A 136,382-nucleotide genomic window follows, 5' to 3' on the forward strand; every position below is an offset into this window, starting at 1 on the left:
ATTTACCGAATTTATGATTCTTCTTCATTGCAAACTAATGAGTCAAGTGAGGGGATCTACTCATCGTTATTAGTCATGATAGCTAAAATAGGAATGTCCGCTTCTCGGCAGCCTTATATTTAATAAATATCCATTGTGGCAGTAGAGGGAGTGGGACTGCTACAGACGTTTTTTGGGGTGGGGTGGGGGTATGTGAAACCCCCTTATGAAGAAGAGGTGCTGCATTTGAGAGATTGCTGGCCATCCTTCGATCGCTTCCCATTTTGGAAAAGAGATTAGAACCAGGGGTCCTTAATCTTTTCTTCATCATGGAGCCCCTTTAAATACCCTTTTGTGGCCACGGACCTCCAAGGCTTAACTCAAGATTTCAACCGTAACGGTTTTTCCAAGGCTTCGTGGACCCCGTGACGACATCGCACTGCTCAGGAATTCGCAGACTACAAGTTGAGAAGCTTAGCTGGTTTAGACCAATCCAGATATTATTGAATTAATATCTCAAATATTCTCAGGGGCTGCCCCAAAGAAGAGGGAGTCAAGCTATTCTCCAAAGCACCTGAAGGCAGGACAAGAAGCAACGGGCGTAAACGAATCAAGGAGAGAAGCAATTTAAAACTAAGGAGAAATTTCCTGACAGTGAGAAAAATTAATCAGTGGAACTGCTTGCCTCCAGAAGTTGTGAATGCTCCAACACTGGAAGTTTTGAAGAAGATAACCATTTGTCTGAAGGGGTGTAGGGTTTCCTGCCTAGGCAGGGGGTTGGACTAGAAGACCTCCAAGGTCCCTCCCGACTCTGTGGTTCTAAAAAGATCTGGGATGGTGCTCACTAGAGAGACGAGAGGTGGAAAAAGATGTCGGAAGACTGGAGGACTCTTGGATTAAAGCTTTCAAAACAGAATGAATCGGAATGATGAAACTTAAAACTGGCTTTGCCAGGCCACTCTGCCTCCGAAGGACTACAGCTCCCAGAATCCCTAGCTAGCATAACTTCGGGCTCATAAACTTGGACGCAACTGTCCTGATTCACAAATGTTGACTAACGAAGGAAAGCCATTCGGAGCACTCAAATCTGGCTTCGCGTTGCATTCCAAGTGAACGGTGTGCTTAATCAAGGTTTGTTAAATAAAGCCAACGTAATACTGCACCGGGTAGGTTCGTAAAACTACCTCCAACTCAATCCAACCCGACCATCAAAAGGCTGGCAACTTCGGTGCCAAGTGTCCCAAAGGGGCTTTTTTTCAAAAGGTAACTGAACTTTCTTCGTTTTGAAGACGTTTGGCTTCTCGTCCAAGAAGCTTCTTCAGTTCTGAAGAACTGAAGGATCTTTGGGACCTGCTTGACCTGGCTAACTTGAGAATCTCCACAGACCCTGGGTGCTACTACCCATCCTCCCCAGCCCCAGCCCCTTTCTCAACGTTTTGTCCTAGGACAATAATTTGCCCCTCCTTCGCTGTTGGTACAATCACCATGCACCTTCCAAAATAAATATTTTTCTTTTTTTCTTTCCTTCCTCCCTCTTTTTTTTCTTCCTTCCTTCCCTTTCTTTTTCTTTCTTCCTCCCTCCCTCCATCTTTCTTCCTTCCTCCCTTTTTTTCTTCCTTCCTTCCCTTTCTTTTTCTCTTCCTCCCTCCATCTTTTTCTTTCTTCCTTCCTTCATCTTTTTCTTCCTTCCTTCCCTTTTTCTTCCTTCGTCCCTCCCTCCCTCCATCTTTCTTCCTTCCTTCCTTTTCCTTCCTTCCTTCCTCCATCTTTTTCTTCCTTCCTTCCTTCCTCCCCTTTTTCTTCCTTCCTTCCTTCCTCCCTTCCTTTTTCTTCCTTCCTTCCCTCCTTCCTCTTTTTCTTCCTTCCTTCCTCCATCTTTCTTTTCTTCCTTCCTTCCCTTTTTCTTCCTTCCTTCCTTCCTTCCTTCCTTCCTTCCTTCCCCTTTTCTTTCCTTCCTTCCCTTTCTTTTTTTGCATTCGGTATTTCCGGGGGGTGGGGGGGACATAAAACAAAACAAAAGCAAGCTTAACGAGACAAAAGATGGGAGGTGGAAGAAATCAATTCACGCAAGAAACACAGCGTGGAGAAGCAGCCACAGAGCCAGAGCACGTCATATATAATCAACAGCACCACGATAAGAATCATTTCAGCACTTCGTAGCCAAGCTGGGTTTTCCGGTGGACGGCGGAGGTGACGGGGGGAAAAAAAAGCAGGAAGAAAAATGTTTTACAGTTTCCGGAAAGAAAAAAAAAAAGAAGGGAAAAGAAAAAAAAAAGGCTGTAACTGCTTTCCCACTCCTGAAACCCACCCACCCCACAAAAAAATGCTCTTTGGGGGCAGCTTCCTATTCGTACATCAGTTCAAAAAGCAGAGACTATAATTATTGGATGTTAAAAACCTCTATTGTGGAAGCATCCTGCAAAGGCACAAGATGTGATGCTGGTACATTTGTGCCACGAGGGTCAAAGGTATCCCCTGACACCCCCCAAATCCTTCAGAGGTGGCCAGGTTGGAAGTTATAGTTCACAATTATCTAGAGCAGCGCCCCCCCCCCCATTTTTTTGGGTACCAGGGACCAGTTCTGGGGAAGGAGAGGATGTGGATTTGTGTGCTGCCTTCATCCCAGATGGAGCTTCGGTTGTTTGCACAACCTGGTTTCTGGCATGCCACGGACCGGGGGTTGTGGGGAGGTTGGGGACCCCTGATCTAAAGAGCCATAGCCCTCCTCCACTCCTACAGAGCCTCAGGTAGCTTCTTCTTAAAAAACGGTAACCTCGCCTTGTGGCCAAAACCAATTCTGGTCCTCGTTTTGCATTGCTTCTCCTGGGGTGGACCGGTACCTGAAGGTGAGGTCTCTTTGTTTTTAAAGATTAAGGTAAAGGTAAAAGGTTCCCCTTGCACATATGGACTAGTCGTTCCTGACTCTAGGGGGCGGTGCTCATGTCCATTCCAAAGCCGAAGAGCCAGCGCTGTCTGAAGACGTCTCCGTGGTCATGTGGCCGGCATGACTCAACGCCAAAGGCGCACAGAAAACGCTGTTCCCTTCCCACCAAAGGGGGTCCCTATTTTTCTACTTGCATTTTTTTTTACCTGCTTTCGAACTGCTAGGTTGGCAGAAGCTGAGACAAATCACGGGAGCTCACCCGTTATACACGGCGCTAGGGATTCGAACCGCTGAACTGCCGACCTTTCGATCGACAAGCTCAGCGTCTTAGCCCCTGAGCCACCTTCATTTTATCTTTTAAAGATTAAATTGGCGCAAAAGTTGAGGGATCTAAATCTAAATCCCAAAGGATGTCGGTGTTCCTGGGTAAATCTCTCACGAGAGGGCATGGTTTTGGGCCATTAAAAATTGTCTTCAGAAGCAAGCGATTGTCCATTATTGGGAGAGAAAAAAAAACTGCCTATTTTAGGACTGTCTATCAAGAATCCTTTGTGAAGCAGGTGGGCTCCAGGGTAGAGCATTAAGAAATGTGACTCCCACCGGTGAAGAAATTGCACACACCCCTCCCCCAGGAGACAGCTCAGCTATTTGGGAATATGCAGGATACTCAGAGCAATGAAGCTGGTGGCATATACAGGTAGTCCTCGAGTTACGACCACCCTTGAGCCCAAAAATGTATGTTGCTCAATGAAGCGTCTGTTAAGCGTTTTTGAGGCTTATCTTGCCACAGCTGTTTGTTAAGGGGATCGTTGCATTTAAAGCAGTAACAGAGTCGGAAGGGACCTTGGAGATCTTCTAGTCCAACCCCGTTTAGGCAGGAAGCCCTACACCACTTCAGACAAATGGTTATCCAACCTCTTCTTCAAAACTTTCAGTGTTGGAGCATTCACAACTTCTGGTGGCAGGCTGTTCCGCTGATTAATTGTTCTCAGTGTCAGGAAATTTCTCCTTAGTTCTATGGGGCTGACACATCCTGCTAGTTTTATTTTAAACGAAAGTTTACATACTACAATGGCCAGGTTCATACAACACTCAAATCTACCGTGTTTCCCCCAAAATAAGACTGGGTCTTATATTAATTTTTACTCCAAAAGACGCATTAGGGCTTATTTCCCAGTTAGATCTTATTTTGGGGAGGAAATACGGTACTAAATGCATCCATCTGGCTGACAATCTTAACTGGGGCTTATTTTTGGGATAGGGCATCCTGAAAAAACAACACTAGGGCTTATTTTCCAGCTGAGTCTTATTTTAGGGGAAACAGGGTAACATGAAATGCGTGATTTATCATGATGGGTGAACCTGTTCTCCAAGAAAAACGTGGAGTTCTCCAGAACAAAAAGTCAGAAAATTAATCAGTTCAAAGACTAGCAAGCAAAATCCTACTCATGTAAAGGTAACGTTGTCTTATAGACCAGGGATCTCCAAACTTGGGCAATTTTAAGACGTGTGGACTTCAACTCCCAGAATTCTCCTCAGTCAGCCATGCTGGTTGGGGGAATTCTGGGAGTTGAAGTCCACCCCTTTTAGAGTGGCCAAATTTGAGAATCACTACTACAGATCCTCCTCCCCCAATCTAGCTTTCTTCACATTTGTTGGGCCTACTGGAAAAGATAACCCAGACAGGAAAAACAACTTTGGCAAGAGAGAGACTGGCTTGGAAAAGCACATGACTTGATAGCAGACAATTGAGATCTTGATCCTTCTGAAAACGATCAAAAGCTTTACTGTTTAGAAAGATTATTGGCTTGAGATTTTCCCCTCCAAGCATTGCAGATACGCTGCTCAACTCCCTCAGCACCCCTGTAACATATGTAACAGTAACAGAGTGGGAAGGGACCTTGGAGGTCATCTAGTCTGACCCCCCTTGGAGGCCCCCTGCTCACGTCTCTGTTTCTCCTGCAAACAGGAGCCTGAGTGGCGTAGGAGGCTAATGCCTCCTACTAAGGCAGCAGTTAACATCCAGCTGCCTGCAATTACTGCGAGTTCAATTCTCACCAGGCTCAAGGTTGACTCAGCCTTCCATCCTTTCTAAGGTGGGTAAAATGAGGACCCAGTTTGTGGGGGCAATAAGCTGACTTTGTATAAATATACAAAAGTATGAAGGCTATTGCTTAACGCATTGTGAGCCGCCCTGAGTCTCTGGAGAAGGGCGGCATATAAAAATAAATAAAAAAATAAAAAAACAGAATCACATCGATCAAAAATTATCCACTTTCCCCGAATTCATGGGAAAGGCCTCGCCTGATGGATGCAACCTAACTTTTTTTTAAAAAAATAAAAAATAAAAATAAAAGCTCATTGCCAATTTTGCTCCATCCAGGCTCAGCAAACTGGCTTGTCAACTTTTTCAAAAGTCTGTTAAGAGATTCTCAGTCACTCTGAACCTGGAGAGAGAGAGAGAAAAAAAGCATCTTTCGGACAACTTTTTCAAAAGTTTTTTTTGCTACTACTTTTTTCCCCCAATTCCAAATGCTTAAGCCTTTTGACCGGAAATGGATTTTTAAGGGAAAATCACGGACGAACAAGCCATGGGAATGGAAGCGTCACCCAGCAGCCTTGGGAGGTCCCGTTTGCGGATGGACTGAAAAGGGGGAAAAAATAAAACTTTTCTGGTCCCCTCAGTTACAGCCTCTTTCAACATTTTTCTTTCAGAAGCAGGGTGGGTGGGTGGGATTGTACAAGAAAATGACAGACTTGCCTTGTGAGGTCGAAAAGAGAGAGACAGGCTGAGAGGAAGTAACAAAGGAATCTGAAAGGGAAATACAGAGGATGAGACGTGGTTTAAGCCTAAAAAAAGGAGGCAAGCAAGTATACGGTTAATCAGGAAGGCGCCAAGACACCCTTTCTCAGGTGCCCGAACTGGAAAACAGCGGCGGAGGGGATGGTGGTGGTGGGAGAATGGGAGGCTGCTCGCTCACCTTGATGTAAAAGTACGTATGAAACGTAGGGCAACTGCCCAGCTCTTACCCAGCTGCTCCAGAAGGTAAAAAGGACAGGCGTGGAACATGAGCATTAACTTAAGTGATTCGGTTTTTTAAAAAATTAATTTTTAAGTAGCGAAGAAGCACCTTTTGTTTGGACGTCATGAAAAGCCACAACAGAGGTGGCCCTTGATCTAGGCGTTTCCTGCCTGAGCAGGGGGTTGGACTAGAAGACCTCCAAGGTCCCTTCCAACTCCTTTATCCTTCCTCCCTTCCTTCCCTTCCCCAACAAATGGAGTTTTTAAAGAAGAGATTGGAGAACCATTCGTCTGAGATGTTATAGGGTCTCCTGCTCGAGCAGGGGGTTGGACTAGAAGACTTCCAAGGTCCCTCCCAACTCTTTTACTGACCTCGGAAGGACAGAAAGCTGCGTCAACCTTGAGCCTGGTTGCCAGAATCGAACTGCCAAACTGCTAGCAGCCGGCAGTCGGCAGAAGTAGCCTGCAGTACCTCATTCTACCACTGCACCACCACAGCTCAGTAGAGGTTGGATGGCTATTTTAAGGGGGGGGAGGGAGGCGCTCTAGGAATGGACATTACTATGGCAAGGGATGAATTAAATCAGGGGTCCCCAAAGGTTGGTTCAAATGATCTCTCCGAGGCCCGTTCCCTTCCCGACATTACAAAATTCTAACACCATACACAACCTCCCCAAAGTCCCCATCCTCAGCCCTCCAAGTCAATCTTTTGGTTTTGGGTGAAACAGACACATCTCAAAGAATGTGCAACTGGTTCGGCTTGGCAACTATCTTCCTGAGAGCATGCTAGATGGGGGGGGGGGGGGATGACCCAGATATTTATCCAACCTTTCTCCAACCTCAAACAGTTTGGAAGGAAGGAAGGAAGGAAGAGAAAGAAAGGAAGGAACAAAGAAAAAGGAAGGAAGGAAGGAAGAGAAAGGAAGAGGAAGGAAGGAAGGAAGGAAGAAGGGGAGGGAGGAAGGAAGAAAAAGGAAGGGAGGAAGAGAAAGGAAGAAAGGAAGGAAGGAAGAAGGGGAGGAAGGAAGGAAAGAGAAAGGAAGGAGGGAAGGAAGGAAGAGAAAGAAAGAAGGAAGGGAGGAACAAAGAAAAAGGAAGGAAGGAAGAGAAAGGAAGAGGAAGGAAGGAAGGAAGAAGGGGAGGGAGGAAGGAAGAAAAAGGAAGGGAGGAAGAAAAAGGAAGGAAGGAAGGAAGAGAAAGGAAGAGGAAGGAAGGAAGAAGGGGAGGGAGGAAGGAAGAGAAAGGAAGGAAGAGAAAGGAAGGAAGGAAGAAAGAAGGGGAGGAAGGAAGGAAAGAGAAAGGAAGGAAGGAAGGAAGGAAGAAGGGAAGGAAAGATTAGTAATGTGCCCAAACTCGAGATGTACCAATTTAGCAATGGTTTTGGCATGGTGCCCAGCATTAAAAGCATCTTCGCCCCCTCCTCTTCACCCCAAAAATTTCAACACCCAATCTATTTAATCAGCCATGAAGACAGACTCTTATCTTTGCCAAAGGCTAGTTGACAAATCGGGTTTGGGGGAGGGAGGGGTTGGCACCTGGGGACACTGCAGGGGGCAAGGGGGGGAAGTCTCTGCTTTTCATAAAAAGCACATTGTACATCCTTGGCAATGTGCTTCAACCCCCACCCCACACCCCCTCTGGCTCCAGCATGCAGCGTGCAGCGTTACAGGGTAGCACACGTACAGGCTGCGTTTATTAGAAAAGGTGCATCGCTTGGAATAAATGAATAATGAGAAAGCTTTTTTTCTTTCTTTTAATAAAGCTGGTTATAATCCTTCCCCTCCCTGCCAGGATGTCTCCGACCTCAGCAGTCCTCCTCCAAAGGAGCAATTCAGTCTCATTTGGTCACAAGATGAGAGGGAATGTTTATTTCGGTTTATGGGCCCTTGCAAAAGATTTGCAACCCGGTGGCGGTGAGTAATGCAGAGGTTCTGGATGGTTCTTTTTGGTGGCTTCCCTCAGCTGGGATTTCTATTCAAGTGAAGCAGGGGTGAAATCCAGCAGGTTCTGGCGAACCGGTAGCGGAAAGTTTGAGTAGTTCGGAGAACCGGCAAATACCACCTCTGGCTGGCCCCAGAGTGGGGTGGGAATGGGCATTTTGCAATATCCTTCCCGTAGGAGTGGGGAGGGAATGGGGATTTTGCAGTATCCTTCCCCCAGGAGTGTGGAGGGAATGGGGATTTTGCAGTATCCTTCCCCCAGGAGTGGGGAGGGAATGGGGATTTTGCAATATCCTTCCCCTGCCATGCCACGCCCACAGCACCGGCAGTAAAAAAATTTGAATTCCACCACTGAAGTGAAGCCACTGTGCTAAAGCTTTTTAAAACACCGGGAAAAGGTTCATTCAAAGAAAATAACTATTGATGGGCGCAGACGCCGTGAGCGCAAGACGATTCAAACCACGGGCAAAATTGGGCGTCAATTTCTGGCCGTTTTCATTTAATTCGAGTGGCCTACGAAATGCTTTAAATACGTCGAGCTCCTGAATAAACCGGTGCTGAGCTATCAAAAACGCCCCAATAAAGCAAGTCACATTTTTTCTCGATTCATCAAGAGCGAAGGGAGCGGCCTACTCAAATATTTCGGGCCGCTCTTTGGATTTGCGAATGAAGTGCTAATTTAATTTGCCAAGCAGCCATTTATATGCCCCACCTGCAAGGCAGTGTGTTGTCAGCAACCCTGTTTTTGCAGAAAGGGAAGCTGAGGCTGGGGAAAAATAAAAATAAATAAAGCTAGCCGAAGTCTATCTAACTGACTCATCAGGGAGATTAAAAAATGCAACTGGGGCCTCTCTTTTTTTATGGTCTCTTATGTATGCTACTGGTTACTACCCTGTTTTCCCAAAAATAAGACCTAACCAGAAAATAAGCCCTAGCATGATTTTTTCAGGATGCTCATAATATAAGCCCTACCCCCCAAAAATAAGCCAGAGTTAAGATTATCAGCCAGACGGAGGCATTTAGTACCGTATTTCCCCCCAAAATAAAACCTAACCAGAAAATAAGCCCTAGCATTTTTTCAGGATGCTCGTAATATTAAACCTACCCCAAAAATAAGCCCGTTAAGATCGTCAACCAGATGGAGGCATTTAGTACCGTATTTCTCCCAAAATAAGACCTAACCGGAAAATAAGTCCTAGCATGATTTTTTCAGGATGCTCATAATATAAGCCCTACCCGCCCAAAATAAGGCCAAGTTAAGATTATCAGCCAGATGGATGCATTTAGTACCGTATTTCCCCCCAAAATAAGGCCTAACCAAAAAATAAGCCCTAGCATGATTTTTTTCAGGATGCTCGTAATATAAGCCCTACCCCCAAAATAAGCCTGAGTTAAGTTTGTCAGCCAGATGGATGCATTTAGTACCGTATTTCCCCCCCAAAATAAGACCTAACCAGAAAATAAGCCCTAATGTGTCTTTTGGAGCAAAAATTAATGTTAAGACCTGGTCTTATTTTCGGGAAAACACGGTACTTAATAAACAGAGAAAAGAACATTTTTGTCTGCTTTTCGAAGTGGGGTGGGTTGGTAGGAAGCCAACCAGCTTGGCGAAGGTAACATCTGAAGAAAAAAAAAAAGGAGTGCTGATGTAATCAGGTCTAAATCTTAGATCTCATCTAAGCTTTATTATCCTACCTGTGCATTTTATTTACTTAAGCCTGTTTCTCACGTTTTAATGCTGTTTTTCAGGCTCTACTCATCCCGGAGTTTGGCAAGTGGAAAATCTTAAGTAAGTTCGCCCACAGAACCAGCTTTGAGGCTATTCTTGCTCCTTGAAATACCAAGCTCCGCTGGTACAAGGAGTCCTTGACTTACGAACTATTTGTTTAGCAACTGTTTGAAGTTACAACAGCGGTTTTTAAAAAAAAGGTGACTTGCAACCACTTGTTGCACTTACTACAAGAAAATACTTACAACTGATGTAAGTCAACTTACGACAGTTCATTTAGTGATCGTTAGAAGTTACAAGGCCATAAAAGAAGGAAGGGAGAGGAAGAGAAAGAGAAGAAAGATTGCTGTAAAGCAAAAAAGATGAAATGGAAGAAAGGCATTCCCCAACATGTTTAAATATATTAGGATGAAGAATGAATTATTAAAGAATTAAAAGAGAATATATATGATTAAAAATGGAGAAAATAGAATTTGAGAGCAAAAGAAGATACTGTTTATAGAAATAAGAATAGAAATACTAAGATTTGATTTAAAAATATGGAAAAAGAACACTTTGGCAGAAATTGTAACCAAGCAAAATATATTTGGATATGACAAATTGTATATGGTATATGATATGATAAATGGGCATTTTTTTGCTGAGCCAACTGTGGAACGGGCTCGTGGATCAAAGTGGAGAGAGCCACATGTGACGAGGGCCAGGGAGAGTGTGGGGGCAGAGAGAGAAATTGGAAGCCTGCCCTAGAATGCCTTTGTGTAAAAGCACAGCATGTGTTGTAGTCTCGGGGCAAATGAGGCAGAGAGATGGGAAAAGCAGGGATGTGGGTATCTTGCGTAAGACCTGATAATCTATCCAACCAGCCTGTTGTAATCATGGCTCGAGGGATAGAAACCTGGACAAACACACTCACTCACCGAGGCCGTTTGAAGTCCGGTGTTCTGGGACCAGCCTTCCTGGTTGTAATAAAACCAAAATGCCAGTGCCAAACCCAGCTAATAAATATTACCAGTCCCTTGCAAACGCCCCTCGAGAATCCATTATTTTGGCTGCTTATACTTTATACTTTTTCCTTCTTCTTTAAACTACTACACAAATGCTTAACGAGCATGTATCGTCTGGATCCATTTATCCATACAAAGCATTAATAAACTGATTGTGAGAGTTAATATTAACAACCGTAATTAAAATACTAATAGTTGCTTATTTGTAATCAAATACTTACATCATTTACTTATAATATGCAATAATATTGCATATTGCAGAGCCTTGGTAGCGCAGCAGACTAAAGTGCTGTTAAGTAACACCAGCTGCCTGCAATTACGGCAAGTTCAAATCTCACCAGGCTCAAGGCTGACACAGCCTTCCATCCTTTCGAGGTAGGTAAAATGAGGACCCGGATTGTGGGGGCAATAAGCTGACTCTGTATAAAAAAAAGAACACCGCTGGGGGGGGGGGGGAAAGCCCTGCTAAGCAGGTAGATACAAAAGTATGAAGGCTATTGCTTAACGCATTGTAAGCTGCACTGAGTCTCCAGAGAAGGGCGGCATATAAATCAAACCAATAAATAAACAATAATATGCAATAATACTGGTAGCAATAATAAGTATAATATTAATACTAATATTTGCTTACTTGACTGTTTGACTGTTATTGACTGTTTCCTAATATGATTTGATTCTATTCTATTCTATTCTATTCCAATTTCTTGCATTCTTTTCTTATATATATATTATTTTTTCATCTTCTACCTTCCACCTCTTTTATCCAAACCATTGATAAAACATATCCCATGTTAAAAAGAATTCCGTTTCTTCCTTATCCTTTATAATCAACGTTAACCTATCCATCTCTGCACAGTCTTAATATTTTTCTAATTATACTTTTCATCTGCTTATTTTGAATACACTCGTTCTGTTGCACGCCACCTGATGGTGGTGTCAGATTTTTCGTTGGGGGTGTTATATTTGGGACCCTGACAGGTGGATAGTTAAACAAGATGGAAAGATTGGGATTGGCCACCTTCTCCTTCGTTTCTTTGAATTTCTATATCCTTACCACATTTTTTTTCTGGGAGGGGGGCGCCATGGTTGTTAAAGCAAATGGCTGAAGGTCTCAGAGTTAAGTGAATCCATCTTTCCCCTATTGACTCGGCTTGTTGGAAGCCGGCTGAGACAATTAGATCAACCCAGGATACTGAAACCATCGTAGCTACACATGCCTGTTACCAAGGCACCTGACTTTTGATCATGGATCTGCGGCATTGGCAGTATGTGCAAGGACTGGTTGTGAGACTGCAGGCTTCGCCCATCGGCTGGCAAATCCAGACCTTCGTGCCAGTCCTTTGCACTGCTAACTTCTTACGAGCCTCATCGTATTTATAGCATCACCTTCGAACTCAGGTTCGTCCAGATCTAAAATCCATTCAAGGATGACCTGTCTAACGTTCACAGCTTTTTTTCCTGCCTAAAAGGCATTTTTCTCCCACTCTTATGTTTCACTGCTGCCTTTATAGCTGGCCTTTGCCCAAGGAACACAAAAGGTACATAATTACAATTACAGTCTCTCTTTTTCTGCTGCAATAATCCTGAGAGGTAGGATAGAGGAAGATAGATGGCAGGATCTGATCTCATTCCCTCTGTTTCCCCGAAAATAAGACCTCCCCCGATAATAAGCCCAATCGAGCTTTTGAGTGCATGAGCTAAAATAGGCCTCCCCCCCGAAAATAAGCCCTCCCCGAAAATATTTAAACGCAGAGCTGGAAATTAGACAAGACGGCAAAAGGAACCCCATCTTGTTCCACGCACCCCCAAATAATAAGACCTCCCCGAAAATAAGGCCAAGTGCTTATTTCGGGGTTCAAAAAAATATAAGACAGAGTCTTATTTTCGGGGAAATATGGTACTTCCCAGAACATAATTTAGCATCCTTGTTTCTAAACCTGGATAGCTTTTCAAATACGTGGACTTATCCCAGCTGGGGAATTCTGGGAGTTTGAAGGCCGTGCCGTGTTAAACCTGCCAAGGCTGAGAAATACTGATTCAGGCCTAAAACTAATCCAAGGAAGCGTCGATTTGAAATGATCATTCCCACTGTAGAACATCTTTAATTAAACATTGAAAATGTTTTCATTTTTAAACATCTTTAAAAATGACCCAAGGGCAAACTTAAATTTTCTGACAAAAGACTCTTTAGTGTTACTTAATTCTCAGGAAGTGAGATTGTTGGGGTTTTTTAAAGTGGCAAGATAAGACAAAAGAAGTGGAAGGAAACACTTGTGTTTTTCCGTAAAAAAGTTCATCACTCGCCAAAAAGAGTAAGAAACACCCCACTTAAGGATTTTAAGGATTGAAGTATAATTTCCCTCCCCAAAAAAGTTTACGAAGATTGCAAGAATTACAAAGGGTTTTTAAAAGGTACGGTTTTAAGTGCTTCGTTGTGGACCTAGCACAAATTCCTGTTTGACGCAGATCAGATAGCGTTCCCTTTAATTATGCTTTATTGGGAAGCAACATTGGCGTGATTTTACACATTGCGCTGCGCTCTTACATTTTTTTTTCCAAAAGTTTTTATTTTTGTTTCTCATAAACATATTTCAATGTACAGTCATTTATCCATCATTTTTCATTCATCTTATCTTTTAACTTTCATTTTTAATTGTTGGGGGCTGCTCTTTTACCATTTACCCTTCTTTATTTTGCCACAACTTTTCTTCTCCTCCCCTTCTCTACCTTCCTCTATCTCTTCCTACTTTCTTCATTCTTCCTCTCCTTCCCCTTCCCTTCCCCCACTCCTCCCTTCTTCCCCTTCCCTTCTAACCTTCTTTCCTGCTCCTCTTTCCGCTCCTTTTTCTTCCTCTCCTTTTCCCTTTCTTCTTCTCCTCTTTTCCTTCCTCTTTCTCCTACTTTCTTTGTTCTTCCTCTCCTTCTCTTTCCTATTTCCCCTTCCCTTCCCCCACTCTTCTTCCCCCTTCTAACCTTCTCTCCTGCTCCTCTTTCCCTTCCCTTTTCTTCCTCTCCTTTTCCCTTTCTTCTCTCTCTCCCTCTCCTCTCCTCTCCTCTCCTCTCCCTTCCTCTCTCTCTGCTCCTTCCCCTCTCTCCTGTTGTTTCCCTTTTCAGTTCAATCTAGAATGGCATTCCAGCAGCCCCGATTTTCTATTTATCCCTATTATCATTTCAATTTCTTATTTAATTAATAAGAACTGAACTTTTAAACTGTAGTTTTCCAAGTACAATAAGTGAACCCAGGCGGGCCGATCGGGTAGCTATAACCAAGTTGTGATTTGTTCTTCGTGAAAGGTTTATGAGACTCCGTTGCTTCCTTCCAACTCTTAATGAAGGTAGGGTTCCCTCCCATGGACTAACTATTGCAGTCATAGTTGGTCAAACTCGGCCTCTGTCAATTGATCTGCATCCAAATCTTTTGGAAGCATCAATCAAACCGTAGTTTGAGAGACTGGACAGACCGGTTACAGGCAGGGGTAGTATACACTTCCCTTCCCTACCGGTTTGCAAATGTGAGCGTGCGCAAATGACACTTTCATGCATGCGTACGGCCTTCCGTGCATGCTGTCAGACTTCAATGCTATCTCAAAATAAATGAATTTCCAAACTGCCAATCTTTAAGGAAATCTTCTCTTTATTTGAGCACAGCAACCGGATCATGACTCGATGCAGACAAGACTGACCTTTTGCCCCCAAATCCCTCCCTTTCCGATCCCCAATTATCTGCTTCTCATTGGCTATCTTCCAAGTCACTCTACTGACTTCTTGTCTCGTCATTTCACAGGAATGTCCCCCCTCCCTTCATTTCCACGACGACCCAGCTTCAAAGGGATTTAGCAGGCAAAAGTTCAGGGCTTATCTCTCTCCTCTCTATGCCAGCGGTGAGACGCTGACACATGCGCTGTGTCACTGTCTTCCACGCATGTGCCCAGCTTCAAAAACATACCTTAATAGGACAGCATAGAGCTGGTGGAGGTGGGCAGGCCCGCCTGTGATTTCCACTACCGGTTCGGGTGAACTGCTCCAAACCGGCTGAATATCACCTCTGGTTACAGGAATTTGGGTCTGTCTAGTCTAATGAAAAGAAGGACTACGGGAGACAGGATAGCAGTCTTCCGATATTTGAGGGGCTCCTACGAGGACGAGGGGATCGAACTATTTCCCAAAGCACCAAAAGGCAAGACGAGAAACAATGGGCAGGAACTAAACAAAGAGAGAAGCAACCTAGAACTAAGGAGAAATTTCTTGACAGTGAGAACAATCAACCTATGGAATGGCTTGGCCTCCAGAAGCTGTGGGTGCTCCGTCACTGGAGGATTTCAGACAGCCATTTGTCTGAAATGGTCTAGGGCAGTGATGGGGAGCCTTTTTGGCACTGAGTGCCCAAACCGGAACACGTATGCATGTCCATGAACGTGCGCAGGAGTACCAGAAACCCGAAGATCAGCTGGCTGGTGCATATGTGTGTGCCAGTCAGCTGGTCTTTGGGTTTCTGGTGTGCGCATGTGCACTGGCCAGCTGGTCTTCACGTGTGCTGGAGCACCGTAAACCTGAAGATCAGCTGGCCTGTTTTTGGGTCATTTTCAGGCTGCTTTTCGGGCGGTTTTCCAGTGCTCCAGCACCTGCGCAGACCAGCTGGCAAGCGTGCACATGCGCACCAGAAATGAGAAAAGCAGCTGGTGATGGCGCACGTGCCCACAGAAAGGGCCCTTCGTGCAACTTCTGGCACGTGTGCCATAGGTTCGCCATCATTGCTATAGGGTCTCCTGCTCGAGATGGGGTTGACTAGAAGACCTCCAAGATCCCTTCCAACTCTATTATTCTACCGTGTTTCCCCGAAAATAAGACCCTGTCTTATTTTATTTTATTTTTTGAACCCTGGAATAAGCGCTTGGCCTTATTGCCATGCGCTCAAAGGCCCGATTGGGCTTATTATCAGGGGATAAGATCTTATTTTGGGGGAAATAGGGTATGTTCTAAGCCAGGTTAGGCGAAGTGAAAACTGGCATTCAGGGGAAGAAAACATAGCCTAAACTCATTCGTGCTGGCTAAGGCGAGAATTGGCGATTCCATTTCAATCCAGAAAAGAAAAATATGTGATTTCTTGCCTCGAGCTGCCTATTCGAGAACGTTACATTTCCGGAACAAAAAAAAAGTGTGACTTAACTTTCCAAGTCCTCCGCTTTGTTCTAAAACAGAAGCGATTCGATGTTTAATGTATGGCTTCCAAAAAAAAAAAAAAATCCAAACGGACCATAACATTGCATAATTCATATTTGTCTGGCAGCGGCAGCCTGATGCAGAATTTCAAAATGTCTGTTAGGTTGAATGCATTTTGGGGCAGACGGCAAGCCAATCTTTATTCTTTTAAAAATCAGCAGGGAACTAGTCGAGCCCTTTCAGGCCCAAACCATCATAGGACACGCGACGAAAACAGCTTCTGTATCGGTTTAACAAGAGGGTAGTAGAAACCCTACATCAGTGATGGCTAACCTTTTTGCCATTGCGTGCCAGGAGCTGGTCGGGGTGGGGGGGCATGTGCCTGCACCCATAATTCTATGCGCCCTGCCTCCGCGCATTCGTGTGAGACCACCAGCCCCATGCTTCCAGCATGCGATGGCATGGTAGGACTGTTTTTTTTTGCTCTCCCCAGGCTCCAGAGCCTTTCTAGGAGTCTGGGGAGGGCGAAAACAGCCTTCCCCAACCCCCCCCCAGGCCCTCTGGAGGCAGGAAACAGCCCATTTGCCAATTTCCAGTGGGACCCTCCTGGGGGTGGGGAAGGCTGTTTTCTCCCTCCCCAGACTCCTAGAAAGGCTCTGGAGGCTGGGGAGAGAGAATAACGGGCCTTCCCCACCACCCCCCGAGGCCCTCCGGAGGCAGGAAACAACCTGTTTCCCTACTTTTGGTGGGCCTAGAAGGCCCGAAAATCAGCTCGCACGGGAACTAAGCTCGCGTGTCATAGGTTTGCCATCACGGCCCTATATGAATTATGCTTAATAATGGCCCTGCTGGCTGGGGATAATGGGACCTGTACAATTGAAAGGTTTGCCACGAGCTATAGAAAGAAACCGACAATTACAACATGGAAAAAAATTTCTGTACTTCAACTGTCTAATTCTGGAATAGTCTTTTGAGTTCCCACTCAAGAAATCTTCAGAAGCCACAGGCAACCCGACATGAATCAAGAAACTGAAGACTGACAAGGAACCTTGACAAGCAAAACCCAAGATTTCTGAACACGTTCTACGACTCGATGTAGAAATATGTTAATTATTACAGCTCCTTAATTTGCCCGCTTCTTGCCTTTTAGTCATGATTTGCTAATTTGGCAACCGGTACTCCACCCTTACACCAGGTAAGCCCGTTATTCTGTCCCTCGGGAGAACGATGTCAGCATACTTGAGTCAGTAGATGGATTTCTACACCACCCAAATATTGACAAATTCTAAATCTCTCTCTGTTATAATCCTAATGGGTTTTAAGTTCACAACTGTTTGGAGGGATAAAACATTTCCCATTTTGCAAATAGGCCAAAGGGAAGATTTTTTCTCTCTCTCTCGAGATGCAATAGCAAGAATTTGGCCACCATTTCCTAACAAGTTGGATTTTAAAAATGGGATTAAAGCACACCCTCTTCTAATATGAATATTTGTACCTTAACCAATAGACGCCCTGCATTCTTTCTTTGAAAAGTGTCCTAGTTTTCATTGCTATTAAGGTGGTTTGACATTTTAAGTTTTTTAGGTTGGGTCAAAGTAGAAATCCATGGTGGAAATCCATGTTAGAAACAGATTTATCCAGCGTAGAGATTCTTATTAGCACGATGTGCAGGCAAATCCTCCACTTACGACCACAATTCAACCCAAAATCTCTGTTGCTAAGTGAGACAGTTGTTCAAAGTGAGTTTTGCCCCATTTAACGACCTTTCTTGCCTCCGTTGTTAAGGGAATCACTGCAGTTGTTAAGTTAGTCACACACGGCTGTTAAGTGGCTTACCCATTGACTTTGCTTGTCAGGTCGTAAAAAGGGGATCACGCAACCTTGGGACCCTGCAGCCGTCATAAATATGAGTCAGTTGCCAAGGGCCTGAATTTTGATCATGTGACCACGGAGGAATGCTGCAATGGTTGAAGTGTAAAAACGGTAGTAAGTCACTTTTTCAGTGCTGTTGTAAATTTGAATGGTCAGTAAACGAATGGATCTCACTTAGCAACATAAATTTTGGGCTTGGTTGTGGTTGTTAGTCAAGAACTACTGTATAGGCTTTGGCTTGACTGTCATCTTGTTATATAGAACTAGCTGGACGCCGTGCTTCGCTACGAAACTATGTGCTCGGGCTTGATAAATTGACACTTGCAGCCTGAAACTTTAATGTGGAATGTGTAACTCCGTAGCATCAGAGTATGTTAATATCATGCAACTGGCAGTTGGAATAGAGGGGGAGCAGAATGTCCCAGCCCGCAGCATCCATCGGTAGTCATCTGGCTAGCATCCTGCCAGTGTGTGAGAGTGTTGAGGGGTGTTTGGAAACTCAGAGTATTTGCTGTGTGAGCAAGAAGGAGAAAGGAAGGAGGCTGGGTGTGGCTTAGCTCAACTGTTCTGTAGTAAAGCTGTGAAAGTAAAACCGAAAGTGAAACGACTCTCCTCTGCTTGTGTTTTGCATTTGGAACAGATTTCTTTTGAGGTGGGGAGGGGGAGTACAACTCCTTAGCATCAGAATGTGTTATAATAATATAGGAAATACTAATGCTCTAATGGTCATTTCGAAAAAGCCTCTCTTAGTGAGCACCTAGAAGCCAAGAGGAACATACGTGACAAATTTCAAGTTTGTAGGTTTTACAGTTCTGGAGATTTCATGATTAATGCGTGAGTGGTTTTCGCTTTTATATATATAGATAATCTGAATAATTTGATAACCATTTGATAAAGCTCATTCATGCAGAGTCTAATATTGCATTTCAGCATACAAATAGGTTAATGACACAAAACATATTTTAAGGTATTTATTTATATTTCATGTTTCAAGACTATTCATCTCCCTCAAAGTCCGTTTGTACAAATATGGTTATAAAGATGGACGTGTAAGGATATTATTGGTAATTTGTATGCAGATTCATAACCCATACGAGTTTCATGAGTGAAAGGCATTATGTATTTCTTTTCTTTTCTTTTTTAAGGAAAATAGAAAATTCCAAAAACAGATCAAGAGGAGCCTGCTTGCTTAAGAAAACCACTGTGTGGATCAGGGGCTGCCAATAATTTTTGCAAATCAACAAAAGGTGAGCAGTGAAGTCTACATCATATAGACTACCAGTTAAAATATATATACCGTTTCCCCCCGAAAATAAGACATTCCCTTGATAATAAATCCAATCAGGCTTTTGAGTGCATGGCAATAAGGCCAAGCGCTTATTTCAGGGTTCACAAAAATATAAGACAATGTCTTATTTTCGGGGAAACACGGGGTATTATAGATATAATGTTGGATTCAAAAGAACAAACTTAAGTTAGTCTTCCCCTCTGGCGGAGTTATACTCTGGTTTAAATCAAAACAAGCCACCTGTCATGGAAAGGAGCCTCCCCCCCCAAAAGCATTCAAGCCCTCCACATATCTTGTTGCTTCTACAATTTCACAGATCACTGCCGATACAAGCTTTCACGCTCAACTTAGCAGCCCAAAGGACTAGAAACCCGATCGCTTCGCACAATCCGGAGCCATTCGTTGCCCCCGTGCCAATTTCTGGCTTTGTCTGGTATTTTTTGCCGAGCAGATGCTCTGACTGCTCTTCAAGACCAGCCTTAAAAATTATGTCACTGTTTGAAGTTGAGACATATGGCCGGCTGTTCATCAAACATGACTGGTCTCACCCAAACGGATGCGGCCCTTCTTGGGGTGTATGCTCGGAGCAAATGCGAGACATTAAAAAACAAAACAAAAAAACAACACAACCTGTGTTTGTCTTAGCAACGAGGGCACACCTGGTTCTGTGCATCACACTGAGCGTTAAAACGTGACCCGTGGGCGTAAACCCAGCCCGTTGCATTTTGCATACCAAAACGCAAAGGCGTCACAAGTGAACGACGGGAGCTTCTTATTCGAGAAACCCAAAAGTGATGGCAATGCAATGCATATAATAAAATGCAAAATTCCATGAATATTGTATTTCATATTTAAATCATCTTGTTGCAAGGGCATGCCTTCTGCCGGTTACCAACCAGGGCCTTAGCTCTCGGGGTGCCTAAAGTAAGTGTAATGGGTTTCAAAAATCTCTTTTGTGATGGTCTTTCATTTGTGGAGACACACACCTGCCTGGTACCAACATCATTACCCTTTTGGGGGTCAGATATAAAGATTTTATTTTTTTCTACCCCCTGGGTCCTTCTGAAAAGCACATTAGCGGTTTTGAGATCTTCAGAATGCTACTTTACTGAGATGTTATGTTCTATAACTGCACTTAACACTGCAGCCCGCCCCCCCCCACTTCCGAACAGCAGAAAAACCACAATAAATAAAGATTCAAAAACCATGAAACCGGCAGTGCTACGAGGCTCCTTTGAGAATGCAAAGATCGCTGCTTTAAATGAAATGACTCGGAAGTTTAAGCCTCACCAAAAAAAAGAAGACTGGATTTTTGTACCCCGTTTCCCCAAAAATAAGACCCAACTGGAAAATAAGACCTAGCATGATTTTTCAGGATGCTTGTAATAAAAGCCCTTCCCCCCCCAAAATAAGCCCGTTAAGATTGTCAGCCAGATGGATGCATTTAGTACCGTATTTCCCCCCCCCAAAAATAAGACCTAACCAGAAAATAAGCCTTAATGTGTCTTTTGGAGCAAAAAATTAATATAAGACCCGGTCTTATTTTCGGGGAAAGACGGGTAGTGGGTACCTGAAGATGGGGATTCATGCAATGGATAGGTGGGTAGAGAAAGGGGGGGAGCCAACATTCAAGGAGCAGCTGAGCTTGGATGTACGAGTGGAAGAAGGTCCAGGGATGAGTAACCTGGTTTGCTCATCAGGGCAAAGAGGATGAAGCTACAGATGGGAGACCCAGGTGGCGCAAAAGCTCAACCATTCTCTGTCTAGCATGGAGCCCTTTTAGCAAACCGATTTCTGGTCAGCAGGTCCGCGTAAAACCCTGGAGGTTTTAAAGAAAAGATCAGACAACCATTCGTCTGAAATGTTATATAGGGGGTCTGAACTTGAGCAGGGGCTGGACTAGAAGACCTCCAAGAGTCCCTTCCAACTCTGTCCTTCCTTCCTTCCTTCCTTCCTTCCTTCCTTCCTTCCTTCCTTCCTATTATTCTATCATTTAGCGGGCCCTTTTATCTTGATCTTAAACTCTACTGCCTCGTAGAGAAACCACGCAGGAGAAGCCAGCTTGCTCCCAAACCAGCCTCATCCATAGCTGGAATACCAGAAAGCAGTGACAGGTGGGAGATACATTACAAGCCCCCTGACCCCAAGAAAGGCAGCATTCCCCCACCCACCCCCTCCCCAAGTGGAACAAATCAGCCGCCGTGCTAGATTATACTGAGAGGCTTTTTCTGAAATCCTGCTCAGGAATTCCAAAACCAAGAAGCCAGCAGGGTCAGCCCCCACCCCCATTACCCCCACCAAAATGGCCTTTTGCCATCAAGGCAGACTCCGTCCCCTTTAAAGTAGCGTCACCTGCCCCGTGCTTTCCTCGCGCCCGAAGAGACATCTGCACTGCAGATTTTTTTTTTGGACTGAAGAAGAGAGGCGGCTCGCTTCCCAGATAGATCCTGGAGAAGAAAAACCGCCCGTTAACCCAACCCTTCCAGACGATGGAGGGGACAGGGTGGGGGTTTTTGAGGGGAGGGAGAAAAGGGACCTCCCCCCCTACTTCAGATAAAAAAGGGGCTTTGTCTGCATCTCTTCGGCAGTCTCCAAAAGCCAACAGAAGGGGGGGAGGGGCTTTCCCAGAAGCATTAATGTATTCCTGCCCCTCCACCCCAAAAAAAAAAAAAAAAAAGCAGCAGGGAAGACAATATTTTTTTTTCTTTTTGGAGGAAGATTTAAATGACAATAGATGACTTTCTTTTCGTGGTACATGACAAAAACCACCCAGACACAGAGAGAAAATTGTTTGCCTGGGGGTGGGGTGGGGGAGAAAACCAATTGCCCTTTTCTCTCCCCCCCCCCCCGACTGGGTCACCTGCATGGCGTGGGAATTATTCAGGACGCCCTCCAAAATCCTGGATCTTTGGGCGAAAGGGAGGGAGGGAAGGGCGGCAGGCGATGCTTCAAAGCCAGCTAAGTGCCCCCCCCGCCCCTTGGGGACCTCGACGGATCCAAAACAGAGCTGGGTGCATCTCCCCCAAATTGCAAGGGGAGATTTTTCGTTCCCCACCCTCTGATCCATCTGGTATTCCCCCATCCCCCACCCCGGTATCAGTGTGGGAGACGATTCCGAGGTGGTGCAAAAACCCACATTCTCGAATAATAATAATAAAAAAAAAGAAATCTGGGATTTACTTCCAATCCACCCACGTTCGTTCTCCCATCTGGGTGCGAATCCCCCTCCTCGCCTTGGTAGCAGAGAAAGGCATGTCTCCAGAGCTTCCCCTGCAGTGTTAGGTTAGGGAAGGCTGGGAGACACCTGGAATGGAGGACTTGGGAGAAGGGGTTTTGCAGCTGGGAGCGGGGGAAACACACCCCACGGAAGAACCGAGGCGTTGTAAGGTGTTAAGGCACCATTCGCCAGACCTCGTCTTGCCGGTAACCTGCAATGCTGTCCCTTGAGCTACCCCAACCGAGTATTGCTTCATTTCCCTGCTAGGGAACATTACCTAAGAATTTTCCACGAGGCTGAACGTGCCACACCCATGGCTGCCTGCCCCTGGGACTGTTGGCATTGCCCCTCACCCCCACCCCCATTATCCCAGCTCCTCCAACCTTCAATTATCCTCTGCTTTGGCACTTAGGGGCTTTTGCTCCCCCCTTTCTAACGTTCTGGCTTTTCCAAGGCAGCTGAAGGCTAAATCCCCATTTTCTCCCAAGCCCTGGGAACTGCCACGCCCTTCTTCTCTCCCTGAGCTCCATCGGAGGCCTCTTCTCTAGGTCTCAGACCCCTCCATGATCCCCACACCACCCCTTTCCAGGGGGGAAAAAATCCTTGGGGAGGGGGTCTCCTAATTGCACCCAGTACACCTTTTGGTAGGTTTGGACTTTCGTGGCAGCTCTCAAAAGGATAAAGAAATATTTCTCACAAAGAGGGCTGCCCAATCTTGCCTACAAAAGAATATCTGAGGAATCTCAATTAAAAAAAACAAGAAAAGAATATTTAACATGTCAAGACTGGGCAATCTGCAAGGAGGGGCCGTTGCGCTGAAAACTCTGGTTGTGTTAAATACATTATCTTGATTTTGAATGAATGTCCCTATTATGATGGTTGCAAGCCAAAAAAACATGCTTAATTTTGAGCGGTCTCCCCCCTCCAATCCCATCAACCGCTACCTTTTCATTCTTGCCGTATGGTTATTGTTTTCCCCCACAATCTTCCATTTTGGAGGGGGGACAGACGGACGGATGGACAAGAGTCAATTTAAGGAAAGGTTTCAAAGCCCAGAATCTGTATTACGGATTCAATTCTTGTTTTTTTAAAAAAAACAAACCACAGTGACCTTTCCTTTCCATAAAAGAGCTGTCCGCTCCCCAGCTATCAGGGAAGAGGCTAATTTTTAAATTCCCTTTTTTTTCCGGGGAGGGGGAATGATGCCTTCCACCTGGTTGAGATCCTTTCCATGCTTGCAAACTGCATTGCAAAGCAAAAAAAGAGGGGGGGGGGGCAGGCAGGCTTTGGACTGCATCCAATTGCCGCTTGAATCTCATGTGGGTATGACCGAAGGATCTTCCCTGCTTCCCGCGGAGGGGAGTGGCAGACACCCCCCCTCCCCAGGGATGGGGAGGGCGCCAGGTTGAAGAAAACAGCTGTAATCAGCCATCACATCAACAGCCAGTGACTTTATCCTCCAGGGCAGGGTGCACATAATGGAGCCAAGGGCGGGCGGGAACTGAACCCAGCACCTCCCCCTCCCCACTGGAGTAGGGTTCATCTTCCCAAGCTTTTTAGTGTCACCCCTTAAATTGGGTGTGGATTATATGTATGGGCAGGGAGAGAGAGAGAGACATTTCTTAGATCAATAAGCGAAAAAAAAAAAGAGGTTATTTTAATTGATCCTGCATTCTGCTGGGAGGGAAAAGGGGGTGCTCTGAAGCCCCCTTTTTTCCCCCACCTCACCCTTATCTACCTTGTTTTTAAAGAGGGAAAGATCTGATCTCGGTTAAAAGAACGCCATGGTGCATTTCCTGGCAAATCCATAGACCCTGTCCTTTATTTTTATTTATTTATTTTTGCATTAAATGAAAAGGTGCACTATACACTGCATCCCAGCTAACCTTAATTTTTTGGGGGTGGGTGGGTGGGTAGAAAGCAAATAAAACCTGAGTCTCGATAAAAATAAAATAATGCAAATGGGCACATTTATTGGCAAATCCACAGCCCTTGTCCTTTATTTTTATTTATTTATTTTTGCTTTAAATGCAAGGGTGCAATATACCCTGTATCCCAGCTAACCTTAATTTTTTTGAGAGTGAGAAAGCAAAAAAAAATACTGACTCTCGATAAAAATAAAATAATGCAAATGGGCACATTTATTGGCAAACCCCCAGCCCCTGTCCTTTATTTTTATTTATTTTTATTTTGCATTAAATGCAAAGGTGCCCTATACCCTGCATCCCAAAACCTTAATTTTTTAGGGGGGGGGGGGGAGGAAGCAAATAAAATGCTGACTCTTGATAAAAATAAATAATGCAAATGGATACATTTATTGGCAAATCCACAACACCTCTCATTTATTTTTATTTATTTATTTTTGCATTAAATGCAAGGGTGCACTATACTCTTGCATCCCAACTAACCTTAATTTGGGGGTGGGGGGTGGGAAAGCAAATAAAATCCTCTCAATAAAAATAAAATAATGCAAATGGGCACATTTATTGGCAAATCCACAACCCTTTTTCTTTATTTTTCTTTATTTTAATTTTTGCATTAAATGCAAAGGTGCCCTATACCCTGCATCCCAGCTAACCTTAATTTTTTTGAGGGTGAGAAAGCAAAAAAAAATACTGTCTCTCGATAAAAAATAAAATAATGCAAATGGGCACATTTATTGGCAAACCCACAGCCCCCGTCCTTTATTTTAATTTCTGCATTAAATGCAAAGGTGCACCATACTCTTGCATCCCAACTAACCTTAATTTTTTTGAGGGTGAGAAAGCAAATAAAATCCTCTCAATAAAAATAAAATAATGCAAATGGGCACATTTATTGGCAAACCCACAGCCCCTGTCCTTTATTTTTACTTATTTATTTTTGGCATGAAACGCAAGGGTGCACTATATACCCTTGCATCCCAGTTAACCTTAATTATTATTATTTTTTTTTGGGTGGGTGGGAGAAAGCCAAAAAAAAAAAAAAATCCTGATAAAAATAAAATAATGCAAAGGGTGCACATTTATGGGGCAAATCAGGCAGAGACCCTCGCCCTAACAATTAACATTTTGCAATTAAATGCAAAAGAGTCCCATTTTTCTCTCCCCCCCCTTTTTTTTTTTTCCCTTTGCGGTCTCGCGCTTTGGACAAGGCGACCTTAGGGCTCTTCCCGTCAACGCGCACTCCCCCCTCCCCTCCCGCGCAGCCGCCTCCGCCGTTCCTTCCAGCGCCCACTCCCCCCCCCCCCGCTCCGTCCTTACCAGCGCAAGATTGGGGGGAACCTGCCCCCTTCAGGTCTCGTCCTCCCGCCTCGGAGGAGCCACCCCCGGCCGAAGAAGAAATAAACGGGGACTGGGCGGCCGGATCAGCCATCTTCGCCTACGACGGGTGCGGGGGGGGGTGGGAATATAGATAGAATATATATATATAAAAAAAAAAAAACCCGTCGACGAAGGCTCTCCTCCAAACGACCGCTCCGCTCAACGGACGAGCACCGACTGGCCAACCTGAGGCGACGAGGCCGCAGTGCGCAGGCGCCAGAAGAGGGCGGTGAGCAAACGTGCCGCGAAGGGGCGTGTCGGGCTGGGGCGCTTTCGAGCGCAGGCGCAGTGAGAGGAGAGGGCGGGGAGGGAGGCGTATCTTTGGAGGCTGTCAAAATTCCTTCCTCCCTTTTTTTTTTTTAAACGGGAAGACACTCTTATGTCTACCTATCTAGCTAGGTAGGTAGGTTGGTAGATAGATGGATGGATGGATGAGATAGGTAGGTAGGTAGGTAGATGATAGAGATGAGATAGGTAGGTAGGTAGATAGATGATAGATAGATAGATAGATAGATAGATAGATGGATGGATGGATGGATGGATGGATGGATGGATGGATGGATGGATGGATGGATGAGATAGGTAGGTAGGTAGGTAGATAGATGATAGATAGATAGATAGATAGATAGATAGATAGATAGATAGATAGATAGATAGATGATAGATAGATAGATAGATAGATAGATAGATAGATAGATGGATGGATGGATGAGATAGGTAGGTAGGTAGGTAGATAGATGATAGAGATGAGATAGGTAGGTAGATAGATAGATAGATAGATAGATAGATAGATAGATGGATGGATGAGATAGGTAGGTAGGTAGGTAGATAGATGATAGAGATGAGATAGGTAGGTAGATAGATAGATGATAGATAGATAGAAGATAGATAGATAGATAGATAGATAGAGAGATAGATAGATAGATAGATAGATAGATGAGATAGGTAGGTAGGTAGGTAGATAGATGATAGAGATGAGATAGGTAGGTAGATAGATAGATGATAGATAGATAGATAGATAGATAGATAGATAGATAGATAGATGATGAGATAGGTAGGTAGGTAGGTAGATAGATGAGGTAGGTAGGTAGGTAGATAGATGAGATATATAGGTAGGTAGGTAGATAAATAGAGACAGATGATAAATAGACAGATAAATAGATATAGAATATAGAGATAGATAGATAGATACATAGATGGATAAATAGGTAGATAAATAGATAAATAGACAGACAGACAGATGATAGATAGATAGACAGATAAATAGATATAGAATATAGAGATAGATAGATAGATAGATAGATAGATAGATAGATAGATAGATAGATAGATAGATCGCCACCCAAGGTGATTTAATTTAAATAAATACAGAATTTCTAAACATGACCAACATAGCTTTGTTGTTGTTAGAGAAAATTGACCAGCTAGGTGGCTCAGTGGCTAAAATGCTGAGCTTTGTCGATCACAAAGGTTGGCAGTTTGAATCCCTCCTATAGGTCTCCTGTGTGAGCAGGGGGTTGGACTAGATGACCTCTAAGTTCCCTTCCAACTCTTTTACTGTTATTATTAACGTGACTTTTTAGGTGCCCAAGAGTTTAGGAAATGATGTCAATGTTTTTTTTTTAAAAAAAGATTGATGCTATTTTAATGCCATTTTAAAGATGACTTTTAAGGGATGAGTTATAGTTTAATTGTAAATCACGGCACTTCCCTTTTAACTGGATGGCGAGTCATGGCAACCATTATTGTTTTAAAAGAAAAAGTAGACATGCCTCTTTAATAATAATAATAGTAATATTATCATGTCATTGGTTTTGAGTTTGTTCTTGGCTAGTCTTATTGTCAACTGCCATTCTTCTTCTTCTGAATTTTAAATGTGTTGTTTTTTTAAATTACATCCTGTTATTGCATTGATGTTTTTATTGCGTTAGCGGCCATTCCAGACTTTGCTGAGGTCAGATGGGCGGACGTATAAATATAGCCCATATAGTAAATAAATAATAAGAATACTGGAAAAAAAAAAACAATCTCCATACCTATTCAACTCTGGTTGACCTTGGAAAAGTCTTTCTGTAGGCTGGACATAGAAGTAGAAAACTTTATTTTCTTTTCTTTTTTTTTGTATATAACTTTTTATTATTTTTTATAAAAACAAACAAACATTTACTACATCTGTCGCCCTCTCCCTGTGACATCTCGGTGTTATCTTTGGTCCTTCTTCCAAAAAAGGAACTTTCTTCTATCTTGATCTTTATACAAACCATTTTAATATCTCCTTACTAAAACAAAATTCTGCCTATCAAATTTTTAAATATGTAATCATAAAGCTTTTATCTTTTATCTCTCTTTTCCACCAATAATAGAAGCCGTTCCATATTCTATAATACTCTGTCTCTTCCCTATCTTTAATCCTTAAAGTCAATCGATTCATTTCTGCACAGTCCATACTATTTTTTTAATCACCTCATCTTCCAAAGTAGAAAAGTTTCTTGAAAGCGTGAGTGTGGCAAACCATTTTTATATGATGTGTGTGTTGTCGTCTTTGTAATGTTGTCCCGGAACTCATCAGCAGACATTTTTTTAAAAAAAAAATGTATGAAAAATTCTGTATCAGAAAATGTAAACTTAGCTCTAAATCAGCCAAACATGATTGTATGTTTTTCATACATCAAATCCTTGACTTTCGGTAAATCTTTCGTTTACTGAAAAAAAAAAGTGACTTCATTTTTGGTCTTTGCATTACAAACATTGCAGCATCCCCATGCTCAGGTGATATCAAAATTCAGGGGATTAGTCACCCGCATGTATTGATGATGGTTGCAGCATCTTGCTGCCGGCTGTCTGCGATTTGGCGGTTCGAATCTCACCAGGCTCAAGGTTGACTCAGCCTTCCATCCTCCTGAGGTCGGTAAAATGAGGAGCCAGATGGTTGAGGGCGAGAGGCTGACTCTGTAAATTGCTTAAGAGAGGGCTGGAAAGCACTGTGAAGCAGTATATAAGTCTAAGTGCTATTCCTATCATCCTTCCTTTTTTCCTTCCTTCCTTCCTTCCTTCCTTCCTTCCTTCCTTCCTTCCTTCCTTCCTTCCTTCCCAGTGGTTAGAATGCAGTATTGCAGACTAGCTCTGCCCAATGCCAGCAGTTCAATCCTAACTGGCTGATTCAGCCTTCCGTCCTTCCAAGGTCCGTAAAATGAGGACCCAGATGGTTGAGGGCGAGATGCCGACTCTGTAAACTGCTTAGAAAGGGCTGTAAAAGCACCATGAAGCAGTATATAAGTCTAAGTGCTATTCCTATCTTCCTTCCTTTTTTCTTTCCTTCCTTCCTTCCTTCCTTCCTTCCTTCCTTCCTTCCTTCCTTCCTTCCTGTTAGAATGCAGTATTGCAGGTTAGCTCTGCCCACTGCCAGGAGTTTGATCCCAACCGGCTGAAGGTTGACTAAGTCTTCCGTCCTTCTGAGGTCGGTAAAATGGGGACCCAGATTGTTGGGGGGCAAGAGGCTGACTCTGTAAACCTCTTAGAGAGGGCTGGAAAGCATTGTGAAGCGGTATATAAGTCTATTGCTATTGCTATCCCGGGATCACATGGTCACCATTTCTGACTTCCAACAAGCCAAGTCAATGGAGGAAGCTGCGTTCGCTTAACAACTGTCTGATTCACTTAATGTCCGCAGCAGAACAGGTTGTAAAATTGAGAGCAACTGCCTCGCTTAGCGATGGAAGTTTCGGTGCCAACTGAGGTCATAAATTGAGAGTTACCTATACCGAGAATCCTTCCAAATGGTTGGGACTACAACTCCCATGACTCCTGCCCATAATGGCTGTGAGTGATGAGAGCCATATAGGTCGTCTTTGATTTACGACAGTTCATTTAGTGAACTTTCAAAGTTACAAGAGTGCCTTAGGACCGTTTTTCACACTTACGACCGTCGCAGCATCCCCAGGGTGGCCTGATCAAAATTCGGATGCTTGGCAACGGGTTCATATTTATGATGGTTGCAGAGTCCCCGGGATCACATGATCCTCTTTTTACGACCTTCGGACAAGCAAAGTCAATTGGGAAGCCAGATTCGCTTAACAAGAGTGTGACTAACTTAAATGCAATGATTCGCTTAACAACCACGGCATGAAAACGGGGCAAAATTCACTTAACAAATACGTTTCACTTAGCAACATACATTTTGGACTCAGTTGTGGTCATAACTCGAGGACTACCTGTACAGTCCAATCGGGCATCGTTTGGATTCGCTCGTGTTGCCACATCTGGCAGGGCGCTGACGTTGTAAGTGACATGTGGTCCTTGTCATGTGGGATCACAACTCCCATCCTCCCCCCCACTGTTGGCCTTAGAGGGCCCATCTCAAGACTCCTTAGTGCTGGTCCTGTGTTTGCAAGACACAGAGCATTTAAAGGTTGAAGGCCTTTAAATAAATTGCCCAAACAATTACTGGATATTTTCTGCAAATCGAACCACTCTGCGTGTCTCTTATGGACCTGCAAAATATTGCTTCCCACACACACTATAATTAAAGTCAACACTGGTGTTTTAGGATTCCCATGTCAGTCCCTGCCTGCATTTTTGTCCTCTCCTTTAAAATAAATGACAGGGACGTGGTGGCTCAGTGGCTAAGACGCTGAGCTTGTCGATCGAAAGGGCAGCAGTTCAATGGTTCGAACCTGGTGCCGCAGAACGGGGTGAGCTCCCGTAACTTGTCCCAGCTTCTGCCAACCTAGCAGTTCGAAAGCAGGTAAAAAATGCCAGTAGAAAAATAGGGACCCCCTTTGGTGGGAAGGGAACAGCGTTCCGTGCGCCTTTGGCGTTGAGTCATGCCGGCCACATGACCACGGAGACGTCTTTGGGCAGCGCTGGCTCTTCAGCTTTGAAACGGAGATGAGCAACGCCCCCTAGAGTCGGGAACGACTAGCACGTATGTGCGAGGGGAACCTTAATCTTAAAATAAATGACACAATTCTCAGCAGCAAAAAAAAAAAAAAAAAAAGGCGCGCTCCAAACCACATGCCCACCAGAGGGCAGCAAAGAGGCAGAAAACCCCAGCTTTTGCTGCCGCTAACAGATGAGAGATTTTTTTTTCCCTGTACAACTAGTCCTCGCTTAACAACCAATCGTTCTATAACCGTTCAAAGTTGTGACAGCTACAGAACAGGTATACACGGCCACATGTCAGATGGGTCAGCTTTATTAGCAGTCGTGTGTTTTTTGTGGCTTTCTGCAAATGGCTTTGCTTAACGACCACAGCATTTGCTTAACGGCCACCGTGGAAAAGGACGGAAAATGATGTCCAGTCTTTGACATTATGACCATGAAATTCTGGGCGCAATTCAGTTGAGGACTTACTTGTTAACCTTGACGTAGCAAGTCAGTTTGGCGTGGTGGTGAAGGCTCCAGTCTAGAAATCAGGAGGCCATGAGTTCTAATCCCACCTTGGATACAAAGACAGTTGGGTTGGAAGAAATGTCCATCTGGGGTTCAGTTCCAAGTGGGGAGAAAGACACTGGATTCATGGAAGTTGCTTGGAAAGATGCTTTTAATGGTGGACAGGATCACATGCCTTGAAGATCTTGGGTGAAGAAAAAATCAGGGAAGAGATGCTGAGACTGCCTGGGTTTTATGCCTTCTGTTGGGCTTTTGAATTTGAGCTTGTCTTCTGATTGGTTGTCAGACTCCCATGGGGCCAAGTAGGGGTAACTTTGTAAGTTGTCTGTGTCCCAAGCTTGGTTGACTCTTGCTGGGTGATGATGTAATGAAAGGGACTTTGGGCAATTCCTATTATGGCTCTGCCTGAAGGAGGTAGATCTTTATTATGTAAAATAGACTGGCCCAAGCCTTAATTGACAAAGTTGAGGGGGTGGGGTGTCTGAATTTCTGCCTCCCTTTTAGGGGAAATATTCTGCCCTTTTTAATATTTCCTAAAATATCTCATTTTCCTAGGAGAGGGGCGGGTGCTCACTTCCTACAGTGGGTGACCAAGGGCCAGCCATATTCTCTCCAGCCCTAGGAAGGAGAACATGGCAAGCCACTTCTGAAAAACCCTGCCAACAAAACTGCAGGGATTTGTCCAGGAAACAATTGAACGGACGGGAAAAAAATATCTCTGCTATACTAAATTCCATTTTCTGTACCATGTTCTATTTTCTATTTCACCCCTGCATAAACTGAAAAGCGAGCTATGTTTGCATTTCTCCTTATGTCCATTGAGAGCACATACACCTAAGACAAATTCCTTGTGTGTCCAATCACACTTGGCCAATAAAGAATTCTATTTCTATTTCTACCAAGGGGCGATGATAAAAACCCAGCCAGAAAATGGCTATAGAAATTCTCTTCAAGTAGCCAGAGGAATGCATTGCATTTCTGAACGTCTTAGGGAAAGTTTGGAGAAAACTGGGTTGCTTTTTTCACCCAGAACTCTATGGCAAAGTCTAAAAAAAAATAATATATATTTTTTAAAGAGAGTGGGCACCTTTGAAACATGCCAAACCTGTTCCTTATAAAGCATTATGAAATGCAAGAAGCAGGAAAAGGATAGTCAGCTTCAAAATTTTACATACAGCTTCCGAAACAAAAATCTTTTGCTTGCTACGGGTAGGGGGAAAAAAATTCCCTATTTGCATATGGTTCCTTTCCTGGATTTTGGCTTTGCATCTGTGATGACCATCAAAGCTCCATTTGCAAAAGAAATTTCAGTGCAAATATAGGGGATTTATAGGGACGCGGTGGCTCAGTGGCTAAGACGTTGAGCTTGTCGATCGAAAGGTTGGCAGTTCAGCGGTTCGAATCCCTGGTGCCGCGTAACGGGGTGAGCTCCCATGACTCGTCCCAGCTTCTGCCAACCTATCAGTTCGAAAGCACGTAAAAAAATGCAAGTAGAAAAACAGGGACCACCTTTGGTGGGAAGGGAACAGCGTTCCGTACCACCAATTGTTTAGTGACCACTCAAAGTTGCAACAGCAGTGGAAAAAAGTGACTTATAACCATTTTTCATACTTAACGTCCGTTGCAGCATCTCCATTGGACACGGGGATCAAAATCCGTACCGTTGGCAACTGACTTGTATTTACGACAGTTGCAGCATCCTGGGGTCACGTGATCCCACTCTTACGACCTTCTGCCAGGAAAAGTCAGATTCATTTAACGACCGTGTTACTAACCTAACAACTGCAGTGATTCACTTAACAATCGTGGCCAAAAAAATAAAAAAAGTCCTAAAAAAAGGGGAAAACTCACTTAACAACTGTCTCGCTTAGCCACAAGAATTTTGGGCTCCACTGTGGTCGTATTACAGCTTTGCCCAGAGAACTGGGTCTTAATTTATGTTATTTTTTAATAATGTAATTTACATAAATTATGTCATGCAATTAATTAAGGTTAATTTCCCCTGCTTGCATTTCTCTTTGCTCCGATCTCCAAAGCACCAGAGGGCAGGACAAGAAGCAATGGATGGAAACTAATCAAAGAGAGAAGCTACTTGGCATTAAGGAGAAACTTCCTAATAGGGAGGACAATTAACCAGTGGAACTGCTTGCCTCCAGAAGTTGTGGGCGCTCCATCACTGGAGGTTTTTAAGAAGAGATTGGACAACCATTTGTCTGGAATGATCTAGGGTCTCCTGCTTGAGCAGGGGGTTGGACTAGAAGACCTCTGAGGTCTCTTCCAGCTTCTATTCTATTCTATTCTATTCTATTCTATTCTATTCTATCCTACTCTACTCTACTCTACTCTACTCTATTTGGCATCCTGCAGAAGTGTCTCACTACAAAACCTATCATCCAAGGCCACATGGCTGGGAATAGAAGAGAATTGATGAGAAGAGAAGAGAAGAGAAGAGAAGAGAAGAGAAAATAGGATAGAGTAGAGTAAAGTAGAGTAGAGTAGAATAGAATAGAAAATAGAAGAAAATAGAATAGAGAAGAGAAGAGAAAAGAATAGAATTAGAATAGAATAGAAAATAGAAGAGAAAATAAGGTAGAGAAGAGTAGAATAGAATAGAATTGAAAATAGAAGAAAATAGAATAGAGAATAGAATAAAACAGAACAGAACAGAATAACAAGAGCTGGAAGGGACCCTGGAGGTCATCTAGTCCAACCCCCTGCTCAGGCAGGAAACTCTATCTATATAAACCCTTTCAGACCAAACGATTATCCAAAAATTCGAATGCTGGGAGAGGGCCTGCTACCCCCCTCCCACCTCCTCACTCCCCCCCCCCCCACCTCCTTCACATTGGGGGAAAAAAAGCATCCTTTAAAAAAGGCCTTCCAAAAAAAAAAAAAAAACACCCCGCATCGACTCTTTATTTATCTTCCTTTGCAGGCTGCTTTTTTTTTTTTTTTTTCCCCCCTCTCTCCCTGCGCGAATGCCCATTGGGGAATCCTGGGACTCCATCTCCCGAGATGCCTCGCGCCAGAGCGAGCCCCGGGGAAAGAAAAAAAATACGCGTCTCCCGCGTCCTCTCTCGGGAGTTGTAGTTCTCCTGGCTTCTCCTGCCAAGCAGGAACGCCCTGCGGGGAGACTACATTTCCCGGCGTGCCTCTCTCCCGAGGCGCTCCCTTTTTCTTTTTTTTCCCCTTCTTTGCACTGCTGGCCGCGTGTTGCAGGCTCCGCCTTTGGCTAGCAGGGCTATGGGGCGGGAAGAGGGGCGGGCGGGAGGCGGCGGCTTGCAAGCGGCTCCGTGTCATTCCTTCGGCAGGCGGCGGCCGCGGAGTTAGCATCGGGGGCTCATCAGACTGGAGGCAGCCGGTAGGGACCCCCTCCTCTTTTTGCAAGCCTCTCCATTGCATCTTTCGGGGGGGGGGAAAGAAGTGCATGCCCCCCTATCTTCCCATATGGGTGGGGGGGGTGGTTGGAGGAAAGATGCCCCCTAGCGTGCAAAGGTGCATCAAAGGGAGCCCGCCCCCCCACCCCTAACCCCAATCCCCAATCCCCAATCCCCACTTTCCAATGCAAATATTCCAAAGCAGAGGAAATCCAATTTGCATCTTTTTTGGGGGGGGGGGAAGAAATGCATGCCCCTCAATCTTCCTATATGGGTGGGGTGTGGGGTGGAGGAAAGATGCCCCCTAGCGTACAAAGGTGCATCAATCACGCCTCCCCTAATCCCCAGCCAGGGACAGCAAAGAGAACCCGCCCCCCCAACCCCAATTCCCACTTTCCAATGCAAATATTCAAAAGCAGAGGAAAAGCAATTTGCATCTTTCTGGGTTTTTTTGGGGGGGGGTAAATAAATGCATGCCCCCCATCTTCCTATATGGGTGGGGGAGTGAAAGAAAGATGCCCCCTACGTGCAAAGGTGCATCAACCACCCCTCCCCTAATCCCCAGCCAGGGACAGCAAAGGGAACCCGCCCTCCCCACCCCAATTCCCACTTTCCAATGCAAATATTCAAAAGCAGAGGAAATGCAATAGTTGGATTTTGGCCAAGGGGGTTGGGGATGATGGGTGTCCCCAAACATCTGGATTGCCTCTTGGGTGGCTGGAAGAGTTTCCATGCACTTCATCAGCTTTGGGGGAGAGGGGGGGTGAGGTAGAGGGTTGGGGGAGCTGTCTAGATTATAATCCCTTCTCCCCTTTAATTGCAACGTTTCTGCTTGGTTATGGTTGAGGTTGCCCCAAGATCATGCATCACACTATACGCTGATCCACAAATCACCTAATCCTCATTTGGGTGGGGGTGAGTGAGAGTGGAAAGGCAGGTTGTTGTGCAAAAAACTCAGCCATCTTGTACTACTTGAAGAAATGCCAGGCGAAAGGGTGCACAAACCATCAACAGCAAACAACCTTTTAATCTATCTCCTGGCTGAGATTCAGGTGGATAGCGCTCCCTTTATTGTCCTTTCAAGGAAAGAAAAATCGACCACGGATCCCAGAAAAGGGTGGTGCAATTTTCATTTTTTTTCCTCCTTCCCACTGTTTTTTCTTTCTTTCTTTCTTATTTCTCCATCTTCCTTTGATATGGGCCTTGTGGCATTTGTTTTTTTGTTTTTTAAAAAAAAGAAAGAATGGCTTATTACTTGCATTGGGATAAGCGGCTGCTCCGACGGAAGGAATTATGTGCAAAGAATAATTCCTGAACCGGTTTTCCCGCATGTTTCTTCATCGCCGTCGTTGATTTCAATTGTGGGTCGGGTTGCAACAACGGAGTAAACTTTTCTGTGGCTAAGCGAGACAACGATTCGGTGAATTTTTGCCCTGCTTTTTGTCATCTTTCCGGCCATCCGTTGTTAAGTGAAGCACTGCAGTTGTTAAGTGAGAAGGACGCAAAAGGGGATCACGTGACTTCCGAGCCATGGGCCAAGAATTTGAACCGGGGGGGCGGGGGGGGATGCCGAATGGTCGTAAGTGTGAAAAAACCGGTCACAAGTCATTTTATTTTCCAGTGCTGTTGTAATTTTGGATTATTATTAAGTGAACCGTCGTTAAAAGAACTCCCTGTAGTTCTGAAAATCAGCTTGGTGCTCTTCTCCAACCTCCAAATAATTAAGTGTGAAGCATCCACTGTCTTGACCGCTGGATGGGGGTGTGTGTGGCTCGAACAGATGGGAAAAATGAGAACTCGAAGGGAAAAATAGAAAAATGAGTACAGATCTGGGAAACCTCACTCCCTTCGTTCTTACCAGCTCAAATGTTTGGGCTTTGATGGGTGTCTTCGTTTCAACTGCCTCAAACCTCATTTCAAAGCTTTGTTTAAATCCTATTTTATGCTAGATGGGTATTTCTCAATCGTAGCTACTTCGAATGGCTTGGACTTCGACTCCCAGAATTCCCATGTAACTTAAAAGTTACCATCATTGATAACCGTTGATCTAGAACAGGGATGGGTAACCCTTTTGGTGCCGAGTGCCCAAATCGCACAAATGCACATGCGCGTGCCCGAACCCCCAAAATGCAATGCGAGCGCCCCCACACATGCACCCTGCCCCCACACATGTGTGTCTGCCCCCTCCCCCCCACGCATGTGCCCTGCTCCAGTTTGGCTTCCAGGAGGCTTTCCAGGCCCAAAATGGGACACCGGGGGGGAGGGGGGGCTTGCATGACTCCCCTACACCCCGTTTTAGCTTCCAGGTTGGTCCGGGCAGCAGAAATGGAGTAGGGACGCGTTGGGGAGGGGGGGCCTGCGGAGATCGGGGAAGGCCCCGCTCTCCCCGTGCATGCACAACAGAGACCCAAAGACCAGCTGGCCGGCGGGAGACATGCACGCATGTGCAGTGGAGCTGGGCAGGGGTGACAGGTGGTGTGCCCGCAGAGAGGGCCCTGTGTGCCACCTGTGGCCACGTGTGCCACAGGTTCGCCATCACGGATCTAGACTATCTTTGCAACGTTTTAAGGAGCCCAACGCCTCCTTGTGTTGTGTGTGTATTGTGTTTTTACCTGGCTGTACACCACCCCGAGTCCTTCGGGAGAGGGGCGGTATAGAAAATAAAATCATCCTTATCCTTGGCGTAATTAGAGGCTTTTTTTTTTCCTTGCAAGGAGAATAAAATCGCCAATGATTGATGAGTTACAAATGCTCGGATGGTTCCCTTCGAGATCAGAAAACGGGAATCCCTCTTCTTGACTTCCCCACCTTTTGAGGAACCAAAAATTTGTCCACGCCGAGGAGCTGCGGTCCCATTTCAACTTTCTTGAGACATCCCTGTGTGATCCTCTCGGCTTGACCACAGATAGGTCACACCAAAGGAGAAGAATTGGCATGTTTTCTCCCTCCATCCTCTAAACTGGGGTGTGGGTCTTTCTGTCCTCAAGACGGGACAATCACGCTAAGGTCCACCCTTGGGAATGGCCAGTAAGCCCTGGTTTGCCTCATAGAAAGCCGTTCCTTGGATCCTAGAATTTTCAGGATGGAGCCTCCATGGATAGGGGGGCTGTACCTCTAAAAAAGGAAGCGGTGGCTCAGTGACTAAGACGCTGAGTTTGTTGATCGAAAGGTCGGAAGTTCAGCGGTTCGAATCCCTGGTGCCGTGTAACGGGGTGAGCTCCCGTGACTTGTCCCAGCTTCTGCCAACCTAGCAGTTCGAAAGCAGGTAAAAAGAAATGCAAATAGAAAAATAAGGACCATCTTTGGTGGGAAGGGAACAGCGTTTTCCGTGCGCCTTTGGCGCTGAGTCATGCCGGCCACATGACCACGGAGACGTCTTCAGACAGCGCTGGCTCTTCGGCTTTGAAACGGACATGAGCACCGCCCCCTAGAGTCGGGAACGACTAGCACATATGTGCGAGGGGAACCTTTAACCTTTTACCTCTAAAACCCAGTTTATGGCAAGGAATAACAAGCCATAGGCATAAAAATAACGGAGTTGGAAGGGATTTTGGAGGCCTTCTATCGAAGAGAAGATTTTATTTCAGACAAGTGGTTGTCCAATCTCTTCTTCAAAACCTCCCGTGTTGGAGCACCCACAACTTCTGGTGGCAAGCAGTTCCACTGATTGTCCTCACTGTTAGCAAATTTCTCCTTAGTTCCAGGTTGCTTCTCTCCTTGATTTGGTTTCCATCTGTTGCTTCTTGTCCTGCCTTCGGGTGCTTTGGAGAATAGGTTGACTCCTGTCTTCTTTGTATTGACAGAGTGCTATCAAGTCACCCCTAGTCCATCTTTTCATTAAACTAGAAAATAACCCAATTCTGCAACCGTTCTTCCTATGTTTGAGCCTCCAGTCCCTTAATCCTCTTTGTTGCTCTTCTCTGCACTCTTTCCAGAGTCTCCACATCTTTTTTTTTAAATAACGTGGTGACCAAAACTGGATGCAATATTCCCAAGTATGAGTCTTGGAATACAGTATTCCAAGTATGAATTCCAAGGCATGATTATAAAGTGGTATTAACCCTTCACATGATCTCGATTCTGTCCCTCCGTTAGTTTCCTATTTTTTTGCTTACAAGCTCGGTTTAAAAAGTCCCACTGATTTCTGAATGCTGGTGGAGCAAAGGAAAATACCAGGGAAGGGTTGTTGTTTTTTTTTCCCCGCTTAAAGAAAAACTCCAGTTTTGCTTTTTCCAGTCTCTGTTCCACAATGTAAAACTGGGCAGGGAGCGGTCTTGAATTCTGACTCACTGCAGCGAGAGGCTTGGCTGGCGAGACTGTTGTGTGGTATGTGAGTGGATTGTGCTTTTTGGCTGGGTTTGTGTGCCTGTGTGTGTATACAAGAAAGGCAGAGCGGCCTTCTTCCTTTCACGGAAGTTGTGTCTTTCAAAGAAGTGTGTGGAAAGGCCCTTGCCAAACTTTCCACTGGCCAAAACAAGCCACAAACAATTCAAATCTCTGGAGGGAGGGAGATCTGGATTTCTAACAATCGACTTCCTTTAAAAAAAAAAAACAAAACTGTCCAAATTGGACAGAAAACAGCCCAGAGAAGGAAAAACACCCCCCCCCAAAAAAATCCCTTGTGGAAAAGAAGATCAAAAGATATGAGATTTAATTTGGGTGGGGGTGGGGGAAATAAAAATGTCTAACTTAAGTGTGCCATGCTTGCTTCCATTTTTTCTTTTTTTTTTTTTAAGAAGGAGGGGGAAAAAAAGAGAGGATTTTCTCAAAACTTGGCCTCTTTCCCAGCTCTTGGTTTTTCCAGAAAGCTAAAAGGAAGGAGAGCCATTTTAATTCTGTAGAAGTGGTTTTAAAAGCCTCGCGCCCTATTTTAGAGGAATTGTGCCCTCTGGGTTGAGATTCCCATCACTCCCAAATCCAGTTCTTCTGCCTTTTCAGTTGTTGCTGCTATCTGATTGTTCATAGGCCCTTTTGTGTTCTCCATAGTTTTCTGGTTTTTTTTTTATTATTATTATTACAGGTAGAAATAGAAAAACAGAGTTGGAAGGGATCTTGGAGGTCTTCTAGTCCAACCCCCTGCTTAGGCAGGAAACCTTACACCACTTCAGACCAATGGTTATCCAACATCTTCTTAAAAACTTCCAGCGTTGGAGGATCCACAACTTCTGGTAGCAAGTTGTTCCACTCATTAATTGTTCTCACTGTCAGGAAATTCCTCCTTAGTTCTAAGTTGCTTCTCTCCTTGATTAATTTCCACCCATTGCTTCTTGTCCTGCCCTCAGGGGCTTTGGAGAATAGCTTGACTCCCTCTTTTTTGGGGCAGCCCCTGAGATATTGGAAGATGCTCTCCTGTCTCCCCTAGTCCTTATTTTCATTAAATTAGACATACCCAATTCCAGCAACCGTTCTTCATATGTTTTAGCCTCCAGTCCCTTAATCGTCTTCGTTGCTCTTGTCTGCACTCTTTCTAGAGTCTCCACGTCTTCTTTACATCGTGGCGACCAAAATTGAATGCAGTATTCCACGTGTGGCCTTACCAAGGCCTTATATGTGGCAGTAGGACCACAGCTGAACCTGTGTGTAAGCGAGGCATTTGTTAAGTGAGTTTTACGACCACCATAAAACTCCGTAAAACTTACCATCGTTGTTAAGTGAATCAACTGCTGCAGTTCAGTTCGTCGTACGGTTCTTAAGTGAATCTGGCTTCCCAGATGAGACTTTGCTTGTCAGGAGGTCACAAAAGGGGATCCCATGACCCCCCGGGACACTGCAACTGTCGTAAATTCGAATCCAATGCCAAGCATCCGAATTTTCATCACGGTGATTGTGCAGATGCTGCAAACTATTGTAGGGGCTCGAGTCCCCCCTTTTTTTTCCCCAGTGCCGTTGTCATTTTAAACGTTCGTTGCTAAACGAACGGTCGTAAGTCAAGGACTACTACCCATAATCCTTTTCAAAGATTTGAAGGAACTGCAACCGGTGGATTCTGAGTTAAGATCAGAGGATTCTGAACTTGGGTAGCCTGCTTGATGGAGAGTGATTCTAATTCATATAGAGAGACATAACTTCCCTTTTTCCTCCCTGTGGAGTTTTGCAAGAATTTGCCCAACAAAGTGGGTTTTAGGTTAGGACTACGGCAAGCCACCTGAAGTTCTCCAGATGTTTTGGAGACATTGGTTCTACGTTCACCTCACTGTCCATGATGCTGATAGAGGAGCTGAAATCTTGTCCTCCTGGACAAGGCGCCAACTTAAAAAGGAGGTAAAAAAATAGCTTAAAGTCCCAATTTTCTTTGCCAAAAGTCCTTGGCATTTCCAAGAACGGATGTCCCCAGCCTTCCTTGAACAGATAGAAGGAGGAAGGACTCTTGTAGGGGGCCTTGAGTAACTTACAACAATGATAAAAAAAAGAGGAACGTTTCTGCTGGGTTTTTGAACTCAAGATGCTCGGGGTCATCTGAATGAAAGGTTAAAAGAATAAGGTCCTTCTTGCTTAAATCTAAAACACACGATATAGAGCAAAGAGAGACTTACCAAGGGATGTATCTGTAGGCAGAATGTTTGTTGACAGGCTAAAAAGAAAAAAGCTACTTTCTAAAATAACTAAGACCTAGTTAGCTGGTCAACAAACAAGTTGCGATGAGATTGATATTTTTCTTCCTACCTCAAAATGGGTGATTTGTTGAATTAACCCCAGCAAGGAAAGCAAAAAAAATCATGTCCATTCAGCTGCTTTTTTTTTTTTTTTTTTTTTTGTGGCTGGGGAAGATAAGTAGATGAGAATTAAGATGGTTGCAGCTGATATATTACTGAGCTCACAAGAGGAAAAAAATAGTTCAAGGAGCTTGTTTTTGATGGAATCATTTCTCCTTTTAATGACCCCATAATCCTTGCAGGGTGGAATCTGGGCAACTGAATGGAGCTGAGTGTTTTACTGGCCAGATGCCCTTCCTGTCACCAATGTGGAGTTATATTCAGCAGATATATTCTCAATGTGCCCAGAGAGAAAAATATCTGCCTCTACCTAGGATCGAACTCACAGCCTCCTTATTGTGAGGCGAGAGCTCCACCTCTAGGCCACCGCCCGCCCCTGTTTTTTGGTGTGTTTTTTTTTAAATGGAATATGGGCCATTAACCCAAGACTCTTAATTCCAGAGATCCGTTTTCTCCAGGAGGAACAATCTCTTCAGATAGTCTTCAGGATGCACCATCGTCATTGCTGTCATTGTCTTAGAACAATCAATCAGTGGAACGCTTTGCCTACAGAAGTTGTGGGTTCTGGAACCCACAACTTCTGGAAGTTCTTGAAAACTGGAAGTTTTCAAGAACCCAACCATTTCTCTGAAATGGTGAAGATCAGGGGTCTCCAACCTTGGCAACTTTTAAGACTTGTGGACTTCAACTTCCAGAATTTCCTCAGCCAGCTTCAACTCTGGGAGTTGAAGTCCGCAAAGCTGGGTCCAACTCTGGGAGTTGAAGTCCGCAAAGCTGGGTCCAACTCTGGGAGTAGAAGTCCGCAAAGCTGGGTCCAACTCTGGGAGTTGAAGTCCGCAAAGCTGGGTCCAACTCTGGGAGTAGAAGTCCGCAAAGCTGGGTCCAACTCTGGGAGTTGAAATCTGCAAATCTGAGAGTTCAACTCTGGGAGTTGAAGTCAGCAAAGCTGGGAGTTCAACTCTGGGAGTTGAAGTCAGCAAAGCTGGGAGTTCAACTCTGGGAGTTGAAGTCAGCAAAGCTGGGAGTTCAACTCTGGGAGTTGAAGTCAGCAAAGCTGGGAGTTCAACTCTGGGAGTTGAAGTCTGCAAAGCTGGGAGTTCAACTCTGGGAGTTGAAGTCCACAAATTGAGAGTTCAACTCTGGGAGTTGAAGTCCGCAAATCTGGCTGAGGAACTCTGGGCATTGAAGTCCACAAGTCTTTAAAGTTGCCAAGGTTGGAGACCCCTGGTATAGAGTCTCCTGCTTGAGCAGCCAATTGGACTAGACAATCTCCAAGGGTCCCTTCCGACTCTGTTATTCTCTTATCAAGTCCATCCATTTAATGCTAGCCATCTTCTTTTTTTTTTCCTTCCACGTTTCCCCGGCATTAGGCACTTCTGAACCGAATCTTTTGCCTAACCTGGCTAAAATAAAATCATTTCGAACTTAGTCATTTCGTATCTTGAGTGACCTTGGTTCATAAATGGAGAGAATATGGCCAAAACATGGAACATTCTCCTTACAAAGCTAGAAGGTTGAGTCAACCAATGAAGTTAGGGATTAGGTTAGTTCCTGGATGGATGGATGGATGGATGGATGGATGGATGGATGGATGGAAATACTTTGGGCTTGGCCTACATTTTGAATGTTGGAACCGGTTGTGGCTGGTTGAGTTGTCCCTTTGATGGAGATTGTGCAACCCCGAGAAGAGATTTTTATCACCAACGTCTAGTTAGAACAGGTGTCGTTGCACCCAAACACACAGAAGTAACGTAGGGAAGAGCTTCCTTGAAATCAGACACCCCATAAAGAGCTAAAATTGCCGCCTTTTCGCCTTCGCAGCTCTGGAGGTGCAAGATTTTCGCTTTAAAAAAAAAAAAAAGAACCTCACTGGGCTTCCAATTCGCAAAACTTCATTATTTCTGGTTGTGAAATGAGAAGCCAAGGCAGCTGACTTGAGCTATTAGCGAGGATGAAATATTGATGTGACGTAAAGTGGTTTGTAGGTACATTTTGTGTTTGTTTTTTTTTTAAACCCTGGCCGGCGATGAAGAGAACAGGTTTCATTTTAAAGACGGATAAAACATAACCCCCCCCAAAAAAAGCCTGCTTTTTTTTTTTTTGCACTATTATGCACTTCTTTTTATTCTTTTATTCTTTTATTCTTATTGCGCTTCTGCTTCAGGCTTTTCGCAACCAGCTTGCCTTCCGTTGAGGATCTGTCGTCCTCGACTTGCGAATACAATAGGGGCCGACGTTTCTGTTGCTAAGTGAAACATTCATTAAAGTGAGTTTTGCTCCATTTTACGACCTTCCTTGCCGCAACTGCGAAGTTAGCAACCCGGTTGTTAAGTGAAGCTGGCTTCCCCGTTGAGTTGGCTTGCCAGGAGGTCGCAAAAGGGGATCACAAGACCCCGGTGGGGGTGGGGGTGGGGTCGAATTTGCCCCTGTTTGCAAATTCATGCACGGAAGAGGAACTCGTTGAAATAAAGACGGAGTGGAAGGATGCAAAACATCTCGGCGATTGTGCTCTTCTGGAACTCGTCTCCGTTGCCATGGTAACGGACCGCCTGGAACACTTCGGAGCATCTAAGGATGGGATCGGCCTTCGAATGGATGCTCTCCTTGGCTTCCGGCCCTCCTCAGCATGAATCCCCAGGAGAGCCCAGAAGGAGAAGCAGCAGTGAAAGGAGGGTTGGGAGACCGTGGTCGGTGGGGGGGGGGGGTCCTTGCACCACATTTGCAAACTACAATTGTACAATCTTGATAGAATCAAGATCACGTGAAGTGTTAATGCCGCTTTATAAGGCCTTGGTAAGGCCACCCTTGAAATACTGCATTCAGTTTTGGTTGCCACAATATAAAAAAAAATGTTTTGAGACTCTAGAAAGAGTGCAGAAAAGAGCAACAAAGAGGATTAAGGGACTGGAGGCTAAAACATATGAAGAACGGTTGCAGGAACTGGGTATGTCTAGGTTAATGAAAAGAAGGACTAGGAGAGACACGAGAGCAGTCTTCCAATATCTCAGGGGCTGCCCCAAAGAAGAGGGAGTCAAGCTATTCTCCAAAGCACCTGAGGGCAGGACAAGAAGCAACGGGTGGAAACTAATCTAGGAGAGGAGCAATTTAGAACTAAGGAGAAATTTCCTGACAGTGAGAACAATTAATCAGTGGAACAGCTTGCCACCAGAAATTGTGGGTGCTCCATCACAGGAGGTTTTTAAGAAGAAATTGGACAGCCATTTGTCTGAAATGGTGCAGGGTTTCCTGCATATTGTATTCTATTGTATTGTATTGTATTGTATTGTACATTCTATTCTATTCTATTCTATTCTATTCTATTCTATTCTATTCTATTCTATTCTATTCTACTCTACTCTACTCTACTCTACTCTACTCTACTCTACTCTACTCTACTCTACTCTACTCTACTCTACTCCACTCCACTCCACTCCACTCCACTCCACTCCACTCCACTCCACTCCACTCCACTCTCAAGTAAAGTCAATGGGGAAGAAAGATTCACATAACAACCACGTTACTAAAATTCACTGCCGTGATTCGCTTAACAACTGTGGCAAGAAAGATGGCAAAATGGGGGAAATTTCACCTAACAACTGTCTCCCTTAGCAGCAGAGATGTTGGGCTCAATTGTGGTCGTAAGTCGAGGACTACCTGTGTCTCTTTCTTGGCCCAGTGGATCCGTAATGCAAGAATTATACTTGCCTTTGTATGTGCAAAAGATCGCTTTTAAGATTTCATGGGATTCGATCAGAGCAAGACTAGGGAGAAAAAATGTGGCTGTTTTTCCCAGTGTTTTTGTCATCCTGTTGCTTTGCCATTCGATGCAGCTGCATTCCAGGGGAAAAAAACAGTCAGTTTTTCTGCAGGGAGTCTCTGTCTCTTCATTTCAAACAAAAAAATGTGTCATTGAACTACACGGGGAAGGGAACATGAGGTTCATTTAGTGCAGTGGTTTTCAAACTTGGATGCTTTAAGATGGGTGGACTTCAACTCCCAGAATTCCTCAGCTGGTTAAGGAATTCTGGGAGTGGAAGTCCACCCATCTTAAAGCATGCTGGCTGGGGAATTCTGGGAGTTACCATGAGAGGTGGTTATCTATCTCCATTCTTTAAAAAAAAAAATCAGAATTGGAAAACTCACGGCCTACATGGGTAGACTGTTGTGCAGATCTTCCCATAATCTAAGGATCTGCAATACCTGTTCTTTATATCTCTTGGGTATATTTGTATATATATGTATACATACTCTGGATCGATGGAAATAGATAAGAGAGGGAGAGAGATAAATAGATAAGATAAATAAGAGATAGGTAAGAGAGATAGATAGATATAGATAGATGATTGAAAGATATATAAATAGAGATAGAGATAGATTAATAAATAGATGATAGATATAGAGATGGATAGGATAGGATAGGATAGATCAGGGATCTTCAAACTTGACAGCTGTAAGACTTGTGGACATCAACTCCCAGAATTCCTCCTCCAGTCATGTTAGCTCAGGAATTCTGGGAGGTATTTTTTTTTTTTTTTTTAATTTGATTTATATGCCGCCCTTCTCCGGAGACTCAGGGCGACTTACAATGCGTTAAGCAATAGCCTTCATACTTTTGTATATTTATACAAAATCAGTTTATTGCCCCCACAATCTGGGTCCTCATTTCACCTACCTTTGAAAGGATGGAAGGCTGAGTCAACCTTGAGCCTTGGTGAGATTCGAACCTGCAGTAATTGCAGGCAGCTGGATGTTAATAACAGGGTGCTTTAGACCACTGCTCTTTGAGTTGACGTCAACTCTTTGAGTTGACGTCCACAAGTCTTAAAGCTGTCAAGTTTGAAGATCCTTGGGATAGATAGATAGATAGATAGATAGATAGATAGATAGATAGATAGATAGAACTTTTTAACTCCAGGGCCTTGCTATATAAATATCTCTTTAATTGGTTTTTCAGGAGTCTAGAAAATTGAACTGAAATAATGCATTATGGAAAGAAAATCAATAAAGTACGCTTATTATAGTCTGCTTTGCGCTCTCGGTGGTTCAGCACAAAATAGTTTTTGGTTTTTTAATCAAAAATGCTTGTAAATGTTTTAAGACTGGCCCAGATCCCCACCATGTTAAATATCAACATTCTTTACATTGTTGTAAGACATTGCGTAGTCACAAAAGAAAGCCCAAAAGACATTTCCAGCATGCTCAAACAACCACATGTGTATTATATAAGTTGTGGTTTTTTGGGGGGAGGGGGGGTCGCGTGCGGGAGGCAGAAATGACGACGTTGAAATGTCTTTGTTTGGCAAACCGAAGGATTCATGTTTGGGGAATGGAAAATGTTTAGACGTGGAAAATAATTATCACGGTGGAAGGATTTCTGAGGACACAAAGCATTTTTGTCTCTTTGTTTTTTAGTCTTGATTTTTCTGAACTGTGTTTTGCCTTAATTATAAAAGAAAAAAAGAGAACAGTGTACCAGGGGTGGGTTCTACTTACTTTTACTACCGGTTCGCAATGGGAGTGCGCGTGCGTGCGTGCCTTGTTTCTGTACATGCGCGGAAGCTTCTACACATGCGCAGATCGCCAATGATGACATCCGTGGTGGTGGGCGGAGCCTCCTGCCGGTTTTACTACCGGTTCTTGCGAACCGGTCTGAACCAGGGACAACCTACCACTGCTTCTCCCCCTGAAAAAGCTCTTTATAACTCTCCAGATTCTGGAATAAATAGGTACATGCCAGTTGTACGTATATTTTATTTTATTTTATTTTTTGTTGTTGTACCAGTTGTAGAAAGCGTCCTCACTTATTGCATCCCGGTGTGGCACGTCGTCCTGACAGCGGCGGATAGAAAAACACTACAGAGGGTGCAGTGGTGAAATCCAAATTTTTTTTACTACCGGTTCTGTGGGCGTGGCTTGGTGGGCGTGGCAGGGGAAGGATACTGCAAAATCCTCATTCCCTCCCCACTCCAGGGGAAGGATATTGCAAAATCCACATTCCCTCCCCACTCCTGGGGCCAGCCAGAGGTGGTATTTGCCGGTTCTCCAAACTGCTCAAAATTTCCGCTACCGGTTCTGATGGGTGTGTTGTGTGTATGTGTGTTTGTGTGTGCACTGAGGGAGCTCCACCAATCTCATCGTATAGACCAGTGATGGCTAACCTTTTTGCCGTCACGTGCCAAAAGCGGGGGGGAGTTCAGGGACGGGGGTCAGACGTGTCTGTGCCCACACCGATACTTCAATGCGCCTCCCCCGTGCATGCCTGCGTGACCCCTCCTGCGGTCCCCCCACTTTTGGCACGCAATGGCTCGTTGGGCCTGGTGGGCCTGTTTTTCACCCTCCCCAGGCTCCAGAGGTTTTCTAGGAGCCTGGGGAAGGCAAAAACGGCCTTCCCCAACTCCCAGAGGCCCTCTGGAGGCCGGAAACGGCCTGTTTCCCGATTTCCAGTGGGCCCGGAAGACCCGAAAATCAGCTGGCCGGCACACGCAAATGAACTGGAGGTGAGCTAGGGCAACGCTTGCGTGCCCACAGATATGGCTCCGCGTGCCATAGGTTCGCCATCACGGGTATATACGTTGTGCAGTAACAATCAAGGTGATTAGTATCGCCAAGCACTTGAATTTTGATCACGTGGCCGCAGGGACGCCTGCCATGGTGACCCTAAGTGTGGGAAAATTAGCGTCCTAAGTCACTTTTTTTCAGTGCCGTTGCACTTTGAATGGTCACTAAATGAACCGTAAGTCGAGGACTGCCTGGACGTGTATTGGGGGATGTTGCTCATCCTTTTTTCTTTCTTTTTTTCCTCTTTCTTTCTTGACCGTACCAGGAGGAGATGCCATGGTGGTAACCAAGCCGGGTCCTGTTCAGATCGTCCTGGTCCACAAAGAAGAACATTCCTTTGAGTTGGACGAGAAGGCGTTGAGCCAAGTCCTGCTGCAAGATGCTATCCGTGACCTTGACGTGGTGGTCGTGTCCGTGGCGGGCGCTTTCCGCAAGGGCAAGTCTTTCCTGCTGGACTTCCTCCTGCGTTACCTGTACACGCAGGTAAGGTTGGCTTCCCCGTTGCGTGCAGGAGCAGTGCTGTATTTTGGCCATCTTGGAAGGATGATCATTAGGTACCATATTTTTCGGAGTAGTCACCCTAAAAGAGGGTGGAAATTTGGATGCGTCTTATATACTGAATGTAGCCAAAAACGCGAGGCACGGAGGCCGCGATGGTCTGTGGCAATCCCTGCAGCCTGGAACAGCTGATTGGAGGTATTCCGGGAGGCCAATCCACTCGCCAATCAGCTGCTTGTGCTGAATCAGGCTGTGCTGAAGCTGACCTGGCTGTTTGCTATTTGCTGCAAGGACATGTCAGAGTTTGCAGCAGCCATCACATCCAGAAAGCAGACGCAAATAACTGATTCAGCAGGGTTCAATAACTTCTCTTTATATATAATATAACACAGGAAGCAAATATACAATACCAGAAGCAGGTTTTCCAATGTGGTAGTAAATACAAGCAAAACACAAGCAGAGGAGAGGAGTTTCAGTTTTGAGCAGCAGACTAGTTTAGAGCTCAGCACAGACTCAGAGCTGCAGACCTAAGCCACGCCCAGGTTCCTTGCTGTCTCCTTCCTTGTTGCTCACACAGCAAATACTGTTTCAGTTTCCAAACAGCCCTCAACTCTCCCACACACTGACAGGACGCTAGCCAGATGAATATCAATGGATGCTGGTAGGCAGAGGCAGATTTTTTTTTTTCTTTCTTATTTTCCTTCCCAAAAACTAAGGTGCGTCTTATATTCCGGAGCATCTTATACTCCGAAAAATACGGCATCTTTGATTCCCTCATCTTCCAAGGGCGATGACATCCATGTTTGCCCTTTGTGTGTTATTTAGTTGTTGCACCTGTGCGCGCAGTAGATTTGGGATTTGAGGAAATTTCTTAAGAGAACCAGGAAGCAGTCTCTGTCCTAAAGAATTTACGATCTTTTTTATCTCCCCTTTGACTTTAGGTATCTTGAGAGAATCCAGATTTTTGCATGAAACACTTATCTCCCAGTTTGTTCTTGGTTAACTGTCAGGATGGCTAGCCCAGGTTCGAATCCCAGAAGGGTGTATGACTAGCTGATGAGAGCTAAATAGCTTGAAATAGATCTGTGCTAGTCTCCCTTTATTTCTTTGTCGGTAAATATAAATTCAACACAAAAGTTAACTCTCAGTGTTTTCCCAACCATGGCAGTTTTACAATGAGTGGACTTCAGTTCCCAGAATTCCTTAGCCAGGAATTCTGGGAGTTGAAGTCCACCCATCTTAAAGCATGCTGCCTGGGGAATTCTGGGAGTTGAAGTCCACCTATCTTAAAGCATGCTGCCTGGGGAATTCTGGGAGTTGAAGTCCACCAATCTTAAAGCATGCTGGTTGGGGGATTCTGGGAGTTGAAGTCCACCCATATTCAGGCATGCTGCCTGGGGAATTCTGGGAGTTGAAGTCCCAGAATTAAAAGTTGCCAAGGTTGGGAAACACCTAGAGAGAAAGAATCAATTGTGTTTGACTCTCGATGCTGTTGCCTATTTTCTGCAACTCAGCTTTCCAGTTAGGAAATGCAACTTAGCAAGCCGTGGCTTGTCGTTGTTCCTTCGCAATCATTTTAGACCACGGTGGGGAGGTTGCATAAGAGCTTTCTGTTAATACAAAGCTGCTATTTTGCTCCCATGACTAATAGTTTGAACTCGGGGATCAGAGACTGGAAATCCAAATCTTTTTTTTTTCCTTTTTCTTTCTGACCCTGCCTGTTGCAGCCATGCTTTCCCAGAGGGGGACACACACAAATCGTATTTTTTATCACCCCCCAGATTTCTGCCAAGTAAACTTGGTCATTTGACTGGAAGCTCCAGTGAGTCTCCTCTCATCTCCATTCCACCCCCCCCCCCCAAATCTTATTTTCATCCTATGCAGGGGTCTGCAACCTTAAACACTCAAAAGAGCCAGCTTCCCACAGAAAAGAAAACACGGGGAGCCACAAAACCTCGGTGGGCGTGGCCAACTCAATGTCACTCCCGCCCAGTCACATGACCTGCTCCAGCCACGCCTACCCAGGTTTTGTGGTTCTGGGTGTTTTCTGTGGGAAATGGTTCTCTTCTGTTTTTCTCTTTTTCCTCTCCCTCTCCCTTCCTTCCTTCCTTCCTTCCTTCCTTCCTTCCTTCCTTCCTTCCTTCCTTCCTTCCTTCCTTTCTCTCCCCTTCTCTCTCATTTGTTTCCCTCTTTTCCCTCTCTCATTCCCTCCTTCCAGCTTTCTCTCATTTCTCTCTCCCTCTCTCTCTCCCTTCTCTCCCTTGTTTCTTTTTTTTGCTCTCTCTCATATTCTCCCTCCATCATTTTCTCATTTTTTTCTCCCCCTTTCTCTCTCTCATTTCTCTCTCCCCCCTTCTCTCCCTTGTTTTTCTTTTTTTCCTCTCTCTCATACTCTCCCTCCACCATTTTCTCATTTCTTTCTCTTTTTCTACCTTTTTCTCTCTCGTCATTTCTCTCTCTCTCTCTCTTTCATTTGTTTTTCTCTTTTTCTGTTTGGCTGGGCACTGCGGGCCTGTCCCCCTTTCCATCGTCCTCTCGTCCCGGATCCCATTCCCACCCCACCAGCCTTCGTGTTAGCGAGGCTGGCATCGGTTGCGGCCCGGTTGAACTAGTGTCTCGGGGCGGACAGGTGTGCATCTCCCCAAGCGACCAAGGCACGCCCAGCACCAATAAGGGCCGGAAGAAGCTCCAGCAAGAGTGAGGCCCTGGAGAATCAGCTTCTTCATCCACCCCGCCGTCGCTTTATGGCGGAGGCACTGAGAGGGGAAGGCGAGGGGCGGAGCCAGCCAGTGATGGGAGAGGGAGCCGCAGCAGAGGGCCCAAAGAGCCGCATGTGGCTCCAGAGCTGCAGGTTGCCAACACCCGTCCTATGGGGTCCTGAAAAAAGTTTAAACTCTTTTTTTATTTTTGTAAAAAAAAAAAAAAATTTCTCTGCCTCCTCCAAGAGAAAAATCTATCTCAGAGAAGAGAAAAATCTCCCCTTTGACCCAATGGGCTTTGGGATGCCTCAGATTTCAGCGGTACGCTGACCTGGAACGATGGGAGTTTTAGTCCCTTTGGTCTGGGAAAGTCCTACTTGAGGAAAACTGGCCGGAGGCGCCATAATCCGGGGCAAATTTTGGTCTTACGATCCTCGGGAAGGTTTTGGAGGCCTCATTCCGACGCTGTGGTGTTTATTTTTATTTTTTTCTACAGAAAGAAGACAGCAAAATTGATTGGCTGGGGGTGGAAAATGAGCCCTTGACGGGCTTTTCGTGGCGGGGGGGCTCCGACCCCGAGACCACCGGCATTCAGATCTGGAGCGAAGTCTTCATCGTGATGAAGCCCAGCGGGAAGAAGGTGAAAGCAGGAACGGCTACGGAGGGAAAGGAAACCGCCGGCTTGCAGAAATAGATCCGAGTTTTTTCAGGGCAGCAGGGCTAAAACCAGAATCTTTGTCTCCCCTGCGCAAAACAGAATCACAGATTTGGAAGGGCCCTTGGAGGTCCTCTAGTCTAACCCCCCCCCCCCCCGCTCAAGCAGGAGATCCTTATGCCATTTCAGGCAGATTGTTGTGAGATTGGTTGTGTCCAATCTCTTCTTAAAAATCAATCAATCAGTCCGAATAGAGCTGCAAAGGGACCTTGGAGGTCTTCTAGTCCAACTCTCTGCTCAGCTAGTTCTGTAGATCGACCGATTGGCCCAAGCCTGTTGCGATGACCAATTCAGGATTCGAACCTTCACCTTGAAAATTCAAGGCTTGTAATTCCAACAATAAATTGTAAATATTCCAAGAATTTGCCTCTTGCCTTGCAGGTCGCGGTTATGCTGATGGACACTCAGGGGGCCTTTGACAGCCAGTCCACCGTCAAAGACTGCGCCACCATCTTTGCCCTCAGCACCATGACCAGCTCCGTTCAGGTGAGCTGCCGGCCGTTCACCTGTTAGAAAGTCCCACTGTTTGCAGCTGGCCGTGATTGGCAAGTGAGGAAAACTAGCATGGGGTCCCCACGAGTGCGGGAAGTTAGCTGGAGGTCTTGATGCGCCGGGAGACTCAGATGTCTGCCTGTCTGTCTTCAGCCATCATCTGTTGGTCTGTCTGTCCATCTGTGTTATCTCTTTATCAATCTATTATCTATCTAGCCATCCATCCATCTCTCCCTCTCCCTCTTTCTCTCTCTCTCCATCCATTACCTGTTGCTCTGTCTGTCTGTCTGTTTATCTATCTATCTATCTATCTATCTATCTATCTATCTATCCATCTATCTATCTATCTATCTATCTCTAATCTCTATCTGTCTGTCTGTCTCTCTCTCTCTCTCTCTAATCTCTATCTATATCTATCTCTAATCTCTATCTGTCTGTCTATCTCTATCTATCTCTATAACTATCTATCTCTAATCTCTATCTATCTATCTATCTATCTCTAATCTCTATCTATCTAAAGTCTATCCGGACTTTTCGTCGGGCCCTGAAAACTTATTTATTTCACCTAGCCGGGCTGGCTTGATCCCACTGTTTTGGTTAAATTTAATTGATTTTAATTGGGTTGTTTTAAATTGCAGCCAAAAATATTTAATTATTTTTAAATTGTTTTTAAATTTTGTATGTTCTGTTTTATTCTGGCTGTTCACCGCCCTGAGTCCTGCTGGAGAAGGGTGATATACAAATTAAAACAAATAAATAAAACAAATAAATATCTATCTATCTATCTCTAATCTCTATCTATCTATCTATCTATCTATCTATCTATCTATCTATCTATCTATCTATCTATCTATCTATCTATCATCTCATTTGTCTGTCCATCCATCCATCCATCCATCTATCATCTCTCCTGTCTGTCTATAATCTCTCTCTCTCTCTCTCTCTCTGAAACAATCTAATTCTTTCCATCCATCCAACCATTTTATATATGCCCATCTCACAGACGTGATTCTGGACAGCTTGCAAGATTAAAACAAAATGCCTAAAACCCCAAAAGCACAGTAACCCTACAAGCATTAAGGCAACAGAGGTAGTCCTTGACTTATAACCACAATTAAGGCTGGAACTTTAAATCGCTAAGTAGTGTGGTTGTTAAGCAATTTGTGCCCAATTTTGTGACCTTTTTATGCTGCGGTTGCTAAGCATATAATTAATTGTGTACACCACTCCTTTCCTTCCCAGATTTACAACCTGTCCCAAAACATCCAAGAAGATGACCTCCAGCAGCTGCAGGTAGGCAGGATCTCCCTATAATACGTGTGATCTTTTCATGCAGCTAGCCCTCAGTCATCATCATCATCTTTTAGTCTGGACAACTGAATAGAGATGAGTATTTACTGGCCAGATGCCTTTCCTGTCGCCAATGCAGAGTTTTTTTTCAGCAGATATATTCTGATTGTGCCCAGAGAGAGAAATATCTGCCTCTACCTAGAATCGAACTCAGAGCCTCTTGATTGTGAGGCCAGAGCTCCACCTCTAGGCCACTCCATGCAACTGGCCCTCAACTGTTGCTCTTTTTCTCTTTGTGCAGCTCTTTACCGAATACGGGCGTCTGGCCATGGACGAAATTTTTCTCAAGCCATTCCAGGTATGCATTCGGTCAATCAGGAATGGGGGTGAAGGGAGTCTGCCTGGACAATCTCGGGCTCCATTTATAATTCACCTGCGGAACTCACAGCCACAGGGGGGGAAAAAATGAACACTTTGAATCCAGGCAAAAGTTCTGAATCTGAAAAGTTTTACGTTTGCTGTGCTCTGATTCGGGTTAGAGGTGGTATTTGCCGGTTCTCCGAACTACTCAAAATTTCCGCTACCGGTTCTCCAGAACTGGTCAGAACCTGCTGAATACCACCTCTGCTCCAGAGGCCCTCTAGAGGCCAGAAATGGGCCCGTTTCCGGCCTTCCCAAACTTCCAGTAGGCCCATTTTTCGCCCTTCCCAAGCCTCTGCGCGCGCACTGCACTTACCTGCATCCAAAACGGGCCGCGTGGGGACTCCTGGGAGGGACAGAGGGGGGCCAGTCAGAGGTGGTATTTGCCGGTTCTCCGAACTACTCAAAATTTCCACTACCGGTTCTCCAGAACCTGCTGAAACCCACCTCTGGTGCAGTGGTATCACCTGAGCTTTCTCTCTTTAACGCAGACGCTGATGTTCCTGGTGCGAGATTGGAGTTTTCCGTACGAGTATAACTACGGCTTGGACGGAGGCATGAATTTCCTCGATAAACGTCTGGAGGTAAAACAAAATAATAATAAAAAAAAAAAACTCCAGAAATTCTGTGGTTGTGCTCGTCAGTGTTGGGTTTTGTTGGACCTGTTCTGAATCCTCCTCTCTTTTCTGCCACAAGGTAAAATCTCACCAGCACGAAGAGATTCAGAATGTTCGCAAACACATCCATTCCTGCTTCACCAACGTCAACTGTTTCCTCTTACCTCATCCGGGACTCAAAGTGGCTACCAGCCCGAATTTTGATGGCCGTCTGAATGGTAAGGCCTGGAATCTCTGAAGGACCTGGGTCTGGGCGTGAAAAAGATCCCACATCCCAAAACCTGGCTTTGTGTCAGTGGTGAAATCCTCCGCCAGTCGCCACCGGTTCGCTGCATGTGCAGTGCGCACCAAACGCACCCTTTTGGATTTCCTGCTTTTTTTTTTTTTTAAACTTTTTAAAGCATTTTTAACTACCGGTTCCGGAGAACCGGTTGTAAAAAAAAATGCTTAAAAAGTTTAAAAAAAAGTTACAAAAATCAGCTGAGCGACGCGCAATCATTAGAACTTTTTAAAGCATTTTTTTTTATTACCGGTTCAGCGAACCTGTAGCATTTTATACTACCGGTTCGGGTGAACCGACTCGAACCGGTAACATTTCACCCCTGCTTTGTGTGCTGCAGATCCACAGCTGGAAAAATCCTCTTTGGAGGGTTTAAAAGGTCTCCCGATTTTATTAAAAGCATTTCAGAGTGCGGTTTCTCTGTTTGGTTTCTTTTTATATATATATGTTTAATTCTAGACCAGGGATCTCCAAACTTCATAACTTTAAGACTTGTGGACTGACTGAGGAACTTTAAGACTTCAACTGACTGGCTGAGGAATTCTGGGAGTTGAAGTCCACAAATCTTAAAGTCTTTGGAGACCCCTGTTCTAGTCTAATGAAAAGAAGGACTGGGGGTGACATGCAGTGGTGGGTTTCAGAATTTTTTACTACCGATTCTGTGGGTCTGGCTTGGTGGGTGTGGCAGGGGAAGGATACTGTAAAATCTCCATTCCCACCCCACTCCAGGAGAAGGATACTATAAAATCTCCATTCCCTCCCCACTCTAGGGGAAGGTTACTGCAAAATCCCCATTTCCTCCCGATTACCTGGGACTTGGGAGGCAGAGAATAGATGGGGGCGGGGCCAGTCAGAATTTTTACTACCGGTTCTCTGAACTACTCAAAATTTCCGCCACTGGTTCTCCAGAACCTGCTGAAACCCACCTCTGGTAACATGATAGCAGTCTTCCAATATTTGAGGGGCTGCCACAAAGAAGAGGGAGTCAAATTATTCTCCAAAGCACCAGAAGGGAGGACAAGAAGCAACGGCTAGAAACTAATCTAGGAGACAAGCAGGAGAAACTTCCTAACAGTGAGGACAATTAACCAGCGGAACAGCTTGCCACCAGAAATGGTGGGTGCTCCAACACTGGAGATTTTTTAGGAAGAAACTGGACAGCCATTTGTACAGAATGAAACAGGGGTCTCCTGCTTTAGGCAGGAGGTTGGATTAGAAGATCTCCAATGTTTCTTCCATCTTACATCCAACAGCTGTAAGATGTCAAGGCAGCGAAATATAATTAGTTCACCTGATTGTTTTTTCCTGATTGGTCTACCTGACACGACTCTCAAAAATCTGAAAGTTCAAATCTCCCGCCCTCCCCTTAAAGGTAAAGGTTCCCCTTGCACATACATGCTGGTCGTTTCCGACTCTAGGGGACGGTGCTCACCTCCGTTTCAAAGCCGAAGAGCCAGCGCTGTCCGAAGACGTCTCCGTGGTCATGCCTTTGGCATGACTCAACGCCAAAGGTGCACAGAACGCTGTTCCCTTCCCACCAAAGGGGGTCCCTATTTTTCTACTTGCATGTTTTTTTACCTGCTTTCGAACTGCTAGGTTGGCAGAAGCTGGGACAGGCAATGGGAGCTCACCCCATTACGTGGCACTAGGGATTTGAACCGCTGAACTGCCAATCTTTTGATCAACAAACACAGCGTCTTAACCACTGGGCCACCGCATCCCTCCCCTTTACACCCTGATAAACTAGGAAGGGTCTCTTTTCATCCTCTTTCCCCACCCATTATTCAGCTGAGGGCTCAGCTGTCTCTTATCTAATTGTTCCCTTGCCAGCATATTTTGCCCCATCTCCTAAAAGGTTTTCCCCACATAGTACGACTGTCATTACCTACAATAATAAATGTCTGTCTGTATTTTATAAGGCCATAAAACAATTCACGGGGAAAAAAAGAACTCCATTCCCATCGCAGTTCTTCCTCTTTTATCTTTTTCGTCCGTGTTTCCTTTTTGTGCTGCAGACATCGCCGACGAATTCAAGGACCAGCTGAAGCAGTTGATCCCGTTCGTCCTGGATCCCAGTCAGCTCTTAGAAAAGGAGATCAACGGCTCGAAAGTAACCTGCCGAGGCCTGTTGGAGTATTTCAAGGTACGTTTCGTCACACTCTGAGCTTTGTTTACATTTCTTTTCTCTTCAGCGAGAGGAAAGTCAATAAAGAAAAAAAGAAAATTGAGAGCTGCTTGGTCTGGCGGTTTGATTTAATTAGCGTACTTATTTCAAATGTTTATATAACGTTTATAAACAACTCTTGAGCTGCTTGCAATCAGATCTCCCCATGGATTTGGGGGGTGGGTCCGCAGAGAACAGACCAGAGAAAAAGGCCAAGAATTTGCTAGAATTTTAAGAAGCAGGCATTTTGGAAGTCAGGTGTTTTTAAGATTTAACAGAATTAGCCTCTTAAATTCCTACTCAGAATTCCTAAATAGGCCATCTCAAATCTGGGGGAGGGAGGGCTAGGGGCAGGATCCTTGGGCAGTCACTATTCAGAAATGGACATTGCACCAATTCTGTGGCTGTTTACCAAAAACGTCTCACACAGGGACAGAAATCTGAGGCTCCATGACAGTCGTACGTTGAGGAGTAACTGTAGTTCGGCCCGTCTTTAAGCATGGAGGATGTTTTCCTTCTTACTGGATTTAGGACCCACAAATATTTTTAGGTTGGAACGAAAAACCGTGGAAATGAATGAATTTACAGTTGTGTAATAATCGTTTGTTAATGTCCTTCATCCTAGGCTTATATCAAGATTTACCAGGGGGAAGACCTGCCACACCCCAAATCCATGTTGCTGGTGAGTTTCGACTGGAGAGGGAAGAGTTAAAAATCACTTGACTTCTTGCTACAATTCAGCGTGGTGGTTACAGGTAGCCCTCGACTTACGACAGTTCATTTAGTGACCGTTTGAAGTTACAACAGCACTGAAAAAAGCGGCTTATGGCTGTTTTTCACACTTATGGCCTTTGTAGCATTCCCATGGTCACGTGATCGAAATTCAGAACGCTTGACAACTGACTCGTATTTATGACGGTCGCAGTATCCCCGGGGTCGTGTGATCCCCTTTTGCGACCTCCTGACAAGCAAAGTGAATTCCCTTTTAACAGCCCACATGTTCCTAACTTAACCGAAGTGATTTGCTTAACAACGGTGGCAAGAAGAGTCGTTAACTGGGACGAATCCACTTAAGAAGTATCTCACGTAGCAATAGAAATTTTGGACTCAGTTGTGGTCGTTAAGTCAAGGACTACCTGTACTGCCTCTACAAAGCCTGCAGAGCTGGCTCCAGTAACAATCTTATCTATATAAAAAAGGATGTATGTATGTATGTTCCAGCATAACTCTGGAACGCCTCGAGCAATCTCAACCAAACATGGTACACAGATGACTTACTATCTGGAAACAAATACTGTAGGGGTAAGACACCCCTGGGTTGTGTGTGTGTGTGTGTGTGTCTGTGTTCCAACATAATTGTGGAACGCCTGTGCCATTAAGGAGAGCGAGTGCGGCATCCTAGAGCGGCAGTTGTTTGTGATGTCATGGGAGGGGAAAGGTAGAATCTGGGCCGTTAAGGAGAGCGAGTGTGGCATCCTAGAGCAGCAATTGTTTGTAATGGCAGTTCATTTGCAGCTTCCTCTGGAAAGCCAGCTGTGATGTTCGCCCTCTAGTGGAGCAATGGGGAAGCGCCTGATGGATTTGGGGCAAAGTGTGCCAGGATCATAGACAGGGCGGGAAAGAGGAGCGCATGGGAGGGGGAAAGGAGAGGGCAGGGGTGATGGGCATGGGAGTAGGGGGGAAGAAAGGCTCCTCTCAATGGCTCCCTGTCAGACAAAGGCTTCGACATCTATAAATACTCGGGCAACGTCGGGTTACCAGCTACAGCGAATAAAATTACAGAACTGTACACAAAAAATACAGCATTAAACCTCCAAATGCAACCTGCCAATTTTTTGTTTTTCTTTTTTTTACAGTTTTCCTAACTCTTAGCAGAGGGTGGGGAAAACTCAACTGGTTTGCTTCTGAAATTGTTTCTCCTTCTTTGCAGGCCACCGCTGAAGCCAACAATCTGGCGGCTGTCGCTTCAGCCAAAGACCTGTATTACAGCAGCATGGAAAAGGTGAGGGGGGCGGGGGTGGGGTGGGGTGGCATTTACCCACGGTTTGCCACTTGTATGGGCTGCCCAGGAGTCGTTCTTGACTCCTGATGACTGTGTAGAGAAGTTGTTGAGGATGGGTTTTTTTTGCCAAGAAATGTTTTCGGAAGGGGTTTTGCATTGTTTCTGTGTTTCCAGGCCCCCCAAAAAAGGCCTGGCCCAAAGTCACCTAGATGGTTTTTATGCCTAAGACAAGACTAGAACTCCCAGTCTCCTGGTGATTGGCCCAAATGCCTAAGGCGGGGCTAGAACTCACTGTCTCCTGGTGACCTGGACCAAAGTCATCCCTCTGGCTTTCATGCCTGGAATGGAATTAGAATTCAGAGTCTCCTGGTGATTGGCCCAAAGTCACCCAGCCAGCTTTCATGCCTAAAGCAGGACTAGAACTCACAATCTCCCAATGATTGGGCCAAATCCACCCCACTGGAACTAGAATTCACTGTTTCCTGGGGATTGGCCAAAGTCACGCAACTGGTTTTCATGCCTAAGGCGGGACTAGAATTCACCGTCTCCTGTTGATTGGCCAAAAGTCACCCCGTCAGCTTTCATGTCTAAGGCAGAACTAGAACTCACCGTCTCCTGGTGACTGGCCAAAGTCATCCTTCTGGCTTTCATGCCTGGAATGGAACTAGAATTCAGCGTCTCCTGGTGATTGGCCCGAAGTTATCTCGCTGGCTTTTACGCCTAAGGCAGGACTAGAACTCACAATCTCCCGGTTTCTAGCCCGGTGCTTTGAACCACCCACCAGGCCCGGCTCTCCCAGCTTGCTTTACCGTGCCCGATAGCTTAACTTGCCCTGGTCCTCTTTTCCCTCCAGATCTGTGGCGGAGACAAACCATATGTGGCCCCCGAGTTGCTGGAGGCAAAGCACCGGGAGCAGAACCTGCGGGCTTTGGAGCACTTCCGTCGCATCAAGAAGATGGGAGGCCGGGAGTTCAGCCAACGTTACGAGGACGAGTTGATGCAGGAGCTGAGTGACCTCTTTGAAGACTTGGCCAAGCATAACCAGAGCAAGAACATCTTCAACACTTTCCGGACGCCCGCCATCCTCTTCGGCATCATCGTGGTGCTTTACGTGACCTCGGGGATCACCGAGTACATTGGACTGAGTGTGGTTGCCCAGTTGTGCAACTTAATGGTGGGGCTGTTGCTTCTTTCCCTGCTAGCCTGGGGCTACATCCGATACTCAGGCGAATACCGCGAACTGGGCATTGTGATTGACAACACAGCGGCGTTCGTGCTGCAGAAGATACGGGCTATGGGGTATGTATTTGGCTTAGTTCAGCAGTTCGATCCTGACCAGCTCCTTCCTTCCTTCTCTCCCCCAGTGGTTAGAATGCAGTATTGCAGGCTTATTCTTCCCACCGCCAGCAGTTCGATTCTGACCGGCTCAAGGTTGACTCAGCCTTCTGTCCTTCCAATGTCGGTAAAATGAGGAGCCAGACCCACAGAACCGGTAGTAAAAAAATTTGAAACCCACTGCTGGTTAGAATGCAATATTGCAGGCTAATTCTGCCCAGTGCCAGCAGTTGGATTCTGACTGGCTCAAGGTTGACTCAACCTTCTGTCCTTCCGAGGTCAGTAAAATGAGGACCCAGATTGTTGGGGGCAAGATCCTGACTCTGTAAACCACTTAGAGAGGGCTGCAAAGCACTGTGAAGCGGTACATATATATATCTAAGAGCTGTTGCTATTGCCCTTCCTTCCTTCCTTCCTTCCTTCCTTCCTTCCTTCCTTCCTTCCTTCCTTCCTTCCTTCCTTCCTTCCTTCCTTCCTTCCTTCCTTCCTTCTCTTCCCAGTGGTTAGAATGCAGTATTGTCAGGCTAATTCTGCCCACTTCCAGCAGTTCAATTCTGACCGGCTCATGCTTGACTCAGCCTTACGTCCTTCCAATGTCGGTAAAGCGAGGACCCAGATTGTTGGGGGCAAGAGACTGGACTCTGCTGAATTGTGGTCTTACGTCAAGGACTACTGGAAAAATCAAGAAATTATTAGCTCTTGGGTGACTGCTTGGGTGTGAAATTTTCCCTAACCTGAACATCTTCTCACCTGTGTGCTTACCTTCTCCAGGTCTCCTGTCCACCCGGCCCCCTCCAGAGAGCAGCCCCTGGCCCCACCACTGCACGGGAAGTCTCAGTGAACAAGGCGGCACGACGAGGTGCGACTCCCAAAATGTCATCCTTGACGGTGGAATCACCGGAATCTGGCTTTCCGATCCAGGAATCGCTTTCGCAAAGCTTCTTCATAGACAGCCAATCTGAGCTTCTGAGTCGGGGGCGGCGGGATCTCTGCTCCTTTCTTCCCGCTTACCTTCCTTTGACGGACCCCTCCCCTGATTTTTCATTTCCCCCCACCCTCTCCCTTCAAGAAAGAAATCTTCTGCACTTTAAATGGGGAAACAAAACAGCCGCTCGAAAACCGTTTCCGTACCAGTTAGTGCCTTCCGTGATGAAAAAGGAAAAACCAACCTGACCCATTATTGTTTCAGCTGCCGGCTTTTGTTTTCGAGGTTTGTCGGTTGTACCAAGAAGAAGATGCCAACTCCCCTTCTCCCTCCTCCTCTCCCCGCCAAAAAAGCTCCCCCCTCCCTCCCCAGGCATCAACCTCGGAGTGGCTAAATTACCCAGCCTTTCTTTTGGCGAGAGTTCGGCCAAACTTCAAAAGGATCTGCTGAGGGCCGGCCAGGCCTAGCCAAATAATTAAATATAAATTAGGGATGCTATTTTGTTTTTAGTGCCTTCTCAAAACTGGACGGTGCCTGCTTCGACCCAGAGAATCGCGCCCAGCTAGCAGCCCCACTGCCTTAGAAAAGCCGTCTCAGGAAGTTCGAAACGGAGAGAAACGGAAGAGTTCGGTGTGTTAAAACGGCTCCCGCATCGCCGGCTTGTGTCTTTGTCTTTCTCTTTCGGTACAACGCGGTGTCTGCTTCGTCTTTGTAATTCACCTTGTCGAAATGCAAGGGATCGTCTTAGCGGTCCTGCTTGGATCTCTTTGGGATCTCCGTCTAGATCAGCGGTGAGCTGTGCGGGACATTTGAGAGTTTTTCCAGGTGTGGTCGAGACATTGTTCCTTGAATGTAATGTACTCTCGTCCTTTCTAGACTCACTGGGTTGAGACACAACCAGTGACCCTTATTGGCTGTTCTTTCTGTATTTTACTGGTATGGAGAATTCCCTCCCCCCTCTGTTTTTTCCAAGCTTGGGAGGGTGAATGGTCTTGGTCTCCTCTCTGTATATGTGATTGAAGGCCGTTTTCCCGTTCTGAGCCACGCTGTTTAAATTCCGACTGTTTCCCCTTCCTTTCTTCGTTGCCCACCGAGTCAACCGTGGGATGATTAATAAAAAAACTCCGTAGCAAGGAGTGTGTTCCATTATAGCTAGTAAACTTACCCAAAGCTCAAGGTGCCTCTGGGACCCGCTCTCCCTCTCCCCCCCCCAAAAGTCTCGTTCTTGGAAACCTTTCTTATATAGGCCTCGCACCAAAAATTATTATTCTGCTCCAAGCTTTTGAGTCATTCTAGCTTCCCTCAATCACGAAGGCTTCTCCGGAGGGCGGAATAAGCTTTATGCATTCTTCCAAGGTGCCTTTTCTTTTTCTTTTTTAACCTTTTTTGCCTTATTTTTTTGCTGCTGCATTGGAGTCTCACTTGATCGCAAAGCCCAAATGTTTTGAGTCTTTTGGCCCATTAGAGGGCAAGGGAGCAAAACGTCTGCAGAGTTCTTTCCTGGCTTATTTCCCAAGATCGCCCTCTGGTGGCCTTTTCCTTTCACAGCAAGTCTTATTTTCAGTTTTGTTTTGGTTGTTGTTTTTTTTGCATTCTACCTCTTCTTTTTTTTTTTCTTCTTTGTTTATGGGAAGCGTCGCCCCATTTTCTAAACATCACAGGCCTCTAAGCTCCCAACGCAGCTTTGTTTTCTCTCAAATGCCAACTTTTTTTTAATGTTGGGGTTCGGCGCCTAGGGAGTCACAAGAATTTGAGTGAGCGAGTTGAGGTGATTCTTTATTTTGTACGTGACACAGCTGAGTTTAAAATCTAAAGTGTGGTAGGAAGACACAGATCCTTCTCCTGGGTTGCGCTGGAAAACCTTAGGCCACGCGAAGAAAATGCAGCGTGAAACACAGACCCGGGGACCAGATTTCCTTTTAAAGGGTTGAGTGGAAAATGGGGAGCCATGTTTGTGTTTGAGGTTCAATTCCCAGAATTCCTTTGGCCGTGGCTCCTTGGAATTCTGGGAGTTGCAGTTCAGAGAGGTAGGTATGTGTCTGGATGGGGAATGGATGCTGTCTCCTGGCTCTTTTCACTGTTTTCAGAACTCTTTTTTTTTTTTTGACAACTTTGTCAAGTCGAAAACTTTCCCCCCTGTGGACCAATGTGGTCAGGATGTTGATGCTGAATTATATTTATAAAGCACAAAAAGGAAGCATTCCACTTTGCAACTGCGAAAATAAAAGACTGGTGTACTGAAATGGGTGTGAAGGGTTATTTCGTGCCTGTGTCATTTTTCTGAAAATCTCTCATGCCTACACAGAACAGTCCTACTGACTCTTCAAAGTTACAGCGGCATGAAAAAAACTTACAACTTATGACGAGAGGTGGGTTTTGCATAATTTTACCACCGGTTCGAGCACACCGAAAATGTGAGCGCGCCTTCCACGCGTGCACCCAGCCTTCCACATAAGTGCTTAGTAAATGTGGTAAAATAGGGCGGCACAGAGCAGTGGTGGCGAACCTTTTACTCACCGAGTGCCGAACAGGTCCATGCTTTGCATGCGTGTCATCTGTGCTACCGCGTGGCTCCTCCCCCATACTCTGTGCGCGCAACTGCACATGCGCACAGCTTTCAAGTGTGTGCCCCACTGCGGTGCACATGCAATTGCACCATCTGCATGCATGTGGTTTTCACGCATGCAATGCACACACACGAACGCCATCTGCATGCGTGCGCTGCGCACCAGTACTCTCATGTGCACCCACAAACGTGAGTGCATGCGCAGGAGATCTCCAAAGAACAGCTGGGTCCCCTGAATTGCGTGCATGCGCCTTGGAGGTCCCACTGAATTGTTGGGGATGCGCAGCTACAGGTGAGTTGGGCGACAGCTTGCGTGCCCAGAAAAATGGCACTTCTGGCACACATGCCATAGGTTTGCCATCGGAACAAAAGCCTAAGATCGAGACTTAAAGCAAAAAATATTTGAATAGAATAGAATAAGAAAGAATAGAATAGAATAGAATAGAATAGAATAGAATAGAGTTGTGTTTGGACAAACCAGGAACTTGTCTTTGGTGCATACGCTCTCAGTGTACATAAAAGTAAAATATATTCGTCAAGAATCATAAGATACAACACTTAGTGATAGCCATAGGATGCTAATAAGCAATCAAATCATTCTAGGAAACAATAAAAACAATATAATTGTTTGATATTCTTGCAGTCATCTGGTCATCAGGATAAGTGCTAAAGATCAGGTGATCGCAGGGAATATAAATCCTTCCATCCTCCACCATTCACTCAGAACTGAAGAAGCTTCTTGGATCAGAAGCGAAACCTCTTCAAGGAAAAGCAAAATCCAGTTGCTTTTTGAAAAAGCAGCCAGATGGGTGATCGATGGGTTTCCTGGGTAGTTTCCCTGCCCTAATCCTGTCGGTTTCTGTTGTTTATTGACTTTATTCAAGGCGTGTGTCAGCTGTTATGACAACTAAGTAGCCTGTTAAGTGGTTCTTGGCTGCCTGCCCAGAGTTATTAACTGAAGGGAGAGAAAGAGAAAAAAACCCCACTCTTGTACTTTATATTCAGCCGGTTCTCTGAACTGCACAAGCAATTGGCTAACGGTTCAGGTGAACCGGTGTGAACTGACTGAATCCCACCACTATTTGGGACAACCCTGATCTGGATGACTGAGAATCTTCCTAGAAAAATTGAGGGCACCTGAGGGCAGGACAAGAAGCAATGGGTGGAAACTAATCAAGGAGAGAAGCAACCTGGAATTAAGGAGAAATTTCCTGACAGTCAGAACAATCAATCAGTGGAACAACTTGCCTCCAGAAGTTGTGAATGCTCCAACACTGGAAGTTTTTAAGAAGATGTTGGATAACCATTTGTCTGAAGTGGTTTATAGGGTTTCCTGCCTAAGCAGGGGGTTGGACTAGAAGACCTCCAAAGGTCCCTTCCCACTCTGTTTATTCTATTCTATTAAACTCTTATCGCAGGATATGTATGTTACAACAGCATGGGGGGGGGGGTATTTCAGTGTTTCCAAGCAGGTAGTCCTTGGCTTACAAACTTCCACTGAGCAGACATTCAGAGTTGCAATAGCACTGAAAAAAAGCGACTTATGACCGATCCTTGCACTTATGACCATCGCGGCATCCACATAGTCACGTGATCGCTCATCCTACGGTCTCTTTTCTTCAGAAGGTGTCTTTTCTGGGGACCACGGGTCCAAAGTGTTATTTGCCCGCATGACATTGGTGAAGAAGGAACTGCTGTCCGATGTGGCAGGGACTGACCTCTACCGTGTCAACAACCAGCATGACTCCAAATATACTCTCCAGAATATCTCTAGGGCAGAGAAGCTGGTGGCAAGGAAAGTGGTAGAGTATGAATTCAATAGCCAGAATTGTGAGCATTTTGCCAATAACCTGCGCTACGATATGGTCGGAAGTGATCAAGTAAGTGCGGTCTTCGGACACTTAGAGAAATTTCTTGAAGTCCCAGTCTCAGGTTTTTTTTTATCAAAATAGCTAAGAGAAAATCAGCATTGCCACGTTATCTTTTTTTAAAAAAGTTTTTTCAGTTTTATATTTTATACATATAAAATGTACATTTTCTTACACATATTTGTTTTCGGAGGTTTTCGCGGGTGTTTGTATGTAGGTCTTTGGTTATTCGGGTTTTTTCCCACATAAAATTGGAGGTGTCTTGGCGACGTTTCGACGAAGTCTCATTCGTCATCTTCAGGCTGGTGTTTTCGGCTTCGTGCTTCTAGGAGCAATGTGAGATCGCAGCTGTTTCTTCCTTTATTCTGCGATCTCACATTGCTCCTAGAAGCACGAAGCCGAAAACACCAGCCTGAAGATGACGAATGAGACTTCGTCGAAACGTTGCCAAGACACCTCCAATTTTACATGGGAGAAAACGCGAATAACCAAAGACATTTTTTATATATATATATATATATATATATATATATATTTTAAGCAAAATTTAGGAAGACACACACACACACACACACACACACACACACACATATCTTAAAGCATTTTAAATAAGACATTTTAAATAAGAAATTTTTAAGCAAAATTTAGGAAGACACACACACACACACACACACACACACACACACATATCTTAAAGCATTTTAAATAAGACATTTTAATTGCATTCGGGGTTGCTCTTCTATCCTTTCTTCCCTCTTTTCACAACAAACCTTCTTCATTCTTTCCCTTCCCAGCCTCCTCTCCTCTCCTACTTTCTCCTTCCTCCTCTCCTACCTCATCCTACTTCCCCTTCCTTTCCCCCACTCCTCTCTTCTTTTCCCCCTTCTCACCTTCTCTCCTACTCCTGTCCCCTGCCCTTCCTTCCTCTCCTTTTCCCTTTCTTCCTTTCCTCTCCCTCCCTCCCTCTCCTCTTCCTACCCTCTCTCCTTTCTGTCTTCTTTGCTGTGGACTATTCTCCTTGTCTGGTATCCGAGCAACTCCTGTATTCTAATAGTATATCCTTTCTTTCAATTTCTTTTCAGATTTATTCTGTCTTATCAATATTACCATCATAATTGTACATTATTCTTATGCTCTTCTTTCTTTCCCCTCACCCCCCTTTTCCACGTTCCCTTTTCCAAATTGTCACATTATCTTAAGTGATGAGAAGGTCCATCCTCCTTGGGGCTCTATGGCTGTGTTGGGACTGGAACTCCCAGAATTCCATTAGGCTCTGGGAGCTGGGGAATTCTGGGAATTGCAGTCCAGCCAACCCCTAACTAAACCCATGAAGTGTGCATTTGGACTGCAAGGTTTATTTAAGACCCTTGTTAGTGGGATTCTGGGAACGGTCCAAAATTAGGAAGGATGGGGGAGGGGGTGGATTACAATCTCCATAATCCCCATCTAGGATGTGCAAGGTGTTTGCTAACTTTTGGCACTTGTGAGTCATACCATCTTTGTAGGGTGCCTGTGTCCTTTAAGGAAATGTGTGCTGGGAACAGAGATGGGTTTCAGCAGGTTCTGACCAGTTCTGGAGAACCGGTAGTGGAAACTTTGAGTAGTTCGAAGAACCGGCAAATACCACCTCTGGCTGGCCCCAGAGTGGGATGGCAATGGAGATTCTGCAATATCCTTCCCCCAGGAATAGGGAGGGAATGGGGATTTTGCAGTATCCTTCCCCTGGAGTGGGATGAGAATGGACATTTTGCAGTATCCTTCCCCAGCCACCCCCACCAAGCCACACCACGCCCACCAAGCCACACCCACAGAACCGGTATTAAAAAAAATTGGATTTCACCAGTGGTCATTACTCACTTTTTTCAGTGCCATTGTCACTTCGAACGGTCTCTAAATGGACTGTCGTAAGTCGAGGACTACCTGTATACCGAAATTGTGCGCGTATGCCTTTCTTTCGTGTGCTTTTTGCAAAGCGACTACCTATACAAGTAGTCCTCGGCTTACAACCGGAATTGAGCTGAACGGTCATAAGTTGTGGAGGTCATTAAGTATGTCATGTGATGCGGAAGTTGTTAACCATTGGTAAATGAGAACACTTCACCAATGAATGGGTCTTTTTTTTTTTTTGCGCTAGAAATTAGCAAAAAAAACCCACCAGAAATTGCCAGTCAGCCAAATGGAAGCATGTGAGAGAGAGAGATTTGTTCTGTATTTTTTAAGAATAAAAAACGAGCCATCTCAAGTTACAGTCACCCAAATGAGTCATTGGTTCATTCCCACGCTTGGTGACCAAAAAAGGAGAACTTTCCTTGGCTTCCCCAGAGTTCAAAAAGTCTTCCCCGTCCCTCTCCGAGTCAAGAGTTCTGAGCGAAGCACCAGCATGAAGTTAATCTGGTTTAAAGATTTCAATTGTAATAGATGTTTTTGAACGGTGAGCTGCCCAGGTTTCAAAATTTCAATCCTAATAACAACTTTTCTTGCATCGGTATCTCTAACCTATTTAACCTCTACCCAAATTCTACTTCTAAATATCTCTCTCTTAAACTTACATCTTTATTTAAATTAATCTTGATTTCTATTTACAATTCGATCGCATAACAAAAACATCCCTTAAGTTTTATGTTTACTCTCCAGCCAGGAATACCATGTTTATAAGGAAGTTGATTTTGTATTAGAGTTTTGGAAAAGGAAAAATCACAATAATTTTTTTTTTTTTTTTAAAAGGAATACCATTTATTCCATATTAAATACTACTCGGTGTCCTCCCTCTCCTTCATTTCCATAGATAATCTGTGCATCTCTGCACATTCGTGTATATCTATATCTATATATCTATATCTATATATCTATATATAGATATATCTATCTCTATCTATCTGTCTATCTATCTCTATCTCTATCTCTCTCTCTCTCTCTCTCTCTCTATCTATCTATCTATCTATCTATTTATTATGATTTGATCCAGAGGGGTGTCTAATTGTTTCCGATCTTCTGCTTTCACAATTCTACTTGCCGTTAGTATGTGTAATACGATATATCGCAAGCTTTTCTGCATTTCCCCTTCCAGAATATCCAGGAGTTTAACTGTCAAGAGGGTCATTGCTAGGAAATCGGAACTAGAAATCGCTTTTGCTCTCGTGGAAGTTACACGTGGCAGCATCTACAAAAACTTCCACTCTGGCACTGTTTTAGCAAAGTTTGCTAAACTTTGTTAAACTTATGTTAACTCTTACTTTCTAGAGTTAAGTTTTTAAGAGTTAACATAAGTTTCTACTTATGTTAGCTCTACTGTCACTTTTGCTGGATACCGTTAATTGCCTTAAGAGAGGATCCTCCAGGAAACAGATCCTGTTTGGGTATCTCTTCAAAACTCCCAATTTCTCGGTCACTCAGGAATTTCCCTTTCTCCAGATTCCTGAGAAGGACAAAACTGCAGCTGGCATAAATATGACCAACAAAACATCCTGGACAGGCGAGGTAAATGTATGGGACTGAAGCCTCAAAATGGAGAGCGAAAGCAAAAAAGGCGTTTGAAAGGGAAGCTGTGTGTATTTGTGTGGTTGTGCAGGTGTTGGGGTGTGTTTTATGACTCCCTTGGGGGATTGTACTTTGTCCGAGTTCTTTAATCTTTATGTATCTTAGAGGCAGGATGTGAGATGTTGGTTGCTGAGTTTTAGAGAGGGCCCGAACGGTGCTTGTTTCGGGAGCCAACTGAACTTTTCTTGTCTTTTTCTTTTGAAGATGTTTTGCTTCTCATTTCAAGAAGCTTCTTCAGCTCTGACTGGATGGTGGGGAATGGAAGGATTTATACTCCTTGCTGGTCCTTTGCATCCTTTTAGAGGGTCGTTGAGGCCACTTGGAGGTTTATCTGTGTCCTTGGAATCACCTGAGTGGTGCAAATGGTTCCTGTAGTCTGCAATTTTTCCTCTGGAAATCCATTCCTCCTCCCACACCCTTCCACGGGTGTCCATCCCAAATTGTGTAGCTAAAAGTCTGTAGAGATTCTCAGCCATCCGGTGCTTTTTCAAGAGACAACTGGAGTTTTCCTGTTTTTTTTTTCCTTTTGAAGACGTTTCGCTTCTCATTTCAAGAAGCTTCTTCCCCTCTGACAGGACGGTGGGGCATGGAAGGATTCAAAAGATCGTCCCTACAGACTTTTAGCTTTTAAAATTTGACGGTGAGAACCAACAACCCACTGAAACGACTTGCCTCCAGAAGTCGTGGGTGCTCCATCACTGGAGGATTTTAAGAAGTGATTGGATAGCTACTTGTCTGAAATGGTCTAGGGTCTGCTGCTGAAGCAGGGGGTTGGACTAGAAGACCTCCAAGGTCCCTTCCAACTCTGTTCTTCTGTTCTTCTTCTGATTCTACGGTAGGTTGCATCACAACGTTATGCAAATTTTTTCAACTTCCTGCCTTGCTTGCATGATGGCATGTAGACTTGGGTTCTGCTTTAATGGCCCGTTGAGGTTGTGTGCATCTGTATGCCGGTTTATTGTAGATACTGGCAGGGTGGGTGTGTTGCAGAAACAGCTGGTTTCTCTGGAACCTGGCCTTCCTTTCCTTGTAGGTGGACCTGGAGCCTGGAGACTTGATCGAGATCTTCCGGAAGGGATATCAACACTGGGCAGTCTACGTTGGTTTGGGTGAAGTTGTCCATTTGGCTCCGCCAAGTAAGAAACTGGGTTGGCTTTGACACTCAACTTCCCATGTGAATGTTTGTAATGTTTGTATCTGAGCTGCCATATTAATTTGGGGCGAGGATTTAAGGATAGACCTGTCCTTCGGTTCTGGCTGAGCTGCTATGAACTTCTGAAGAGCAGGACCGAGACAGAAAATTAGCCATCCCAACCTTTATTGCAGTATGTAGCAATAGCACTAAGATTTACTGTATTTTTCGGAGTGTAAGACACACCTTTTTCCCTCCTAAAAGGGGGTGAAAATTTAGGTGCGTCTTATACACTGAAGGTAGCCCCACCCACCCACTGGCCCCCACCCTTTGGCCTCTGCCTCCCAGCAATTTACCTCCTTGCAGCAAGCATCAAGAAGAAACAGCTCCTTTCAGCTTCAGCACAGCCTGATTAGCACAAGTTGATTGGATCGGCCTCCCAACTCTCAGCTGTTTTGCTCTCAGCTGTTTTGCGCGGGCCTCTGCTGCTTGCTGCAAGGAGGTAAATTGCTGGGAGAATATATTTTTTTCTAATCAAGCTATGCTGAAAATGAAAATGAAAGTAAAGCAGGCTGTTTGCTGCAATGAGCCAAAATTGCTGGGATGCAGAGGCATCTTTTTCTTGTTTTCCTCACCAAAAAAAGGTAGGTGCGTCTTATACTCTGAAAAATATGGTATATACTGCTTCATAGTGATTCACAGCTCTCTGTAAGCAGTTTACAGAGTTAGCCTACTGCCCCCAATAATTGGGTCCTCATTTTACTGACCTCGGAAGGATGAAAGGCTGAGTCAAAATTGAGCCGGTGAGGATTGAACTGTTCACAGTTGGCAGAATTAGCCTGCATTCTAACCACTATGCAGGCCGGGAAGGAGGAAGGAAGGAAGGAAGGAAGGAAGGAAGGAAGGAAGGAAGGAAGGAAGGAAGGGCAACAGCAATAGCAGACTTATATACCGCTTCACAGTACTTTTACAGCCCTCTCTAAGCGGTTTACAGAGTCAGCCTCTTGCCCCCCAACAGTCTGGGTCCTCATTTTATGGACCTCAGAAGGACAGAAGGCTGAGTCAATCTCGAGCCAGTCAGGATCGAACTGTTGGCAGTCGGCAGAATTAGCTTGCAATACTGCATTCTAACCACTGCGCCACCACGGCTCTTAGTCTATGGCAGTACTTGGTGATTTTTCAGTGTGTTTCATTCAGTCATTCAGTCATTCATTCATTCATTCATTCATTTATTAAATTTTTATACCGCCCTTCTCCCGTTTATACCTGTTTCAGTACAGGTAGTCCTTGACTTACAACCATTCGTTTAGCAAGCATTCAAAGTTACAACAGCACTGGGAAAAAAAAGACTTACAGCCAATCTTTGGACTTAGGACCGTGGTGGCATCCACACAATCACATGATCAAAATTCGGGCACTTGGCAACCAACTTGGGGTTTCCTGATTGCCATTGGGGACCTTCGCGGCCAGCTTCCGACAAGCAAGATCAGTAGGGAAGCTGGATTTGCTTAATGACCATGTGATTCACTTAAGAACTGCCATGATTTGCTTAACAATAGCGGCAAAGAAAACTTGCAAAACCAGGAGTGATTCATTCAACAACCCGCCTTGATTACAAATATTAAATTCTGATCCCAAGTTGAGGATTAACTGTAGTGGGCAATGAACGCTCTACAAGAAAACAACCAAACTGAGAGAGCACCAAGGATCCCATAGTCGTTCTCCTCCTCCTCCTCCTCCTCCTCCTCCTCCTCCTCCTCCTCCTCCTCCTCCTCCTCCTCCTCCTCCTCCTCCCCCTCCTCTTCCTCCTCCTCCTCCTCCTCTTCTCTGCAAACCCCTCTCCCTTCTAGCACTGATGTTGTTACCTACTTGGCCCTTCAAGAGAACAACCACGTTTTGAGAAAACCTCTATAGTTGTTTAACCCTACACAAATTCTCTTCTACGGGTATGAATTTCTGGGGCACGGACTCTTTCCTTCCTGGCCATCACACCGTCTCTTTCCTTCTGAAGGTGAATGTGCAGGAGCTGGCGCTGCCAGCTGCAAGTCGCTCTGGGCCAACACAGCAATGGTGAAGAAGGAAAAGCTGTCCGACGTGGTAGGGACAGACCGCTACCGTGTCAGCAACAAGCACGATTCCAGATATACTGTCCGCACCCCAGATCAGATTATCTCTATTGCAAACGGTCTGGAGGGCAAAACAGTGGAATATAAAATCACCAGCCAGAACTGTGAGCATTTTTCCAACTCCCTGCGCTACGACGTGGCCCGGAGTGACCAAGTGAGTGTTTGTCTTGACCTTTCTCAGGATTAGGTAACCTGATCTTTTCTTGCACCAAAGAAAAATCTTTGCTGATTGTCTTTCTCTTCAATTTGCAGATCCGGGATGTGGCATTGATAGGAATGTCAGCAGCTTTGGTCCTGCTGTTAGTCTGAAGATCTAGCAAGGAGAACTTTAACCTGGCTTCAAGGAAGAGTCACTGAGAATTCACTTTTTCCAATATTATTTGTTTGCCTTCTTCCTCTTTGTCTCTCTCTCTCTCTCTCTCTCTCTCTCTCCATCTTCTCTTCCTTTTTCTTGAGATAAGCGTTTCTCACAAGAAAAATCTATGCTTGGTGCTCTCCTCTCCAGTTTCTTTCTTTCTTTCTTTCTTTCTTTCTTTTTTTAAAAAAAGTTTTTATTTTTTAAAAGAACTATAAACACTCCATCTTCCCTTAAACAGTGTGCCGTCTGGGTCAGTGGTGAAATCCAAATTTCTTTACTACCGGTTCTGTGGGCGTGGCTTGGTGGGCATGGTGTGGCTTGGTGGGCGTGATTTGGTGGGTGTGGCAGGGGAAGGATACTGCAAAATCTCCATTCCCACCCCACTCCTGGGGAAGGATACTGCAAAATCTCCTTTTGCAGGGGAAGGATACTGCAAAATCCCCATTCCCAGCCCACTCCAGGGGAAGGATACTGCGAAATCTCCATTCCCTCCCCACTCCAGGGGAAGGATACTGCAAAATCTCCATTCCCACCCCACTCCAGGAAAAGGATACTGCGAAATCTCCATTCCCACCCCACTCCAGGAGGATACTGTAAAATCTCCATTCCTTCCCCACTCCAGGGGAAGGATACTGCAAAATCCCCATTCTTGGGGGAAGGATATTGCAAAATCCCCATTCCCACCCCACTCTAGGGGAAGGATACTGCAAAATCCCCATTCCCACCCCACTCCAGGAGAAGGATACTGCAAAATCCCCATTCCCACCCCACTCTGGGGCCAGCCAGAGGTGGCATTTGCCGGTTCTCCGAACTATTCAAAATTTCCGCTACCGGTTTCTCCAGAACCTGCTGGATTTCACCCCTGGTACTAGAGTCTCCTGCATAAGCAGAGGGTTGGACTAGAAGACCTCCACGGTCCCTTCCAGCCCTATAATTCTACATTGGATATAGATTGCCATGCAGATGTTAACCAGATGTGGAGCAACGTTTCTCCAGCAGGGGGCAGCAACGCCAATTCTCGGTTGCTTTTAGAAGCAGAGGGAAAAAAATTGGCATATTTCCCAAGGACTCAGAAGGGAGGAGCCAGGCTGCCTGTCCTTCCCTTCAACCTTTTATCAGCTGATGTGTCAAAATCCCAGCTGACTTGCTGGTTGGCTTCAGCCGGAAAAAGGTTTGCTTCTTTTTTTATTAATTTATTTTATGGGGCTCTGTGCCGAATAAAATGACTAATTCAGTGCAATTTCCTGTTTCTCTGCTGCTTTCTCAATTCTTCCGGATGGGGGATGCAGGAGAGCAAGCATGGGATTGGGGGGGGGGGGGGCAAAGCAAGGCCCTTGTTTCCAGCGTTTGATTTTCCACCAGTCAGGAAAGTTCTAAAATAAGACCCTGTGTGTGTGTGTGTTTTTTTTTTTTCCCCCCTAAGTGACAAGAGAGAGAGAGAGAGAGAGAGGGAGAAAACTAGCAAGCAACAGGACTTGGTTGCTGAATTGTAGCTTCACTTTGGAGTCGGGATTTGGCATCCTCTTGTGTGTTTTTGCGTGTGTGTGTGTGTGACTGTGTGTGTATGGGTATAGGGAGGTTCATTGCTTTTGTTTCCTCCAAGTATATTTGTTTGGTTTGTTTCCAGGTGCTTTTATTTTCTTTTGTGTTATTATTTTTAATTTTTTTAAACAGTATTTATCCGGGATGCTATAAGCCAGGTCTCGTGCCTTGGGCAGGAGGTTGGACTAGAAGACCTCCAAGGTCCCATCTACCCTATGATTATTCTATTCTATTCTATTCTATTCTATTCTATTCTATTCTATTCTATTCTATTCTATTCTATTCTATTCTATTCTATTCTATTCTATTTATTTTATTCTATTTTACTCTTATTTTCTCTCTTCTTTTCTCTTTTCTCTTCTCTCTTCTATTTTCTTCTATTTTCTATTCTATTCTATTCTATTCTATTCTATTCTATTCTACTCTACTCTACCCTACCTACCCTACTCTACCCCATCTTCTCTTCTCTTCTCTTCTCTTCTCTTCTCTTCTCTTCTCTTCTCTTCTCTTCTCATCTCATCTCATCTCATCTCATCTCATCTCATCTCCTATTCTATTCTATTCTATTCTATTCTATTCTATTCTATTCTATTCTATTCTATTCTATTCTATTCTATTCTATTCTATTCCATTCCATTCCATTCCATTCCATTCCATTCCATTCCTTATTTGCAGCAGCTCTTGACTTCACTCATTTAATTTCTGTCCACCACATAGCAACTAAGGACACAGGTCAAGACTGACCCCTTCCACTGACTTCTTTTATAAGGCTTGGGGTGGGGGCTAACCTGGCCCAATCCAGGGATGCCAAGCAAAAGGGAGGGACAGAGGGGGTCATAAGACCCCGTTGCCAGGAGATGCCCCTTGTCATAATCCATTCAGGATCCTCAGCAGCTGCCAGGCCAGGGGACAGGAGACCCAGCCGGGCTAGTGCCATGTCTGACTTCTTTGTTTGGTTCTGTGATCGCGGATCCTGCCAGAACGCTGCCCACCCACCCAAGACCCTGCCCGCCGAGGGGGGCATCATGAAGGCGTCAACCTCTGTTCCTCTTAGGTTGCCGACAGGCAAGAAGCAGGCTGTAAATAAGCCACCGGCCCTGGAAGGCTCTAAAGATCCCAAGCCACTCACCAAAGCCCCCCAAAGCAGGTTGCCCCCCACTCACAAAGAGGCCCCCTTGAAGAAGGACGCTGGCAAGTCCACAGAGCATCCAAATTTAGTCGGGAAGAAGCTATGTTGGACAGAGGACAATGAAGCAAAACCGGTGGCTTCTCCACAAGGCAATGCCAAGCAGAAAACCAGCAGGGCCTTGGTGGGCCCGGCCCAAACTTCGGAGGGACACGGCCCACAAACCTTGAGTGTTACTGAGAAGCAGCTGTCAAGACCTCCCAACGCCACGATGAGAGGAGCACGAAGTGGTCTCCTCCACGCGCCACATGTGAACGCCAAGGGAGACCAGCCGGGGATGCCCACCAAGGCAGCCTCTGGGGCGGTCAAGACGGGCAACGCGGCTGCGTTGACAAAAAGCAAAAAACTACACAATCAGGCTTTGGTTTCCAAAGGTACGGAGCTCTGGATGACGCAAGGAACTGAGCAACACCTGTGTTGCCTGCAAATTCAGGCAAAACCCACCTCCCCCACTGAGTTTGGTGTGGAGTTGATAAGAATATCATCACCCTGAATGAGAGAAAGAGAGAAAGAAAGAAAGAGAGAAAGAGAGAGAGAGAAAGAAAGAGAAAGAGAGAGACAGAGAAAGAGAAAGAGAGAGACAGAAAGAAAGAGAGAGAAAGGGTGAGAAAGTGAGTGAAAGAAAGAGAGAGAGAGAAAGAGAGAAAGAGAGAAAGTGAGAGAAAGAGAGAAAGAAAGAGAAAAAGAGAGAGAAAGAGAAAGAGAAAGAGAAAGAGAGAGAGAAAGAGAAAGTGAGAAAGAGGGTGAGTGAGAGAGAGATGTTCAGTTGACTGAGTTTCATATTTAATGAATAAAGATAATAATAATAATAATATAATAATAATAATAATAATAATAGTAGTAGTAGTAGTAATAGTAGTAGTAGTAGTAGTAATAATAATAATGACTTGTTAAACTTGTATGCTGCCCAACTTTCCATAACTCTGAGTGGCCCACAATAATCAAACCATGGTTTGTTGGCTTTGATCAAAAAAAAAAGAAAAGTGCTTAGGATACTTTGTCCTCAGAAACATTTACTTTTTGTTTATATCTTTCACATCGTGTCTTTTGTGATCGCTATTTTGCCTTTTTTGTTTTACGATTCTGGAAATTAGACTGAGAAAGCTTTAGACTGGATAGAGAGGCTTGAAACGAAAGGGATACGGGCTCAAATGGATATGAGTGTTCCTGGCTTGTCAGAATGATTGACGTTTTGGTTTAATTAATGTCTCAGGTCGTGGCTGTACAGTAGCACATGGTAACATGGACCACAAGAAGAACTCGATTCCTAAAATCATCAAAGCAAAGCTTTCCAATCTGGTAAGTGATCAAATTGAATAAAGGAGTCCAGAAAAAACGTGTAGAACTGCATCCATTTTCTGCCTTTTTCAACCAAAGTGATCCACATTATTTTATTATGCTGGTCTGTAACTGAACAGGCAGCCCTCGACTTACAACCACAATTGACCCCAAACATTTCCATTGCTAAGTGAGACATTTGCTAAGTGAGTTGTGCCCCATGTTACGCCTTTTCTTGCCACCGTTGTTAAGGGAATCGCTGAAGTTGTTGAGTTAGTCACACGGTCGTTGAAGCGAATCTGGCTTCCCCGTTGACTCTTCTTGTCAGACGGTCCCAAAACAGGATTGCATGCCACAACCCCATGATTCACTTAACGACTGCATGAGTCACTTCACCCCAGTGATTCAGTTAACAACCATGGCCAAAAGTCATCAAATCGGGTGTGAATCTCTTAACCGTGGCTTTGCTCAGCAATGGAAATCCTAGTTCCAATTGTGGCCGTAAATCGAGGACTACGTGTACAGTAGTGGCCAAAATTGTGGAAACCTTTTGGCAAAAGTGTGTTTTCTAAAACTAGCTAATAACACCACTTTTTTGGGGGGGGAGTAGTACCATAAAATTAATATATCAATGGAATGATAATTTAATCCAGAATGTAATGCAGTAACTTTTAGGAAGGATTTGCTATTAGAGTAGCAGTTACAATATAAAGAAGAAAAGCGAAACACGTAGAAAAAACAAGATAGACAAAAATGGTCACCATGTCAGTTAATAGTTGGGTAACCTTTAGAATGAATGACGGCCTTACAACGTCTTCCCATGGAGGGAACCAAGTCTTTGAGTTCTGCAGCTGTTCTAAAGTGAAACCAAGATTGAAGGATGGCTTCTATTAACTGGGTTTTATTGCTGGGTTGCTTCTGACTAACAAAGTTGCTTGAGTCGGCTCCATAGATTTCCAATTGGGTGAAGGTCTGGGCTATTCCCAGGCCATTCCAGCAGTGGAATAGGATTCTCTTGAAACTCCAAAAAAAAAAAAAAAAAAAAAGTGTTATTAGCCATCAAACCTCAAAAATACACTTTCCCCAAAAGGTTCCCACAACTTTGGCCACTACTGTATTGTTGTGGATTTAATAAGACCAACACAACTTTTCTGGGTTAATCAGAGACAATGTATATTGCGCAATAGGTTCAAAGCTCTGTTTCAATTGTTGTAGGGGTTCTCCTTTTCTAGTATAAGCCAAATAAATACTGGCTGGCTTTTTTTGCAGGCTAAACTTCTAATGAAGCTGCTACCAGGAGGCAGGAAGTTTGATTGTGTTTCCTGGTTAATCGGAGGAAATGGTTGAGCCTTGGTGCTTTAAGAGCTGATATCTGATACCCCACACCCATGGCAGCAACATTTCTCTTTGAAGCCTAGCCATCCAATTGGAAAATCACTCATTGTCCAGTTGTCTCTTATTGGACTGCGTCAATTTTTCCATGTGATGCTTTCCAGAGCCAACTCAGCTCTCCCACTTCCACTTTCCATCCTGATTATTCCAAATTGTTAGTTCTGTTCAGGCAGCTTCTAAAAGAACAGTTGTTCGTGTGGGGTTTTTTTTTGGGTGTGTTTGTGTGTCCTATCTTGGTGAAAAAGTCAAAGCTGCAGCTAGCAGAGATACAAACAGTGACATATCCAGCATGGACGAGGTAAGAAAACAGAAGAGAGAAAGAGGGTGGCTTTAAAATTGTGCAAAAATCAGAAGTTCATAAATTGTGGACCTGCTTTGCACGGGGGAGAAAAAACTACTGTTGTTGAAATATATTTATCCATATTCAACCAGGAGGGAGAATCTATGTGTATGCTTTTTTTTTTTAATTCCTTTTTTATGTAGTTTTTTCCCTTTGTCAAACTTTGCTTTAGCTTTGCTCTTGTTTCCTTTTGAAGTTTGTATTTTAACTTTGGAAATGAAAACAAAAAACTACACGAGAAAAAAAAGTTCATAAATACTCTTGCATATTTGACAAGGAGGTTACGGACGAGAATTTTCTCTTTCGGTTTCTCATAAAAGCCAGCTCAAATCAATACGATTTTAAAAAGTTTCACTTTTTACCCAGCCAGCTCACTAATTTATGGAACTTAAAGGTGCTTCAATATTACGATGGGCATGATGGATAACTTCTTGAAAGTTTTGAAACTTATATTTTGGAGAATGTTTTCTTAATGTATGAAGGAGGGGAAAATATATAGAAAGAAAGAAAGATTGGTTATATTTGGGAGATTCGTTTATGATGTTAAAAGGTTTAACTAAAGTTGGATAACTTTTTGAACTTTATTGTAGTTTTAAAATATTGAAGTGAGAGATTTTAAAATGCTTAAATTAAGATTATAGTTTTTTTTTTCTTTATAAATGTGAAATGTGATAAGAATTTATAAACGGAAGGTTGAAGTAGAATTCTTAAAGGGGGAGTTAACGAGCGTGAGAGAGTTTTGAATTCTGTAGAAGTTAGTATATTTTAGCTTATGTTTATTAAATGCTATATCCTGTTTTTGCTCTGGGAAGTCGGGGGGAGTTGGGGAGGGGGGATTTGGGGGGGAAATGATGTATAATAATTCATTTTGTATTGTTTGGTTATTTTAACATAAAAATAAAAACTTTGTTGTAAAAAAAATATTACGATGGGCATAAATTTGGGTAGCTTAGTTTTTTAAAAAATAAATAAATTGGAAAGGTAGCTATTTTCTGTATCCTAACTGTTTAAAATGGCAGAAGGCAATATGTGCGATCATATGAAGATAAGTTGAAAATAAAGTTCCTAAGGCTTTCGTCTTGTATGCATAAGTGTGTCCCCATGAGGTTTTATGCAGGTGTCATAAACATCTGTTGTTTTGCTTTGTTGGAAATGCGGAATAAGATCCTGTGACTTGCTTGGTTGGAAGTATCAAGAGTTGTAACACAACAACAGTTGTGTTACAGTAAAGCAAAGAAGGAACAGTTGAGTTCATACAGAGCAAGTCAGGTCAAAATTGGTTAGTCAGATTTGTTTTAAGTAAAGATTTGGGTAGATGGGTTAGATCTGGCCAAGCCAAGCCAAGTGGATTAATTTACTACCACTCAGCTCGTAATGCACAATCCCCAAAATGGGGAGATTTCAGAAACGAAACGGAAAGTGTTGTGTGAATGCAGCCATTTCTTCCCACAGATTCAGGGCCTTTTGTGGGCAAGGAATCTGCAGTAAGGGAGAACTAGAAGCAGTGTTTGCGCGTCTTTGTGTACAGCTCTTTGTGGTACAAATGAGTTTCTTTCGGTTGCATTTGGTACACAGCAATTGTCATAAATATGAATCAGTTGCCAAGTGTCTCAATTTTGATCACATGACCATGGGGTTGCTGCAGGGGTGAAATGCTCCTGGCTCAGTCCGGTTTGCCCGAACCGGCAGTTTAAAATGCTTAAAAAAGTTAAAACAAAAGTTCTGACGATCGACAGCTGATCTTTGGAATTTTTTTTTTTTTTTTTACTTTTTAAGCATTTTTTTAACTACCGGTAAACTGGTAGCAGATTTCAGAGCATTTCACACCTGGGTTGCTGCCACAGTTGTGTGAAGAAAAAAAAAACCCCGGTCATAAGTCACTTTTTTCAGTGAACAGTCACTAAATGAACTGTTGAGGTCTACCTGTAGATGGACAAAAAATTCATCCACCAGCATGCTAGGTGTTGCAATCCACACCTGTTAAAATTGACCAAAAAAATATCTCAATCCACCTCCTCCAATTAAACCTGCTTCCGTTTCTTTCCTGCAACAAATTTATGTGATAAAAATCAGCCCTTCTTCTTTTTTCTTCTTGTGCCATATCCGTCATCGGACGTTGGCGATCCTATTTTTATCAACAGCTGCATGAAAAAGGGCTGCTTCAGTTTTGTTCAAACCGGTCAGTCCCTTAGATTTTGAAGCCATGATGTTCTTTTTCTGCCTGGACCTCGTTTGCCTTCAACCTTTCCCTGGAGGATTAAGCGAAGTATTTGAATCTTTGTGGGCATTTCAAAATCCTGCTTTGTGGGCACGATTTGAGCTGTTGTTTATTGAAGTATTTTTGTGTTTGTGTGTGTGTGTGTGTGTGTGAGAGAGAGAGAATTAGCTGGCTGAGATCAAAGTTTCATCATGTTTTCAGTTTCACTATGTCATGTTTGCCAAAGAGAAACAGAGAAGTGAATATCTGGTGGATTCTTGAACCATGGAAAATAACCTTACCTAAATAATTATGGAGCTGCTCAAACATCCAGGTTCATGGTTACCCCTTTTCAAAAGGAAACTGGACTTTTGGGGGGTTTCCCCCCCCTTGAAAATGTTTTGCTTCTTATCCAAGAACCGAAGAAGCTTCTTAGATGAGAAGCAAAACGTTTTCAAGGAAAAAAAGGACAAAGAAGAAAGTCCAATTGCTTTTTTGGAGAAGCGCCTAAACTGGGATTTATCTCAAAACATTTTTATCCAACAAGGTTTGTTTCCTGTTGGAGTAGAGGCATTCCTCGACTTAAAACCACAATCGGGATATCAGAATTTCCGTGGCTAAGCAAAGGTGCGTTTGTTAAAGAGAGTTGTTAAGCAAATCGCGGTAGTTGTTGTGTGAATGGGGCAGTTGTTAAAATGATCCTCGTATGTCGGAAACTGGCTGGGGAGGTCACAGCTGGTGATCATATGAATTATTGTACATACATGCCAAGTGCCCGAATTTTGATCACGTGACTATGGGGATAGTCATAAGTGCGAGGACTGGTTATAAGTCATTTTTTTCAGTGCTGTTGCAACTTTGAACGGTCGCTAAATGAATGGTTGTAAGCTGAGGACTATCTGTAAAACCTTCAATTCGGCAAGTGGACTCAACCCCGCAGTACAGGTGTTCCTCAACTTGGGATCAAAATTGAGCCCAAAATTTCTGTCGCTAAGTGTGAGACGTTTGTTATGTGAAATTTTGCCCCGTTTTACAACCTTTCTTGCCACAGTTGTTAAGCGAATCACTGTGGTTATTAAGTTAGGGACACGGTTGTTAAGCGAATCTGGCTTTCTTGTTGGAAAGTCACAAAAGGAATCACCTGACCTCAGGACCCTGCAAACCATCATAACTAGAGTCAGTCGCCAAGCATCTGAATTTCAATCACACGAACACCCACAGGGATATTCCCATGGTCATAAAGTGTGAAAAACAGTCCTAAGTCGCTTTTTTCAGTGCCGTTGTAACTTTGAACTGTCACTAAAAGGAACCGTTGTATGTCGAGAACTCCCCGTAACACAGATTTGCCCAACATTTTTAGGGAGCGGAGGAGAATATTTGTATGCATGTGTGCGCGTATCTCCTAAGGTTAGTTTTTGACATTATTTTCCTTCATTAAAACAAAAAAAACCGCTCCGAGCATCGGATTTATAATTGATTGCTCAAACATTTTGAAACACTAACCTTTAGCAGAAATTGGGGAATCTGATGCTGTCTACACCTAATATGATGTGCTCCTTCGGATTAGCTGCTTGTAAATAATGAATTGCTGGAAAAACTAATCAATAAAGGAGAAAGTTCCCTGCAGGACACGAGAGAAGCCCTGGAATTGATTCAGCATCTGTAATAACAAGCACAACAAGAGCCACAAATAATTGTCGGTTGCATACGGAGGTTGCGTGGCTAGGGGGGAAAAACATTTTTTTAACAGATAAGGATGTTCTCGGGCTGCAAAAATCCTTCAAGAACACTTAGGACCATTCAAGAGAACGATTAAAACGAACTGCTGATAGGAACACTTTCTCTGTTTTATGTGGGGGGGGGGGAACAACAATTTGCAAAGAGTGTGAAGGGTAAGAAAAAACACCGCAAACAATGGAACGATAATTTGCAATGCTAAGGAACAATGGGTTTTCCATGAATCTCCATCAGCGTCCAAAGCAGTAGGGCTTTTGAATAAAAGAAACATTTGTCCACTGTTCTGGAATGCCCCTTCTTTAGCCTGGATTATCCGGTGACGGAGTTGTTGTTTTTTTTGTGTGTGTTTTCTAGCTCTTATAGATGTTCTTTTCTTTCTCAGATGCCCTTAGCTGGGAGGTTTATTTTTAAAGCGTTGGTTTTCTATTTTGTTTTGCATTCATGGTCTTGTGTAGGAGAAAAAGAGGCAGAGATGGGGGAGGCGGAGGCAAACGCGTCATTACCCTAGAATCATGATGTTCCCATAAATAGCCTTTTAACTCCAGCCTCTCTTGAGTTCTGTTGACCCTTATCTAGCACCAATTTATTATTAAACAACTAATGTGTTTCCCTGAAAATAAGACCCTGTCTTATATTTTTTTTGAACCCCGAAATAAGCGCTTGGCCTTATTTTCGGGGAGGTCTTATTATTTTGGGGTGCGTGGAGCAAGACGGGGCTCCTCTTGCTGTCTTACCTGATTTCCAGCTCTGTCTTCCTAACCCTTAAGCAGAGAAAATGGTGGGGACCGGATGAGCATGCATTTAAATATTTTTGGGGAGGGCTTATTTTGGGGGGGAAGGTTTATTTTTGGGAGGGCTTGTTTTCAGGGGGACCTTATTTTAGCCTATGCGCTCAAAAGCCCAATTGGGCTTATTATCCGGGGAGGTCTTATTTTTGGGGAAACAGGGTAGTAACACTAACAGAGCTGGAAAGGGACTTTGAAGGTCATCTAGTTCAACCCCCTGCTCTCTCAGGAGAATTGTACTATTGCTGAATAAATGGCTCCTATTTCTTAAAAGCCTCCAGTGATGGAGCACGCACAACTTCCGAAGGCAGATTGCTCCACTGGTTAATTGTTCTCACTGTTAAGAATTTTCTCCTTCGTTCTAGGTCCGTGATGGCGAACCTACTGCACGAGTGCCACAGGTGGCACGTGGAGCTGTATCAATGGGCACGCGAGCTCAGCTCCGGCGCACGCAGATTTTTGGGCCTTCTGGGCTGACCAGAAGTCAGGAAACACACTGTTTCCAGCCTCCGGGGTGGGGAAGGCTGTTTTTGCCCTCCCCAGGCTCCTAGAAAGGCTCTGGAGCCTGGGGAGAGCAAAAAATGGGCCTACCAGGCCCACTGGGCCATCACGTGCCAAAATTGGGGGGAGTACAGGGAGGGGCGGGCCACATAGAATTATGGATGTGGGGACGTGTGCGTATGACCCCCCCCCCGCGCTCCCCCCCTTTTGGCACGCGATGGCAAAAAGGTTAGCCATCACTGTTCTAGGTTGATTCTTTTCTTAGTTAGTTTCTCGAGCAATAAACCTTCTTAACTGGGACTTGACGCGTGATCCTGATTCTTTTGCTCCCATTGTCTTCTTCTATTCACAGGTTGATCTGGAACTCGGGGACTTGATAGAAATCTTCCGCTTGGCTTACCAGCATTGGGCGATCTACGTGGGGAACGGTTATGTGATCCATCTCGCTCCGCCAAGTAAGGAAGGCTCTTTTGGGTGGGTGGCCAAATGACATTGGTTTTGCTCCTCTGCATTTTAACCACGATTCTAACCCTGGGAAATTGAGCAATGTTAGCCAGGATGTAGGTAGTCCTTGATTTACAACCATTCGTTTGGTGAGTGTTCGAAATGACATCGGCACTGAAAAAATGGATTTCTATCGTACGTCAGTGCAGTTATAAAGCAGTCATCATATGACTGTAGTATACCCATTTTTTAAAAAATATGCTGGTTTATTTAGTTGTAAAGGTAAAGGTTCCCCTCGCACATATGTGCTAGTCGTTCCTGACTCTAGGGGGCGCTGCTCATCTCCATTTCAAAGGCATGTGAGCCTTTGCAGGAAGCAACTTTGTTCGTTCTGGCTGGTTTAAATTCTGAAGCTCCGTTTTGACTCTGTGCTCCGTGCGTCCTTGCAAAGCTAATTGCCAATTAGGCCTTTGGCAGCGTGTCAAGGGAGATAAAGGTGGGTGCTGATCAGCCTTATTCCAAAGGACTGTGGCAGACTTCTGTCGGGCTCTTTACAAACTCTTGGTGATTCAGCATGGGCTGTGAATGAACGTAATTCACAGCCGTTGAAATAAAAAAAAAGAGGGCTTTGGAGACTAATTGTGTGCTTTTTTACTGTCTCAGGAAGAACATGCCCTAGATCATACTACTTTCCATGAATGACCATCCTACTCTTTCTTTCCACCCTTCAAGGTGAACTTGCCGGAGCTGGTTGCGCCAGCCTCATGTCCACCCTCACCAACAAGGCCTGGGTGAAGAAGGAACGGCTCTTGGAAGTGGTGGGCCACGACCGATACCGGGTCAACAACAAACACGATTCCAAATATACCCCACTGCCCGTCAACAAGATTATCCAGCTGGCTGAAGAGAAGGTGGGCCAAGAACTGGATTATAAAATCACCAGTGAGAATTGTGAGCACTTCGTCACCGAACTGCGCTACGGCGTGGCCAGGAGCGATCAAGTAAGGGGGAACCCTTCGTGGTTTTTCTGGACAAAATTGGGGTGGGGTGTGTGTCTTTTTTTTTGCAGGTTTGCAAGCCTTTGGAGAATCCTCGTGTGTAAACGCCTCCCGTTAACTTTCCTGCGTTTGCCATATGAGGCATATATTATTATACAACTAGTCCTCAAGGTTACAGTGGCACTGAAAAAAAGTGAGTTATGACCAGGGGTGGAATCCAGCAGGTTCTGACAAATTCTGGAGAACCGGTAGTGGAAATTTTGAGTAGTTTGGAGAACAGGCAAATACCACCTCTGGCTGCCGCGGAGTAGGGTGGGAATGAAGATTTTGCAATATCCTTTCCCCAGGAGTGGGGAGGGAATGGGGATTTTGCAGTAACCTTCCCCTGGAGTGGGGTGGGAATGGAGATTTTGCAGTATCCTTCCCCTGGAGTGGGGTGGGAATGGAGATTTTGCAGTATCCTTTCCCCAGGAGTGGGGTGGGAATGGAGATTTTGCAGTATCCTTTCCCCAGGAGTGGGGAGGGAATGGGGATTTTGCAGTATCCTTTCCCCAGGAGTGGGGAGAGAATGGGGATTTTGCAGTATCCTTCCCCTGGAGTGGGGAGGGAATGGAGATTTTGCAGTATCCTTCTGCCAGGAGTGGGGAGGGAATGGAGATTTTGCAGTATCCTTTCCCCAGGAGTGGGGAGGGAATGGGGATTTTGCAGTATCCTTCCCCTGGAGTGGGGTGGGAATGGGGATTTTGCAGTATCCTTCCCCTGGAGTGGGGTGGGAATGGAGATTTTGCAGTATCCTTTCCCCAGCAGTGGGGAGGGAATGGGGATTTTGCAGTATCCTTTCCCTGGAGTGGGGTGGGAATGGAGATTTTGCAGTATCCTTTCCCCAGGAGTGGGGTGGGAATGGAAATTTTGCAGTATCCTTCCCCTGGAGTGGGGAGGGAATGGAGATTTTGCAATATCCTTCCTCCTGGAGTGATTCTGATTCAAATCTTTACCTGTCATTATTTTTTCCCACCTTGCAGGTCCGAGATTTCTTTGTGGGGGCGACCATCGCAGGCTTGGCTGGCCTGTTCGTTGGCGTCGGCACAGCCATGGTTAGGAGGAAAAAGCAGCAGAACCAATAATGAGGAAAAAGCAGATTTCTCAGAGCTCCCCGTCTCCCTGGCGTTTGTGTGTGTGTGCTAAGTTTCTAAAAAGTTGAGATACGATCACCGTGAGAGAGAGAAAAAAAAAAAATAACAAAGTGATTTGCAGCTGTCTCTTCAAATCCCATCTTCTCCTTAACGCCCAGGTGGGAGTCTAATGTCCATAGCTATGTTCAGGTCACAGATGGTCTGAGTAACTAACTCTTCACTTAATCCAGGGTAAATGGATTTTGCTTTCCTCCAGGAAAGGCTGACATTAACAAACTTGGATTAGATTAAAGGTTTGCAACTGGCCTCCCCAGATTCTGGGCTAAAATTCAAGACAGATGGTAGATGTAGCGATGGTTTGAAGGTCAAAGGAATTATTAGGCAGAGCCAGTTAATAATCTGATTTAATTTCAATGTGCAACACCGTGTTTTATTTTCATGGAATTAACTGGCACCCTGTTTTCCACTATGCTTCTGCTTTACCTTTTAAAAAATAATAGTTTAGCATCCAATTCTGGAGAATTAAAGTTTTGGGATGGACCAGATGTGTTTTTTTAGCTTCAGGACGTCAGTCCTGGCCAAGAGAGCTGTAGATAATACAAGTAGTTGTTTAGTGACCGTTTGAAGTTACAACAGCACTGAAAAAAAGTCACCCAGGACTCTTTTTCACACTTAATGACCGTTGCAGCATCCCCTCCCCCCCCATGGTCACGTGATTGAAATTCAGACGCTTGGCAACGGATTCATATTTATGACGGTTGCAGTGTCCCCTTGTCACGTGATCCCGTTTTGCGACCTTCTGACGAGAAAAGTCAACGAGGAAGCCAGACTCGCTGAACAACCGTGTGGCTAGCTTAACAGCTCCAGCGATTTGCTTAACAACTCTGGCAAGGAAGGTCGTAAAATGGGGCAACACTCACTTCACCGGTGTCTCACTTAGCAACGGAAATTTGGGGCTCAACTCTGGTTGTTAAGTCGGGGACTGCCCTGTACTATATAGAGATCCTTTGAGATGTGAATATCCTCCAAATATATTACAAATGCATTTCAAACTCTTTCAGGCCGCAGAAGCTGTTAGTTAATTTAAATATATATATATATATCCTTGAATTTCTGATCTAGAGGCAAATCTGTTGTGATGGGAAATCTGTTGTGTCTGAATTGAAACCTACCAAATTTTCATCAAACTCCTTTGAAGGTTTCACAGAACAGAGTTTGAAACAAACCATCATTGGGTTACAATTTCCCTTCTTCAACAGATTTTTCCTGACATGGCACTTGAAAGGGGGTTTCTTCTATCCCCAAAGTGAGCCCTCTCTATAACTGCAGTTTCCAATGTTTGTACGAAACTTTTAGCACCATACTTCCCCGTCCCCACGAAGGCACGAGGAGAACAAAGCCTTGGCAGATGTTATTTCCAGTGAAATTAGTGGCAGAATTATTTTTTCCACCATTATTAGTTATTTAGCCCCGGAGAACTGTTACTCGTGAGGCTGATGTACGCCTTTTGAATAAATTAAAATGCAAATGTATATTTAATTTAAATATAATTATATTTAACATCAATTTAGTAAATAAATAAAGCTTGCTTGATTTTTTTCCACCCGTGTGGCTGAAGTGAAATTCCTTACTTACCCTACATATATACACACATACGTATCATATACATCTATCTGTCTGTCTATCTATCTTCTCTCTCCCATCTATTTCTATCTATCTATCATTATCTATCTATATTGCTATCTATCTCTACCTACCTGCCTACCTACCTATCTATCGCTATCTATTGCTATCTATCTTTTATCTATCTATCTATCTATCTATCTATCTATCTATCTATCTATCTATCTATCTCTATCTCTCTATCTCTCTATCTCTATCTCTCTATCTCTCTATCTCTCTATCTCTCTCTATCTATCTATCTATCTATCTATCTATCTATCTATCTATCTATCTATCTATCTATCTCTACCTACCTACCTTACCTACCTACCTACCTACTGCTATCTATCTATTATCTATCTTCTCTCATCGATCTGTCTGTCTGTCTATATCTATATTTCTATCATCTATCTGTCTATCTGTCTATCTGTCTGTCTGTCTGTCTGTCTGTCTGTCTGTCTATCTATCTATCTATCTATCTATCTATCTATCATCTATAAATCTATATGTATCTATCACTATCTATCGCTGTCTCTACCTACCTACGTATCGCTATCTATCTATCTATCTATCTATCTATCTATCTATCTATCTATCTATCTATCGCTATATCTCTCTATCATCTATCTCTCTATCTCTACCTACCTTACCTACCTACCTATCTATCTATTGCTATCTATCTATCTATCTATCTATCTATCTATCTATATCTACATATCTATATCTCTCTACCATCTAACTATCTATTCATATTTATCTGTCTCTGTCTCTCTGTCTCTCTATAATCTGTATACATACACATACTACATACACATATCATATACATATACATACAGATCAGTGGTAGGTTGCTACCAGTTCGCCCCGGATCGGGCAAACTGGTAGTGGCGGCGGTAGGAGGCTCCGCCCACCCGCCCAGATGCAGAAGCGCAGGAGCGAGCACGCACGCTCCTAGGAGCGAACCAGTAGCGATGGATTTTGAAACCCATCCCTGATACAGACATATACATTACACACATGCACGTGCGTACACACACACACACACACACACACACACACACACACACACACACACACACACACACACATCTCTCTCTTTTGCATTTGAGACAATTCCGCCGTTCCCTGCAGGGCAACAGGAGGTAAAACCTTGAAACAAAAAATAACATTTCAGAGTCAGTCACTTTTTATTTGATAGCGAGAAAATACAGGGCAAAGACCAGTGATTAAAAAAGAAAAAAAGTGCCCACTGCCCTCTAATCACAGGTATAATGAGCATAACGAGACATCCCGTTTCGGTGCAAGAACAGCGATTAAAAAAAAATAAAATAAATCTGCCTCTTTTATGCTAAGGGTGAAAGAAGGGGTTTTATTTTATTTTTTTAAAATAAAACAACAACAAAACCAAATTGCTCTTTTCATATATGATTTATACTCGACACGAGGAAGCACACGCACACCAATAAAAGCTTTTGAGCTTTGAGCCTGGTTGCTTTTTTGAAGGAGCTGTGAATGATGACCGGGGTGGGTGGTGAGGCTTTTTGGTGGATGTTTTTGGGGATTTGGCGCGGTTCTTAATCACAGGGCTTAAGTCTGGAAGGTCTGAAGGAGCCACTTTCGATCACTTTGCAAGGAAAACAAAAAGAGGCATCTAAAAAGAGGGGGTTTAATTTGGAACACAGCGGGGCTGCCGTTTCCATTGCACCTTTCATTTGCTTTGCAAGATAACAGGTGAACAGAGTTGGATGGGATCTTGTAGGTCATCTAGTCCAACCCCCTGCCCAAGCAGGAGACATGACACCATTTCTGACAGATGGCAGTCAAATCTCTTCCTGAAAGCTTCCAGTGATGAAGCTCCCACAACTTCAGAAGGCAACTTCTGTTCCTTGGGTTGATGGTTCTCACTGTCAGAAAGTTCCTCCTTATTTCCAGGTTGAATCTCTCCTTGGTCAGTTTCCATCCATTCTTCCTTGTCTGGCCTTCGGGTGCTTTGGGAAATAGCTGGACCCCCTTCCTCCTCTCTGTGGCAGCCCCTCAAATATTGGAAGATGCTCTCCTGCCTCCCCTGGTCCTTCTCTTCACTAGACTAGCCAGGCCCAGTTCCTGCAACCGTTCTTCACATGTTTGAGCCTCCAGTCCCCTCATCATCCTGGTTGCTCTTCTCTGCACTCTTTCTAGAGTCTCCAAATCTTTTTTATAGTGTGGTGACCAAAACTGGATACAATACTCTAGGTGTGGCCTTACTAAGGCTTTATAGAGTGGTATTAGTACCTCCCTTGATCTTGATTGTATCCCTCTGTTAATGCAATTTAGGATTGCATTGGCTTTTTTGGCTGTCGTTGCAAATCTGACTGTGTTGTCACCTTCCCTTTACTTCCCTGAGAAGTAGAAAGGGAGAGTTACTTATGTTATATTCAGGGGTGGGCTTCAAAAATTTTAGCAAGGGGTTCTCTGCCTGGTTGCTGGGTGGGCGTGGCCTAGTTGGCCTCCTGCCCCATGGTTGGGGGCGGGGGCACGTTTTTGCCCTCCCCTGGCTCCGGAGGCTTTCCTCGAGCCTCCAGGAGGGCGAAAACGGCCTCCCCAGGCTCCAGAGGCCCTCTGGAGGCCGGAAACAGGCCTGTTTCCGGCCTTCCCAAACTTCTGCACGCACCCTGCACTTACCTGCATCCAAAACAGGCCATGTGTGGACTCCTGAGAGGGGCGGGGCAAGGTGGGTGGGGCTAGCGAGGAGTGGGATTTGGGGGGTTCTCCGAACTGCACAGAATCTTAGCTAGCAAACCCCCAGCAGCCCTGCTCGGTTTACGTGCGCACGCCTTCCTTCCACATATGCACCCAGCCTCAAAAACCGGGGCGGCAATTTCCACTACCGGTTCAGGCGAATTGGTCTGAACCAGCTCAATACCACCTCTGGTTTGCAGTGTCCCAAGGCTGCCACAGTTAGCCACAATCAGCCTGAAATAATTTTAAGTACACAGCTCAGATCTTGTTCTGAGTGACTGACAAGGAGTTTACCCGGTGGGATTTTGCTTGCATTTTCAACTGATTTTAATTGGCAAAATGTCCTACTTGTAAAAAACAAAAAACTGTCAGTGTCATCCAGAGATGGATGGAAGCACAGCCAAGGATCAAAGGCAGATTAAAAAAAAAGAAAAAAAAGGCAGTTCTGTGAAAGTATCGAACCCTCTGGGTTGAGAAGATGACAGGGGATTAACTCTGCTGTGTGAACCAGGTTCATTGAGCAGTTAAGTTCTCTGTGACTGATGCATCCTTTCAGCTGGATGTGTCTTCCCAGCTGGCTTAACCAGGATCACATTTCCAGCGTGATCCTCTCTTCTTTGAAAAAGCCTCGGTGAGAAATGAGCTTTTGAAGGACCTCGTAGAGAAAAGTTGATTTATGGAAAATCAAAACAAAGACATTAGAAATACGAGCCAACGAGTAAGCACCCCGCCACCCCAACAATATCTCCAGCCATGGAGAAGAAATGCCCTATATAGATTTGACCTGTTGTAAATATTTTAATTCCCAAACTGTACTAACTGGGCAGCGACTGGATACCAGTAATCCAGAGTTATGGAGTGATATATGGAGGTTGCTTTCTTAGTTGCTCAAGAATAGAATAGGATAGGATAGGATAGGATAGGATAGAATAGAATAGAATAGAATAGAATAGAATAGAATGAAGAATTAGAGTAGAGTGGAATAGAATAGAACAGAACAGAACAGAATAGTAGAGTAGAGTAGAATAGAATAGAATAGAATAGAAGTAGAGTAGAATAGAATAAGAGAAGAGTAGAATAGAATAGAATTAGAGTAGAGTAGAATAGAAGTAGAGTAGAGTAGAGTAGAGTAGAGTAGAATAGAATAGAATAGAAAATAGAAAATGAATGGAATGGAATGGAATGGAATGGAATGGAATGGAATGGAATGCAATAGAATAGAATAGAATAGAATAGAATAGAATAGAATAGAATAGAATAGAATAGAATAGAATAGAATAGAATAACAGATTTGGAAGGGACTTTGGAGGACTTCTAGTCCAACCCCCTGCCCAGGCAGGAAACCCTACACCACTTCAGACAAATGGTTATCCAACCTCTTCTTAAAAACTTCCAGTGTTGGAGCATTTACAACTTCTGGTGGCAAGTTGCTCCACTGATTAATTGTTCTCACTGTCAGGAAATTTCTCCTTAGTTCTAAGTTGCTTCTCTCCTTGATGAGTTTCCATCCGTTGCTTCTTGTCCTGCCCTCAGGTGCTTTGGAGAATAGCTTGACTCCCTCTTCTTTGTGTCTGCAACTTATTAAAGCAGCTGTGTCTGTTCCTGTGTCGTAAGTGGAGGACTACCTGTAGATGTCTCTTCTCCACAACTCCAATGGCTTTCTTTATCAACAGCCCGTTGTTGTAAGGCAAAAGGACAAGGCTTAATTTTATCCTTGGGTTCCTCAATAACCTGTTATTTTGTTCTCTGGATTTGGCTGGCCTGCTCTGTGCGCCTGCCTCTGAGACCAAAACCACATCACAGGATGTGAAAATTAAAAGCCAAATGCCAGGCAGACCCATTTCGACACTCACCCTTCTCTGCCAGGTTGTTCCAACAATTTCCCAATCTAATATTCTCCAGAAATCTTGCAAAAGGTCAGGATATTGGGCGGAGAACATGTTCGATTGAGAATAACATTCATTTCTTGTCCAGTGCCAGCTGCAAAGATTTATAGACGGGGGGGGGGGGAATTGAGAGCGTGGGAAATCCTGCTATGGTTTCTCGAGGGTTATCGAGAACTTCAGGACAGCCCCCATCTCCCTTCCCTTGGGGGAGGGGGTGTCTTAGTCTGCACCCCTACTTGCAAAATCCTATCATCCTTACTATAAATCATCATCATACCCACAGAGAGACTTATAATTAGCTGATTTCACATTTGAATGACTCTATCCAAATTGTGCTTCGAAATGCTGATTGTCTCTGGAGTCAGAATAAAGAAAATATTCCAGTCTGAATATTTTGCATCTGAGCCCATCTCTCTTTTTGAAAGCAGATTTGAAAAAACCCTCGAGGTTTTGTTATTTTCAGTCTGAATCCAGCTCTGGAGACCTCAGCAAGTGTGTCTCTTATTCTTTGGCTTTAATGATAATCTTCAGTTTCATAATTTATTTCTGGTGTGTTTTTTCCCATCGTTTTTCCTCTATATCAATGATTCTCAACCTTGATAATTTTAAAATATCTGGATTTCAACTTCCAGAATCCAGCAGGCTAGTTAGCTGGGGAATTCTGGGAGTTGAAGTCCACCCATTTTAAAGCATACTGGATGGGGAATTCTGGGAGTGGAAGTCCACCCATCTTAAAACATACTAGCTGGGGAATTCTGGGAGTTAAAATCTACACATTTTAAATGCTCAGGCTGAAAAACACTGCTCTGTATCATGCATTTTAAAACTTGGCTATTATAAAGTAGAAACCTCAATGAAACTGGATTTCTGAATTAGAAGAAGAGAAATGGCAAACGAGGTCACCAAAACATGAATTTAGTTTTATTTTCCCACGTAACCATGGGAACTTTTAATATACCAACAGCTGGCGTAGAGGTAGGGAAGAGGGAAAAAATGATTTGGGGTTTTTTGTTTTTTAACCTGTTCTCAAATCCATCCTCAAAAGGGAGATTACAAAATGTGGTCTGAGGGGGGGGGCGTGAATATTCGTGCCCCCCAAGTTCAAATTCCCTGATGGAATAAGGAGTTGGCTCCATTCCTCTCTTATAGCTTGTCACTATTTTTTTTTAAAATAAAACACTACCTTGTTTAGCTGCACCATTTTACAGTGCATTTCAGGTTATTATGGGGCTTATGTGTTCATTATCACTCGTGCTAGCTCCCTTTCATTTTTAAAAATTAACTTTGTGAGATGCCTGGAGGGTTTTTATTGTTTGAGAACAGAAAGGACAAGGCTGTTTTCAAGTGTCTGGCTGCAAAGATGAATTCATAAATAAGACATTACTTACTGGGCTTTATAGCTAGCAAGAGATTAATGCTCATACCATTTCCCCATCTGTTTTGGGTGGGGGGGTTTGTGAACAAATCACCATCCAGGCAGAAATGTGTTAACCGAAGGCGCAGATGTCCAGAGCAAAAGCGTGGTGCAAATCCATGCCAGCAGAGACATTACACTTTGGGCCACGCAGGGATGGGCTTCAAAAATTTTAGCAAGGGTTCTCTGCCTGGTTGCTGGATGGGCGTGGCCATGGTGGGCGTGGCCTAGTCAGCCTCCTGCACCACGGCGGGGGGGGGCATTTTTGCCCTCCCCGGGCTCCGGAGGCTTTTCTCAAGCCTCCAGGAGGGCGAAAACAACCTCCCCAGGCTCTGGAGGCCCTCTGGAGGCTGGAAACGGGATCGTTTCCTGAACGACGAGCCCATTTTTCACCCTCTCCGAGCCTCCGTGCACGCCCTGCACTTCCCTGCATCCAAAACGGGCCGCATGAGCCGGGTGGGTGGGGCGGGGCTAGCCAGGAGTGAGATTTGGGGGTTCTCCGAACTGCACAGAATCTTAACTAAGGTTCTCCCGAACCCCTGTGAACCCCCAGCAGCCTACTCCTAGGGCCGCGGTGATGCAGTGCTTAGAGTGCAGTACTGCAGGCTACTTCTGCTGATCACCGGCTGCCAGAAGTTTGGCAGATCGAATCTCACCAGGTTCAAGGTTGACTCAGCCTTCCGTCTTTCCGAGGTCGGTAAACTGAGGACCCAGATTGTTGGGGGGTGGGGGGGCAAGAGGCTGACTCTGTAAACTGCTTAGAGAGGGCTGTAAATGCACTGTGAAGCGGTATATAAGTCTAAGTGCTATTGCTAGTGGGAAAAAGTGCAGAGAAGAACTAGAGATTTTTAAGAAGAGACTGGAGAGCCATTTGTCTGGAACGGTATAGTCTCCTGCTTGAGCAGCGGGTTGGACTAGAAGACCTCTGCGTTCCCCTCCAGCTCTATCCTGAATTTTTACATAAATTCGTTTCGCTTGGTTTGTATTTAGATCAGAAATCACCTCTCTTCACTCACTAACTCCAAGTCTCCCAAAGGGTTTGTCTGCAATTCCTTGCCAATCCTTGAAACTTTCTCATTCCTTCTCCCCTTGGGGAAACTGTGCTTGTTAGTCACAATCACACACTCTACTACAGGCAGTCTTTGATTTACGACCATTCATTTAGTGACCGTTCGAAGTTACAATGGCACTAAAACAAAAAAGGGACTACTTGTGACTCATCCATGCAGTTATAACCATTGCCGCTTCCTCACGGTTTACGTGATTAAAATTTGGGAATTTGGAAACTATCTGTATATTTATCACGGCTGCCACATGTTGTAAGCTTGTCCAGATGTTGTTAGAGGCGAGATGGATGGCAAATACATTTCATAATAAACAAATAAAATAAAATGTCTTGGGTTGACGTGATCACAGTTTGTGATGTTCCCAGCTGGCTTCCGACAGCCAGGTTCGCTTAACGACGGTGTGATTCACTTACCAACTGCAAAGGAAAACAGGAAGAATGGGATTGTATTTTGCCACTGGCATAAGACCATCTGGATTTTGGGAGCTTTTGTCCAGGGATCTCCAAATAATCTACAAAATAATAGCAATAGACTTATATACTGCTTTACAGTGCTTTACAGCCCTCTCTAAGCAGTTTACAGAGTCAGCCTCTTGCCCCCCAACAATCTGGGTCCTCATTTTACCCACCTGGGAAGGACGGAAGGCTGAGTCAACCTTGAGCCGGTGAGGATTGAACTGCTGGCAGTGGGCAGAATTAGTCTGCAATCCTGCATTTTAACCATTGGGAGGGAGGGAGGGAGGGAAGGAGGGGGGGAAGGAAGGAAGGAAGGAAGGAAGGAAGGAAGGAAGAAAGAAAGAAAGAAAGAAAGAAAGAAAGAAGGTCAATAGCACTTAGACTTATATACCACTTCACAGTGCTTTACAGCCGTCTCTAAGCGGTCTACAGAGTCAGCCTCTTGCCCCCAACAATCTGGATCCTCATTTAACCCACCTCGGAAGGACGGAAGGCTGAGTCAACCTTGAGCCTGGCGAGATTCGAACTGCCAAATTGCAGTCAGCCAGCAGTCAGCAGAAATAGCCTGCAGTACAGCACTCTAACCACTGCGCCACCATGGCTCATAATCATAACATTGTCATCAAATTAACCACCTGATTTAAAAAAAAATGTCTTTGTGGGATGGGGAAGGGACGATGAAAGCTTGAGATACCCCTCAACCCTAAAGCCCTGCCTTCCCCCAACCCATTCACCTGCAGAGACCTCAAGAGTCTTTCTTGGTTACTCGGTAACTAGGTGAGGTAGCACCTGTCCTATTATGTCACTCTAAGCACCAAGTAGGAAATGGGAGGTGAATTCATTTGCCACAGGAAAAAAAGTGAGCGCCCATTGCAGGTACTGGCGGGGTGGCTGGATGGGTGGAAGGGAAGGTGGCTGGATGGGTAGCTCCCCTTTCCCTTCCACTCTGCTTGATCCAGGCTGGGGTCTAGGGTGAATTGGATCGGGGACAGCCACAAGAGCAAGGTGGGGTGCATTTGGGGTGTGGGTGGATATTTTCTTCCTTGCTTTCGGGACCTCTCATGGTCCAGCTCTTCTCTCTTGACTTGGGGTTCTAATCATAAAAAAAAAGTCAGAAACCCCCAGCTCCAATTGGCCACTTTGGAGATTCAGTGACAACATGGCCAAATTTCAATGACTTCCTTCCTTCCTTCCTTCCTTCCTTCCTTCCTTCCTTCCTTCCTTCCTTCCTTCCTTCCTTCCTTCCTCCCTCCCTCCCTCCCTCCCTCCCGGTCTTCCTTCCTTCCTTCCTTCCTTCCTTCCTTCCTTCCTTCCTTCCTTCCTTCCTTCCTTCCTTCCTTCCTTCCTTCTTTCTTTCTTTCTTTCTTTCTTTCTCTTTCTTTCTTCCTTCCTTCCTTCCTTCCTTCCTTCCTTCCTTCCTTCCTTCCTTCCTTCCCTCTCTCTCTCCCTCCCTCCTTCCTTCCCTCCAGATCTTTTCTTCTTTCCTTCTTCCTTTTTTTTCTTCCTTCCTCCCTCCCTCCCTCCTTCCCTCCAAGTCTCTTCTTTCTTTCTTTCTCTCTCTCTCTCTCTCTCTCTCTCTCTCTCTCTCTCACACACACACACACACACACACACACACACACACACACACACACACACACTCCCTCCCTCCCTCCAGGTCTTTTCTTCTTCCTTCCTTCCTTCCTTCCTTCCTTCCTTCCTTCCTTCCTTCCTTCCTTCCTTCCTTCCTTCCTTCCTTCCTCCCCTCTCTCTCTCCATCCCTCTCTCCTTCCCTCCAGGTCTTTCTTTCTTTCTTTCTTTCTTTCTTTCTTTCTTTCTTTCTTTCTTTCTTTCTTTCTTTCTTTCTTTCTTTCTTTCTTTCTTTCTTTTTCTTCCTTCCTTCCTTCCTTCCTTCCTTCCTTCCTTCCTTCCTTCCTTCCTTCCTTCCTCCTGTTGTGAGGGTTGTAGTGCACCCATCTTAAAGCATGCTGGCTGGGGGATTCTGGGAATTGCAACCTACCAGTGGTGGAATTCAAATTTTTTTTCCTACCGGTTGGTTCTGTGGGCGTGGCTTGGTGGGCGTGGTGTGGCTTGGTGGGCGTGGCATGGCATGGCTTGGTGGGCATGGCAGGGGAAGGATACTGCAAAATCCCCATTCCCTCCCCACTCCTGGCAGAAGGATACTGCAAAATCTCCATTCCTATCCAACCCTGGGGCCAGCCAGAGGTGGTATTTGCCGATTCTCCAAACTACTCAAAATTTCCACTACCGGTTCTCCAGAACCTTTCAGAACCTGCTGGATTTCACCCCTGCAATCCACCCATCTTAAAGCATGCTGGCTGGGGAATTTTTTTGGGTGTTGAAGTCCTCCCATCTGAAACTTGCCAAGAAACACAGTCCAAAAAGTGTCTGTGGCACAGAGTGATGGGCCAGGATTCCTAAAACTTCCACCCAAGCAGGAATTCTTTTCTCTAGAAACACAGGGCCAGGGAGAGAAGGAAAAGGATCCTTTGCTATCTATATTTATGAACTTTGCACAGACAAATAGACCAGTCTCAGCCCCGAGGGGGTTTCCGATCTAAATTTCAGTTGAAAAGAGAGGCAGTGAGAAGCCAGGAGAGAGAGAGAGAAAAAAAACTAATCAGGGCAAAGGAAAATGCATATTAATTGGGGTGATTAATCATCTTGTGCCAACTGATTAAATTTAAATGCTTTTGCAAAATCAGGGGAATCTTGACGGAGCTTTTTTAATTTGCTGGCAAAAATTGCTTTCACAAACAAATGCCATAATTCACAGTTCCCTTCATTTGATATTTCCTCCGCTTTAAAAAAAAAAATAGAAAGAAAAAGGAACAAACAAACAAAACCTTTAAAAAGCTTTGTGTTAAAATGTGAAAAAGGCATTTCCCCCCCCCCCGAATGGATTTAATTTGCCCTAATTTTGGGGGGCAATGCTGCGTTGAGATTCTAAGGGTGATAAGTTAAAAGGCTGACTCTGAAAGAGTCTGGCTGTGAAAAGCTTTATCCAGGTCTGCTAAAAAAAAAAACCAACAACAACCCTATAAGGTAGGCAAAGTGCTAGTCCTCAACTGGGGCTGAGCAAACAATGGTTTAACCACAAGCCTTTTAGTGATTTCACGGTTGAGGTAACACTGTGCTGGAGATAAAAACTACAAATGTTTGGTCTTGGCCCACATTGAGAGTTTTCCAGTCTTCGAATGTTTGGGTTTGCCTGCTTGACTTGTGAGTCCTTCCGTATTTATTTATTTATTAGATTTATATTGCTGCCTATTCATCCATGGCGACTCAAGGCGGCTTACAGAAACATGGGGGGGGGGGGGAAAGCAGGTTTTCATGCTTTTTTTTTCATCCTCCCCCCCGCATTTCTCAGATGGTTTCTTCCCCCTGAAAAAGAGGCTTCTGGTTTTCTGCTTTAGGCAGAGGTTGATGGGGAATTCCTTTCGGATTTGTCTTTGGGGAGAGAGCAAGGGGGGGGCAGCTGCAGGGGGGCGGGGGGACGGGGGGGACTGTGATTGGGTAAGGCCTGGAAGGTCCACTTGGGGAGGGGGGGCATTTCTTGGTAATGGCTTCCTTTGGGGTTGAATGATGGGGAGGGAGAGAGAGATATCCAGGGGTTTTGCAGGTGGGTGGAGAGAGAGAGAGAGAGAGAGAAGATTGTGCCAAGGAAGAGGGAAGTTTTCTTTATGCCAGGTCATCCCAGCGTTATGCTACCCTGCTTCCACGGGCATTCTCACTCCAATCATCATCATCATTGTCTTATTTGTTTAAATTCTGTTTTATTATTTGTACAAATCTCTCAAGACAGAGAACAGGTGGCTGTCGTGCCAAAGGGTAACTCCTGCTTTCCTTCTCCTTCTCCTTCTCCTTCTCCTTCTCCTTCTCCTTCTCCTTCTTCTTCCTCCTCCTCTTCTTCTTCCTCTTCCTCCTCCTCTTCTTCTTCCTCCTCCTCTTCTTCCTCTTCCTCTTCGTCCTCCTCTTCTTCTTCTACCTCCCCCTCTTCTTCCTCTTCGTCCTCCTCTTCTTCTTCCATCTCCTCCTCCTCTTCTTCCTCCTCCTCCTCTTCTTCCTCTTCCTCTTCCTCTTCCTCCTCCTCCTCTTCCTCTCCTTCTCCTCCTCCTCCTCCTCCTCCTTCTTCTTCTCTTCCTCCTCCTCCTCCTTCTTCCTAGCTATCCCTCCTGCCCCTAATTTGCAACTCTGCTGAGTTGGTAGATTTTGGGGCTATAGTGACAGATTTGTCTTTATGCCACTTTATAAAGCCTTCCTCTTCTCTTCCTCTTCCTCCTCCTCTTCCTCTTCCTCCTCCTCCTCTTCTTCTCCTTCTCCTTCTCCTCCTTCTTCTCCTTCTTCTCCTTCTTCTCTTTCCTCTTCCTCTCCTCCTCCTCCTCCCCCCTCCATTTCCCCCCAAAAACCACTAAGAAAAACTCAAGACGGCAGGGTGAGATTTGGAGGAAACCAACTGGGATTAAGCAAGAAGGAAGGAGAAAGGGACCTCCTTGGCCAACACAGGTCCACCCCAATCGTGCTAAAGGGCGTCAGGGAAGTTTTCACGAAAGAAACAAGAATTATCCTCTAATTTTTTTCCCCCTTCCCCTCTTCCAGATATGCCCATAGGAAGTCGGCATTGAGAAAAGACAAGGACATCCTAGCCAAGATGAATGAGGACGAGCAAAATCACTCTGCCCTTTTAATCAGGGTTAAAAACCCAGCCGAACCGGTAAATGGGGGGCCTGGGAACAAGGCAGGGAGGGGCAAAAGAAGGAAAGGAGTAGCCAAAAAAACCTTTTTTTGAAAAGAGCCAGATAGACTCCCCCTTTCCTTCCAGCTGCTGAGCAGATGTTTCCGCATTGCTACCATGTTTCCCCAAAAATAAGCTCTCCCCTCCCCTCCCCAATCGGGCTTTTGAGCGCATGTGCTGAAATAAGCCCCTCCCCTCTGAAAATAAGCCCTCCCCTCAAAATAAGACCTAGTGAAGGGGTGGGCGTTTGAGAAGTTGGAATTAATTGATTGAACTGGTGAGAAGTGGTTTTTTTTATAGTACAACTTGTTTCCTGCACACAATGGCGAGAAATGCAATGGAGCTGGAAATCAGGTAAGACGGCAAGAGGAGCCCCATCTTGCTCCACACGCCCCAAAATAATAAGACCTCCCTGAAAATAAGGCCAAGTGCTTATTTTGGGGTTCAAAAAAATATAAGACAGGGTCTTATTTTCGGGGAAACACGGTAGTGGCTGGCATTTGAACAGAAATATTGGTTGAAGCATAGTGGAACAAACATTTAAAATTTGCTGTTTTTTGTCTCTGATCCTGTTTTCTGCTTCTAAGCGCCATTCTGCTCTGTATATCCAAATATATCCAAATATATATATATAAAGGGTAATTTCAACCCTAGCATTTTATTTCTCTTGGGGGGTCTTTTCTTCTCCTGCAGTAAATCCAATAACCAGCAGGTGATGCTACAGCACCGTAGAAAACCATCAAAAGGGTGAATGTCGCCTCTTATTTTTGGAAGGTGCCTGTCTCTTTAAAAATGATCTTTGCAAAAAGAAAAGAGGTTTATTGGGCAAGGTGCACCCCATATGTGCAGCAATGTTTGGCATGCAGAGAAGGTAGGCAACAAACAGCTGGAAAGAAGAGAAACCGAGCTAGAAGGTTGGTGCTGAAGACGAATTTGGCCAGATGAGAGAACAAAGCAAAATCCACAATTTCACACCTTGTGTGTGATGTCAGTTGTCCACTATGCCTGGGCTTCAGTTTTTTGTTTGTCTCTCAAGGAAAACTGCCATGGGAAGAAAACGAAGTCCAGTTGCCTCTTGAAAAAGCACTTTTGGGGGTCTGGTCCCAATTATAAGTCAAGAACTACCATTGAACTCGCTAATGCCACGTTTTGTTTACCTGTAGGAAGAGGAGGGATTCAGAGCTCACTGTAACATCATTGCCAAAAAGGCACTAAGAGTTGTTAACCTAATCTTGTGAAGTTTCTTCTCCGGTAATATTGTACTGCAACTTAGGGCATGCAAAACCTTTGCTAGATCGATTCTCGAATACAGCTCATTCACCTGGAATCCACACTGTATATCGGATATTAATACAATTGAGCGAGTCCAGAGATATTTTATGAGAAGAGTCCTCCACTCCTCCGCTCGCAACAGAATACCTTAGGCCACCAGGGTTGAAATTTTGGGATTTAGACAACTTAGAACTATGCTGCCTTCGGTCTGACCTAAGCGTAGTACACAAAATTATCTGCCACAATGTCCTTCCTGTCAATGACTACTTCAGCTTCAACCGCAACAATACACGAGCAAACAATAGATACAAACTTAAAGTGAACCGCTCCAAACTCGATTGCAGAAAATACGACTTCAGCAACAGAGTGGTCAATGCCTGGAATGCACTACCTGACTCTGTGGTTTCATCCCCCAAACCCCCAAATTTTAACCTTAAACTGTCGACTGTTGACCTCACCCCATTCCTAAGAGGTCTGTAAGGGGGGTGCATAAGTGCACCAGCGTGCCCACCATCCCTGTCCTACTGTTTCCATTTATTCGTATCCTTATCCTGTGTTCATAATCATGTTTATACTTATACCTGTTATCTTACATGTGTTTGACAAATAAATAAATAAAATAAAAATAAATGGGGTAGTAGTGATGGCCACTGAGTTTAGACCTTTGTGTCTTCCAGGAGGAATTAAAGCCAGGAGACATTATTGAGATTTTCCGTTCTTCTTGTCAGCACTGGGCCCTATACGTAGGGGATCAGCAAGCGGTCCATTTGATAACTGAATGTAAGTATTTTAACTCCCCCATCAGGGAGAACAGTTAACCAGTGGAACAACTTGCCTCCAGAAGTTTTGGGTGCCCCATCACTGGAGGTTTTTAAGACGAGATTGGACAAACATTTGTCTGAAATGGTTTAGGGGTCTCCTGCTTGAGCAGGGGGCTGGACTAGAAGACCTCTGAGGTCCCTTCCAACTCTTATTATTCTGTTCAACAATTATAGTTTATTGTAATCGAACGTCACCAAATCTATGCCAAAGCCAAAGACATGAAGACAGAAGGATGATGCTATGCTTTGGAGCATGGCCAGGGCAAATTTGGGGGTGGCCTTGGCATGGAGATGAGCTAAATGTCCTTTCCTCATTCCCAGGAGACTTTGCTGATCTTGGCAGCTTTTCTTTGTCAGGGTTCCAAGTAATAGATCCATAGCAAGCAATGTTCTGAGGCAGTGGTGAAATCCTCCGTGGTTTGCCACCAATCCGCTGCCCGCATATGAGTGGTGTGTGCCGAATGCACGCTGCCCACACGCATGTGCAGTGCACACCAAACGCACACTGTGCACCCATGCACAGTGCATGCCAAACACACGCTTTGCATGGAAAAAGGACGCTTAATAAGGTAAGTAGAACAGCGGAGGGGGGGAAAACTGTGCCGCACGATTTAGATTCGTGAGTATAAATTTAGATTCTAGCGAATATAAATCGCGCGGCACAGCTGATTACTGGTATTTCCACAGCTGGAAATACTGGTTCGGTAGCTTTTAGCACTACCGGTTCGCCCGAACTGGTGTGAACCGGTAGGATTTCACCATTGCTCTGAGGCAATTGGATTCCTCAAAGGTTAGCTTTATTGGAAATATCATATTGGCACAGATCTGGTGAAAACCGGCTCTGAGGGTTCCCACGGTTTTTACCTAATTAAAAACAACTGTTTTTCACTTTCTCAAAACAATCAGTCACATGGTCCAATCACGACTCTGTCCGGTAAAATCACTCCTCCTTCCAGGCACCAGGTGTGAGAATGTCCTTGGTTCTCAAGAGAAAGTATTTTGCTTTGACTCTTTTTCTTCTTCTTGTGCCATATCCATCATCTCACGTTGGCGATCGTGTTGGCAATCCTATTTTTATCAACAGCCACATGAAAAAGTGCTGCTGAGTTTTGTCCAAACCAGTCCCTTAGGTTTTGAAGCCATGATGATGTTCTTCTGCCTGGACCTCGTTTGCCTTCAATCTTTCCCTGGAGGATTCAGTGAAGGATGCCGTATTTGTTTTGGCTACAAAGTCCCAACTATCTCAATTCCCTTCTCAGCTCCGGCGTGACAGCACTGAAGCTCCAAGATGGCTTCAGGTCAGGTCAGCTTCAGGTTTGACGTTCTTCTTGTTTCCCAGGTGAACATTTTGCCGATGGCTCTCCCAACCCCTTGGCCATCTTATCCGAGAGAGTTTGCGTAAAGAAGGATTGGCTGGAAGACGTCGTCCGGAAGGACAGGTACCGAGTGAATAATAAACATGATGAGACCCACCCACCGCTACCCCTCTCCAAGATCCTGTGGCAGACGGAGGAATTGGTCGGAAAGGAGATGCCGTACAGCCTGAGCAGCCAAAACTGTGAAAATTTTGTTATGGAGCTACGTTATGGACCGGAAGTGAGTGAACAGGTGTGTGGCCTTGCGTGTGAAACATGTCGAGGGGGGGGGAGGGAATTTGTAAGTTTGGGATTTGTGTGGCAGTGGGGTGTATTGGTTAGAGGAGCCTTTCCTCATTCAGTGCTCTCTACGTTGGGCAGAATACAAAGTCATTCCTCTCTTCCTTTTTCCTTTCCTTTCCTTTCCTTTCCTTTCCTTTCCTTTCCTTTCCTTTCCTTTCCTTTCTTCTATCTTCCTTTCCTTTCCTTTCTTCTATCTTCCTTTCCTTTCCTTTCCTTTCCTTTCCTTTCCTTTCTTCTATCTTCCTTTCCTTTCCTTTCCTTTTTTCTATCTTCCTTTCCTTTCCTTTCCTTTCCTTTCCTTTCCTTTCCTTTCCTTTCCTTTCCTTTCCTTTTTTCTATCTTCCTTTCCTTTCCTTTCCTTTCCTTTCCTTTCCTTTCCTTTCCTTTCCTTTCTTCTATCTTCCTTTCCTTTCCTTTTATTTCTTCTATCTTCCTTTCCTTTCCTTTCCTTTCCTTTCCTTTCCTTTCCTTTCCTTTCCTTTCCTTTCCTTTCCTTTCCTTTCCTTTCCTTTCTTCTATCTTCCTTTCTTTTCCTTTCTTCTATCTTCCTTTCCTTTCCTTTCCTTCCCTTTGTGGAAAGTCACCTGGGGAGAGTCATAAATGACGACGACATAACCCTCAGACACTGCAAACCATCCTAAATGCATGCCGGTTGCTAAGCACCCAAATTTTAAATCACGTGACCCACAGGAATGCCGCGAGGGTCATAAATACGAGGACCAGATGTAGGTCAACTTTTTTCGATGCCGTCGCAGCTTCAGTCACTAAACAAATGGTCGTTAGTTGAGGACTGCCTACAAGGGGAAAAAAAAATGTAGGACAGTCTGAACAGAGCAATCCCTTGCATACTTATGAAGACCTGCTATTTAAGTCGATGAGTTTTACTCTAAACGGCGCGATCTCATAGGCGTTTATTCGCAAGTAATTATCTCTGAGTTTAATGGGACTTTTTTCCCTTGGATAAATTTCGGAGGGCGCCCCGAAATGGAGCAAGCCAGCTATACCTGCCCTTTTGGGGCTTCCATGCCAGCCTGCAAAAGAGATCTAAAATTAAACCAACACCGCTGTTTTTATTTACAAAGACTTCTGAAATATCACCAGCTAATCGATGGATCAATTTTTATGATGCATGTACCAATTAAAGAATCTATGGTGCTGGTCAGCCTAGCGTGCATCGGGGAGGATTTTTTATTTTTTATTTTGCTTTCTGTGATCCGTTTGCAAATGCATTTCAGTAACAGGGAGGAAATATTTAACCCTTGGGACCCCAGTCTATGGAAGAGACAGGCTAATGTCTGAAAAATATAACCAACAACTGGCTAAAAATTGTCTTGAGCCAAGTGAGGTCATCTGTCCTTTGAAGATTGTTTCCTAGTGGTCAGAAAAAGCCATGCAGGTAGTCCCTGACTTACGACCACCGTTGAGCCTAAAATTTATGTTATGCTAAGCGAGACATTTGCCAAGGGAGCTTTGCCCCATTTTACGACTTTTCTTACCACCGTTGTTAAGCGAATCACTGCAGGTTGATAAGTTAGCAACACGGTCGTTAAGTGGCTTCCCCCGTTGACTTTGCTTGTCAGAAGGTCGCAAAAGGGGATCACGTGACCCCCCCAGGACGTTGCAGCGGTCATAAATATGAACCAGTTGCCATCTCAATTTTGATCACGTGATCAGAGGTGGTATTCAGCCGGTTTGGGCGAAATGGTAGTGGCGACCTGTGGGTAGGGGTAGGGGGCCCACCCGCCCGGGGCAATCCCGTCCTATATCGCTGTGTTTTTGACGCCGCACACATGCGTGGACGGTGTTCGCGAGTGAATTGCCGTGTTGTTCGATGTTGCACGCATATGCGGACGGAGTGTGCGAGCGAATGAATTGCCTTGTTTTGTGATGCAAGCACGCATGTGCGCTCATATTTACGGTGATGGCCAAACCGGTTGCTACAATATGTGAAGCCCACCTCTGCATGTGATCATGGGGATGGTGCAAAGGTTGTAACTGCGAAAAACGGTCCTAAGCAGTGGTGGGTTGCTATTGGTTCATCCCAGTTTGGGCAAACTGGTAGCGGCGGCGGCGGGAGGCTCCTCCCACCTGCCTGGACACGCGCACGAGCGAACCGGTAGCAAACTAAATTGAAACCCACTACTGGTCCTAAGTCGCTTTTTCCAGCGCCGTTGTAACTTTGAATGGCCACTAAATGAGCTGTTGAATATCGAGGACTACCTGTATTTCATCTGTGCTTACTCCAAAAAAAACCCCACACCAGATTGTTTGGATTGCTAACGACTGTTTCCCCCCCCACTTTCTTCTTCTTGAAATATGCCGTCCACTTGAGTTTCAGGCGGTGGTAATCTGGCAAGCAAATCCAGAATTTGATTTGCAGCCAGTAGTTGAGCCGCAGAAGGCCCCAAATGGGCCAGAACATTGCTATTTAGTATTAAATATTTTTTTAAAAAATGTTTTATTCTCCTTTATAACTCTGGGAGAGCTTTCAAGGCAGCCGAGCGGCTCTAAGAATAAAGAATACAGATAGCCCTCAACTTATACTCACAACTCAGCCTCACATGTCCATTTGCCTAAACTATCTTTTTTGCTCCATTTTACGACCTTTCTTGCCACCGTTGTTAAGTGAATCGCTGCAGTTGTACAGTTAGTAACATGGTTGTTAAGCGAATCCGGCTTCCCAGTGGTGAAATCCTGCCGGTTCTGTCCAGCTCACGGTACAGGTGGCAGCGCGTAGTTCGGCAAACTGGTAGCGGCGGCTGCGCATGGTTTGGTGAACTGGTAGCAGCGGTAGTGCGAGGCTTCATCCACCCGCCTGGATATCGTTACTTCCTGGTTTTAACTAGGAAGTAACCTGTTTTTGACATTATTCTGTATTCTGCCACATTTATTCATCTCCGCCCCCTGCCTTTTATCCCCAGAGCTAGAGTGGGGCTTCGCTAGCAGCGATGGCTCTTCCATCCCAAGGACCGGCCCGTAGATTTCCACTGCTCTCCTCTCCTCTACCTTCTGCACATCTGCGTGTCAGGCACTGGACCCAGCTGTTCCTCCTCTTCCTCATCAGCCACCTCCAAACCTGTAGGCTGTTGACTCTCCATCTGAGGGCTGACAGACAGCCGAAGCTACGCCTCTGTCTCTCTGTTGTGACCTAGGCTCACTTAGTCATTACACAATTAGTCTCAAACAAAACTATTTTATTATAACAGCTGAGAATTACTTCGTTCCCAGCTTAGTTCAAATTAATTCCAAAACAAATCCTTCAGAAAAAGTCCTTCGGGCTTATCACAAACCTTTATCTTCTTTGGCACCGTGCCAAAGGCCTTTCTTGTCAAAGCCCCACGAAGTTCATAAACAAGAGACGCCGACTGGAAACAGATTTAGCAACGTTGCTTTCCTACAAAGAGCCCAAGAGCCTTTGCTGCTCCTTTAAGCCTTATGGGAGCGGCCAATCATCTCCTGGCCTTACTCCTGAGTTGTCCCTTTTGCTTTAGCTGCTCTTGCCTTCTGGCAGCTCTGTGCATGCATGCACTAGGAACAGGCTCCTCCTGTTCCTCTGCCTCTCTGCTGTCCAACTCTGGAGGCTCTGGAGTCCGTGCATCACTCCCAGATGGCCCTGGCCCCTGACGCAGAGCCCTCGTCTAAGCCTTCCCCAGACTCCAGGACTGGCCCATGGTCCTCCCCAGCCTCCTCACTGTCTGACTCCGCTGCTAGCTCCGCAGGCTGCTGGTGGACCACAACACTCTCTCTCTCTCTGCCAGCTCCACTCCCTCTTCCCCCTCGGAGCTCTCAGGTTGCCTCAATGCTGACCCTGACTCCCACCCCTCCTCCTCCTCCTCCTTTGATTCAGCTGCTGGAGGAGCTGGTGACCGACAGGCCACAACTCCCCCCCTCCCAAAAACACCACCACCACTTGTTATTTGACAGTTTCCAGATCTCTGGTGCTGAAACAAACCTGCCTTGACTAAATTAAGAGTCCTTTTCAAGGGGACCTTGTCTCTCTCACATCCCCAGGGCTATAAGCATTTGTGAATGCTCCTTTTAAAAGCCTTTGATTTGATTTTAAAGGCAGATAACAGGGTTTGCCGCGCGGTGATATCTGCAGAAAGAGGTTTGCTTGCTTCCCCATTGAGAGGTGCTTGGATAAGTCAATACAACACAGTGGGAACTGCAACAAAATGGGGTAACGTGGAATGATTGCGCTCAGGATCCCCGCCAGCCAATGAGCCATGCCCTCTCTTGGACCATCTATTTCATTATCTTGCCCAGAAAACAATTTACTGGAGATGTTACCCATCTTCTCGGAGCCATCAGCGTCTGAGTCGGTGTCTTGGGGTTAGGAGACATTAGACTTGCTCTTCTGGGCATGTTGGTGCTGCAGAATCTGTGGTTGAAGGTAGAGAGACAGAGCCAGACCGAAGACAAAAGTTGGCCTTGCATGGTTATGACATGGTCCGTGCTTCCAAAATAGGTCGTTCTCCAGGCATAGAGTCAAAGAATGATGGAATTGGAATCGACCGCTGTCCACATTTCCATCTTCTGAAGGAAGACCAAGTCAATCACCCAATGAAGGTTGGTTGTCCAGCCTCTTTTTAGAAGATTCTAAGGGTTGCAGGACTTACTACCTCTATAAATATGGAACGTTCCATCAGGAAATCAATAGTCCTCTTCCATTGAAACAAAATCTATGTATTTCTAATTCTAGTTTAATGAAAAGAAGGACTAAGGGGAGACATGATAGCAGTCTTCCAATATCTCTGAAGGCAGGACAAGAAGCAATGGGTGGAAATTAATCAAGGAGAGAAGCAACTTAGAAGTAAGGAGAAATTTCCTGACAGTTAGAACAATTAATCAGTAGAACAACTTGCCTCCAGAAGTTGTGAATGCTCCAACACTGGAAGTTTTTAAGAAGATGCTGGATAACCACTTGTCTGAAGGGATGTAGGGTTTCCTGCCTAAGCAGGGGGTTGGACTAGAAGACCTCCAAGGTCCCTTCCAACTCTGTTATTCTATTCTATTCTGTTCTGTTCTGTTCTGTTCTGTCCTGTCCTGTCCTGTCCTGTCCTGTCCTGTCCTGTCCTATCCTATCCTATCCTATCCTATCCTATCCTATCCTATCCTATCCTATCCTATCCCTCTATTTCTATTCTAATTCCCTATTTCCATCCCATCCCATCCCATCCCATCCCATCCCATCCCATCCCATCCCATTCTATTTGCAATTTCTGATCATTATCTCTAATCCAAACTGCTTAGAAGATTGCTTACCACCTTCCCTATGACTTCCTTTGATGTGCCTGAGCCCCAATATCATGTCTCCCTTCTTTGTCATTTCCCCCGATGGAGCATCAGGAGACGTATTTAATATTGTTCCCCATCAAAATTTCAATACTTGGCTGTTGTGTATGTATTTTCTTTCTGGATGCTTTTTATGTGGTTTAGTAGCCCAGAGTCAATCGATTGAATGGGTAGCTATAGAAATGGAATAAATAAAATAAAAATAAAATCATGGGAGACTGTCTGGGCCACACCCAAGGGTGACTCCGCAAGCTAGGATTTTCAACAGTACTTTCAAGAGATACGTCCGCAAGCGTTTTGTGTGTTTTTGTACTTACTGCTGAGTAAACCCCGTCAAAATGGGTGCAGTGTACCTGAAACTTATAATAAAGAGAACACATATTTAATTATTCATGTATTAACTGCAACTTTGCACTGCATTGGAAAAGTGAAGAGATTCCTATTGATGAGGAGGTGATTAGGAAAACATTAGAATGAGCAGAAATGAACAGATTAACACTAGCAATTAAGGAGAGAGAACAAACTGAATATTATATGACATGGGAAGTATTTTATCAATGGTTAGAGAATAAAAAAGGAAACTGGGAATGAAGATGATCAAAGAAAAATAGAAAATATATTACGATAGAGATATAAATAAGATGACAATTGTTAGTGTTCATATGACGAGAATAACTATAGGTTTAATGTTATTATTGTACTACCATTAGAAGATACATTAAGAAGAAAATGAAGAGCTTTATAATGTTTAATTGTTTATTATAATCTTAAATTTAGAGAAGCAATATTAATGTGAAGGATCTTGCAAATGTTGAAGGACGTTGCACAGAGATAGCTGTACCCAGGCGACACACTGCTTAAGGACAGATGGAATGTTTATATTTTGAGAATTGAAAAATAAAAAAACTTATTAAAAAAAAATAGGTGCAGTGTAACTTGCAAGTAAAGCTACCCTGGGACACGCATGGATAATGTAGGTTGCCTTGAATAAAAAGATACTTATTTATTTATTCAAGATGGAATAAAGCTTTGTAAACAGATCCTAGACCAGAGATGGACCAGCCAAACACACATCACCCTTTCAAGGTTGACCTTGATCTCATTTTTGGAGGTTAGGAGATGGTGCAAAGGCCACCATTTTTTGATGTGTCTGGTACGTTTTGGTTGAGGGAGCTAGCTAGCTAGGTTTAGCCTATGGAAGAGAAGGATGAGGGAGGACAGGATGAGGGAGGACATGATAGCTTGAGGGGCTGCCACATAGAAGAAGGGATCAATCTATTCTCCACAGCACCAGAGGGCAGGAAGAGAAGTAACAGGTGGAAGGTTATGAAAGAGAGTTGTTGTTGTTAGTTGCGAAGTTGTGTCCGACCCATCGCGACCCCATGGATGATGTTCCTCCAGGCCTTCCTGTCCTCTACCATCCTCCGGAGTCCGTTGAAGCTCACGCCGACTGCTTCCGTGACTCCATCCAGCCACCTCCTTCTCTGCCGTCCCTTTCTTCTCCTTTTGCTCTCCATCGTTCCCAGCATTGGGCTCTTCTCCAGGGACTCCTTCCTTCTCCTTAGGTGGCCAAAGTATTTGAGTTTCCTCTTCAGGATCTGGCCTTCTAAAGAGCAGTCAGGGTTGATCTCCTCTAGGACTGACCGGTTGGATGGCCTTGCAATCCAAGGAACTCGCAGGAGTCTTCTCCAGCACCAGAGTTCAAAGGCCTCCATTCTTTGGCCTTCTCAGCCTTCCTTGTGGTCCAACTTTCCCAGCCGTCCATTGCAACTGGGAACACCATCGCCTTGACTAGACACACTTTTGTTGGCCGGGTGATGTCTCTGCTTTTTAGGATGCTGTCTAGATTTGCCATGGCTTTCCTCCCCAGGAGCAAGCCTCTTTTGATTTCTTGGCTGTAGTTTTTCCCCATCTGCGGTGATCTTGGAGCCCAGGAAGATAAAATCTGCCGCTACCTCCATTTCTTCCCCATCGATTTGCCAGGAATTGAGAGGGCTGGATGCCATGATCTTAGTTTAGAGAGACCCCACCCTAGAAGTAAGGAGAAATTTCCGGACAGTGAGAACAATTAATCAATGGAATAGTTTGTGGGTGGTCCATCGCTGGACGTTTTCAAAAATAGAGTGGGGCAACCATTTGACCAGGACGGTATATAGACACTGAGCTTGTCGATCAGAAAAGTCGGCAGTCCGGCGGTTCGAATCCCTAGTACAGGCCTCCTGCGTGAGCAGGGGGTTGGACTAGATGACCTCCAAGCTCCCTTCCGACTCTGTTACTGTTGTTTCTTTCCCCTCTTACAGGAAGAAATTAAACCGGGAGACCTGATTGAGATTTTCCGTTCTTGCTATCAACACTGGGGTATCTACGTCGGAGAGGGCAAAGTTGTCCATTTAGCCCCCGAATGTGAGTTTCCATGGAAACCAAACCAGGCCCAGCATGAGGGTGTTGGGGACTCCACCGGCAGATCAGATAATAAATAACCATCATTATCTCAGTGGGGCACCCATGGCACGGACACACGGGGTGCTGAGCTCTCAGGGGGTGGAGTTTGCCCCCCCACAGGCTTTAACTAGGTTAGTTAGGGACCCGGTGACTGCTTTCTCACCAAGGGGAGATGGCTCGGTGCCAGCGCTCCTTAGTTTCCATTTCAACGTATTGTGAAAGCACGGAAAAATGGGTTAATCCACTAACCGAATTAAAGTGTGCGCTGCGCGGCAGCCGAAGGACCGTTTTCTCCTTCACGTTTAATTCACTTCCCCGTATAATTTTGCCTTGGCCTTGTTTTGCAGCTCAGCCTGGTTACTTCACACTGCATTAGCCCTAGATGAAAAAGGGGTTTAGTTAGATAGCTTGCAGTCCAACACGTCTCCGTATATTGTTATATCTTGTTATATATCTTGTTATATCAGAATGAGTTTTTAATCTTTTTAATTTTTAAATGTTTTTGTTTTTTATCATGATTTTTTTTAAATGTATTGTGAGCCGCCCTGAGTCTTCGGAGAGGGGCGGCATATAAGTTGACTTAATTAAAAATTAAATTAAATTATCTTTAAATCAGGGGTGAAATCCAGCAGGTTCTGACAGGTTCTAGAGAACCGGTAGCGGAAATTCAACCTTCTTCCCTTTCCTTCTTTCCGGCAGGTGACCGACTTGCGAATGGGGCTGCCAGCGTCCTGGCGGTCTTGTCCGACCGAGCGTATGTGAAGAAAGATTGGCTGGAAACGGTGGTGCGGAATGACCAATACCGAGTGAACAACAAACACGACCATACGTATCCCCCTCTGCCCCTAACTAAGACCCTCGAGCGGGCAGAAGAGCTGGTGGGCAAAGAGATGCCCTACAACCTGACCAGTCACAACTGCGAACACTTTGTCATGGAGTTGCGATATGGCATTGCGATGAGTGATCAGGTACGAGGAGCAAACGTGTATAGGTCGTCCTTGAGCAGGGGGTTGGACTAGAAGACCTCCAAGGTCCCTTCCAACTCTGTTGTTCTATTTATTCTGATTTTACAGCCTCAACGGGGACCAGAATTTCTGTTGCTAAGCGAGGAATGTTGTTAAAACAAGTAGAGCCTGATTTTACCACCTCTTTCTGCCTGGTTGTTAAGCGAATCCCTGCTGTTTGAGTTAAACCATGCAGTCGTTAAGGGAATTTGTTTGTTTAGAAATGTTATATCGCCGGCTACTCGCACATGGCGACTCAAGGTGGCTTATAGGACATAAAAACACAATATAAAAGGAATAAAAATAATAAATAATAAAAAATAATAAAACAACCCCCCCACCCAATAGATATTCATACCAGCCATTTAATGGGCTCAATTCTGCTCTGGATACCCCAGACCCACTGGCAGAACCAGGTCTGCAAGGCCTGAGTGGGGGCCACTCTAAATAGAATAGAATAGAATAGAATAGAATAGAATAGAATAGAATAGAATAGAATAGAATAGAATAGAATAGAGTAGGGTAGGGTAGGGTAGGGTAGGGTAGGGTAGGGTAGGGTAGAGTAGAGTAGAATAGAGGAGTAGAGTAGAGCAGAGTAGAGTAGAGTAGAGTAGAATAGACTAGAGTAGAGTAGACTAGAGTAGAGTAGAGTAGAGTAGAGTAGAGGAGTAGAGGCAAGGCGAGGAAAGGAGAGGAGAGGAGAGGAGTGGAGTGGAGTGGAGTGGAGTAGAGTAGAATAGAATAGAAAATAGACTAGACTAGACTAGAATATAAGAATAAACAGAGTTGGAAGGGACCTTGGAGGTCTTCTAGTCCAACCCCCTGCTTAGGCAGGAAACCCTACATCACTTCAGACAAATGGTTATCCAACATCTTCTTAAAAACTTCCAGTGTTGGAGCATTCCCAACTTCTGGAGGCAAGCAGTTCCACTGATGAATTGTTCTCACTGTCAGGAAATTTTCCTTAGTTCTAAGTTGCTTCTCTCCTTGATTAGTTTCCACCCGTTGCTTCTTGTCCTACCCTACCGTAATTCCCAGAAGGATGATGTTCCAGAGGGAGGGGGCATTATTCTTTGGTACTTCTGCAGTGAAAAGAACACAGATAATTCCTGATTGGTCTGGGTTTTTTTTTTCCCCCAGCACATAGCCCTTTAGGCGCACCTTAGTCTTCCTGCAGCCACCGTCTGTAAAATGGGCGCAGCCGTGCGCGATGCGCTTTTCATCCCTTCTCTATCCTTCCTTGCAGGTCACTGAAGCCATTGCTGTGGGAACAATTGGCATGATGGGCGTGGCGGCCGCCATGATCCGATCCGCGGCCAAATGGCGCAAGCATTACAACGAATAGCTGGTGGGGAGGGGGCGGAGGCCTCCATGGCAGGATTTTTACCAGCTCTGGGGGTGTTTGGACTGCCTAGTGTCTTTTATTTGCCATATTGTTTTCAGACCACCAGACCAAAAATTAATCAGATTTTGTGGCAGAAAGCCACCACCCGCATCGTGCTTGGAGCCAATAAAACTCTCTTGAGGACTTAACGTTTTGGGCAAATCCCCCCTCCTTTTTTTTTTTGGGTGAGGAAGGACCGTATTTTAAATCGTGTGGCTGGATATATTGCTTTTTTGGGTGCGTTCAGCAGCAGCTGTTGAACTCAAGGGCATTGTGGGTCCTGCATTAACTCTTTATAAGGGTAACTCTACATCAGGGGCATGGTGAGAAATTTAATAGTGGTTAGGTAGCCATTTCTTATAGGGACGCGGCGGCTCAGGGGCTAAGACGCTGAGTTTGTCGATCGAAAAGGCCGGCAGTTCAGCAGTTCGAATCCCTAGTGCCGCATAAGGGGGTGAAGCTCCCGTGACTTGTCCCAGCTTCTGCCAACCTAGCAGTTCGACAGCACGTAAAAAAAATGCAAGTAGAAAAATAGGGACCCCCTTTGGTGGGAAGGGAACAGCGTTTTCCGTGCGCCTTTGACGTTGAGTCATGCCAGCCACATGACCACGGAGACGTCTTCAGACAGCGCTGGCTCTTCGGCTTTGGAACGGAGATGAGCACCGCCCCCTAGAGTTGGGAACAACTAGCACATATGTGCGAAGGGAACCTTCTTTACCTAGCCATTTCTTATTTAAAAGGGTGTATGGGCACAGGCCATGCCAGGGCATAAATACTGACAGCTGTCATAGAATTTGTGATATGTGTCAATAAGATAGGTTGCTCCTGTCCTGTGGAACACTTATTTTCCAGATTTAAACCCCGCGTTTCCTCAAAAACCTTCAAAGCAAGGTAGCTTGGGCTGAGAGCTGGAGGCTCCAAAGCTAAGTTTCCAAAGCTCAGTTGAATCTGAGTCACTGAGATTCAGGGTTGGACTAGAAGACCTCCAAGGTCCCTTCCAACACTGTTATTTGTATTCTTCACAGCTGCTGCCCCCATCTTTTCTTCGTTTTTTTTTTTTTAGTCTTAGACCAGTGTTTCTCAACGTTGGTGATTTTAAGACAGGTGGACTTCAACTCCCAGAATTCCTCAGCCGGCTAAGATGTTCAGGATTCCCAATGCAGCAATGACTTTCTGTTGTTGTTGTTGTTGCTGCTGTTGTTGTTAGTTGTGAAGTTGTGTCTGGCCCATTGTGACCCAATGGACAATGTTCCTCCAGGCCTTCCTGTCCTCTACCATCCCACGGAGTCCATTTAAGCTCATGCCGACTGCTTCAGGGACTCCATCCAGCCACCTCGTTCTCTGCCGTCCCCTTCTTCTCCTTTTGCCCTCCATCGTTCCCAGCATTGGGCTCTTCTCCAGGGAGTCCTTCCTTCTCCTTAGGTGGCCAAAGTATTCGAGTTTCCTCTTCGGGATCTGGCCTTCTAGAGAGCAGTCGGGGTTGATCTCCTCTAGGACTGACCGATTGGATGGCCTTGCAGTCCAAGGGACTCTTAGGAGTCTTCTCCAGCACCAGAGTTCAAAGGCCTCCATTCTTTGGCCTTCTCAGCCTTCCTTGTGCTCCAACTTTCACAGTCTTCCATTGCAACTGGGAACACCAATTTTTGGTTTTGGCAATTGCAATGACTTTCTACTTTCCCGAAATTATCTCTGAAATTGTGCATCTTGTTTTATGACCGTCTCGCTTTCCCAGCTGGTCTCACACTTCAGCGTTTGCTGATGGGAAAGCTGGCTGACGTTGCGTGGCCTGAATGCTTGCAAACTTGTGAAAGGCAGAATAAGAATAAGATGGCAAGAAAGCCCACCCATCCTGCTTCCAGATTATCCCATCTCTAAAAGCCACACGTTCCTTTCGGCAAAGCTCGCTACCTCCCCTCTTTTCCTCGCGCAACCTTTATTCTGGCAGAAATTGGAACTCCTTGTTTTGTCTTTGGAAAATCCCAGGAGCAGCTCTTGATGATTTCCATTTCTAGGGACATAAATTTAAATAGATGGGCTTATTACCTTGCAAGGAAAAAGAGAGTAGAGGCAGATTTCTCCTGCCCTTAAACAGCTCTCCATACATTACTCTTTTTATGGCTAGAGATAATGAGATTGTAGAGATGCCGGGGAGAAGCCGGACTTAGAAGGATGACTACAAGTTGGTCTTAAAAGTCGGTCAGTTTGGCTTGGCTATTTCTTGAGTTGGGGAGAGGGGGTGGGGGGAAGTGAGGGTGGGCCAGGAAGGCAGCTGAGAAATCAACCTGAAAAAGAGTTTCTGACCAGCCCTTATGCAAACCGCAGTAGAAATAAAAGGAATTATTAGAAATAGAAATAAAATAACAGAGTTGGAAGGGACCTTGGAGGTCTTCTAGTCCAACGCCCCTGCCCAGGCAGGAAACCCTACACTACTTCAGACAAATGCTCATCCAACATTTTCTTTAAAATTTCCAGCATTGGAGCATTCACAACTTCTGCAGGTAAGTTGTTCCATTTATTCTGAGAAGTTATTATCAACACAGACAGGGGTGAAATGCTACCAGTTCGCTCCGGCGAACTGGTAGTGATAAAAACTACTGGGAACGGTAATAATAATAAAAAAAGCTACAGGTTTGGGCAAACCGGTAGTTTAAAAAAAAGCTACTGATTCCTCCAAATTGGTATTTCCGATGATCAGCTGTGCCGCGTGGTATAGCTTTGCTAGAAAGCAGGAAATCCTGCTTCCTAGCGAAGCTGTTGTGCCCTGTCAGCAGCCTGTGCAGCTAGTAGCTGATTTCTACAGCGAGGAGGCTGGTGTGGTGCTGCGCCAGCAGCCTGTGCAGCTGGCGCTCGAGTCGGACAATGAGGAGGCTGGAGAAGATGTGGTGCCAGAGGCGGGGATTCAGCCAGGGCCGTCAGAACCTCCAGAAGCTCCCTTAAGTGAAGAGGACGAAGAGGAGGAGCCTCTTCTCGATGCACGGGCGCGCAGAGCTGCCAAAAGGCAGGAGTGGCTCCTCAGGAGGAGGTCTCCTCGAGAGTAAGGCTTGGGGCTAATCAGCCACTCCCTTAGCCTATTTAAGGAGAACGCCGACTGAAGCAATTTGCAAGGAACAACTTCGTTCACACACCTTCGTGTCTTGTCTTGCTTATCAGCTTCCTGCAAATTGCTTCTGGGCATTCTGCCAACCACAATAAGCTTTCAGATTTATTCTTTGAATTCTTGGCGGCAGTTAATTAACAGCCGTTGTTGTAAAAGTCTGATTTATTTAGTAAAATAAGGTTTGGACGGACTTTGTGTGTGCTTGGTTCTTTGGGGTCCGTAGCTGGGGCAGAACAGAAGCTAAATCACGTGGCACAGCTGATCCCCCACTCCTCGCTGTTCTACCTACCTTCCCAAAACTCCCTTTGGCACATTGTGCATTGTGATTTCACCACTGAACACAGACTCCGAAACTCACCTTGAGTTTTTAGACTATGCGTGAACTTTGCAAGTGTCTTAGAAGCTCTCACATCCAATGGTGGCCGTGATAGGTGCGCCTACTCAAAAAAAAGCATATTTTGGGGGGGTCAATTGGTGAATTTTCTCCTTCTGCCTTCTAAAAAGCTGTTTTAGGGCCTGTTTTGCTACCTGTGGGACCTGCAACAATAAACGACCGAGCGATTATGTTCTTTCTTTATTGTGTTTTGATTTGCCTCAATTCCGGCCCAAGTAGCTCATGTTGGCTAACATTATAAATCAATATGAAAATCACATCCCATTTTAAAATCATAACAATTTCTACCTAGCCCTAAAAGGCAACAAATGACAGATAACTACAGTAAGCCGACTGCAGGAATTGTATATATGATTATAAAATCACCAGGCAAACATTTTTAAAAATACAGAGCCTAATAAGATGGGGGAGGGGAGAGTTTGGGTATAAAAATAGATATTTAACATCTCCGTAATGCAACACGGAAGAAGGAGCATTACAAAAACAAGCTTGCTATTGTATCAGCACACTTCCTGCTTAACCCATGAAATATCAAAGCCGATTTTCTCAAGTTATCTTCGTTTTCACATCTAGGGCATTCCGTGAATGGGCATACTGTGTGAATGGATTCCCATCTGGGTCAGAGCTTAGCTCCGTCTGTGTTCTGTCCCCGTCCCACACGCACACACACCAACAGACGTCCAAAAGTTAAAAACCAAACCAGCTGACAAAATCCTTTTCCTTACGATAACGGAACTTGGCAGCAGCCTAGTGGCTGCCTGCCAAGGGTTTATTACTCACGAAGGGAAGAGATAACTTCTCTCCGCTTCTGGTACATCAAAGTAAAATGTTCAATAATTACAGAGTAATTTAAGTCCAAAGATAATCCAGCAAAGCCCATAGCAAAAGTCCGGCAATGCAGAATGGCGTGGAAGCTTTCAGCTTTGTTCGTCACAAGGCTTGACTGGCCACCACGCTCCCTTTTATACCCTGTGGGGTGTGGTCCAGTGACTCAGCCTAATCTCGGGGACACCTTTTCTTCTGTTGTGCGTGCTTATCCCTGCGACGCTGGCGTAGATCCAGCCAAGACTCATTACTCTCATCACTGTCCACCTGTGGCTGCGCAGACGTGCTTGGCCCCGGCCCTATCTCTTGCCCTTCGGCGGACACCGAAGGCATTGCCAGAGAGGAGGGTCCTGGAGAGGGAGGCCTTGCCAACTCCTCTCCTTCACTCTCGGAGTCCTCTCCTGCCGATGACACAGGCTCAGGTAACAGAGCAACCTGGATGTGGAGGTGGAATAACTCATCCTAGTATCCTTCCGAGCCAAATGTAGGCTAATTGTAAGTTGGTCGGAGAAAGAACATGTAGGCTATTTAGCACTGGCCTGAATGGTCCACCTGAAACTTCAACCTGAGATCCTGTTGAACTTCACCTCCTGACCACCTCACCAAGGCTGAGGAAAGTTGGGAGTTGTAGTCCAAGGCTTGCCAAAGGGCTACAACATATGCATTGTAGTTGCCTCCTTGGGCTTTGTCAGAATAAACGGAGTTGCAAGGGACCTTGGAGGTCTTCTAGTCCAACCCCCTTCCTCAAGCAGGAAACCCTATACTATTTCAGACAAATGGTTGTCCAGTCTCTTCTTCAAAACCTCCAATGATGGAGGACCCACAACTTCTGGAGGCAAGCTGTTCCACTGATTAATTGTTCTCACAATCAGGAATTTTTCCCCTTAAGTCTAGGTTTTAGTTCTCTCCTTGATTAGTTTCCATCCTTTGCTTCTTGTCCTGCCTTCAGGTGCTTGACTCCCTCTTCTTTGTGGCAGCCCCCCTAATATTGGAAGACTGCTATCATGTCACCCCTAGTCCTTCTCTTCATTAAACTAGACATACACAGTTCCTGCAACCGTTCTCCGTATGTTTTAGCCTCTAATCCTCTTTGTTGCCCTTCTCTGCACTCTTCCTAGAGCCGTGATGGTGAACCTGTGGCACGCGTGCCAGAGGTGGCAGACAGAGACCTCTCTGTGGGCACGTGCGCCATTGCCAGCTGATTTTCTGGTTTCCAGCATGCCAGGCAGCTGGTCTTCATGGGTGTCAGAGCACTGGAAAACGTCCTGAAAACCAGCCGAAAAACCAGCCATTTTCTGAGCCCTTTTTGGTCATTTTCAAGGCTGTTTTCAGGCTGTTTTGGGGCCATTTTCAGGCTGTTTTGGGGCCATTTTCAGGCCATTATTTCGGCTGTTTTCAGGCAGGTTTTGGCCTGGAAATTGGCTGGAAAACAGCCTGGAAAATGCCCCCAAAACAGCCTGAAAACTGGCCTGAAAACAGCCTGAAAAATAGCCAAAAACAGCCAAAAAAACAGGCATGTGTGCGCCTGCCAGCTGGTATTCATGTTTCTGGCAATCATGCACACGCACCCCCATTCTGGTTTGGACACTCGGTGCCAGAAAGGTTCGCCATCCCTGTCCTAGAGTCTTAACATCTTTTTTATATCGTGTTGACCAAAACAGGATGCAATATTCGACCTTAGGGTTCTCCCAATTCTAGAACATTCTGGGTAAGGGCAAGTTCTAGGAGTCTTTTAGAACCTACTCTGCATTTATTTCGCCTTTCGAGATTTGAAGCTAGGGTAGCACCATGCCTAGGAAACCAGCGGGAGCAAGTTTTTTCTCCGAAGGCTAGACGGGATTTAGCTCTCATTAATCCTGCCTGCCCTTCAACATCATCATTTCAATGTTGCCAGGATTAAGCGCCATAAATATAACGTCTCTGCTATAACTTCACCCACCCCCTGTGAGAAGGACCTGAGGCTTTTCTGGGTCTAGACCTAGACACGATTTCTGGGCTGGGAAAATTTAATCAGGACTGATGGAAGGATTTTTTTCCCTTTCATTTTTATCATTCAATAGCAACTTCAGACCTCCTTGAAGCCCAGCAGGTAAAGGAATCGCTTCCAGCATCTGGCTTTCCTTGCATAAATCTTCTTTCTCGCTTTGAAAAGGTGGTTTTTTTTTTCTGGCGGGTCAGATCAAACGTGGGCAGCCTTTGGAAATTAAGGTGGCAATCTTCCTAACGGGAGCTCTCTGCTTTGTTTGAATCTTCCCTGTCATTATAAGGTCTTTGCTGGCCTGAAGTTAGCATCAATTCACAAGATTGCTGTTGACCTACAAAGATTTATATAACCTTGAGCCCTCTGGAAATGTCTTGGCTCAGCCTTGAATGCAGAATCCCGTGTTCAGTTCTTAATCTTCGAAGTTCAAAGGGAGAACAAAGTAGGGTGAAATTTGCTTCAAGTACCCATAACTATACTTGGAGATTAAATAGTCGTTCTAGATAGCTATCCTTTCTGGTGAAAAGATTCCTGGCTAACAGTAGAGGGAAAAGCACATTTTAGCTGAATCTTCTACTTGTAGACCACATGTCCAAGGATGTTGTGGTCCGCCAGCGGCCTGCGGAGCTGGCAGCGGAGTCAGACAGTGAGGAGGCTGGGGAGGAACATGGGCCAGTCCTGGAGTCTGCGGAAGGTTCGGACGAGAGCTCTGCATCAGAGGCAGAGAGGGAGCCAAGGCCATCTGGGAGTGATGTGCTGACTCCGGAGCCTCCAGACTTGGACATCAGCGAGGCAGAGGAACAGGGGGAGCCTGTTCCCAGTGCATGCATGTGCAGAGCTGCCAGAAGGCAAGAATAGTTAAGACAAAAGGGACGACTCAGGAATAGGACTTGGAGATGATTGGCCCCTCCCATAAGACATAAAGGAGGAACAAAGGCATGTGAGCCTTTGCAGGAAGCAACTTTGTTTGTTCTGGTCGGTTTAAATTCTGAAGCTCTGTTTTGACTCTGTGCTCCGTGTGGCCTTGCAAAGCTAATTGCCAATTAGGCCTTTGGCAGTGTGTCAAGGGAGATAAAGGTGGGTGCTGATCAGCCTTATCCCGAAGGACTGTGGCAGACTTCTTTCAGACTCTTTACAAACTATTTGTGCCTCATTACAGGCTGTGTATGAACAATAATTCACAGCTGTTGAAATAAAAAGAGGGTTTTTGGGACCAATCATGTGCTTTTTACGGTCTCAGGAAGCCTAGGTCAAAACAAAGGAGTGCCAGTATATGATCCTCAAAGTCAAAGTAGTAGTAGCAAATCCCTTATTGAGAAGAAGGTAGTGTAGATTAGAGGAGAAATGTGCTAACAGTGAGAACAATTAACCAGTGGAACAGCTGGCCTTAGAAGTTGTGGATGCTCCATCACTGGAGGTTTTCAAGAAGAGATTGGACAGTCATTTGTCTGAAATGGCAGTTCTGACCTAGGCTCCCTTAAAAAGCTGGAAGCAGAGTCTGGGTCCCGGCAAAACGCCTTTTATTTACACGACTGTGAATTCCTTTCATTCACAGTCAGCAAGGCTTGGCAAACAGTCTTTCAGAGGAATATTTATCAACACAAACCTTATCTCTCTTGGAAAGCTGCCAGATCACTAGTTTCCAAACACAGGGCAAGGCAAAACTTGGCACAGAGTCTCTTAGAATCACAGAAAGAACTTTCCCCTCTTGAAACGACTGAACGAATGAATTGCAAAAGCCCCCTCCCCATTCGTTCCTCTTTTGTTTCCTATGGGAGGAGACAATCACCTCCAAGGGGTGGCTTTACTCCCAAGTCGACCCTGCTTTCTGAGTTGTTCTTGTCTTCTGGCAGCTCTGCGCATGCTCACACTGGGAACGGGCTCCAGCTGTTCCTCTGCCTCACTGCTGTCTAGCTCCCTCTCTGCCTCCAATGCAGAGCCCTCATCCGAGCTTTCCACAGCTCCCGCAGGACTGGCTCAAGTTCCTCCCCAACCTCCTCACTGTCTGACTCTGCTGCCAGATCTGCTGGCCGCCGGTAGGCCACAACAGGCATAGATTCTCCTGCTTGGACTAGAAGACCTCCAAGGTCCCTTCCAATTCTGTTATTCTGTTACTAGAGCAGCCTTTCACAGCTCATGACATAGACCAATTCTCAGAGTTTTCAACAGTTTTGAGGTTCATCTATCCGGACGTCATCTAGTTGAAGAAAATCTGGGCTGGGTGAATGATCAGCCTCACCTGCCAGCACTCAAATACTTTTTTTTTTTTACTTCTTCTGCCATGTCCATTGACCAGGTAAGTCAATAATCAAGATAATGGAGAGATTGATCTCCAAAATAGAGCAGTTGAAGAATTACTGCCATATTAAAGATAAAGGTTCCCCTCACACATATGTGCTAGTCGTTCCCGACTCTACGGGGCGGTGCTCATCTCTGTTTCAAAGCCGAAGAGCCAGCGCTGTCCGAAGACGTCTCCGTGGTCATGTGGCCGGCATGACTCAACGCCAAAGGCGCACGGAACGCTGTTACCTTCCCGCCAAAGGAGGTCCCTATTTTTCTACTTGCATTTTTTTTTACCTGCTTTTGAACTGCTAGGTTGTCCCAGAAGCTGGGACAAGTCACGGGAGCTCACCCCGTTATGCGGCAGCACTAGGGATTCGAACCGCTGAACTTTCGATCAACAAGCTCAGCGTCTTAGCCACTGAGCCACTGCCGTATTAGAAAGAGGCTAATCTTGGAGGAACTGCAGTGGGAAAAATGAGAGCTATCCTGGGCTGAGAAAGAAACTGGGAACATCCTCAAGATCTTGGATGAGCTGAGAGGCATCAAGATCATCCTTGTGACATACAAAAGACAAGTGGACCAACTCAACAAGCAGCTCTGAACAGAATTCCTCCTTTTCATCTGATTTTGATCATAGTGACAATGTCTCCTTGCTTCCCAAAGCTTATCGCCCATCCCAGGACAAACTTCACACTGACTTTTTGGTAAATCACCCTTTGTAACAAATTAGAAGCTTCAACAAATATTCCAGGTACGCAATTTTTGTTGGCAAATACCAGCCATATATCAAAGTTAACATTTATCGAACATCAGCCCCTAGAAGCTACTTTTGGTCACTTCATTTTTGCAGGCATATCACTTCTGTGAATCCGGAGGATTTGATAAACACTCAATTAATCTCAACTCACCTGGAACCACGGTTTAAAAACCCAATTGCTTTTACTTCCTGTTTCATAATTCCTGCCACTGGCATCGCAATCTTTTCTCTCCGTGATATTTATGAATGTTTGCTGATATATGCAGCCATCTTGGCTCAATCAATTCGCCAACATTAACCTACAGCGTGAAGATTCCTGCTGAAATTATAATTGGTTTTGAACTAGATATACCAGCCCTATCTTTAATTACTTCCTAACATATCAGTTGCCTTGGCAACCTTGCTTGTGTGTCCCGTTTTACCTGCAGCATGGACACTGAGGCCATGCCTTCAATCATGTCTTGATTATTCGGTTTCCATGGCAACAAGCAGCTCCTTGCAGGAATTGGTGGTATCCATTTGGTTGTTTTACGGGCAAAGCGTGCCATATCAGATCCTCAAAATACAGTCTTGCCCGACTGCCTGTCAGATTTTAGGATCGTCAGCTGCATTTATTAGGCCTTGTTTCCCCGAGTCTGATTGCAGGACTTGAGAATCATCGGATTAAACGGAACAGAATCAAGTTTTCAAAGCGAATCACCAAGTTTTTAATGCCTCGGCTGTAATCAGCTGCTTTGCAATTGATTCAAAGATTCAGCAAACTTTTTGTCCGTGCAATCAATATTTCCTGGAATACAATTAAATTGTTTAGGTTGAAGATTGTATTAGAATGAGGGTTAAAAGAAAATATGCATGTTAGATAAGAAATTGTACATTTAAGATATGTTTATGAGAAAAATAAAAAAAACCTTTTTTTTAAAAAAAATATTTTGTTGTTGTTTTGCAGAATCCGTTTGATTTCACAAATCAGATAATCCAAATTGGGACACAAAGCTCAGGTGATTCATGTATGTTAGAGGTTATTACTCTCAAGTCCATTCATCGCTGGCTTACTCAACTACCTTTGATTTTCGTTTTTTTGTGGATATGCTATAGATCATGCAGAAAGGAGTTGCTTCATGCTTTAAAAGGAGAAATATGTGTAAATGCATTTTCTCAACACCACCCCGTTTTTTAAAATTAAAAGCCAAGTGAGAACATTGCAATTAGCCCGTTTGTGAATTTCTCCTAGTTAGTTAGAGATTTGGAAGAATCTTTATGCAAATAAGCCTCTGCTCTATAAATAGGATTTAACTATTAGATATCTAAAGCCATGTTGGCCTAGTGGTTAAGGCATCAGGATAGAAACCAGGAGATCAGGAGTTCTAGTCTGGCCTTGGACACAAAGTCAGCTGAACGACCATAGAATAGAATAGAATAGAATAGAATAGAATAGAATAGAATAACAGGGTTGGGAGGGACCTTGGAGGTCTTCTAGTCCAACCCCATGCTTATGCAGGAAACCCTACACCACTTCAGACAAATGGTTATCCAACATCTTCTTAAAAACTTCCAGTGTTGGAGCATTCACAACTTCTGGAGGCAAGTCGTTCTACTGATTAATTGTTCTAACTGTCAGGAAATTTCTCCTTAGTTCTAGGTTGCTTCTCTCCTTGATTAGTTTCCACCTGTTGCTTCTTGTCCTGCCCTCAGGTGCTCTGGAGAATAGCTTGACTCCCTCTTCTTTGGGGCAGCCCCTGTAATTCCCCAAAATTCGGAATGTGCCCCAAGATTTCCAAAACAGAGAATACCACTGCCCTTAATGTTACAGAAGTATAATATTTTTCATGCTAAATAAGCTAAATAATATACGTTATTGATTTTTTTTAAAAAAAATATAAAATATAAGAAAAAAAAAGAAAAAAATTAAAAGGAACAATCTGAAATGCATAAGTGGTGAGCAGATACATCTACCTGCATTGAATAGAATAGAATCACAAAGTTGGAAGGGACCTTGGAGGTCTTCTAGTCCAACCCCCTGCTTAGGCAGGAAACCCTACACAACTTCAAGCAAATGGTTATCCAATCTCTTATTAAAAACTCCCAGTGTTGGAGCATTCACACCTTCTGGAGGCAAGTTGTTCCACTGGTTAATTGTTCTCACTGTCAGGAAATTTCTCCTTAGTTCTATGTTGCTCCTCTCCTTGATTAGTTTCCACCCATTGCTTCTTCTCCTGCCCTCAGGGGCTTTGGAGAGTAGCTTGACTCCCTCTTCTTTGGGGCAGCCCCTGAGATATTGGAAGACTGCTATCATGTCTCCCCTAATCCTTTTCATCAGACTAGACATACCCAGTTCCTGCAACCGTTCTTCGTATGTTTTAGCCTCCAGTCCCCTAATCCTCTTTGTTGCTCTTCTCTGCACTCTTTCTAGAGTCTCAACATCTTTTTTTGCATCGTGGCAACCAAAACTGAATGCAGGATTCCAAGTGTGACCTTACCAAGGCCTTATAAAGCGGTATTAACCCTTCACGTGATCTTGATTCTATCCCTCTGTTTACGCAGCCTGGAACTGTGTTGGCATTTTTGGCAGCTGCTACACACGGCTGTCTCATATTTAAATGGTTGTCCACTAGGACTCCAAGATCCTAGCCTGGCTAGGTGGCTCAGTGGCTAAGACGCTGAGCTTGTCGATCAGAAAGGTGGGCAGTTCGGCGGTCCAAATCCCTAGTATAGGTCTCCTGCATGAGCAGGGGGTTAGACTAGATGACCTCCAAGGTCCCTTCCAACTCTGTTACTGTTTAGATCGCTCTCACAGTTACTACTATTGAGCAAGGTACCACTTCAATTAAAATACAAATAAAACAAAATTAAGGCTCACCTCATCCCTACCCACTAGTGTTTTTGAGTGCAACCCTAGCCAAAAATTCCTTCTAGGGGGTGGGAAAATTAGCACATTACAGTTTCAAAGTAGGTGTAGACAGGAAGTAAGAGGAAGTAAACTGTGGGGAAAAAAACTGGACAGCAAACTTGATTTCAGAACCATGGACAGAGAATACAGAAACCAGACATAACAGCGTTCAGGCGTCTTATTTATATATCAATAAGTCTATCTTCTCACAGAAGGATTCTGCATGGTGTACAAATAAAATGTTAAAAATGTAAAACATAAATAACAGCAAATGACTTCTGTACGGTACGGAAGAGAAGGGAAAGGCGGTGTGTCTCTCCATTAGAGGTGGCCTTCTATTTAACAAGAGCTCGGACTGCTGATGCCTGTGAAGTCTCTAGCCGGAATAGAATTTTGAAACCTGCTCCTACTACCTAGTTAATATATGTTTATATTGTTCTGCAGTTTCGTTGTAGTTTTTCTTGTACTATGCTTAGTTCCATATGAATACCAAATAAAAATCCTTCTCCTTCCTCTCCTCCTCCTCCATTAGTAGAGAATGTTGAGCGTCATAATTTAGCAACTCACAAATGTTTTGTTTCTTCTTCTTCTTCTTCTTCTTCTTCTTCTTCTTCTTCTTCTTCTTCTTCTTCTTCTTCTTCTTCTTCTTCCTCCTCCTCCTCCTCCTCCTCCTCCTCCTCCTCCTCCTTCTCTTCCTCTCCCTCCTCCTCCCCCTCTCCTCTCCCTCTCCTCCTCCCCCTCTTCCTCCTCTTCTTCCTCCATCAGTAGAGAATGTTGAGCATCACAATTAAACAACTCACAAATATTTTGTTTCTTCTTCTTCTTCTTCTTCTTCTTCTTCTTCTTCTTCTTCTTCTTCTTCTTCTTCCTCCTCCTCCTCCTCCTCCTTCTCTTCCTCCCCCTCCTCCTTCCCCCTCTCCTCTCCCTCTCCTCCTCCCCCTCTTCCTCCTCTTCTTCCTCCATCAGTAGAGAATGTTGAACATCACAATTAAACAACTCACAAATGTTTCTTCTTCTTCTTCTTCTTCTTCTTCTTCTTCTTCTTCTTCTTCTTCTTCTTCTTCTTCTTCTTCTTCCTCCTCCTCCTCCTCCTCCTCCTCCTCCTCCTCCTCCTCCTCCTCCTCCTCCTCCTATCTCCCCTGCAATGGTAGTGTCCCCCCCCCAATCACAGTGTTAATGTTTTACGCTTCCTTCTCTCTGCCAGTATAATTTACAGCACAGGTCCCTGTGTGTGTCTACTCAGAGTAAGTCTCATTGATTTTGCTGAAGTTGACTTCTAGGCTGTCCAAGGATTGCAACTTCATTGATTACTTCACACAGTATGTTTCTCCAGCCAGAGTAAAAAAAACAAAACGGTCATTTTATTTATTTATTTATTTATTTATTTATTTATTTATTTATTTATTTATTTATTTATTTATTTATTTATTTATTTATTTATTTATTTATTTATTTATTTATTCATTCATTCAATTTATTTATTTATTTATTTATTCATTCATTCATTCATTGATTCAATTTATTTATTTCATTTATTTATTTATTTATTTTCATGGGGTAAGTCCTCAACTTACAACCATTCATTCAGCGACCACTCAAAATCTCAATGGCACTGGGAAAAAAAAGTTTAGCTTAACTAAATTAAGAAGCTATTAAATAAATAGGCCAATTTGCTTCACTGGAACTTGCTGCCTCTCCCATTAACGGCTCAGAGTTTCAAATGGGAAACGTCATTTTTTTAATTTCTGGTTTATTTTTTGAGGAACAACAGAAGCAATTACGAAACCATTCGAAATCTGGAAGGGAGCCAAAGAATTTACATGTGTTATTTCTTTCAGGGAGGCAGTGATTTTTAACTAAGGTTTTGGATATTATTGCGAAGGGTGAGATAATCGGAGGAAAGCTTGACTTATTTTCAGCATCTGTATCTTAAAAAAATAGACTGATTTTATTTTGCATTCCAGTTTTTTGTTCTATTCATGAAAGGCTATAATTTAATATATTAAAAACAACTTGTTTAAAGAAAAGGCTCTGAATCACTCTGGTTACAAACGGATTCTCTTAACCTGGATATATTTTCCTTTGAATTTTTTTTTTTTACTGCTGAATTATATCAAGGGTTGCGTGACATTTCTGTCACATGATTCTTTTTATTCGCAGCCTCATAAAAACAAATTGGACAACCTAAAGAGTAAATCAAAATATAACATTGCATTATCACAAAACACCGAAGAAACAGGCGCCCCCAATCAACCCTACTCAAAAGTTTGCCAGTGAATTATCGAATGTTAATACGGCAGCAAGGAAAATAAAGCCAAATACAAGGGATGTGCGAATCAGCCTATGTCCCAATTCAAATTTGCATTACGACGCTGGGTTAGTTTAATTTTAGACTTTTGAATGAAATCGCCTGATGGGAGAATATATCCCTCAAAAATCATGCATGCTCTCGGTAATGAAAGATAGTTTTGTATCTTCGATGAATGCATCCCACAGTTTTAAAATAAGCTATTTGGAAGGTGCCATACAGGCTTGCTTAAAAAAAAAAAAAATCCAAATTACGCTTCTAGATTCTAGACTTGTGAATTTGGTGACCTATTTAGACTATATAAAGGCTCGCTCATTTGCATAAAGAATAAAAGAAGCTGGATTTCCCCCCCTCCCCTGATTTTCAGAGAGAGCATCACAAAATCTTGAACCCTGGTTCTAATTCAGTGTTCTAAAAAAGTTTATTTATTTATTTATTTATTTTTTGCTGAGCTCCTTGCAACAGTGAGTTTTATTCCCGGTAATGGCTCCTGTGGTTGAAACCATAGAATGATTCAAAGCAAACAGCTGCGTGGGTACTATACTATACCCTTTTATTTATTTATTTTCATTTAGAAAATTTATATAACTGCCTCTCTTGTGTAACCGAGGCTCCGAGTGGCCTACTTCAAATAAAAAAATAAAAAATAAAACTAAAAACCAAGACAAAAACTGACGATGACAGGAAAGAAACGATAAAAATAAAATAAACAAAAGGAAACTATACAAAAGCATTTCCTTTTTTCCCTCTTTCTTTTTTAATGTCTTAGTTTTCCATATTCCCTCTCTTAGGGCTGTTCTGCTTCCCCATCAATTATTTGGTTGTCTCACTGAAACATTCTCATCAGAGCTGCTTTAATTTTTTTGGTTTCACAGGCTGTAGATAATCGGATTTAAAAAAAAAAAAGAGGGGGGGTCAGGACAGCGTAAATAACAGCCAGCGCCTGGCCGTAATCCAAGAAATGACTTTTTCGTCGGCCTGACATACATGAACCAAAATGCTTCTGAAGAAAATGGCCGCCACAGTGACATGTGAAGGATGGATTTTAAAGAGGAAAGTGGCCAAATATTTGCAGGCATTGATAATAAAACTCACCAGGATGTTTCAATGCCAACATAAAATCAAGGCTGGAAAGGTCCAGTTATTTATTAGGAGCTTCATGTCAGCACGTTCCAAGTGAAGCCAACTCTGACCCCACGTAATTTACGCCCTAATCATGACCCTGTTTCCCCCCCTCCCCCCAGGGTGTGTCATCAATCACATTCGCCAATGGAGCAATTTCCTAGGTTGTAGAGATCACTCCCCTCAGGCTGCTGTGGGTAACCCTGGGAGACAGCCTTGAGAGAGATATGTCTGGAATGTGCTTCTGTTTTTGGCTGCCGTGCTGCTTTGTCGGTTTCCCATCCCCCTTGCCTATGGCAACTCGAGAGCAGGCCAGGGATGCTTTGTGAGTTGACACAAACAGATACAGACTAACAGGATTGTAGGTCTTTGGTAGAGAAACGGAGCTAAATCATGTTGGTGCTACTGGAAAACCAACCCTGTAGAGGATTCAGTGCATTGAAAAATGGAACTCTCTCTTGAAGGAAATTGACCTCCAATCTCCTTCAACTCAAGAAGTGGATGGAAGAGACAAAGAGAATGACTGCAAACAGGAAGTTAGCCCAAGTCTCTTGTTTTACTCATCACCTGTCTCTGAGTTCTTCAGGGGAAACATCAAGTCCTCAGCTGTCAAGGCCTAGCCTTTCCTTGTCACGATGAATCTAGCTAGTGAGATGCTAAGGATGGGGCTGTACAGCCTGTAGCCTCCGAAGCGCTTGCAACCCTTCAGCTAATTTCCAGACGCCCTTCAACAACTCAATGCAAGACGTCAGCTCAAATAAACGCTCTGCTAAAAATCTGCCTTGCCCCTTTTCAGAAGTTTCCTTCTCCTGCAGAAAGAGGCCTTCTATTTTTCTAATTTATTCTCAGGTTGGTTGAGAACAACTCTCAAATTTCTCTTTTTCTTCTCATTCGGTCATTGGAGAGGGCAGAAGACGATGCCGGTGATGGTAGTGTTTTTGATGGCATCCCTTCCTCCCCTCATTCAAAAGCAGCTTTGCTGCCCCCTCTACTCAATCTGAGTAAGACCCCCTTGATGGAATTCTCTCCTGAAAATTTGGGATTGATTGGGAGTATGGATAGTGTCAGGGTTCTGACGGATGCCCTAATTAAATCATGAGCCTCGAGCCAAGCTTCAAAAGAAATCCAGTTATTTATTAGGAACTTCCCAAGTGAAGGCAGCTCTGACCTTACCTAATTTACGCCCCAATCATGACCCTGTTTCCCTCCCTCCCCCCAGGGTGTGTCATCAATCACACTCACCAACCTGTAGAGACTACTCCCCTCTGGTTGCTGTGGGTAACCCTGAGATACAGCCTTTTTTTTTTTGGTAAAAAGTTTTTTTTTATTTTTTAACACAAACACGCAAACAATGTATTTTTTTTCTGAACAAAGTATTGGCCGGTTCATAAATTTAAACAATTTTTCAATACAATTTATATATTCCCTTTTGCCATAATATCTTCCCTTCTTCTCCCTTCCCCCTCCCCTTTTTTCTGAATCCATATTGCCCATTCATCCTAGCTCTAATCTTCACCAAATGATTACATTGGGTTTAACAATGGTAAGATGAAAAAAAAGAGAAAAGAGATGGGAAATAATGGGAAATGCAGAAAAGAAAAGGGGAAAGAAAAGGAAAAAAATAGAAAGGGAGAAAGAAGAAAGAGGGATATGATGAAAGGAAGATTAGAGATAAGATGTAATTATGATACTTTAAATAGTTTAAAATAATGGAAAACTAATGGATGTATGAATGAAATGAAATAAGTTAGAAATATGTTTTGAAATATATACATTTTTTGACAAAGTACTTGAAAACGTGAGATAAAATTTAATGAAGCAATTTGGTTTTCTTTTAGTATAATATAAAAAAGGGGGAAAAACCGTTATATGAGTAATTGATTTTTTTATTAAGAAGTTGAAGTGTATTATTTGGAATAAGATCTAAGAAAAAGTATGGTATAAAATGTTTTTTTGGCTTATTATTTTAGTAGAAATGATTAAGAGGTTTGAAATATGTATTTTTGATAAAATATTTGAAAATAAGAGACAAAAATCTAAGGAAGCAGTTTGGTTTACTGTCAGTATATAAAGAGGGGGGAAAAACCCTGAGGTACAATCTTGAGAGAGATAAGTCTGGAATGTACATCTATCTTTGGCTGCCATGCTGTTCCGTTGGTTTCCCATCCCCTTCCTTGCTTATGGCAACTCAAGAGCAGGCCAGGGATGGCTTTGCGAGTTGACAGAGAGTCTAGAAGTTTGGAAACAGGATTGTGAACTTTGCAAAGAGATATCTGCTTCTTGCCCCCACCCATCACACATAGAGAACTTGGTCATGTCCCAGAGGTGATTTTTTTCAAAAGGCAGCTGGATTTTCTTTGTTTTTGCTTGAAGATGTTTTTGGCTTCTCAGCCAAGAATCTTCTTCAATTCTTCAGTGCTTTTTAAGAACTGGAGAAGCTTCTTGGATGAGAAGCGAAATGTCTTCAAGGAAGAGCATAGAAAGTCCAGTTGCCTCTTGAAACAAAGCACCTTTTATTTATTTATTTATTTATTTATTTATTTATTTATTTATTTATTTATTTATTTATTTATTTATTTATTTATTCATTTGTTTATTTGTTCATTTATTCATTCATTTATTTATTTATTTATTTATTTATTGGTTCGATTTATATGCCCGCTCTTTTCCGGAGACTCAGGGCGGCTTACAATACGTTAAGTAATAGTCTTCATGCTTTTGTATATACCTGCTTAAGCGGTGTTCTTTTTTATACAAAGTCAGCTTATTGCCCCCACAAACCGGGTCCTCATTTTACCTACCTCGGAAGGATGGAAGGCTGAGTCAACCTTGAGCCTGGTGAGATTTGAACTTGCAGTAATTGCAGGCAGCTGGTGTTACTTAACAGTGCTTTAATCTGCTGCGCCACCAAGGCTCATTGGGGCAATCATAACCTGGATGATTGAGAATCTCCATAAACAGACCTTGTTTGTGGTTTTGGTTACCACCCATCTGGATTACTGCAATGCGTTCTACATGGGGCTGTCCTTGAAGATGAAGAAGTGGCTCAATCAATCAATCAATCAATCAATCAATCAATCAATCAGAACATAAGCAAGAAGGCTGGGCGTGGCTCAGATCTGAGCAGAAGCTAAACAAATATGGACTTGTCTGTCTGCAGAATTGAAACGGAAACTAGTCTGCTCTACTCTGCTTGTGTTTTGCTTGTAACTGCTACCATGTTGGAAGAATCTGCTATTGGTATTGTACATTTATCTTCATGTGTTATTATGTATACAAAGAAGTTAATGAATCCTGCTGCATCAGTCTGCCTGTGTGTGCTTTCTGGATTTGATTATTTCTGCAACAAACGCTGACAGAACTGGTAGGAAAGAAATGCAGGATGCAGTTATTTCCGCACTTGTTAAAGTCTCACTTTTTTCTTTCTTTCTACATCTCACTTGGTGGAGGGTGTCAGATATTGAAAGAAAAGGATATCGTAAAGAGAATAGTTCCTCCCCATTGCTTTAACTCCAACCTCTCCTTGCTTCAGACATTTTTGATTTCGATAAATTGCACCCAAAAATAACAGAGAATAAGCAGACCTGTTTAACTGAAGAATGGCAGTATTATTATCACGACTGCAAATGTCATTTTACTGTTAAATAGTCGTCCTAATAAAACAAATTATACCAATTATTACCAACACTAAAATCCTACCTTCCAATGTTTTCATCCTTCTAGAATAGAATAGAATAACAGAGTTGGAAGGGACCTTGGAGGTCTTCTAGTCCAACCCCTTGCTTAGGCAGGAAACCCTACACCACTTCAGACAAATGGCTATCCAACATCTTCTTAAAAATTTCCAGTGTTGGAGCATTTCACAACTTCTGCAGACAAGTTGTTCTACTGACTAATTGTTCTAACAGTCAGGAAATTTCTCCTTAGTTCTAAGTTGCTTCTCTCCTTGATTAGATTCTACCCATTGCTTCTGTAGGAGATACAGTTGAAAAAAGTGATTTTGCTAAAGAAAAGGATATATATATATATCTATGTTTAAAAAAAGGAGTCATTGTTTTTGTACAGCTGTGTGACAACAATGAAAGTTTATATTGGATAAAGCCACTGTAAAATATGTATTCCCAAGATACATGGTGCCCTAAAGAAAACATTCAGCATTTAGACAAGCTGGGCTAAAAGCATATAAAAGCATATAAGGCCACGGGATATATTAATCAGAGAAGGTCATGCCATCATTCAGAAAAATGATAGGGTGCTTTGCTTTTATTTCTCTTTCTGTTTGTTTCTTGTAAAGACAGCCCTTCAGTGAAACCATCAAAGTAACATAGAAGAAAACAGTAAAAACGGCCCTATAAAATATAAACCTAAGTGGTATAACAGCATTTTAAAAAGTGTAGGAGAAAAAGAAAATTATTGCAGAGTAGATTAAAAAAGCCTCCAGTCGCTTTGAAGTCAACGAGACATTCGAGATCTTTTATGTCCCCTTATATATATCCCACAGTCCTTACTTCTGAGTAAACCTGGAGAGGTGTGACTTTTATTTGACTAAAATTAGCATCGCAGTGCGAAGCTGAATGTTTTTAGGTTATCAAGCTCACCACAAAGCAAATAGGATGCAAAAGCTTATGTCACTACGGGGAGACCACGATTGCAAAGCGACGCTTAGCCATTTAACTCTGGGCTAATCACAAACTTTGTGGGTTGGGTATTACGATGGCAAAATGGGTCTCTGTGGGGGAGGGGGAATGAGTGATACGGGGTTGTGGGGCACTAGGCTGGGTCTTCCAGGTGGTGAAAAAAAAAAAAAAGAAGAGAGGCTTAACCTAATTTGTTCCATAAGGCTGAGCCAAACTTTCAGTTTAGGAAAAAAAAAATTGTTCAGGTGTCAACTTTGAATTTCCAAATGGAGCCAGAAACGGAAAAGCACAATTTTGAATCCTCTGCTGCAGCCTCAGCAGAGAAAAAAAACAAAACAATTCAGATCAAGGCTTCCCACTGATTTTTTTTTTTTTCAAATTAGTTCAAATCACAGTCGTTCAAATGACTGATTTGAACTGGATGGAAAATGAGCAGGTGCTAACTGCAATATGGCTTCAAAAACAAAAAAAGGTGCATTTTAGGTTGCGCCAACCGAAATACAGGTAATCTTCAACTTACAACCATTCATTTGAAGTTACAACGGCACTGAAAAAGTGACTTATGACCGTTTTTCACACTTATGACCGTTGCAGCATCCCCATTGGATCCCATGGTCATCATTCAAATGTTTGGCAACTGGATCATATTTATGACGATTGCAGTGTCCCAGGGTCATGTAATCCTCCTTTTACGACCTTCTGACAAGCCAAGTCAATGGAGAAGCCAGATTCACTTAACAACCGGGTGGCTAACTTAACAATTGCAATGACTCAACGTAAGGATCATTGGCAAGAAAAGTCATAAAATGGGGCAAAACTCAGATTCACTCAACAACCATGTTCCTAATTTAACAACCGCAGTGATTCCCTTATACAACAGTGGCAGGGAAGGTCGTAAAATTGGGTAAAACTCACTTAACAACTGTCTTGGTTAGCAGGAGAAATTTTGGGCTCAGTTGTGGTCGTAAATCGAAGACTACCTGTACAGGCTTCAAATTGGAGAAAATAATAGTTTCAATTAACTTTGCTTCCCGCATTGTTGTGTCCTGACCTGGGCAGTAAATAAAGATTCAGATAATCCAGAAAAAAAAAAGTTCAAATTCCCTTTGATTCAGATCAAGATTCAGCAGCCATCTCGTGGGGCAAAACTTTGAGCAGAAAACAGGACCTAAAAATGGCCATTTTCCAACTTTATTTTTCTAATATTTGGAAAATATGGCAAGGAAGGGATGGAATGGCAAAAAGCCAGGAAAGAAATCCAGCAGGTTCTGACAGGTTCTGGAGAACCGGTAGCGGAAATTTTGAGCAGATCGGAGAACCAGCAAATACCACCTCTGGCTGGCCCCAGAGTGGGGTGGGAATGGAGATTTTGCAATATCCTTCCCCCAGGAGTGGGGAGGGAATGGAGATTTTGCAGTATCCTTCCCCTGCCATGCCCACCAAGCCACACCACACCCACCAAGCCACGCCCACAGAACCGGTAATAAAATAATTTGAATTTCACCACTGCACAAAACTGAAACTTGATTCAATAAATTAGTAAAAAAATTCAGATTAATTAAGAATAGTGCTTAAAGTTGTTATTCCCATGCATTTGATAATTTCCTGTTGCAGGATTAGAAACTGGGGGATCTGGCATGATGTGCTGCATCCGTGGATTAGAAACTCTCTATTTCTACATGGCCATAAATTAAAGTGCTCTTATTGTAGATTCACATTAGCTCTGTTAATTAAGAAAGGAACGTCCATGTTCTGGGCAGTTAGCTGTGAATTATCGAGTGTTGGAGGCCAAAAAAAGAGGAAGACTTATGAACTTCCTGGCCTTTGTGGGTTTTTATGTCTTTCTGATCTCCTTAGTTTGATCCAGAAACAAAAGCAATTTTAGATATTTTTCTTCACTGCAATATATATATATATATATATATCTCATAACTCCAGCCATATTTTATTGGGAAGACGGTGGGCTGTTCCAGTAATGAAATTCCAATTTTTGTTACTACTGTGGTTCTGAGGGTGTGGCATGGTAGGCGTGGTGTAGCTTGATGGGCGTGGCTTGGTGGGCGTGGCTTGGTGGGCATGGCAGGGGAAGGATACTGCAAAATCTCCATTCCCACCCCACTCCAGGGAAGGATATTGCAAAATCTCCATTCCCACCCCACTCCAGGGGAAGGATACTGCAAAATCTTCATTCCCACCCCACTTCAGGGGAAGGATACTGCAAAATCTCCATTTCCACCTCACTCCAGGGAAAGGAGATTGCAAAATCTCTACTCCCGCCTCACTCC

General features: G+C 44.3%; 5 protein-coding genes across 12 annotated transcripts in view; 4 read left to right on the top strand and 1 right to left on the bottom strand.

Annotated features, from left to right (window-relative positions):
• The window catches only part of RTN3 (reticulon 3), a 51,134-nt gene extending 25,515 nt beyond the window's left edge, over positions 1 to 25,619 (bottom strand). Inside the window, exons 1-2 of one of the 3 annotated variants that reach the window (XM_060682350.2) lie at positions 25,338 to 25,577; positions 5,625 to 5,675 (exon numbers count right to left, since the gene is read on the bottom strand). In XM_060682350.2, coding sequence (XP_060538333.1) covers positions 5,625 to 5,675; positions 25,338 to 25,449 — 163 coding nt within the window. In that variant the 5' untranslated portion in view covers positions 25,450 to 25,577. Of the gene's footprint in view, positions 1 to 5,624; positions 5,676 to 25,337 lie in introns of all 3 variants that reach the window. The other 2 variants (XM_087880910.1, XM_087880911.1) reach the window with 2 other exon arrangements.
• An 8,390-nt stretch (positions 25,620 to 34,009) lies between these two features.
• ATL3 (atlastin GTPase 3) lies at positions 34,010 to 63,116 on the top strand. The gene is made up of 13 exons (XM_034426172.3): positions 34,010 to 34,149; positions 47,702 to 47,919; positions 51,130 to 51,273; positions 51,730 to 51,834; positions 53,083 to 53,133; positions 53,432 to 53,488; positions 54,042 to 54,134; positions 54,247 to 54,385; positions 56,463 to 56,590; positions 57,237 to 57,293; positions 58,542 to 58,613; positions 59,467 to 59,912; positions 60,720 to 63,116. Exons 2-13 carry the CDS (start codon positions 47,713 to 47,715, stop codon positions 60,787 to 60,789), a joined length of 1,569 nt encoding a protein of 522 aa, XP_034282063.1. The 5' UTR covers positions 34,010 to 34,149; positions 47,702 to 47,712; the 3' UTR covers positions 60,790 to 63,116.
• Positions 63,117 to 68,177: 5,061 nt separating this feature from the next.
• On the top strand, positions 68,178 to 72,695 carry LOC117659047 (phospholipase A and acyltransferase 3-like). Its single transcript, XM_060682349.2, has 4 exons — positions 68,178 to 68,784; positions 69,878 to 69,980; positions 71,988 to 72,256; positions 72,355 to 72,695. Exons 1-4 carry the CDS (start codon positions 68,584 to 68,586, stop codon positions 72,409 to 72,411), a joined length of 630 nt encoding a protein of 209 aa, XP_060538332.2. The 5' UTR covers positions 68,178 to 68,583; the 3' UTR covers positions 72,412 to 72,695.
• An 833-nt stretch (positions 72,696 to 73,528) lies between these two features.
• LOC117670759 (phospholipase A and acyltransferase 3-like) lies at positions 73,529 to 86,113 on the top strand. 3 transcript variants are annotated; one of them, XM_087880913.1, is made up of 5 exons: positions 73,529 to 73,631; positions 76,402 to 76,487; positions 83,771 to 83,873; positions 84,595 to 84,863; positions 85,883 to 86,113. In XM_087880913.1, the coding sequence occupies exons 2-5, from the start codon at positions 76,431 to 76,433 to the stop codon at positions 85,982 to 85,984; spliced, it is 531 nt and encodes a 176-aa protein (XP_087737039.1). In that variant the 5' UTR covers positions 73,529 to 73,631; positions 76,402 to 76,430; the 3' UTR covers positions 85,985 to 86,113. The 3 variants fall into 3 exon arrangements, with proteins under 3 accessions (XP_087737039.1, XP_034282062.3, XP_087737040.1); XM_034426171.3 differs by lacking the exon at positions 73,529 to 73,631 and adding an exon at positions 74,763 to 75,562; XM_087880914.1 differs by lacking the exons at positions 73,529 to 73,631; positions 76,402 to 76,487 and adding an exon at positions 77,981 to 78,156.
• Positions 86,114 to 95,995: 9,882 nt separating this feature from the next.
• Positions 95,996 to 113,955, top strand: LOC117670756 (uncharacterized). 4 transcript variants are annotated; one of them, XM_034426166.3, is made up of 7 exons: positions 95,996 to 96,071; positions 99,795 to 99,909; positions 101,880 to 101,982; positions 103,363 to 103,631; positions 111,277 to 111,379; positions 112,118 to 112,386; positions 113,669 to 113,955. In XM_034426166.3, the coding sequence occupies exons 2-7, from the start codon at positions 99,847 to 99,849 to the stop codon at positions 113,765 to 113,767; spliced, it is 906 nt and encodes a 301-aa protein (XP_034282057.1). In that variant the 5' UTR covers positions 95,996 to 96,071; positions 99,795 to 99,846; the 3' UTR covers positions 113,768 to 113,955. The 4 variants fall into 4 exon arrangements, with proteins under 4 accessions (XP_034282057.1, XP_034282056.1, XP_034282055.1 ...); XM_034426165.3 differs by having other exon boundaries at positions 96,064 to 96,200; XM_034426164.2 differs by lacking the exon at positions 95,996 to 96,071 and adding an exon at positions 98,335 to 98,417.
• The last annotated feature ends 22,427 nt before the right edge of the window (positions 113,956 to 136,382 follow it).

This window comes from Pantherophis guttatus, chromosome 18, assembly GCF_059756535.1.
Source record: "Pantherophis guttatus breed Tessera chromosome 18, ASM5975653v1, whole genome shotgun sequence".
Lineage (NCBI taxonomy): Eukaryota > Metazoa > Chordata > Lepidosauria > Squamata > Colubridae > Pantherophis > Pantherophis guttatus.

Bases quoted from the DNA above. Each gene is read 5' to 3' on its own strand.
- ATL3 (XM_034426172.3), top strand. From the start codon at position 47,713: ATGGTGGTAACCAAGCCGGGTCCTGTTCAGATCGTCCTGGTCCACAAA. The intron at 53,489-54,041 runs GTATGCATTCGG...TCTTTAACGCAG, and splicing joins TTTTTCTCAAGCCATTCCAG to ACGCTGATGTTCCTGGTGCG. The intron at 54,135-54,246 runs GTAAAACAAAAT...TTCTGCCACAAG, and splicing joins TCCTCGATAAACGTCTGGAG to GTAAAATCTCACCAGCACGA.
- LOC117659047 (XM_060682349.2), top strand. From the start codon at position 68,584: ATGTTAGCTCTACTGTCACTTTTGCTGGATACCGTTAATTGCCTTAAG. The intron at 69,981-71,987 runs GTAAGAAACTGG...TTCCTTCTGAAG, and splicing joins TGTCCATTTGGCTCCGCCAA to GTGAATGTGCAGGAGCTGGC. The intron at 72,257-72,354 runs GTGAGTGTTTGT...TTCAATTTGCAG, and splicing joins ACGTGGCCCGGAGTGACCAA to ATCCGGGATGTGGCATTGAT.
- LOC117670759 (XM_034426171.3), top strand. From the start codon at position 74,860: ATGCCCCTTGTCATAATCCATTCAGGATCCTCAGCAGCTGCCAGGCCA. The intron at 75,563-76,401 runs GTACGGAGCTCT...TTAATGTCTCAG, and splicing joins TCAGGCTTTGGTTTCCAAAG to GTCGTGGCTGTACAGTAGCA. The intron at 83,874-84,594 runs GTAAGGAAGGCT...CCACCCTTCAAG, and splicing joins GATCCATCTCGCTCCGCCAA to GTGAACTTGCCGGAGCTGGT.
- LOC117670756 (XM_034426166.3), top strand. From the start codon at position 99,847: ATGAATGAGGACGAGCAAAATCACTCTGCCCTTTTAATCAGGGTTAAA. The intron at 99,910-101,879 runs GTAAATGGGGGG...TGTGTCTTCCAG, and splicing joins TTAAAAACCCAGCCGAACCG to GAGGAATTAAAGCCAGGAGA. The intron at 103,632-111,276 runs GTGTGTGGCCTT...CCCCTCTTACAG, and splicing joins GACCGGAAGTGAGTGAACAG to GAAGAAATTAAACCGGGAGA.